This window comes from Corythoichthys intestinalis, chromosome 3, assembly GCF_030265065.1.
Source record: "Corythoichthys intestinalis isolate RoL2023-P3 chromosome 3, ASM3026506v1, whole genome shotgun sequence".
NCBI classification, from domain to species: domain Eukaryota; kingdom Metazoa; phylum Chordata; class Actinopteri; order Syngnathiformes; family Syngnathidae; genus Corythoichthys; species Corythoichthys intestinalis.
In genome coordinates, this window is record NC_080397.1 from 1978902 (window position 1) to 2123080 (window position 144179).

Here is a 144179-nt window from a genome sequence, read left to right on the forward strand (position 1 = left end):
CCTGAGAAGTGTAAATTTTTCCAGACATCAGTCAAGTATCTTGGGCACATTGTTTCTCAAGATGGGGTTGAAACTGACCCAGAAAAAGTTGAAGCACTAAAGACCTGGCCAGTACCAACACAATTGAAGGAGCTCCAATCGTTCTTGGGGTTTGCCGGATATTATAGGCGATTTGTCAAAGATTATGCCAAGATCGTTAAACCGCTTAGTGAACTCACTGCTGGATACCCCCCTGTCAGGAAGAATGGTTTTCTTATGAAGAGCGGTCCAGTACAGCGGTATTTCCACCCAAAAGATCGATTCGGGGACAGATGGACCCCAGCGTGTCAGCAAGCATTTGAGGAAATTATTGAGAAACTCACGACAGCCCCAGTTTTAGGGTTTGCCAATCCATCGCTCCCATACATTTTACACACTGATGCTAGCACTACTGGGTTAGGAGCTGCTTTATATCAGGACCAGGAAGGCCACAGAAGAACAATTGCCTTCGCTAGCCGTGGACTGACAAAGAGTGAAGCCAAGTACCCTGCTCATAAGTTGGAATTCTTGGCTCTGAAATGGGCTGTCACTGCAAAATTCAGCGACTATTTATATGGAGTTGATTTCACCGTGGTGACTGACAGCAATCCTTTGACATATTTGTTGACTACTGCAAAGCTGGATGCTGCGAGTTACAGATGGTTGTCATCTCTTTCAACTTTCTCTTTTAAAATTCAATACCGTGCTGGGGCTCAGAATAAAGACGCTGATGGACTTTCAAGAAGGCCTCATGGTCAACTCTTAAATGATGCCGTGTCCCAAAAGGAAGAGGAAAGGATCAGAAAATTTACACTTACTCATTTGAGTGAGTCAGGATTTCAAGAAATTTGTCCTGAAGCTATCAGCGCAATTTGTCAGAAACATGCAGTTCATCAGGGCCATGGATCTTTCACTGAGTCCAATCCCTCTGTTGCACTGATAGAGTCGTTTGCCATCCATTCCACTGCTCTGCCCAATGAATATGTGGAAGAAGGAACTCATGGACTTCCTGTGCTTCCTCATTTCTCTTTAAAGGAGATAGCCAATGAACAAAGACAAGATATGGAAATCAAAATCCTCATTGAACATCTTCAATTGGGTGTGCAACCATCTCCTTCTTTAAGACGTGAAATCCCTGACATTGGGTTGTGGCTTAGAGAATGGAAAAAGTATGAGCTTATCAATGGAGTTCTATATCGGATCAGACATGACCAAGGGCAACCCATGCGCCAATTGGTTCTACCTTCTACATTAAGAGGAATGGCACTGCGGGGTCTCCATGATGACCTGGGCCACTTGGGCATTGAAAGGACTCTTGATTTGTTAAGGCTTCGTTTCTTTTGGCCGCGTATGTCCCATGATGTGGAAAAGAAGATTAAAACTTGCGAAAGGTGTGTGCGCCGAAAGAGTCAACCTGAGAGGGCAGCCCCTCTGGTTAACATTAAAACCAGTAGACCTTTAGAGTTGGTCTGCATGGACTTTCTCTCAGTTGAGCCTGATCGTAGCAATACGAAAGATATATTAGTACTTACTGACCACTTTACAAAATATGCTGTGGCTATCCCCACCCGGAATCAGAAGGCACAAACCGTAGCAAAATGTCTGTGGCAAGACTTTTTTGTGCATTATGGTTTCCCCGAGAAATTATTGAGCGACCAGGGTCCTGACTTTGAGTCTCGCACCATTAAAGAATTGTGTCAAATTGTGGGCATTCGGAAAGTGAGAACCACCCCGTACCATCCCAGAGGAAACCCTGTGGAGAGATTTAACCGCACCCTTCTGCAAATGTTGGGCACTCTGGAAAACAAAGACAAGGCACATTGGAGAGATTTTGTGAAACCTTTAGTGCATGCTTACAACTGCACCAGAAATGATGCAACTGGGTTCAGTCCATATGAGCTTATGTTCGGCAGACAACCTCGACTACCTATTGACTTGGCCTTCAACCTCCCAGGTGAGGATTTCCATCAGTCTCATTCTCAGTATGTGACAAAGTTGAAAGAACGTCTAGATGAAAGCTATCGAGTGGCAATTGAAAATGCATCAAAAACAGCCGGACGCAACAAGCTTCGTTTTGACCGGAGGGTTGTGGAGTCTGGTCTTGAGGTTGGTGATCGTGTGCTTGTGAAGAATGTTCGCCTTAGAGGCAAGCACAAGTTGGCCGACAAGTGGGAACCTGGCGTTTATGAGATCATTAGACGAACCGATGACCTCCCTGTGTATACAGTCCGTCTCGAAGGAAAGAAGGGGCCTCTGAGAACTCTTCACCGAGATTTGTTATTACCTTGCGGGTTTCTTCCAACAAAATCAATTGAGGAACTGGAACCAGCTGCTTGTAGGCCAAGGACTAGAGCAATGACAAAAAATGATTCTTCGGGAGATGTATCTGGAGATGACTCCGATTTGGATGATTCAGACAGTTATTACCACATGCCTGGAATACCCAGTCATGAGTTCAGTGAGGTCCTGACACTCACCCGGCCAGAACCAGTTTCTATAGAAGAAAAGTCATTTGAAAAGAATTGCAGAACTATTATGAGGCAAAACCCTGCCCGCCCAGTTTTAATGCCTAAGCACACGAATGCATCAAAAGTTGGGCCAACTGAAGAATTTCAACAACAGTCAGTAGATACTTGCCCCACTAAAGCTCCCTCAACGAACAACGAAAGTCCACCTGTGCCAAGCGGAAGTCCAAATGAAATTGGAAGCCGACGGGATCAGATGCCCCCAGTGATAGATGTGCCTTTGTCTCCTAGTGTTATGAATGACAGATTTGGAATGATTCCTGATCAACTGAGCAAACTGGATAGATGTCAAGATTGGGGTGGTTTGGATATAGTTGGAGGAACTGTTTCAGATTTCCCTGGACCGTCACTGACCAGCACTAATAGGCACTTGGAAGAAGAGCAACCTTTGAACGATGTCTTACAACTTCCTAGGCCAGATTTAGGAGTTTCATCTTTTCCAAGACGTTCTCAGAGACCTAGGGTGCAACCTCAGAGACTGCACTATGCACAGTTAGGAAATCCCTCCCTTTGTTCTAGTCAGTCTTTTTACATGGGGCAACCAATGGTTGATAGAGTGGGTGGGTGTTACGGGACGTACACACCTTCAAGGGGGGAGGGTGTAACCCACGTTACTATGATAAGAGAGCACTGAACATGATTCATATGGAAATTTAGTTAGCCAGGAATTATAATAAAAAAAAATATCAACTCAAACGAAAGTTGATATAAAATTAGTGAGGAAAAAATAGGTTATTTAAAAAAATAATAATCGTTTGATTTAATTACTTTTTAAAAGGCAACGACCTACAAGCCAATGGAAGGTTGCGATATTTCTCTCCCTTAACCAATGAGCGAGCAGGTTCTAGGCCATTGGTAGGATGACAGGAGCAAACTGGTCTTCTCTTACTCTCTTTTACTTCCTCATCGCGAGCTAGTGAAGACGCAGCTTCTTTGGTTTGTCTGACAGTTACAAACATACTGCGGGAAAAAAAAAAAAACGGATTCAACTACAGTCTTTGTGCGTCACTGGAATTGTAAGTAAAATCGATTGAATCGCCACTAATTTAGTGGGGTCATATTACTGTTAATTTAATTTTTGCTGCGTCATCGCCACAATCGGCCGTTAGGAGGGCAGCTCGTGACAGCGCGGTTTGGCCAACCGTTAACTGCGTGCCGCCATCACCTTGTTCTGGTGAGTGTTTTATATGACATGTTATGAAACAAATGTATGAGTATTAATGTTAATTTAATGTTTGCTACGTCGTCATCGCAAACTGGCTGTTAGGAAGGCAGTTTGTGACAGCGCGGGTTGGCTAACAACCGTTAGCTACGTGCCCTCATCACCTTGTTCTGGTGAGTGTTTTATATGACATGTTAAGAAGCAAAAAGATGAATTTGAAGCATGATGTTAATACTAGCTTGGCCTGTTTAGGCCGGGTCTTTTATGCGGGAGTCGCCTTTCATTGAGGACATCGTGGGAGATCGCTTGTGAAGAAAAATTTTTTTCCTTTCATTTTTCCGCTCTCGACCTGTCGAGCCACAGGAGTGGTTGTCGAAGGAGGGACCGGTGGCGAGCTAACCCAATTTTCGAACCTGAACTGGACACTTTTTTTGTTTCAGCTGGGAATCTGGTAGGAACTTTCCATAATACTCAACAGTGATTTACATGTGAGCTCACATAGCGTTTTGGGACTGGAATAATACGTTGAAGGGAAAACACTAAGTGCACTTAGTAAAGTTAGGGGGTGTAAAGTAACAGTTTTTTGGATAATTTGAGCATTTGTTTCATGCAGTTAACTTTTCTTTTCAATGTACATATTGTAAATAGTTTAATATTTTTGTTTTTTATTACACACAAAAACCCCACAATTATCTGTGTCTTGAGTTTTATTTGCTTCTGCCGGGTGCACGCTGTCTCCTGTGAGTCGAGTCTAGCTTCTGATGCACTGGTCCAATAAATAAACACGTTATAATCAGACAACGTAAAGCGATACAAGGTAAACTTTGTCAGTTGTTAACCACCGGGTTACATAATCCTCAAGCTTAGTTAAAGTCATTTAAGCCTTTTGACAGTGAGATCTACGCAACTCGGCCGAGAAATGTATTTTGATGTTAACTCCCAAACCGCTGCACAGAAGTCAACCAAACTTCACCCAATAGTGTATTGTATCACAATCTAGTAGTTACATTTGGAAATTTGGTTCTAGGACATTTGGTTTGAGCGCAATCCTCAAACTTTGTTCAAAAAAGTCATTTCAGCCTTTTGACAGTGAGATCTACGCAATTCGGCCGAGAAATGTAATTTTGATGTTAACTCCAAAACCGCTGCACAGAAGTGAACCAAACTTCACCCAATAGTGTATTGTATCACAATCTAGTAGTTACATTTGGAAATTTGGTTCTAGGACATTTGGTTTGAGCGCAATCCTCAAACTTAGTTCAAAAAAGCCATTTAAGCCTTTTGACAGTGAGATCTACGCAACTCGGCCGAGAAATGTTATTTTGATGTTAACTCGCAAACCGCTGCGCAGAAGTGAACCAAACTTCACCCAATAGTGTATTGTATCACAATCTAGTAGTTACATTTGGAAATTTGGTTCTAGGACATTTGGTTTGAGCGCAATCCTCAAACTTAGTTCAAAAAAGCCATTTAAGCCTTTTGACAGTGAGATCGACTCAATTCGGCCGAGAAATGTAATTTTGATGTTAACTCCCAAACCGCTGCGCAGAAGTCAACCAAACTTCACGCTATAGTGTATTGTATCACAATCTAGTAGTTACATTTGGAAATTTGGTTCTAGGACATTTGGTTTGAGCGCAATCCTCAAACTTAGTTAAACAAAGTCATTTAAGCCTTTTGACAGTGAGATCTACGCAACTCGGCCGAGAAATGTAATTTTGATGTTAACTCCCAAACCGCTGCGCAGAAGTCAACCAAACTTCACCCAATGGTGTATTGTATCACAATCTAGTAGTTACATTTCGAAATTTGGTTGTAGGACATTTGGTTTGAGCGCAATCCTCAAACTTAGTTCAAAAAAGCCATTTAAGCCTTTTGACAGTGAGATCTACGCAACTCGGCCGAGAAATGTAATTTTGATGTTAACTCCCAAACCGCTGCGCAGAAGTCAACCAAACTTCACCCAATAGTGTATTGTATCACAATCTAGTAGTTACATTTGGAAATTTAGTTCTAGGACAATTGGTTTGAGCGCAATCCTCAAGCTTAGTTCCAAAAAGTCATTTAAGCCTTTTGACAGTGAGATCTACGCAATTCGGCCCAGAAATGTAATTTTGATGTTAACTCCCAAACCGCTGCGCAGAAGTCAACCAAACTTCACCCAATAGTGTATTGTATCATAATCTAGTAGTTATATTTGGAAATTTGGTTCTAGGACATTTGGTTTGAGCGCAATCCTCAAACTTAGTTTTAAAAAGTCATTTAAGCCTTTTGACAGTGAGATCTGCGCAATTCGGCCGAGAAATGTAATTTTGATGTTAACTCCCAAACCGCTGCGCAGAAGTCAACCAAACTTCACGCTATAGTGTATTGTATCACAATCTAGTAGTTACATTTGGAAATTTGGTTCTAGGACATTTGGTTTGAGCGCAATTCTCAAACTTAGTTAAAAAAAGTCATTTAAGCCTTTTGACAGTGAGATCTACGCAACTCGGCCGAGAAATGTAATTTTGATGTTAACTCCCAAATCGCTGCGCAGAAGTCAACCAAACTTCACGCTATAGTGTATTGTATCACAATCTAGTAGTTACATTTGGAAATTTGGTTCTAGGACATTTGGTTTGAGCGCAATCCTCAAACTTAGTTAAACAAAGTCATTTAAGCCTTTTGACAATGAGATCTACGCAACTCGGCCGAGAAATGTAATTTTGATGTTAACTCCTAAACCGCTGCGCAGAAGTGAACCAAACTTCACCCAATAGTGTATTGTATCACAATCTAGTAGTTACATTTGGAAATTTGGTTTTAGGACATTTGGTTTGAGCGCAATCCTCAAACTTAGTTCAAAAAAGCCATTTAAGCCTTTTGACAGTGAGATCTACGCAACTCGGCCGAGAAATGTAATTTTGATGTTAACTCCCAAACCGCTGCGCAGAAGTGAACCAAACTTCACCCAATAGTGTATTGTAACACAATCTAGTAGTTACATTTGGAAATTTGGTTCTAGGACATTTGGTTTGAGCGCAATCTTCAAACTTAGTTCAAAAAAGCCATTTAAGCCTTTTGACAGTGAGATCTACGCAACTCGGCCGAGAAATGTAATTTTGATGTTAACTCCCAAACCGCTGCGCAGAAGTGAACCAAACTTCACCCAATAGTGTATTGTAACACAATCTAGTAGTTACATTTGGAAATTTGGTTCTAGGACATTTGGTTTGAGCGCAATCTTCAAACTTAGTTCAAAAAAGCCATTTAAGCCTTTTGACAGTGAGATCTACTCAATTCGGCCGAGAAATGTAATTTTGATGTTAACTCCCAAACCGCTGCACAGAAGTGAACCAAACTTCACCCAATAGTGTATTGTATCACAATCTAGTAGTTACATTTGGAAATTTGGTTCTAGGACATTTGGTTTGAGCGTAATCCTCAAGCTTAGTTCAAAAAAGACATTTAAGCATTTTGACAGTGAGATCTATGCAATTTGGCCGAGAAATGTAATTCTGATGTTAACTCCCAAACCGCTGCGCAGAAGTCAACCAAACTTCACCCAATAGTGTATTGTATTACAATCTTGTAGTTACATTTGGAAATTTGGTTCTAGGACATTTGGTTTGAGCGCAATCCTCAAACTTTGTTCAAAAAAGTCATTTCAGCCTTTTGACAGTGAGATCTACGCAATTCGGCCGAGAAATGTAATTTTGATGTTAACTCCCAAACCGCTGCACAGAAGTTAACCAAACTTCACCCAATAGTGTATTGTATCACAATCTAGTAGTTACATTTGGAAATTTGGTTCTAGGACATTTGGTTTGAGCGTAATCCTCAAACCTAGTTCAAAAAAGACATTTAAGCCTTTTCACAGTGAGATCTACTCAATTCGGCCGAGAAATGTAATTTTGATGTTAACTCCCAAACCGCTGCGCAGAAGTCAACCAAACTTCACGCTATAGTGTATTGTATCAAAATCTAGTAGTTACATTTGGAAATTTGGTTCTAGGACATTTGGTTTGAGCGCAATCCTCAAATTTAGTTAAACAAAGTCATTTAACCCTTTAAGGTCTGGGCCTATTTTGTCTGATTTTGCATGCCTTTGAAGTTGCCTTTATATTTCAAAGACAGAATTGTTTACGATGGCCTGGTTTGGTCCCTTTTTTTGTGACACCTTGAACTTCATGTCCAAACTGTTGTTTCCTTCACTGACCAATTATAAATCATAATTTTGGGCCCAAAAAGACCAAAAATTCCAAAATCGTTTTGTCAAAATTTTTAATATTGATGTCCAATTGACAACCAAACATGCGTAACGAACCGTTTTGAAACTTTGTAATATTTATTCAACATGTTAGGATGAACATTCAACCAAAAAAAATTAGAATAAATAGTCTTTTATTTGACAATTCAACATAAACAACAGGTATAGCCATAGGCGTTTTTTGCATTTATACATGCTCTAGTCAAAACAGGTTATATACAGCAGACCAAACAGTGAAGAACAGTGAAAAAATATACCATCTAACACAAAAAGTGTTTAGAGGCCATCTCTTTATGAGTTTAGGTATTGCGGCCCATCACCTGATGAAAACTATGTACACACAATCAAGCTTCTTGAACACACATTTATATACACAAATTGAGAAGACTGATTGTGGGGAAAAAATATATATATAACATTGGGGAAAAAAGTATTTTCAAAAATATTTACAATAAACAAGTTAAATTTTTTTCAGGCATGCCACTCCGAAAAGCAGTTTCGTCCTGGAATTAGACACAGGGCTACATCACAGCCCACACTTCCATGGGGTGTCGGTCCTCTTTCCACCCTTCCGTTTTCATTTCACTTTACTTTCATTGTCACTATAAATGTACATGAAACAAAAGTCAGTATTTATGAAAATAATAAAGTATAAAATAAAAATATATACAGCAATAAATAATAATGGAAATCTATATGTATGACAATAGAAATAATACCGTAGCTGAATATGTGCTACATCCCTAATCTTCATATAGAAAGAAGACCACAAATTATACTTTGATCTGATATGCACATTTTATTATTACATACACAAACACGCACTTATATTGCATCAAAATTAACTTTGTCTTGCAATATCAAAAGAAACTTTTACAGCATTAAAAAAAAAAAAAAAAAAAGTGAGTTGGCTTCCCTCTGCTCGTCGATGGCGTCACCCACGTGTTCAAATCCGTCACTATCTTCACTCGAGGACTCTTCCGAAGAAGACGATGATGACGAATTTGGACCACCCTCTTCCTCAAGTTGATCAAAAAGCACAATTGCTTGCGCTAAATTTAGTTTTCCGTTCATCCTCAAAGTCACACAAAGTCGCTCGCCCGCTTGCTTGATTCAAACGGCCGTCGCTCGCCCCCTCGCTGCGTCAGAACACTCCTGCCTCTCGTTCGGTGGAACCTCGCACAGCAGTTATATTTATAAAAAAAAAAAACGCATTTTGTGCTTCCATTGTGACTTCGAAAGGGTTCGTTTGATTTGTGTTTTTTTCATGGAGCTTCCGTTTTGAAAAAGGACAAGAAATGATGGAAATATAGACATAAACAAATGATCCATGCAGCGTTTTAATGTTTTTTTGAGAGGACAATAAAACTATAAAACTTGAATGACAATATCTCACGTTTTAGTTGGTCGATTGACTTCAAATAACAACGAGAGTAAACCGCAACTTCCGCACTTTAAAACGAGACCAACCAACGGCATGTGGGTGACGTAATTAAAACGCGAGGGTGCTTCAAAGACGACGTGCGCTGAGGACGCGCCGGCGCGTCCTTCGACTCTCAAGGGTTAAGCCTTTTGACAGTGAGATCTACGCAACTCGGCCGAGAAATGTAATTTTGATGTTAACTCCCAAACCGCTGCGCAGAAGTGAACCAAACTTCACCCAATAGTGTATTGTAACACAATCTAGTAGTTACATTTGGAAATTTGGTTCTAGGACATTTGGTTTGAGCGCAATCCTCAAACTTAGTTCAAAAAAGCCATTTAAGCCTTTTGACAGTGAGATCTACGCAACTCGGCCGAGAAATGTAATTTTGATGTTAACTCCCAAACCGCTGCGCAGAAGTGAACCAAACTTCACCCAATAGTGTATTGTATCACAATCTAGTAGTTACATTTGGAAATTTGGTTCTAGGACATTTGGTTTGAGCGCAATCCTCAAACTTAGTTCAAAAAAGCCATTTAAGCCTTTTGACAGTGAGACCTACTCAATTCGGCCGAGAAATGTAATTTTGATGTTAACTCCCAAACTGCTGCGCAGAAGTCAACCAAACTTCACGCTATAGTGTGTTGTATCACAATCTAGTAGTTACATTTGGAAATTTGGTTCTAGGACATTTGGTTTGAGCGCAATCCTCAAACTTAGTTAAACAAAGTCATTTAAGCCTTTTGACAGTGAGATCTACGCAACTCGGCCGAGAAATTTAATTTTGATGTTAACTCCCAAACCGCTGCGCAGAAGTGAACCAAACTTCACGCTATAGTGTATTGTATCACAATCTAGTAGTTACATTTGGAAATTTGGTTCTAGGACATTTGGTTTGAGCGCAATCCTCAACCTTAGTTCAAAAAAGCCATTTAAGCCTTTTGACAGTGAGATCTACGCAACTCGGCCGAGAATTGTAATTTTGATGTTAACTCCCAAACCGCTGCGCAGAAGTGAACCAAACTTCACCCAATAGTGTATTGTATCACAATCTAGTAGTCACATTTGGAAATTTGGTTCTAGGACATTTGGTTTGAGCGCAATCCTCAAACTTAGTTCAAATAAGCCATTTAAGCCTTTTGACAGTGAGATCTACGCAATTCGGCCGAGAAATGTAATTTTGATGTTAACTCCCAAACCGCTGCGCAGAAGTCAACCAAACTTCACGCTATAGTGTAATGTATCACAATCTAGTAGTTACATTTGGACATTTGGATCTAGGACATTTGCTTTGAGCGCAATTATCAAGCTTAGTTCAAAAAAGTCATTTAAGCCTTTTGACAGTGAGATCTACGCAATTCGGCCGAGAAATGTAATTTTGATGTTAACTCCCAAACCACTGCGCAGAAGTGAACCAAACTTCACCCAATAGTGTATTGTATCACAATCTAGTAGTTACATTTGGAAATTTGGTTCGAGCGCAATCCTCAAACTTAGTTAAAAAAAGTCATTTAAGCCTTTTGACAGTGAGATCTACGCAACTCGGCCGAGAAATGTAATTTTGATGTTAACTCCCAAACCGCTGCACAGAAGTTAACCAAACTTCACCCAATAGTGTATTGTATCACAATCTAGTAGTTACATTTGGAAATTTGGTTCTAGGACATTTGGTTTGAGCGCAATCATCAAGCTTAGTTTAAAAAAGCCATTTAAGCCTTTTGACAGTGAGATCTACTCAATTCGGCCGAAAAATGTAATTTTGATGTTAACTCCGAAACCGCTGCGCAGAAGTCAACCAAACTTCACGCTATAGTGTAATGTATCAGAATCTAGTAGTTACATTTGGAAATTTGGTTCTAGGACATTTGGTTTGAGCGCAATCCTCAAACTTTGTTCAAAAAAGTCATTTAAGCCTTTTGACAGTGAGATCTACGCAATTCTGCCGAGAAATGTAATTTTGATGTTAACTCCCAAACCGCTGCACAGAAGTTAACCAAACTTCACCCAATAGTGTATTGTATCACAATCTAGTAGTTACATTTGGAAATTTGGTTCTAGGACATTTGGTTTGAGCGCAATCATCAAGCTTATTTCAAAAAAGTCATTTAAGCCTTTTGACAGTGAGATCTACGCAATTCGGCCGAGAAATGTAATTTTGATGTTAACTCCCAAACCGCTGCGCAGAAGTCCACCAAACTTCACCCAATAGTGTATTGTATCACAATCTAGTAATTACATTTGGAAATTTGGTTCTAGGACATTTGGTTTGAGCGCAATCCTCAAGCTTAGTTCCAAAAAGTCATTTAAGCCTTTTGACAGTGAGATCTACACAATTCGGCCGAGAAATGTAATTTTGATGTTAACTCCCAAACCGCTGCGCAGAAGTCAACCAGACTTCACCCAATAGTGTATTGTATCACAATCTAGTAGTTATATTTGGAAATGTGGTTCTAGGACATTTGGTTTGAGCGCAATCCTCAAATTTAGTTCAAAAAAGTCATTTAAGCCTTTTGACAGTGAGATCTACGCAATTCGGCCGAGAAATGTAATTTTGATGTTAACTCCCAAACCGCTGCGCAGAAGTGAACCAAACTTCACCCAATAGTGTATTGTATCACAATCTAGTAGTTACATTTGGAAATTTGGTTCTAGGACATTTGGTTTTGAGCGCAATCCTCAAACCTAGTTCAAAAAAGCCATTTAAGCCTTTTGACAGTGAGATCTACTCAATTCGGCCGAGAAATGTAATTTTTATGTAAACTCCCAAACCGCTGCGCAGAACTCAACCAAACTTCACGCTATAGTGTATTGTATCACAATCTAGTAGTTACATTTGGAAATTTGGTTCTAGGACATTTGGTTTGAGCGCAATCCTCAAACTTAGTTCAAAAAAGCCATTTAAGCCTTTTGACAGTGAGATCTACTCAATTCGGCCGAGAAATGTAATTTTGATGTTAACTCCCAAACCGCTGCGCAGAAGTCAACCAAACTTCACGCTATAGTGTAATGTATCAGAATCTAGTAGTTACATTTGGAAATTTGGTTCTAGGACATTTGGTTTGAGCGCAATCCTCAAAATTTGTTCAAAAAAGTCATTTAAGCCTTTTGACAGTGAGATCTACGCAATTCTGCCGAGAAATGTAATTTTGATGTTAAGTCCCAAACCGCTGCACAGAAGTTAACCAAACTTCACCCAATAGTGTATTGTGTCACAATCTAGTAGCTACATTTGGAAATTTGGCTCTAGGACATTTGGTTTGAGCGCAATCCTCAAACTGAGTTCCAGAAAGCCATTCACGCCTTTTGACAGTGCGATCTATTCACTTCGGCCGAGAAATGTAATTTTGATGATAACTTCCAAACCGCTGCACAGAAGTTAACCAAACTTCACCCAATAGTGTATTGTATCACAATCTAGTAGTTACATTTTGAAATTTGGTTCTAGGACATTTGGTTTGAGCGCAATCATCAAGCTTAGTTCAAAAAAGTCATTTAAGCCTTTTGACAGTGAGATCTACGCAATTCGGCCGAGAAATGTAATTTTGATGTTAACTCCCAAACCGCTGCGCAGAAGTCAACCAAACTTCACCCAATAGTGTATTGTATCACAATCTAGTAGTTACATTTGGAAATTTGGTTCTAGGACATTTGGTTTGAGCGCAATCCTCAAGCTTAGTTCCAAAAAGTCATTTAAGCCTTTTGACAGTGAGATCTACGCAATTCGGCCGAGAAATGTAATTTTGATGTTAACTCCCAAACCGCTGCGCAGAAGTCAACCAAACTTCACCCAATAGTGTATTGTATAACAATCTAGTAGTTATATTTTGAAATGTGGTTCTAGGACATTTGGTTTGAGCGCAATCCTCAAACTTAGTTCAAAAAAGTCATTTAAGCCTTTTGACAGTGAGATCTACGCAATTCGGCCGAGAAATGTAATTTTGATGTTAACTCCCAAACCGCTGCGCAGAAGTCAACCAAACTTCACGCTATAGTGTATTGTATCACAATCTAGTAGTTACATTTGGAAATTTGGTTCTAGGACATTTGGTTTGAGCGCAATCCTCAAACTTAGTTCAAAAAAGTCATTTAAGCCTTTTGACAGTGAGATCTACGCAACTCGGCCGAGAAATGTAATTTTGATGTTAACTCCCAAACCGCTGCGCAGAAGTCAACCAAACTTCACCCAATAGTGTATTGTATCACAATCTAGTAGTTACATTTGGAAATTTGGTTCTCGGACATTTGGTTTGAGCGCAATCCTCAAACTGAGTTAAAAAAAGCCGTTCTCACCATTTGACACTGAGCTCTACTCACTTCGGCCGAGAAATGTAATTTTGATGTTAACTCCCAAACCACTGCGCAGAAGTGACCCAAACTTCACCCAGAAGTGAACCAAACTTTACCCATTTGGAAATTTGGTTCTAGGACATTTGGTTTGAGCGCAATCTTCAAACTTAGTTCAAAAAAGCCATTTAAGCCTTTTGACAGTGAGATCTACTCAATTCGGCCGAGAAATGTAATTTTGATGTTAACTCCCAAACCGCTGCGCAGAAGTCAACCAAACTTCACGCTATAGTGTATTGTATCACAATCTAGTAGTTACATTTCGAAATTTGGTTGTAGGACATTTGGTTTGAGCGCAATCCTCAAACTTAGTTCAAAAAAGCCATTTAAGCCTTTTGACAGTGAGATCTACGCAACTCGGCCGAGAAATGTAATTTTGATGTTAACTCCCAAACCGCTGCGCAGAAGTCAACCAAACTTCACCCAATAGTGTATTGTATCACAATCTAGTAGTTACATTTGGAAATTTAGTTCTAGGACAATTGGTTTGAGCGCAATCCTCAAGCTTAGTTCCAAAAAGTCATTTAAGCCTTTTGACAGTGAGATCTACGCAATTCGGCCCAGAAATGTAATTTTGGTGTTAACTCCCAAACCGCTGCGCAGAAGTCAACCAAACTTCACCCAATAGTGTATTGTATCATAATCTAGTAGTTATATTTTGAAATTTGGTTCTAGGACATTTGGTTTGAGCGCAATCCTCAAACTTAGTTTTAAAAAGTCATTTAAGCCTTTTGACAGTGAGATCCACGCAATTCGGCCGAGAAATGTAATTTTGATGTTAACTCCCAAACCGCTGCGCAGAAGTCAACCAAACTTCACGCTATAGTGTATTGTATCACAATCTAGTAGTTACATTTGGAAATTTGGTTCTAGGACATTTGGTTTGAGCGCAATTCTCAAACTTAGTTAAAAAAAGTCATTTAAGCCTTTTGACAGTGAGATCTACGCAACTCGGCCGAGAAATGTAATTTTGATGTTAACTCCTAAACCGCTGCGCAGAAGTGAACCAAACTTCACCCAATAGTGTATTGTATCACAATCTAGTAGTTACATTTGGAAATTTGGTTTTAGGACATTTGGTTTGAGCGCAATCCTCAAACTTAGTTCAAAAAAGCCATTTAAGCCTTTTGACAGTGAGATCTACGCAACTCGGCCGAGAAATGTAATTTTGATGTTAACTCCCAAACCGCTGCGCAGAAGTGAACCAAACTTCACCCAATAGTGTATTGTAACACAATCTAGTAGTTACATTTGGAAATTTGGTTCTAGGACATTTGGTTTGAGCGCAATCTTCAAACTTAGTTCAAAAAAGCCATTTAAGCCTTTTGACAGTGAGATCTACTCAATTCGGCCGAGAAATGTAATTTTGATGTTAACTCCCAAACCGCTGCACAGAAGTGAACCAAACTTCACCCAATAGTGTATTGTATCACAATCTAGTAGTTACATTTGGAAATTTGGTTCTAGGACATTTGGTTTGAGCGTAATCCTCAAGCTTAGTTCAAAAAAGACATTTAAGCATTTTGACAGTGAGATCTATGCAATTTGGCCGAGAAATGTAATTCTGATGTTAACTCCCAAACCGCTGCGCAGAAGTCAACCAAACTTCACCCAATAGTGTATTGTATTACAATCTTGTAGTTACATTTGGAAATTTGGTTCTAGGACATTTGGTTTGAGCGCAATCCTCAAACTTTGTTCAAAAAAGTCATTTCAGCCTTTTGACAGTGAGATCTACGCAATTCGGCCGAGAAATGTAATTTTGATGTTAACTCCCAAACCGCTGCACAGAAGTTAACCAAACTTCACCCAATAGTGTATTGTATCACAATCTAGTAGTTACATTTGGAAATTTGGTTCTAGGACATTTGGTTTGAGCGTAATCCTCAAACCTAGTTCAAAAAAGACATTTAAGCCTTTTCACAGTGAGATCTACTCAATTCGGCCGAGAAATGTAATTTTGATGTTAACTCCCAAACCGCTGCGCAGAAGTCAACCAAACTTCACGCTATAGTGTATTGTATCAAAATCTAGTAGTTACATTTGGAAATTTGGTTCTAGGACATTTGGTTTGAGCGCAATCCTCAAATTTAGTTAAACAAAGTCATTTAACCCTTTAAGGTCTGGGCCTATTTTGTCTGATTTTGCATGCCTTTGAAGTTGCCTTTATATTTCAAAGACAGAATTGTTTACGATGGCCTGGTTTGGTCCCTTTTTTTGTGACACCTTGAACTTCATGTCCAAACTGTTGTTTCCTTCACTGACCAATTATAAATCATAATTTTGGGCCCAAAAAGACCAAAAATTCCAAAATCGTTTTGTCAAAATTTTTAATATTGATGTCCAATTGACAACCAAACATGCGTAACGAACCGTTTTGAAACTTTGTAATATTTATTCAACATGTTAGGATGAACATTCAACCAAAAAAAATTAGAATAAATAGTCTTTTATTTGACAATTCAACATAAACAACAGGTATAGCCATAGGCGTTTTTTGCATTTATACATGCTCTAGTCAAAACAGGTTATATACAGCAGACCAAACAGTGAAGAACAGTGAAAAAATATACCATCTAACACAAAAAGTGTTTAGAGGCCATCTCTTTATGAGTTTAGGTATTGCGGCCCATCACCTGATGAAAACTATGTACACACAATCAAGCTTCTTGAACACACATTTATATACACAAATTGAGAAGACTGATTGTGGGGAAAAAATATATATATAACATTGGGGAAAAAAGTATTTTCAAAAATATTTACAATAAACAAGTTAAATTTTTTTCAGGCATGCCACTCCGAAAAGCAGTTTCGTCCTGGAATTAGACACAGGGCTACATCACAGCCCACACTTCCATGGGGTGTCGGTCCTCTTTCCACCCTTCCGTTTTCATTTCACTTTACTTTCATTGTCACTATAAATGTACATGAAACAAAAGTCAGTATTTATGAAAATAATAAAGTATAAAATAAAAATATATACAGCAATAAATAATAATGGAAATCTATATGTATGACAATAGAAATAATACCGTAGCTGAATATGTGCTACATCCCTAATCTTCATATAGAAAGAAGACCACAAATTATACTTTGATCTGATATGCACATTTTATTATTACATACACAAACACGCACTTATATTGCATCAAAATTAACTTTGTCTTGCAATATCAAAAGAAACTTTTACAGCATTAAAAAAAAAAAAAAAAAAAGTGAGTTGGCTTCCCTCTGCTCGTCGATGGCGTCACCCACGTGTTCAAATCCGTCACTATCTTCACTCGAGGACTCTTCCGAAGAAGACGATGATGACGAATTTGGACCACCCTCTTCCTCAAGTTGATCAAAAAGCACAATTGCTTGCGCTAAATTTAGTTTTCCGTTCATCCTCAAAGTCACACAAAGTCGCTCGCCCGCTTGCTTGATTCAAACGGCCGTCGCTCGCCCCCTCGCTGCGTCAGAACACTCCTGCCTCTCGTTCGGTGGAACCTCGCACAGCAGTTATATTTATAAAAAAAAAAAACGCATTTTGTGCTTCCATTGTGACTTCGAAAGGGTTCGTTTGATTTGTGTTTTTTTCATGGAGCTTCCGTTTTGAAAAAGGACAAGAAATGATGGAAATATAGACATAAACAAATGATCCATGCAGCGTTTTAATGTTTTTTTGAGAGGACAATAAAACTATAAAACTTGAATGACAATATCTCACGTTTTAGTTGGTCGATTGACTTCAAATAACAACGAGAGTAAACCGCAACTTCCGCACTTTAAAACGAGACCAACCAACGGCATGTGGGTGACGTAATTAAAACGCGAGGGTGCTTCAAAGACGACGTGCGCTGAGGACGCGCCGGCGCGTCCTTCGACTCTCAAGGGTTAAGCCTTTTGACAGTGAGATCTACGCAACTCGGCCGAGAAATGTAATTTTGATGTTAACTCCCAAACCGCTGCGCAGAAGTGAACCAAACTTCACCCAATAGTGTATTGTAACACAATCTAGTAGTTACATTTGGAAATTTGGTTCTAGGACATTTGGTTTGAGCGCAATCCTCAAACTTAGTTCAAAAAAGCCATTTAAGCCTTTTGACAGTGAGATCTACGCAACTCGGCCGAGAAATGTAATTTTGATGTTAACTCCCAAACCGCTGCGCAGAAGTGAACCAAACTTCACCCAATAGTGTATTGTATCACAATCTAGTAGTTACATTTGGAAATTTGGTTCTAGGACATTTGGTTTGAGCGCAATCCTCAAACTTAGTTCAAAAAAGCCATTTAAGCCTTTTGACAGTGAGACCTACTCAATTCGGCCGAGAAATGTAATTTTGATGTTAACTCCCAAACTGCTGCGCAGAAGTCAACCAAACTTCACGCTATAGTGTGTTGTATCACAATCTAGTAGTTACATTTGGAAATTTGGTTCTAGGACATTTGGTTTGAGCGCAATCCTCAAACTTAGTTAAACAAAGTCATTTAAGCCTTTTGACAGTGAGATCTACGCAACTCGGCCGAGAAATTTAATTTTGATGTTAACTCCCAAACCGCTGCGCAGAAGTGAACCAAACTTCACGCTATAGTGTATTGTATCACAATCTAGTAGTTACATTTGGAAATTTGGTTCTAGGACATTTGGTTTGAGCGCAATCCTCAACCTTAGTTCAAAAAAGCCATTTAAGCCTTTTGACAGTGAGATCTACGCAACTCGGCCGAGAATTGTAATTTTGATGTTAACTCCCAAACCGCTGCGCAGAAGTGAACCAAACTTCACCCAATAGTGTATTGTATCACAATCTAGTAGTCACATTTGGAAATTTGGTTCTAGGACATTTGGTTTGAGCGCAATCCTCAAACTTAGTTCAAATAAGCCATTTAAGCCTTTTGACAGTGAGATCTACGCAATTCGGCCGAGAAATGTAATTTTGATGTTAACTCCCAAACCGCTGCGCAGAAGTCAACCAAACTTCACGCTATAGTGTAATGTATCACAATCTAGTAGTTACATTTGGACATTTGGATCTAGGACATTTGCTTTGAGCGCAATTATCAAGCTTAGTTCAAAAAAGTCATTTAAGCCTTTTGACAGTGAGATCTACGCAATTCGGCCGAGAAATGTAATTTTGATGTTAACTCCCAAACCACTGCGCAGAAGTGAACCAAACTTCACCCAATAGTGTATTGTATCACAATCTAGTAGTTACATTTGGAAATTTGGTTCGAGCGCAATCCTCAAACTTAGTTAAAAAAAGTCATTTAAGCCTTTTGACAGTGAGATCTACGCAACTCGGCCGAGAAATGTAATTTTGATGTTAACTCCCAAACCGCTGCACAGAAGTTAACCAAACTTCACCCAATAGTGTATTGTATCACAATCTAGTAGTTACATTTGGAAATTTGGTTCTAGGACATTTGGTTTGAGCGCAATCATCAAGCTTAGTTTAAAAAAGCCATTTAAGCCTTTTGACAGTGAGATCTACTCAATTCGGCCGAAAAATGTAATTTTGATGTTAACTCCGAAACCGCTGCGCAGAAGTCAACCAAACTTCACGCTATAGTGTAATGTATCAGAATCTAGTAGTTACATTTGGAAATTTGGTTCTAGGACATTTGGTTTGAGCGCAATCCTCAAACTTTGTTCAAAAAAGTCATTTAAGCCTTTTGACAGTGAGATCTACGCAATTCTGCCGAGAAATGTAATTTTGATGTTAACTCCCAAACCGCTGCACAGAAGTTAACCAAACTTCACCCAATAGTGTATTGTATCACAATCTAGTAGTTACATTTGGAAATTTGGTTCTAGGACATTTGGTTTGAGCGCAATCATCAAGCTTATTTCAAAAAAGTCATTTAAGCCTTTTGACAGTGAGATCTACGCAATTCGGCCGAGAAATGTAATTTTGATGTTAACTCCCAAACCGCTGCGCAGAAGTCCACCAAACTTCACCCAATAGTGTATTGTATCACAATCTAGTAATTACATTTGGAAATTTGGTTCTAGGACATTTGGTTTGAGCGCAATCCTCAAGCTTAGTTCCAAAAAGTCATTTAAGCCTTTTGACAGTGAGATCTACACAATTCGGCCGAGAAATGTAATTTTGATGTTAACTCCCAAACCGCTGCGCAGAAGTCAACCAGACTTCACCCAATAGTGTATTGTATCACAATCTAGTAGTTATATTTGGAAATGTGGTTCTAGGACATTTGGTTTGAGCGCAATCCTCAAATTTAGTTCAAAAAAGTCATTTAAGCCTTTTGACAGTGAGATCTACGCAATTCGGCCGAGAAATGTAATTTTGATGTTAACTCCCAAACCGCTGCGCAGAAGTGAACCAAACTTCACCCAATAGTGTATTGTATCACAATCTAGTAGTTACATTTGGAAATTTGGTTCTAGGACATTTGGTTTTGAGCGCAATCCTCAAACCTAGTTCAAAAAAGCCATTTAAGCCTTTTGACAGTGAGATCTACTCAATTCGGCCGAGAAATGTAATTTTTATGTAAACTCCCAAACCGCTGCGCAGAACTCAACCAAACTTCACGCTATAGTGTATTGTATCACAATCTAGTAGTTACATTTGGAAATTTGGTTCTAGGACATTTGGTTTGAGCGCAATCCTCAAACTTAGTTCAAAAAAGCCATTTAAGCCTTTTGACAGTGAGATCTACTCAATTCGGCCGAGAAATGTAATTTTGATGTTAACTCCCAAACCGCTGCGCAGAAGTCAACCAAACTTCACGCTATAGTGTAATGTATCAGAATCTAGTAGTTACATTTGGAAATTTGGTTCTAGGACATTTGGTTTGAGCGCAATCCTCAAAATTTGTTCAAAAAAGTCATTTAAGCCTTTTGACAGTGAGATCTACGCAATTCTGCCGAGAAATGTAATTTTGATGTTAAGTCCCAAACCGCTGCACAGAAGTTAACCAAACTTCACCCAATAGTGTATTGTGTCACAATCTAGTAGCTACATTTGGAAATTTGGCTCTAGGACATTTGGTTTGAGCGCAATCCTCAAACTGAGTTCCAGAAAGCCATTCACGCCTTTTGACAGTGCGATCTATTCACTTCGGCCGAGAAATGTAATTTTGATGATAACTTCCAAACCGCTGCACAGAAGTTAACCAAACTTCACCCAATAGTGTATTGTATCACAATCTAGTAGTTACATTTTGAAATTTGGTTCTAGGACATTTGGTTTGAGCGCAATCATCAAGCTTAGTTCAAAAAAGTCATTTAAGCCTTTTGACAGTGAGATCTACGCAATTCGGCCGAGAAATGTAATTTTGATGTTAACTCCCAAACCGCTGCGCAGAAGTCAACCAAACTTCACCCAATAGTGTATTGTATCACAATCTAGTAGTTACATTTGGAAATTTGGTTCTAGGACATTTGGTTTGAGCGCAATCCTCAAGCTTAGTTCCAAAAAGTCATTTAAGCCTTTTGACAGTGAGATCTACGCAATTCGGCCGAGAAATGTAATTTTGATGTTAACTCCCAAACCGCTGCGCAGAAGTCAACCAAACTTCACCCAATAGTGTATTGTATAACAATCTAGTAGTTATATTTTGAAATGTGGTTCTAGGACATTTGGTTTGAGCGCAATCCTCAAACTTAGTTCAAAAAAGTCATTTAAGCCTTTTGACAGTGAGATCTACGCAATTCGGCCGAGAAATGTAATTTTGATGTTAACTCCCAAACCGCTGCGCAGAAGTCAACCAAACTTCACGCTATAGTGTATTGTATCACAATCTAGTAGTTACATTTGGAAATTTGGTTCTAGGACATTTGGTTTGAGCGCAATCCTCAAACTTAGTTCAAAAAAGTCATTTAAGCCTTTTGACAGTGAGATCTACGCAACTCGGCCGAGAAATGTAATTTTGATGTTAACTCCCAAACCGCTGCGCAGAAGTCAACCAAACTTCACCCAATAGTGTATTGTATCACAATCTAGTAGTTACATTTGGAAATTTGGTTCTCGGACATTTGGTTTGAGCGCAATCCTCAAACTGAGTTAAAAAAAGCCGTTCTCACCATTTGACACTGAGCTCTACTCACTTCGGCCGAGAAATGTAATTTTGATGTTAACTCCCAAACCACTGCGCAGAAGTGACCCAAACTTCACCCAGAAGTGAACCAAACTTTACCCATTTGGAAATTTGGTTCTAGGACATTTGGTTTGAGCGCAATCTTCAAACTTAGTTCAAAAAAGCCATTTAAGCCTTTTGACAGTGAGATCTACTCAATTCGGCCGAGAAATGTAATTTTGATGTTAACTCCCAAACCGCTGCGCAGAAGTCAACCAAACTTCACGCTATAGTGTATTGTATCACAATCTAGTAGTTACATTTCGAAATTTGGTTGTAGGACATTTGGTTTGAGCGCAATCCTCAAACTTAGTTCAAAAAAGCCATTTAAGCCTTTTGACAGTGAGATCTACGCAACTCGGCCGAGAAATGTAATTTTGATGTTAACTCCCAAACCGCTGCGCAGAAGTCAACCAAACTTCACCCAATAGTGTATTGTATCACAATCTAGTAGTTACATTTGGAAATTTAGTTCTAGGACAATTGGTTTGAGCGCAATCCTCAAGCTTAGTTCCAAAAAGTCATTTAAGCCTTTTGACAGTGAGATCTACGCAATTCGGCCCAGAAATGTAATTTTGGTGTTAACTCCCAAACCGCTGCGCAGAAGTCAACCAAACTTCACCCAATAGTGTATTGTATCATAATCTAGTAGTTATATTTTGAAATTTGGTTCTAGGACATTTGGTTTGAGCGCAATCCTCAAACTTAGTTTTAAAAAGTCATTTAAGCCTTTTGACAGTGAGATCCACGCAATTCGGCCGAGAAATGTAATTTTGATGTTAACTCCCAAACCGCTGCGCAGAAGTCAACCAAACTTCACGCTATAGTGTATTGTATCACAATCTAGTAGTTACATTTGGAAATTTGGTTCTAGGACATTTGGTTTGAGCGCAATTCTCAAACTTAGTTAAAAAAAGTCATTTAAGCCTTTTGACAGTGAGATCTACGCAACTCGGCCGAGAAATGTAATTTTGATGTTAACTCCTAAACCGCTGCGCAGAAGTGAACCAAACTTCACCCAATAGTGTATTGTATCACAATCTAGTAGTTACATTTGGAAATTTGGTTTTAGGACATTTGGTTTGAGCGCAATCCTCAAACTTAGTTCAAAAAAGCCATTTAAGCCTTTTGACAGTGAGATCTACGCAACTCGGCCGAGAAATGTAATTTTGATGTTAACTCCCAAACCGCTGCGCAGAAGTGAACCAAACTTCACCCAATAGTGTATTGTAACACAATCTAGTAGTTACATTTGGAAATTTGGTTCTAGGACATTTGGTTTGAGCGCAATCTTCAAACTTAGTTCAAAAAAGCCATTTAAGCCTTTTGACAGTGAGATCTACTCAATTCGGCCGAGAAATGTAATTTTGATGTTAACTCCCAAACCGCTGCACAGAAGTGAACCAAACTTCACCCAATAGTGTATTGTATCACAATCTAGTAGTTACATTTGGAAATTTGGTTCTAGGACATTTGGTTTGAGCGTAATCCTCAAGCTTAGTTCAAAAAAGACATTTAAGCATTTTGACAGTGAGATCTATGCAATTTGGCCGAGAAATGTAATTCTGATGTTAACTCCCAAACCGCTGCGCAGAAGTCAACCAAACTTCACCCAATAGTGTATTGTATTACAATCTTGTAGTTACATTTGGAAATTTGGTTCTAGGACATTTGGTTTGAGCGCAATCCTCAAACTTTGTTCAAAAAAGTCATTTCAGCCTTTTGACAGTGAGATCTACGCAATTCGGCCGAGAAATGTAATTTTGATGTTAACTCCCAAACCGCTGCACAGAAGTTAACCAAACTTCACCCAATAGTGTATTGTATCACAATCTAGTAGTTACATTTGGAAATTTGGTTCTAGGACATTTGGTTTGAGCGTAATCCTCAAACCTAGTTCAAAAAAGACATTTAAGCCTTTTCACAGTGAGATCTACTCAATTCGGCCGAGAAATGTAATTTTGATGTTAACTCCCAAACCGCTGCGCAGAAGTCAACCAAACTTCACGCTATAGTGTATTGTATCAAAATCTAGTAGTTACATTTGGAAATTTGGTTCTAGGACATTTGGTTTGAGCGCAATCCTCAAATTTAGTTAAACAAAGTCATTTAACCCTTTAAGGTCTGGGCCTATTTTGTCTGATTTTGCATGCCTTTGAAGTTGCCTTTATATTTCAAAGACAGAATTGTTTACGATGGCCTGGTTTGGTCCCTTTTTTTGTGACACCTTGAACTTCATGTCCAAACTGTTGTTTCCTTCACTGACCAATTATAAATCATAATTTTGGGCCCAAAAAGACCAAAAATTCCAAAATCGTTTTGTCAAAATTTTTAATATTGATGTCCAATTGACAACCAAACATGCGTAACGAACCGTTTTGAAACTTTGTAATATTTATTCAACATGTTAGGATGAACATTCAACCAAAAAAAATTAGAATAAATAGTCTTTTATTTGACAATTCAACATAAACAACAGGTATAGCCATAGGCGTTTTTTGCATTTATACATGCTCTAGTCAAAACAGGTTATATACAGCAGACCAAACAGTGAAGAACAGTGAAAAAATATACCATCTAACACAAAAAGTGTTTAGAGGCCATCTCTTTATGAGTTTAGGTATTGCGGCCCATCACCTGATGAAAACTATGTACACACAATCAAGCTTCTTGAACACACATTTATATACACAAATTGAGAAGACTGATTGTGGGGAAAAAATATATATATAACATTGGGGAAAAAAGTATTTTCAAAAATATTTACAATAAACAAGTTAAATTTTTTTCAGGCATGCCACTCCGAAAAGCAGTTTCGTCCTGGAATTAGACACAGGGCTACATCACAGCCCACACTTCCATGGGGTGTCGGTCCTCTTTCCACCCTTCCGTTTTCATTTCACTTTACTTTCATTGTCACTATAAATGTACATGAAACAAAAGTCAGTATTTATGAAAATAATAAAGTATAAAATAAAAATATATACAGCAATAAATAATAATGGAAATCTATATGTATGACAATAGAAATAATACCGTAGCTGAATATGTGCTACATCCCTAATCTTCATATAGAAAGAAGACCACAAATTATACTTTGATCTGATATGCACATTTTATTATTACATACACAAACACGCACTTATATTGCATCAAAATTAACTTTGTCTTGCAATATCAAAAGAAACTTTTACAGCATTAAAAAAAAAAAAAAAAAAAGTGAGTTGGCTTCCCTCTGCTCGTCGATGGCGTCACCCACGTGTTCAAATCCGTCACTATCTTCACTCGAGGACTCTTCCGAAGAAGACGATGATGACGAATTTGGACCACCCTCTTCCTCAAGTTGATCAAAAAGCACAATTGCTTGCGCTAAATTTAGTTTTCCGTTCATCCTCAAAGTCACACAAAGTCGCTCGCCCGCTTGCTTGATTCAAACGGCCGTCGCTCGCCCCCTCGCTGCGTCAGAACACTCCTGCCTCTCGTTCGGTGGAACCTCGCACAGCAGTTATATTTATAAAAAAAAAAAACGCATTTTGTGCTTCCATTGTGACTTCGAAAGGGTTCGTTTGATTTGTGTTTTTTTCATGGAGCTTCCGTTTTGAAAAAGGACAAGAAATGATGGAAATATAGACATAAACAAATGATCCATGCAGCGTTTTAATGTTTTTTTGAGAGGACAATAAAACTATAAAACTTGAATGACAATATCTCACGTTTTAGTTGGTCGATTGACTTCAAATAACAACGAGAGTAAACCGCAACTTCCGCACTTTAAAACGAGACCAACCAACGGCATGTGGGTGACGTAATTAAAACGCGAGGGTGCTTCAAAGACGACGTGCGCTGAGGACGCGCCGGCGCGTCCTTCGACTCTCAAGGGTTAAGCCTTTTGACAGTGAGATCTACGCAACTCGGCCGAGAAATGTAATTTTGATGTTAACTCCCAAACCGCTGCGCAGAAGTGAACCAAACTTCACCCAATAGTGTATTGTAACACAATCTAGTAGTTACATTTGGAAATTTGGTTCTAGGACATTTGGTTTGAGCGCAATCCTCAAACTTAGTTCAAAAAAGCCATTTAAGCCTTTTGACAGTGAGATCTACGCAACTCGGCCGAGAAATGTAATTTTGATGTTAACTCCCAAACCGCTGCGCAGAAGTGAACCAAACTTCACCCAATAGTGTATTGTATCACAATCTAGTAGTTACATTTGGAAATTTGGTTCTAGGACATTTGGTTTGAGCGCAATCCTCAAACTTAGTTCAAAAAAGCCATTTAAGCCTTTTGACAGTGAGACCTACTCAATTCGGCCGAGAAATGTAATTTTGATGTTAACTCCCAAACTGCTGCGCAGAAGTCAACCAAACTTCACGCTATAGTGTGTTGTATCACAATCTAGTAGTTACATTTGGAAATTTGGTTCTAGGACATTTGGTTTGAGCGCAATCCTCAAACTTAGTTAAACAAAGTCATTTAAGCCTTTTGACAGTGAGATCTACGCAACTCGGCCGAGAAATTTAATTTTGATGTTAACTCCCAAACCGCTGCGCAGAAGTGAACCAAACTTCACGCTATAGTGTATTGTATCACAATCTAGTAGTTACATTTGGAAATTTGGTTCTAGGACATTTGGTTTGAGCGCAATCCTCAACCTTAGTTCAAAAAAGCCATTTAAGCCTTTTGACAGTGAGATCTACGCAACTCGGCCGAGAATTGTAATTTTGATGTTAACTCCCAAACCGCTGCGCAGAAGTGAACCAAACTTCACCCAATAGTGTATTGTATCACAATCTAGTAGTCACATTTGGAAATTTGGTTCTAGGACATTTGGTTTGAGCGCAATCCTCAAACTTAGTTCAAATAAGCCATTTAAGCCTTTTGACAGTGAGATCTACGCAATTCGGCCGAGAAATGTAATTTTGATGTTAACTCCCAAACCGCTGCGCAGAAGTCAACCAAACTTCACGCTATAGTGTAATGTATCACAATCTAGTAGTTACATTTGGACATTTGGATCTAGGACATTTGCTTTGAGCGCAATTATCAAGCTTAGTTCAAAAAAGTCATTTAAGCCTTTTGACAGTGAGATCTACGCAATTCGGCCGAGAAATGTAATTTTGATGTTAACTCCCAAACCACTGCGCAGAAGTGAACCAAACTTCACCCAATAGTGTATTGTATCACAATCTAGTAGTTACATTTGGAAATTTGGTTCGAGCGCAATCCTCAAACTTAGTTAAAAAAAGTCATTTAAGCCTTTTGACAGTGAGATCTACGCAACTCGGCCGAGAAATGTAATTTTGATGTTAACTCCCAAACCGCTGCACAGAAGTTAACCAAACTTCACCCAATAGTGTATTGTATCACAATCTAGTAGTTACATTTGGAAATTTGGTTCTAGGACATTTGGTTTGAGCGCAATCATCAAGCTTAGTTTAAAAAAGCCATTTAAGCCTTTTGACAGTGAGATCTACTCAATTCGGCCGAAAAATGTAATTTTGATGTTAACTCCGAAACCGCTGCGCAGAAGTCAACCAAACTTCACGCTATAGTGTAATGTATCAGAATCTAGTAGTTACATTTGGAAATTTGGTTCTAGGACATTTGGTTTGAGCGCAATCCTCAAACTTTGTTCAAAAAAGTCATTTAAGCCTTTTGACAGTGAGATCTACGCAATTCTGCCGAGAAATGTAATTTTGATGTTAACTCCCAAACCGCTGCACAGAAGTTAACCAAACTTCACCCAATAGTGTATTGTATCACAATCTAGTAGTTACATTTGGAAATTTGGTTCTAGGACATTTGGTTTGAGCGCAATCATCAAGCTTATTTCAAAAAAGTCATTTAAGCCTTTTGACAGTGAGATCTACGCAATTCGGCCGAGAAATGTAATTTTGATGTTAACTCCCAAACCGCTGCGCAGAAGTCCACCAAACTTCACCCAATAGTGTATTGTATCACAATCTAGTAATTACATTTGGAAATTTGGTTCTAGGACATTTGGTTTGAGCGCAATCCTCAAGCTTAGTTCCAAAAAGTCATTTAAGCCTTTTGACAGTGAGATCTACACAATTCGGCCGAGAAATGTAATTTTGATGTTAACTCCCAAACCGCTGCGCAGAAGTCAACCAGACTTCACCCAATAGTGTATTGTATCACAATCTAGTAGTTATATTTGGAAATGTGGTTCTAGGACATTTGGTTTGAGCGCAATCCTCAAATTTAGTTCAAAAAAGTCATTTAAGCCTTTTGACAGTGAGATCTACGCAATTCGGCCGAGAAATGTAATTTTGATGTTAACTCCCAAACCGCTGCGCAGAAGTGAACCAAACTTCACCCAATAGTGTATTGTATCACAATCTAGTAGTTACATTTGGAAATTTGGTTCTAGGACATTTGGTTTTGAGCGCAATCCTCAAACCTAGTTCAAAAAAGCCATTTAAGCCTTTTGACAGTGAGATCTACTCAATTCGGCCGAGAAATGTAATTTTTATGTAAACTCCCAAACCGCTGCGCAGAACTCAACCAAACTTCACGCTATAGTGTATTGTATCACAATCTAGTAGTTACATTTGGAAATTTGGTTCTAGGACATTTGGTTTGAGCGCAATCCTCAAACTTAGTTCAAAAAAGCCATTTAAGCCTTTTGACAGTGAGATCTACTCAATTCGGCCGAGAAATGTAATTTTGATGTTAACTCCCAAACCGCTGCGCAGAAGTCAACCAAACTTCACGCTATAGTGTAATGTATCAGAATCTAGTAGTTACATTTGGAAATTTGGTTCTAGGACATTTGGTTTGAGCGCAATCCTCAAAATTTGTTCAAAAAAGTCATTTAAGCCTTTTGACAGTGAGATCTACGCAATTCTGCCGAGAAATGTAATTTTGATGTTAAGTCCCAAACCGCTGCACAGAAGTTAACCAAACTTCACCCAATAGTGTATTGTGTCACAATCTAGTAGCTACATTTGGAAATTTGGCTCTAGGACATTTGGTTTGAGCGCAATCCTCAAACTGAGTTCCAGAAAGCCATTCACGCCTTTTGACAGTGCGATCTATTCACTTCGGCCGAGAAATGTAATTTTGATGATAACTTCCAAACCGCTGCACAGAAGTTAACCAAACTTCACCCAATAGTGTATTGTATCACAATCTAGTAGTTACATTTTGAAATTTGGTTCTAGGACATTTGGTTTGAGCGCAATCATCAAGCTTAGTTCAAAAAAGTCATTTAAGCCTTTTGACAGTGAGATCTACGCAATTCGGCCGAGAAATGTAATTTTGATGTTAACTCCCAAACCGCTGCGCAGAAGTCAACCAAACTTCACCCAATAGTGTATTGTATCACAATCTAGTAGTTACATTTGGAAATTTGGTTCTAGGACATTTGGTTTGAGCGCAATCCTCAAGCTTAGTTCCAAAAAGTCATTTAAGCCTTTTGACAGTGAGATCTACGCAATTCGGCCGAGAAATGTAATTTTGATGTTAACTCCCAAACCGCTGCGCAGAAGTCAACCAAACTTCACCCAATAGTGTATTGTATAACAATCTAGTAGTTATATTTTGAAATGTGGTTCTAGGACATTTGGTTTGAGCGCAATCCTCAAACTTAGTTCAAAAAAGTCATTTAAGCCTTTTGACAGTGAGATCTACGCAATTCGGCCGAGAAATGTAATTTTGATGTTAACTCCCAAACCGCTGCGCAGAAGTCAACCAAACTTCACGCTATAGTGTATTGTATCACAATCTAGTAGTTACATTTGGAAATTTGGTTCTAGGACATTTGGTTTGAGCGCAATCCTCAAACTTAGTTCAAAAAAGTCATTTAAGCCTTTTGACAGTGAGATCTACGCAACTCGGCCGAGAAATGTAATTTTGATGTTAACTCCCAAACCGCTGCGCAGAAGTCAACCAAACTTCACCCAATAGTGTATTGTATCACAATCTAGTAGTTACATTTGGAAATTTGGTTCTCGGACATTTGGTTTGAGCGCAATCCTCAAACTGAGTTAAAAAAAGCCGTTCTCACCATTTGACACTGAGCTCTACTCACTTCGGCCGAGAAATGTAATTTTGATGTTAACTCCCAAACCACTGCGCAGAAGTGACCCAAACTTCACCCAGAAGTGAACCAAACTTTACCCATTTGGAAATTTGGTTCTAGGACATTTGGTTTGAGCGCAATCCTCAAACTGAGTTCAAAAAATTGTATTTGTGTGATTGTTTGAATGATAATAATTTAAAAAATAAAAATAAATAAATAAAAAATAGCATCGCACGTCGCAGGCCCTGGTCGCAGGGTGATGAGGCTGCAGCCAGACTCTTGGCAAATCTAGCAATCAGTTTCCATCTTTTTCTCACTTTCATAATTAAACTGTATGCTAGATAAATCTGTAAAAAAAAAAAAAAAAATTATAGAATCTGAAAGTGGAAAAAAAAATAATGTTTGTGAAAAGTTAAAACTTTTTTGTGAATAATTGCTTCTCTCTGATGTGCAATGTTTGGAATATTTATACCCCTGGCATATTAGTGTTTATTTTCTTTTATTTTTTGTTTGTATTGTTGATTGTTCTTCTATACTTTGTTTGTATTGTTGTTTGTTCTGTTTATCGTGTTGTTGTTAATAAAACAACACAAAAAAAAAAAGAAAAAGAAAAGGAAAAAAAGAGTTGCTTTCTGACATGACGTCATCAGTACTCGCCGATTGCTCTGGACCAGTAGTGCGTTGAATACAACTACTTTTCATCTCTCCTTGGCCCCATGACGTAGAGTACTCAATTGAGAGGTGGCAGAAATTATCGGACACGCCAAGAATCCGTTCACTCTCGCTTGTGCTTCGAGTTGTTTGGGTGAGCGTTGAAACTTCAAGGAAGGCCTGCCTAGCTTATTCTACCCAAGTTTAGCCGCTAGCAAAAGAGATGAAACAACTTGCGTGGTATCAACACGTCGCCGAGCAAGTAAACATCAATCCCGAAATGACAGGTGAATTGACTTTTGACTCAATTGCCTTGCAAATACTATACAATGTAATTCGAATGTTTACAAATACAAAATGTATGACTTGTGCTGTGTATGCTCTGTTCGTGGTTTTTTTTTTTTTTCTTGACTTGGTCGTGTTTTACGAAATGTTGATGTATTGTAAAGCACTTGAATTAAATTACTCTCATGTAACAATTCAACATATTTACCAATCGAAAAATGGAGAAACGACCGTTCAGTAACGTCTGATAACAGTTGCTGGACACAAATCTGTCAAAATACATTTACAATGACTAAGAATGGCAACCTGCAACTTACCCAACTTAAAATACTGCATAATAGTCATATAAATCAGTTTAATAAGTACAAAACTGGGATTTCCCATTCCAATAAATGTCTAAACTGTCACGAGAATACTCCAGATACATACTTGCATGCTATTTGGCAGTGTGAACCTGTACAACAGTTCTGGCTGCAAGTAACAAAGAAACTCTCATCCCTTTTTAACTGCAGGATTCCATTGTCACCAAATCTTTGTCTTCTTGAAGATCTTAAAGAGCATACGACAGGAGAAAAAAAGTCTTAAATAGCATTATTATGTGAATTAGAATCATCGGAACAAGCATCGGAATCTGGTGAAAAGGATCGAGATTTTATTTAAAAACAACATACATTCATGTTTTTCTGCTTCATGTTCGTACAGCACCACAGTGTCTCACTCTCCCTCCTGCTAGGCAGCGCGACCAAAGTGTTTTTCTTCGTCAACAGTGCAGCTATCCCGAACAGAGCTATTAAAGTTATTTGGTGAAAATGTTTTGGTTTTAATATCGCAATATAATGTCGCAAACTCCCCAAAAATCGCAATGAGAGTTTTTTCCAATATCATTCAGGCCTACTGTCAGCATTTGACCTCTGTGTTCATGTGTGATTAATTACTGTAATTTACATGTTTATTTCTACTATAATAAAGAATCTAAGTGTTCCAAAATGTTTTTGTGAATTAATAAGCGTCATCAAAAATTTAAATTTAAATTATTTAAAAAAAAAATTTAAAAAATTGTCGACTAATTGTAAAAATAGTCAGCTGACTAATCGGGAGAAAATTAGTCATTTGGTAAAGCCCTACTGTAACATATTTCCTCCACACCCTTCTCACCTTTTTAGCCCCTGACCAATTTTCATGCCTGCTTTAACACTGAACGTGTCGGCTGCGACACGTTAACCCGTATCATCTTTGAAGCTTCGTCACGCTGCATTTACGTCACCCACGTGCCGCTGGTTGCTCTCATTTGAAAGTCCGGAAGTTGATGTCCGTGCCAGTTTTTACTTGAAGTCAATCAACCAAGTAAAATGGGAGATAATGTCATTTGAGTTTTATAGTTTTGTTGTACTCATATTTAAGCATTAAAACGCTGCATTGACCATGTGTTTGTCCATATTTCCATCATTTCTTGTCCTTTTTTAAAACCGAAAGCAGCCCGAAAGACTACATATCCCAGGAGCTGTTGTGAGGTCAAGAAAGATGAACCTAATGTGAACATTTTTAATAAATTGCCGAGCGAGGCGCCACCTCAGGAAAGGGACGCAAGGGAGCGAGCGATGGCTGGTTGGATTGAGCGAGCGACTTTGAAACGTGCGGAATGAATCGAAAACTAAATTCAGCGCAAGCTAATGCATTATTTAATCAACCCAAGGAAGAGGATGAGCCGTATTTGTCGTTGTTTTCCTCGGATGAGTCGGTGTCTCGGCGAGTAGAACTGACAGCAGCGCGCAAGCAGCGGAAGACTGGGCTGTGTGACGTTGTGTGTGACGTAGCTACATGTACTGTTCAAGTAGAAATTTTATTGAGTCTCAAAAAAAAAATTTATTGAGTTGCATGCCTGAAAAAAATTGAACTGAACTACTTGTCAGTATTTTTGAAAACTTGTGGTATATTTGATTTTTTTTCTTCACTATCAATCTTTTCAATTAGTATATCGACGTGTGTTCGAGACGCTTGTTTGCATGTTCATACTTTTGATAAGGTGATGGGTACATAAAAAAAAAAAAGGTTGTTAATCGCTTGTGCTGTAAAAAAAATTATTTTGTGCTGCTATAGTTTTCGAGATATTGAGATATTCATTTTGAGGGATGACGTCACGCAGCCCTCCATTTTATTGACAATGGTCCTGAAATGGTGCCATTTGTTTGTGCTACGTTTGTGCTCATTTGTGCTGTCAAAAGTGTTGCTGCTATCACATTATAAATATTAAGGTATTCATTTTCACTTGCAATCCTTCCGTATCCGACTTCCACGGCTGACGGAGTGTACCAACTCTCTCAAACACAGAGGGGTGTGCCAACAACTTGCGCAAACGTAGTATAAACGAATGGCACCCTTTTGGGTCAATTTTGCAGTAAACGGAGGGCTTGAGATAGTAATTTCGAGTGATGACGTTACTCGCAGATTGTTAATAATTGTGTGTTATTTATTAAAATGTAATATCAAGCAATTTAAATTGCATTGTGTCATACTAAATGACAACAAGATATAACATCTACTTCCTAATTGTATTAACATGTCACTTCCCCCGGACCCTGAGCAACGCCTTCCCGTAGGGGGGGCTGGACCAAACTCAGCTTCATTTAGAAGTCACAGACAGCACATACTGCGAGCCCGAGCCGAATTTTTGATAAAGTACGAAAGCTGTACTGCATACAAACAGGAAGGATTGCCTCAGGAGTGATTTGTTCGCGGATTCAAGGTAACTATTTTTCGTACCATGCATGCATTTTTTTAAAAAATTTTTTTAAACCTGTCCTGTTCAGCTGTTTGACACGGAGAATGGAAGTCTAAGTGCCCGGATAATCTGAAAAGTTTTAATGTTTCACATTGAGAGTCTGACATACTCCCATTGTGATCACTCAGCATACCTCGTTTATTATGACAAAGCAGCGAACAGGAAGGGGTTATGGGGGTATGCATGCATTTTGAAACGTGGAAAAATATCAATGGGAGAAATTAGCCGCCACAGCATTGGCATTATACATCGCAATATTTACGTAAAATAACTGCCAACTGCCCGTTTTTTTGCTTTAAACCAAGAATCGAGACTGTTTTATGTCCATATCTATAAAGAAACCAGTGATTTAAGCATTTATTCACAAGAATTTTCAACGGAAAAAGTTCTTTGTGTACACATGGCGTGGGCTAATTTTCCTAACTGACTAGCCTCATATTTCGCAATATTTACACAAAATAAATGCGACCTGCAGGTTTTTTTTTTTTTTTTTTTGCTTTTAACCAAGAATTGAGACTGTTTTACGTCCATATCTATAAAGAATTCACATGGCGTGGGCTAATTTTCCGAACTGACTAGCCTCATAGTTTGCCAAATTTACGCAAAATACAGTAAATGCTACCTGCACGTTTATTTTTGCTTTTAACCAAGACTCAAGACTAAAGGGATTTAAGCATTTATTCACAAGAATTTTCAACGTAAAACGCTCTTTGTTTTGCTGCGGCGGCCATGTGGGATTTTGTATCTCTAAATTTTATTTTAGACATTTCTGCGTCCATATTAAAAAATAATCAGCTTTTACATGTTTTATTTTATGTAACATTTCAACTTTCAACTTCAACTTTCAGTGAAACATCCTGTCCCACCACGCAGCTGTCCAGGAGCAGGCAACCTTGGGGACCCCGATCAGTCCACAAATTCTGGTCCTAAAGGGCAAAACCTGGTCCTGCACCAACCCCTACACCGACGGCAATAAGCAGATCTTTGTCTGCTTTGACCCCTTGCACCTTTGAAAGAACATCTACAGCAGCTTCCACAACAACGGTTGTATGGTGCTGCCCAGGTGTCTTGGGACTGAAATAAGTGGCCAGCATTACTCACTTCATAAAAAAAAAAGATGAATCAAAACACCTATCTTTCTAAAACAAACATATTTTTTAGGAGCCTAAGAGGATGAGGACGGCCCAATTGTCGACCCAGAAGGTACTGGCGCGCTCTTCGATCGAGAAGCAGAGCGTCAGGCTCCTCATGGCGGTCGTCAACCCCAACACGGTCACTGGGCTGAGGCTCCTCGCCGTGACCACAGGCAAGGAGGAACACAAGAACACACAGGGCCGACATCCTGGAGATGTTCCAGAAGAGCTGGAGACGGGCCGGGCCGGGTGGTCTTCAAGCGGCCACCTCTCTCCGTGGCCCACATGGCGTCTTTCGGAATGTCACTATAGGACTCCCCGATGTGTAGGAAGCACAAGGGCACCTGCTGGAGTTCCTGGCGGTCCCTCTTCAACTGTTTTGCTGCAAACTTTTCCAAGGATGTGACTTCAGAAGCGAGGAAGAACAAGGCCTTGGAGTGGCCGACCGACAAGGCTTTGGAGTGGCCGATCGACAGTACAAGGAGCAGAGTCGAGGAGGGCAGAAAGGAGATGGCGAGGAACAGGGATTTGTACAAGTTTAGGAAGCTGACCAGAAAAGCAAAGGCTGTGTGATTGTTGAAAGACGAGGCTCACATCCTGGTAACATCACATCAATTATTTGCACTGCCTGAATTATAGGACTATTGCATACGCATTTCATATTTATGTTTATTTAGATTTAATACTTTATACTTGCAAGTCACTTTTGAGATTGTAACTTATCTTATTCTGCCCTGTAAAGGGAGATGCTCCACAATTTCATTGTACAACTGTATAATGACAATAAAGGGCTATTCTATTCTATAAGAAGTTGTGATTGTATAAAAAATTATTAATAATCTCTTTATAAATTATTTATAATTGATTCTGCTTGTTTTTCATCAAGTATTAAGTTTCTGATGTGGAAATTGATGGATTTATTAGCTGTTGAAACTTGCAGAAAATAAAAATTAATTTAAGTTGCTATTTTGGGCAAAAACTTATATGACATGTTAAATATTGCTATTGATCCTGAAAATATATAGGTGATTGTCCCTGCATTTTATTATTTCAGTGCATCTAGTGTAAAATCTGAGAATTTTACAGCCATTCTAAGTTTTGTTATAATCATTAATCAGGATTTTATAAGGGAACGACTTTGAATTTTTTGATGCCACAGCTCATGGAGACTCATATATGCCCCTAAGGTGGGTACCTCTTTTGGTTTTAGGTCAGTAGCAGCTTTGGTTTTGAAAATATTTGAAGTTTTTGAAAATAGGCCCCCTACGGATCAGCCCTGCGCCCTGTGTCATGTCAATATATTATGAAGTCTATGTAAATACAAAAACGTCACAGAGTATTTCTGAAACGAGAAATATGTTGTGGACTAAATATGGAAAATGAAGAAATAATAAATTGGCCCATTTGTGTTTATGGTTTTGGTCTTGCAGATGTCAGTCAAGCGCATTGTCCTGCATTGCCCAAACGCCAGGGGTCTGCTCGCATTGAAGAAAATGAGGAGGAAGAGTCGCCATACATGAAGAAGGAGGAGGAAGTATATGTCCACATTAAAGAGGAGCAGGAGGAGTATTTCATTCCAGTTGAGAACACCCACATTGAGGAGCAGCAGAAACGTTATCCCCTCATAAAGGAGGAGGCGGACCCTCCATATGTAAAAGTGGAGGTGATAGACGTCTCCAAGTGGACTGGTGAGTCCTTGAAGGGTGAAGATGCAGGTCCGAGTCAGGCCAGCAGAGGGGCGGAGCCTACGAGTGGCGGCAGTAGCAGTTTAAAAGAAGGATCCCAAGCAGACCTCATGGTTCAATCATCAGAGAGTGATGACGCCACATCACACTCGCTGTTCTGTGAGTATCACAATACTCACCTTGAGGGGAGTGCGGGGCTCCGTCTGCAAAAAAAGACAGAAATGTTATTTGGCAGTGTACGTTCAATCTGGTTTAGTCTTTATTAGGGCTGTCCCGACTATTCGACGTAGTCAATGACGTAAATGCGTCGAGGAGCTCAACATCCTGTCAACGGTTAGAGTTAAAAAAAATATGATTGTAACATTGACAAAGAGTTTAGCATAGTCAGGTTTGCAATTCTTTATTTTTGGAACTTGTGGGAACAACACGGCTCCTGTCTGCCGCAGCCAGCACAACAACTACCAGCAACAACAGGAAGATGTCTCGCTCTGTCGCACCTCCCTCACTCACGTCAGCAATATGGCGCATTTAGGAACGCATGTAAATACACCAACGACATTATAACCCGATTCCTTACAACATACAGTATATATGCCTGGAAAGTTGAGAATAGCGGACACTCGGGATGCAAACGGAGAAAGCGGCACAAAGTCCAAAAAGCAGACCAGAGTGGCCGAAGCATGGATTTATTTTAGCGAAATAAAGGAGGTTGTCACTGTTGTGTGGAGCACAACTAATTTCCTCCCGATTAGTCAGCAGATTATTTTTACGATTAGTCAACTAACCAAATAATTTTTATTTATTTATTTATTTACTTTTACAACTTTAATAATGAAATTTTTGTTCAAGCTTATTAATTCACAAAAAACATTTTGGAACACCTAAATTCTTTATTAACGTATATATAAATAACATAAATACCAATAATAAATCACAAACAATGAGGTCAAATGCTGCTGGCATTAACTAGTGCAAAAAATGTAAACGGAAACACTGTGACTTCACCTTTTTAAAAGGAGTCAAAACAATTCTTACTCTTTTTGTGGTATGTCATTGTCTATATTGTTCTAAATGTTAAAATGAATTGCAATGTCCCGAACAACCATTTTCAGAATACTTTGTGTGAGTTCAGATGCTGTTTCTGGTGTGCATTCCGCATTTTTGGGGGATGGGAAAAACTGTTCAACTTTTGTTTGTGTTAACTTGAAAATTGATAAAGTAGAGGGCACACTGAAATATTATCACAATTATTTTGAATTAAGGCACACATACCCACAGTAACAAAAATTAAATATATAGTATTAATTTTATAGTATACTACTATATGTAATACATTATAATATTAAGTAACTAACATTAGTGCAGTCATGGATTACAGTAAGCAGGCCAGTGCTGTTTCCATATATATTTTTATTATATTATGTATATACAGGATACAGTGCCTTGCAAAAGTATTCGGCCCCCTTGAACCTTGCAACCTTTCGCCACATTTCAGGCTTCAAACATAAAGATATAAAATTTTAATTTTTTGTCAAGAGTCAACAACAAGTGGGACACAATCGTGAAGTGGAACAACATTTATTGGATAATTTAAACTTTTTCAACAAATAAAAAACTGAAAAGTGGGGCGTGCAATATTATTTGGCCCCCTTGCGTTAATACTTTGTAGCGCCACCTTTTGCTCCAACTACAGCTGCAAGTCGCTTGGGGTATGTTTCTATCAGTTTTGCACATCGAGAGACTGACATTCTTGGCCATTCTTCCTTGCAAAACAGCTCGAGCTCAGTGAGGTTGGATGGAGAGTGTTTGTGAACAGCAGTCTTCAGCTCTTTCCACAGATTCTCGATTGGATTCAGGTCTGGACTTTGACTTGGCCATTCTAACACCTGGATACGTTTATTTTTTAACCATTCCATTGTAGATTTGGCTTTATGTTTTGGATCATTGTCCTGTTGGAAGATAAATCTCCGTCCCAGTCTCAGGTCTTGTGCAGATACCAACAGGTTTTCTTTCAGAATGTTCCTGTATTTGGCTGCATCCATCTTCCCGTCAATTTTAACCATCTTCCCTGTCCCTGCTGAAGAAAAGCAGGCCCAAACCATGATGCTGCCACCACCATGTTTGACAGTGGGGATGGTGTGTTCAGAGTGATGAGCTGTGTTGCTTTTACGCCAAACATATCGTTTTGCATTGTGGCCAAAAAGTTCAATTTTGGTTTCATCTGACCAGAGCACCTTCTTCCACATGTTTGGTGTGTCTCCCAGGTGGCTTGTGGCAAACTTTAAACGAGACTTTTTATGGATATCTTTGAGAAATGGCTTTCTTCTTGCCACTCTTCCATAAAGGCCAGATTTGAGCAGTGTTTGAGCAGTGATTGTTGTCCTATGGACAGACTCTCCCACCTCAGCTGTAGATCTCTGCAGTTCATCCAGAGTGATCATGGGCCTCTTGGCTGCATCTCTGATCAGTTTTCTCCTTGTTTGAGAAGAAAGTTTGGAAGGACGGCCGGGTCTTGGTAGATTTGCAGTGGTCTGATGCTCCTTCCATTTCAATATGATGGCTTGCACAGTGCTCCTTGAGATGTTTAAAGCTTGGGAAATCTTTTTGTATCCAAATCCGGCTTTAAACTTCTCCACAACAATATCTCGGACCTGCCTGGTGTGTTCCTTGGTTTTCATAATGCTCTCTGCACTTTAAATAGAACCCTGAGACTATCACAGAGCAGGTGCATTTATACGGAGACTTGATTACACACAGGTGGATTGTATTTATCATCATCGGTCATTCAGGACAACATTGGATCATTCAGAGATCCTCACTGAACTTCTGGAGTGAGTTTGCTGCACTGAAAGTAAAGGGACCAAATAATATTGCACGCCCCACTTTTCAGTTTTTTATTTGTTAAAAAAGTTTAAATTATCCAATAAATGTTGTTCCACTTCACGATTGTGTCCCACTTGTTGTTGATTCTTGACAAAAAAATTAAATTTCATATCTTTATGTTTGAAGCCTGAAATGTGGCGAAAGGTTGCAAGATTCAAGGGGGCCGAATACTTTTGCAAGGCACTGTATATGTATATATTTTCCCTAAGTGGGAGCTTCCATGATCCTAATAAATTTAATAATAATTTAAAAATAATTATATATATAAATTATTTTATTAAATAAAAATGCACGTTGATACGACGCACATAATGGCAACTTCCATTAAAAAATCGTTAGAAAGTTGTATGGATTTACAATCCGCTAGCTTGTTGTTTCTTGTTGTCTTCGAAAATTACACTTGGGTGACGGCGCTTCAAGTGTTCGTTCATAGCTGACGTGCTACCGTAGTATGCGAACTCAGCTTAGCAAAGAATACACAAAGTGGCACCCTCCAAATATTCCTTGAAATAATTCCAGGCTCTGGCTATTTTGGTCCGCTTTTTTGACTTTATGTCGCTTTCACGTGTTACCAATTCTGCCCTTATTGGTAATTGGCGGTGTTTTCAACTCCTCGCCTTAGTGAGGAGTGAACAGGCGATTCACTTGGCTCTTTGGCTTGTTGTCGTCGGTTCTAAGCCTGTCGCAATATGCAATAATTCCATTTATAGCACGATAAATAAAAATGAAGGCGGTAATTTTTCCGCTGCGATTTATCGCCTCACGTGCACGTGCGTGCGCGCATACGGCAGATGTGCTGTTAAAAGTTCGGATTCCTTGTTACGAACTGCACAAAATGCATCTTCATTCCAGGTCCGGCAAAAACTAGCGCCGGAGTCAATCGTTCCTATTGTTCCGCGTATACCGGCCGCGTCAGTGCTCCAGAGTGACTGCGGACCATCTCCGGCACGCCGGTGTTGTTAACGTGTGGGCTCCAGTCAGGAGTGACGTTTCACGCGAGGCGGCTATTTTTCGGCACAACGCCGGATAATTACAACGAAGTCCGCCAAAACATTGTTCCCGACTTGGCTGCTACGAACAACTTCGCTTTGACAACGAACAGCTGAATGAACATTGAGTGGCAAATTAAGAGCGCTGTGCTTCAAACTCGTCATGTTTATGAAAGTCGATTGTCATATGCTGGTGTTGTGTAGTAATGAGTAGACGTGACTTCAGCGGCAATTGCTAACTTTTTTAATGCGTGCACACACTAGATATCATGAAATAGCTAACTAGATGTGCTACGTCCCATGCCATTGGCTACGTAAGCCCAGAGTGATTATGGGACACGTAGTCCATATACTACATCGAGGAATTCTAAACTGTCATGACTGAATGGAAGTTAAGAAGGCCAAATCAATCCATACCAGTGACTATGGATAATGTTGCAAATATTGTTAATTCAGTACACAACTCACCGATCTCGCTCCCTCTCTCTCGCTCGCTCGTCCACTTTCTTCCTCTTTGCTCAATCTGACAACGCCGGTTACATTGAAATAACAGCGGCCCCCTTGGGGTTGTCAGTAATAACCGCTTGTATCGCGAGCGCCCACCATTCTAAACTTTATCCGCATGTAATTTTTTTTTTAACCCGTCATTACCCATCGACGGTATATTTTGCCCGTTGACGCATTTACGTCATCGATGACGTCGACTAGTCGGGACAGCTCTAAATCTGATTACTTTTTTTAGTAACAACCAATCTAACGCATTCATTTTTCCAAGCCAGTAATCTGATTAAAGTTAGTTTCCTCAGTGCCTGTGCATTACTATTTTGTTGTTGCCTCATACTGCATGTAGAATGAAGAATACTGTAGTCATGTACGAAGAACATTTGAATAGAAAATACTGCTCTTGAGTTTGGAGTGACATCACATCTCACGTTTTCTCATCGGAAAAAAATACGGGTCACGTGTATTACCATGCTGTGTGCGCGCCTTCTGCCACATAGCCTGGCTACCTATCAGGATGCTAACAGTAAAGGAGCCGGAGAGATACAACAAACTGCTGCATTTGGAGATACAGCCATTACTTCACATATCCGTCCAGTAAAGATGACAAAAATATCTCTGTGCGTTGCATACTCTGCGCTGGCTCAGAAAGACTGTCGACCGCGATATACTCGACATCCAATTCAACCAGGAAGCACTTGGAATTACAGCACAACGCGTCGTGAAAAAAACTCAAAGCAAAGCCGACAGGTACGAGACAACCAGCACTTCTACAGTTTGTTACCAGCCGTTATAATATGTGTAATTATGTACATTTTATAGTTAGAGTTTGTAATCATTGGCGGAGTTTTAGATTTGTGGGACTGGGGGGAGAAGCATGTTGAAGATTGAAACGAAAGTCAAATGTTTGGACGAGAGATGTCCCGATCCGATATTTGGATCGGATCGGACGCCGATATGGGCAAAGAAATGCGCCGCAGTATCGGATCGGCCGACACGGAAAAATTCCGATCCAGACTTCCGATCCAGTTTTTTTTTAAAATCCAGTCCGGGTTTTACCGCGTACCGACTTACATAATTCACTCCAGTATTTGCTTTGGTTTCCCTAAAATCCAGTCTGTATTTTATGGCACACCTTCAACACACTACATTACCGTCTCCCAATTTACCGAGAGACTTTATCGGTAAAAATGTCAGCTGTGTGGGATCATTTCACCTTAAAGGACGACAAAGACGAAGAGGCAGAGTGCAACATATGCCACAATAAAGTCAAGCGTGGTGCAAAAGCTGTAAGAAGTTTAAATACAACCAACCTAATCAAGCATTTAGCGAAATACCACAACAAACAATATAAGGCGTACGTTGAGAAAACCGAAGACAAAAAGAAAGGTCCTACGCAGAGGTTGCGCTAGACATTTTCGCTGTCTGTCATTTTGACTGACAGGGTCATAAAAATCCGGTCATAGTCTATTTTTACCCGTCACTTAAATTTTTTAAATGATAATGATGACATATTCAATAGTATTTAGTTTTCATTCATTTTTAATTAATATTGTAACGCTTGCTTGGCAGCGAAAAATTAGACACGGAAGTCGTGGTATTTTTCTCCCTTTTTACTCTGCTTACCGCCAACAACTCCGCCCCCAAAGAAAAAGAGGCAACGATATAGACCCCAATCACCAACGTCACACAATGATCTTAATTGTGGTTGTCAGCCCAAAATCTTATAAATATATATTAAATGCATCTTACCAGATATAAAATGACTACTACATAGTCTGTGGTGATCGTTTGGTGCCCAGATTTCTTGTCGAATTACAGCAGTCCATCTCGCGCTCATCTTCAGGTCTCTCAGAATACGGTAGAACTTCAAGTCTCTCCTTCTATCTTCTCTGTTACAGCAACCAACCGCCACACACGCCTTCACCATTTTGATTATTAATGTTAACGAGCAGAAAAACACGCCGTAATAGGAGGCATGTACGTAGCGGTAATGTGTAAACATGACGAGCTGACACACAATATGGCGGCTCCAGTTAGGGGGGCGGAGTTGTGACGTCATGTGTTAGGGGTCTATACACAGGCGGCAATCTTGTCCATCAATTGGATGACGCGCTGGCACACCGGGTGCACCAATAAGAACCTCGCGTTGATGTGTCAATCACGGTGCCGCCGCCAGACCCCGGTGACGCTACAATACTCTGACAGAAGAGCCAACGACGTCATGCATTAAGAGAGACAATAGCTAATTAATATGCTAACTCGCCACCCTGTGGTCTGGGGTGTGAATTGCAACCTGTCAAAATGACGGACGGACTTGAGTTTTTTCCGTCACCGTTTTAAAAAACCGGTCAATGACGGAAAATATCCGGTTAACGTGACCCCTGGTCCTACGTAACTAACACTGGCAGAAACTTTTGCTATGCGTGACTAACTGGCACCCGACAGTCCCAAAGCCCAGGGAATAACAAGAGTCATTGCCGAAGAATTCATTCTGGATGACGAGCCATTATCTCTCGTGAGTAAAGACGCACCATCCAACACTTAGAACCATGGTACAACATGCCCAGCCGTCATTACATCCTTGAGTGATTCGGCCGTGGAAGATTCGAGAACGATTCACAAACATCCGAATTCCGATTATTGAAATATGTCAAGTATAGCAGAACTAATACACAGCGCGGTCTTCGGGACGCAATGAGAAACGGACCGCATTGCGTCCCGAGAGTAAACATCATTCTTGTCATAGACGCGGGTAATGCCAATGCTCAACTCACAGCTTTAGCTCAACTCATGCCGCTGGATAAAAAACACAAGAATACCTGACTGCTGCTGACAGTTGCTACAAACTATGTCAACATCGTTTTACTGTAGACAGACTCGACGGCGTTAGCAACATTGAAGTATGGAAAACTAAACGGCCGCCATCTTAAAGCAGGAGACTTCCCTAGTAGGCTTTTGTGAACCTCCCAAGCGAACCTAATTAACTTTTTATCTAAAATACTCCTAAATCGGCAAAATCTTGACTTGAATCTATCTTCAAAACAGTTTTAAAACTTTTACATGTCGAAAATAGGCAGAAGGGAAATTATGGCATAGGGGGAGCAATTTTAACAACTTTAACATTTGATTAGCAAAATTAAATGAATTGAATATAGTTTAAAGCTGCTGATACAGGATTGGGACTTGAGTATTTTATTTACTGTTTTAAAATGTTAACTTGATACTGAAATAGTCGTTTATTTAAACCTGAGAGGCTTTTTATACAATTATTGTAACAAAAACATTAAAAGTATCTAATAGCTTGGGGGTTGTGGGATTTTCCACTGAGGTTGTTTGTGTGTTTTGCTTTTTTAAGACAGTTTACAATATTATTTGTACGTTTTACTGACTGACTATGCCATTTCTGTTTGTTATTTATAATGTTTTGTGTTTGTCATTGAATAAACAGGTCAGTTTGTTACCAACCATTGTGTGCTATTCAAACTCGCCTAATTCAGCTGGCTAGTTGTTATCAAGAGTACTAAAACCCCTTTCAACATGAGTCTGACAACTAAGGAGGCTAAATAACTTCAATAAACTTTAATACATGCTCAGATAGGCCGGTATCTGTATCGGACCGGAAGTGCAAAACAATATCGGTATCGGATCGGAAGTGCAAAAACCTGGATCGGGACATTCCTAGTTTGGATACACTTCATAATTTTTTTGTTTTATATATTTTCACTGCTATTGTAAATTCTCACTGAAGACATCAAAACTCTGAACGAAAATGTGGAATGGCAAAAAAAAGTGAAATAACTGAAAACAGGTTTTGTATTCTACATTCTTCAAAGTATCCACCTTTGAGGTGTGTGGCGGGGCTCTTGCTCACAAAAATGGCAACCGAAGCAGTATGATGGTTTTTCAGTGTTTTTATTAATGACGTTCCCAACAACTAAACAAGCAATGTTCTGTGACAAAGTGCTAAAGTGATTATTTACAAAAGTTAAACCAAAATTCACCATATTTACAAAAACATTCATTGCATGACAAAATAAAAAGGTCTGTTACCTGAGCTGCACCACTGCGTGACTCCAAATGACTGAGGTAGGCACGGTAGGTCTGTCCTTATATTTCTCCTGGCCCCTCCCCTCCAGCCAATTAACTCAAAAAGTTTGGTTTTCTGCTCAATAACTCCAGGTTGTTCAATATTAGCTTGATAATAAATTAAAGAAAAATACAATAAACAAAATACTGGTACCACTATATCGAAATAACATTTGGAAAGAAAAATAAATTTACGTGGGCCAAAAACTCAACCCGGTGACGTCACACGCTGACGTCCCCCTCGCCACATCATAAAACCAGGAAGTAAATGCGCGCTCGGTTTTGACAGTCCAGCGTGTGAATAGAGAATGAATACTTTTGGGAATGTTTGTTCCGAGTGTGGCATCACGATGTTTTAGCGGCAGCCTAGTGTGCACCCAAGACCCCCGCGATGCCTAACAAGTTAACAGGTATGGTGTGAACGTACGTGCGCGCCTGTGTGTGTACAGTGCTGCTCAAAAGTTTGTGAACCCCCTCAACATTTTGGAATTTTCTATTATTTCAACCTGATTTCCTAATCAATCAATTCAGTAGTTTTTTTTTTGTTTTTTTAACAGTTGTGTTGTCGAGACTAAATTAAAAAGAGTTTTCATCAACTGATGTAGGTGCAAAATTGAACTGTTTGGTCACAACCAAAACCGCCATGTCTGGCGAAAAGTCAACACTGCATACCACCAAAAGAACCTTCTCCCAACAGTGAAGCATGGAGGTGGGAATGTCAAGATCTGGGCATGCTTTTCATCCTCAGGACCTGGACAACTCCACATAGTCCAGGGAATCATGAATTCTGAGGAATATTGTCAAATCCTAGAACATAACCTGACGCCATCTGTTTTGAAGTTAAAGCTTGGCAGAAGGTGGATCATGCAACATGATAATGATCCAAAGCATTCCAGCAATACAACCAAGGAATGGCTGAAAAAGAAGAAGATTCGTGTTCTGGACTGGCCCAGTCAAAGTCCTGACCTAAATCCCATTGAAATGCTGTGGCGGGACCTGAAGCGAGCAGTTCATGCCAGACGCCCATCAAACCTCTCTCAACTGACTGCGTTCTGCAAGGAAGAATGGGCAAAAATCCCCCAAAGTAGATGTGAGAGGCTGATTAGTCACTACAGAAACCGTTTGGTTGAGGTAATCTCTGCAAAAGGAGGCGCAATATCCTATTAACTGAAGGGGTTCACATACTTTTGCACACATGATATCTGAGTTTTTCTTAAATCAGCCACTTTTGTTAAATAAAGAATGACAATATAACTATTTCTTTTGTTTCAGTCCATTATTTGGAATGTCAGTATTGTGGATTTGGGTATAACTTAACATTTAATAAGGTTATTTTAGTTTTTTTACAAAAAATCTGACCATCGCTGTGGGGTTCACAAACTTTCGAGCAGCACTGTATGTGTCAAATGCATTATATTGAAGACGCCGAGTCTGCAGTGTCTCATGCGTTATATTGAGGACGCCGAGTTTCCCGTGTGTTATGTATTATACCGAGGACGCAGTGTTTCCCCTGTGATCTGACGGGGCTACTCTGTCACACCATCCACCTCCTCCCGAAGGTTGACAAAGTCTTGGCAACCTAGGGAGGTAGTCAGCTACCAAGTTGGACTTTCCAGACTGGTGTTTGACAGAGAACTGGAAGGGCTGCAGCGAAAGGTACCAGCACGTCAACCGGCTGTTGTGGTACTTCATGGAGTTGATCCAAGTCAGAGCTCGATGGTCTGTCTCTAGATCAAACTCTCTCCCCAATAAATAATACTTTAGACTCTCCAGAGCCCACTGGATGGCTAGTCCCTTTTCCACTGACGAGTACCTGGTTTCACGTGGTAGCAGTTACCAGCTCAGGTACAGGATGGGTTGCTCAGCTCCGGGGTCACCCTGTGCAAGTACTGCTCCGAGGCCAACATCGGAGGCATCTACCTGGACCAAGAAGCGTCGATCAAAATCAGGACCGCAATACTGGGGATGAACAGAGGAGTGTTCTCAGAGTCTGAAAGGCAGCTTCACACTCCTTCGTCCACGTCACTGGATTATTTTTGTCTTTTTTAGTTAGAGCGGGGAGTGCGGCTGCAATTGTGGCAAACTGCGGAACAAATCTGCGATACCATCCCGCAAGGCCAAGGAATGATCGTACCTCCTTTTATGTGCGAGGACGAGGACACCTCTGAATTGCTTCCACCTTGTCAATTTGGGGTCGTACCTCTCCTCCGCCCAGTTGATACCCCAGGTATCTGGTTTCCTGGCGCGCCCACTCACATTTGGATACATTCGGGGTCAGCCCCACCTCTTCGATCTTCCCCAATACTACTCTCAGGTGTACGAGATATTCTTCCCATGTCCTACTGAAAATAACTACATCATCCAGGTAAGCTGCACTAAATGCTTCACAGCCCTGAAGAACACTGTCCATGAGGCGTTGGTAGGTCGCTGGGGCACCATGCAGGCCGAATGGCATTACTGTAAATTGATACAGGCCGGTAGGTGTTAGGAAGGCTGTATATGGTCGGCTGGAGGCTTCCAGTGACACCTGCCAGTAGCCTTTACACAAGTCCAGAGTTGTAATGAAAGTTGCTGAGCCAATGCGATCTAAAAGGTCATCTATTCTTGGCATAGGGTAGGACTCGAAAGCGGAGATGGAATTGAGTTTTCGGAAATCAATGCAAATGCGCAAGGACCCGTCCTTCTTAAAGACAATGACAACTGGGCTGCACCACTCCGATGTTGATGGCTCAATGACTCCCGGTGCCAGCACCGACTCCCACCTCCTGCTTCAGCTGTTCTGTCAACTGCTGGGGGATCCGGTATGGGCGTTGACGAATGGGGTTGGTGTTCTTCAACCGGATTTTATTCTCTGTTACGGTGGTCCTGCTAGGCTCCGCCCTGAAGATTGATGGCATTTCCTTGAAGATGTTTTGAAGGTCAGCAGCTTGGTCAACCAAGAGGTGAGCCATGTGAGGGTCTGATGTATCGTTGACCACAGGAACTCCAGGATCTTCATCATCCACCTCCAAGGTCCTCACTAAACAGGTGATGTCTGGATTTGCTGGAGAAGCCCCCTTCCATTCCTTCAAAAGGTTCACATTGTAGGTCTGCTTTGATCGTTTCTTGTCAGGTTGATGTACTTTGTAGGTGACAGGTCCCATTCGTCGCAGGATGGTGTAGGGGCCTTGACACTTTGCCAATAACTTGCTGCTGGATGATGGAAACAACAACAATACTTTAAGTCACGATGTCTGGCTTGTTGGTCATACCATAGCTTTTGCATCGTTTGCGCCTCCTTCAGGTTCTCTTCAGCCTCGTTGAGATAGTCGGTCAGGCGATCCCTCATTTGCAGCACGTACTGGACGATTCCCCTCTCATTGGCTTTGGACTCTGTTGCTGTCCATGTTTTGCTTAGCAAGTCCAAGGGTCCCTGCACAAAAGCTCAAAGGGCAAGAATCCAGTAGGAGCCTGAGGTACCTGTCGGTAGGCCAAGAGAAGGAATGGCAGCCATCTGTCCCAATCACTTCCTGTGTCACCCACAAACTTCTGGAGTATCCTCTTCAGCGTTTGGTTGAACCTTTCAACAAGGCAGTCTGTCTCAGGATGATAAGGGGTGGTCCGCAAGGCTGTAATCCCTAGCTGTTTATGAAATAACTGTAGGAGACGAGACGTAAAATTGGTTCCCTGGTCAGTCAGGATTTCATCGGGGATCCCAACTCGGGAGAATAACTGAATGAAGCAATGGAGGACAGCTGGAGCAGTAATTGTACATAACGGAAAGACTTCGGGATATCTAGTGGCACAGTCACAGACTACGAGAATGTACTGATGGCCCCGAGCACTTTTGACCAACGGTCCAACAATGTCCATTGCAATTCGGCGAAATGGTGTGGATATTATCGGGAGCGGATGGAGGAGAGCCCTGTCAGATCTGCGAGGTGGCAATGTTTTCTGGCAGGTTGGACATGTGATGCAATATGTCTGTATGTCGTTGTACATGCCTGGCCAGTAAAACCGAGCACTCACGCGCAAATAGGTTTTGCGCCGCCCAAGATGTCAACCCACGGGAGTGTGTGTGCAACGTGCATGACTATCTGCCGACAAGATGCAGGAACCAACAGACGGTGTCTCCAAACTTTTGACCAATATTGTATATATTATATATATATATATATATATATATATATATATATATATATATATATATATATATATTTACACATCTTGATACTGTTCGAGTTCAACTTTTTAAGTTGTTGTTGGTGGCTTTTGAAAGTTTAGGTTTAAAGAAATTCTAAATATCCATCTTTGCTCCTCTGGTGTAGTTTTAGCAAAGCAAAGCAAAGGATAGTCTCCAAGGTGCTAGTCACATGATCAGTTCGAAAAATGATTTTGACCAAATATGAAAACTGTACGTTGTAAGATTTTTGTTCATTTCAATATTTTTTGTTGTTTTATTGCTTTAAAACTTGTATAGACAACATTTTAACGGGTAGGTCTTTATTTCTAAAGGGAAGTTCAGAATTTTTTATGTAAGGCTTAATCTTGGAGTTAGCGGGGGTTTAATTAGTCGTTGGACTTTATTTAAACAAATTTCGTGCAGTTTGTCAGTTATTTGTTAGTTTTAGGGCTCCGGAATGGCTAAGCTAGGGCGAGTCAATGGTGGTTGAAATCAACTCGATCGACTAATTAAACCCCCGCTAACTCAAAGATGAAGCCTTATGTGAAAAACTCAAATTACACGCGATGACATTTTTCGGTTATTTTTATGTTGAGGCAGCAAAAGGAGAAAAATAGGTAAAAAGTAACTGATAAGTTACTTTTAAAGTAACTTAGTTACTTTGATAATGAAGTAATCAGTAAAGTAACTAGATTGCTTTTTTGTGGTGTAATCAGTAATCAGTAATTAAACTACTTTTTTTAAGTAATCCGTGACAACACTGGCTATCACCCAGGTATAATTTTGGAAGACCACAGGAGACAGCAAGCTGGCCGATCGCAAGTCTATATGATGAAATTCTTTATTGAAGTTGCCTTTATGTGCGTCGTATGACGGAGTATTAGGGGCTAATGTAGCTGAATAAGCAGCTACGTACCCTACGTAGCGTGTTGCCGCCTCCGTTAAAATCAACAATATTGAAAGCATCTTGTGTTTTAGAATCTGTTTTACAAATATGGAAATCCATCAAATTATAATCAATAGAAGAATTTATTCTAATGCTTCGTCGTAGCTCCCAGCTAAGGTACATGTACTGTATGTATTGTACGTAGCGGCTCACAGCTACATTACCCCGACGTAATAATTTTTTTCTCGGAGCAATAGTACAACTTAAATTCGTAGTGCCTTTTTAAAACGGATTTATTTGGCCATAATACTCCGTAGTAGCGTCGTATTAACGTGCATCATTAATTTTTTGTAATGTAATGTTTACAAGCGCTTCCATGTGTAAAACGAGGCGCAGAAACATCACATCCGTATTGCTCGCCTCCATGGTTTACAGTTGGCAGTAATGCCACACAAAATATGGCGATGGCGCACTCCATAACCTCACTTCCTTTAACTATGATATGGAGACCCAGTCGACACTACAGTAGATTGTTAAATTGCAAGTGTGCCGTTACAATAGTCATGGCTATGAACACCTTTCCTGTATCTACGACTCTGCAAACGTGGCTGTGTCTAAGCAGGTTTATTAATACTTCAAAAGGGTGAAACTAAAGAAAACAGACAAAACAACACAATTAAAATACACACAATGTATGAAATTGCATATATACTGCCCTGTCTGTAGCAAACTATATACAGTATAAGCATGTGAATAAACAATTAACAGAGCGCCCGAGACGCCATTTTGCTGACCCTCTAACTCATGGGAAATTAGCATATCACAAAGTTTCATGCTAAGTGAATCTGTCTTTCTTTTATGCACCAAAGTACACACGGTTCACATATCTTTTTTAAACAAATTTTAGCAATACACACCGGCGATGCAACCTCAAATCCAAGGCAAAGTGGTCGCAGAGACGGCGCGAAGTGACTGCTGCTGTCGTCAGATTCTCTACTGAACAACGTGCTGCAGTTTCTTTCAAATAACGTGTGCAGCAGATGCAGTAAATTTAGACGTCCACTAGATGATGCTAATAAGACGTCAAAGCAATAAAACTCAGGTATTCAATCTAGTGCTGCAACGATTGATCGATTAACTCGAGTATTCGATTAGAAAAAAATATTCGAATTAAATTTTATTGCTTCGAGTATTCGTTTAATTAAAGTGACGTTGTAATAGTTTATTTTGAAAGTGTTTGCATTTACTTTTATTGATTAGGGTGGATACACAGCCCTCTGGTCTGCCAATTTCACATGGCTGAATCGAACCGCTCCCTGTTAAGACCAACGTAAGTTTTTATTTGAGCTAATGTTTTTTATGCATTCATAATTTAGTTTATAGGCATATTTAGCCGTTTTTTTTGTGGGAATATGTGTTTGAACCATTTGTTAAGAGTATTGTGAAAAAGAATGTTAGCATTTCATAGCATTTAAGCTAGCGGACATTTGTAAGATATGTTAGCCAACTGTTCTTTAGTTGTACATTAGGGGTATGCCATCTTAGGCACCCCACGATTCGATTTGATTACGATTCAGGGTGCTCCGATTCGATTTTTGGACGATGATCGTAATGATCTCGGTTATCACGATTATCGATGCATCATGCAGCACTGTTTAATAAAGTAGCCAAACAAATTTATGACCATGATTTTTTTTAAATATCCTTATGATTCAACAGGAAAGATGAAACATGCCCATACAACAAAAAGCTGCCCTTAAGCTGCTTTTTAATTTATTTATTTTTACAACAAAGTGCATAAACATTAACCATTTTAAAGGGAGTACTTATTTTTCTCAACAATACAATAAAATTTACACTGTTGGAATGAATTCCACATTTTCTGGACACAAACAAAGTGTCTTTAGAAAAAGACTTCTTTTAACCAATATGCTTTGTTTTCACAGTGTTACAGGTGGAAATCACAACTGCTCTTGACACCGCCACGCACACACTCATTACAGCGCGCACTTCTCTCTCCCGCAACACCAGATTTCTGTACTATTTTGCATGTTTGTTGTGTTACCGCTGTACTTAGTCATGGTTTTACACGTTCTGCATATGAAATACACGTTAGCGAATTGGCTAATTAGCTTAGCGCTCGGCGCTAGCTACAGTGCCTTGCAAAAGTATTCGGCCCCCTTGAATCTTGCAACCTTTCGCCAAATTTCAGGCTTCAAACATAAAGATATGAAATTTAATTTTTTTGTCAAGAATCAACAACAAGTGGGACACAATCGTGAAGTGGAACAACATTTATTGGATAATTTAAACTTTTTTAACAAATAAAAAACTGAAAAGTGGGGCGTGCAATATTATTCGGCCCCTTTACTTTCATTGCAGCAAACTCACTCCAGAAGTTCAGTGAAGATCTCTGAATGATCCAATGTTGTCCTAAATGACCGATGATGATAAATACAATCCACCTGTGTGTAATCAAGTCTCCGTATTAATGCACCTGCTCTGTGATATTCTCAGGGTTCTGTTTAAAGTGCAGAGAGCATAATGAAAACCAAGGAACACACCAGGCAGGTCCGAGATACTGTTGTGGAGAAGTTTAAAGCCGGATTTGGATACAAAAAGATTTCCCAAGCTTTAAACATCTCAAGGAGCACTGTGCAAGCCATCATATGGAAATGGAAGGAGCATCAGACCACTGCAAATCTACCAAGACCCGGCCGTCCTTCCAAACTTTCTTCTCAAACAAGGAGAAAACTGATCAGAGATGCAGCCAAGAGGCCCATGATCACTCTGGATGAACTGCAGAGATCTACAGCTGAGGTGGGAGAGTCTGTACATAGGACAACAATCACTGCTCAAACACTGCTCAAATCTGGCCTTTATGGAAGAGTGGCAAGAAGAAAGCCATTTCTCAAAGATATCCATAAAAAGTCTCGTTTAAAGTTTGCCACAAGCCACCTGGGAGACACACCAAACATGTGGAAGAAGGTGCTCTGGTCAGATGAAACCAAAATTGAACTTTTTGGCCACAGTGCAAAACGATATGTTTGGCGTAAAAGCAACACAGCTCATCACCCTGAACACACCATCCCCGCTGTCAAACATGGTGGTGGCAGCATCATGGTTTGGGCCTGCTTTTCTTCAGCAGGGACAGGGAAGATGGTTAAAATTGACGGGAAGATGGATGCAGCCAAATACAGGAACATTCTGGAAGAAAACCTGTTGGTATCTGCACAAGACCTGAGACTGGGATGGAGATTTATCTTCCAACAGGACAATGATCCAAAACATAAAGCCAAATCTACAATGGAATGGTTAAAAAATAAACATATCCAGGCGTTAGAATGGCCAAGTAAAACTCCAGACCTGAATCCAATCGAGAATCTGTGGAAAGAGCTGAAGACTGCTGTTCACAAACACTCTCCATCCAACCTCACTGAGCTCGAGCTGTTTTGCAAGGAAGAATGGGCAAGAATGTCAGTCTCTCGATGTGCAAAACTGATAGAAACATACCCCAAGCGACTTGCAGCTGTAATTGGAGCAAAAGGTGGCGCTACAAAGTATTAACGCAAGGTGGCCGAATAATATTGCACGCCCCACTTTTCAGTTTTTTATTTGTTAAAAAAGTTTAAATTATCCAATAAATTTTGTTCCACTTCACAATTGTGTCCCACTTGTTGTTGATTCTTGACATAAAAATTAAAATTTTATATATTTATGTTTGAAGCCTGAAATGTGGCGAAAGGTTGCAAGGTTCAAGGGGGCTGAATACTTTTGCAAGGCACTGTATTAACATCTCAAAAACAACAACAATAAAGGCAACAGTACAAGAGGGTTCGTGTACTCACCTCTTATGGACGCACACAGGTCTTAGCGACACACTCAGGACATTTTTCAATTGAAATGCCTTAAAACTACTGCTGGACAGTAGGAAAGACAAGGAGCAACAAACCCTCTCTCTTCCCCTCTCGCTCTAAAAAATAACTTGCGCACATTCTGTGCCTGCCTGTGTCATACACAAATTTATTTTCCAGTCTTTTAAAAAGGAGTAAATCTCTCTGCCAGTAACTGGGAGCATTCATCATAACATTGTGCGTGCATCCGTTAACGGTGTCAGGGCAGCAGACGTGTCTTGAATTACGTTCGGCAACGAGCGGCTGTCATAAAGTTATGAGTGAAAATCATCGTTTTTGAACCTTTATGAATCGTAATCGAATCGTCACATGTTGAATCGTGATGCATGTAATAATCGATTTGTTGGAACTCCTCTATTGTACATAGACCCTCATTTTTTTTGTTATGCCATTTGAGGCTCAGCTCAGGTATTTTAAATTTTTCATGTTCCTGATCCGATTACTCGATTATTCAAACTAAGTAGTTCATCGATTAATCGACTAGTAAAATAATCGATAGCTGCAGCCCTAATTCAATCACATACAGTGGGGAGAACAAGTATTTGATACAGTGCCAATTTTGCTGGTTTTCCCACTTGGCAAGCATGTAGAAGTCTCACAAAAATCAAACTTAATATTTGGTACAGAAACCTTTGTTTGCTATTACAGATACCATACGTTTCCTGTAGTCCTTGACAAGGGTCGCACACACTGCAGCAGCGATTCTGGCCCACTCCTCTATGCAGATCTTTTCCAGAGCCTTCAGGTTTCGGGGCTGCTGCCGGGCAACACTTTCAGCTCCCTCCATAGATTTTCTATCGGGGTCATATCTGGTGACTGGCTAGGCCACTCCACGACCTTAAGATGCTTCTTACGGAGCCACTCTTTAGTTGCCTTGGCTGTGTGCTTTGGGTCGTTGTCATGCTGGAAGACCCAGCCACGACCCATCTTTAGGGCTATCACTGAAGGATGGAGGCAGTCAGCCAAGATCTGGTGATACATAGCCCCATCCATCCTCCCCTCAATACAGTGCAGTCGTCCTGTACCCTTGGCAGAGAAGCAGCCCCAAAAAATGATGTTTCCTCCTCCATGTTTCACGGTTGGAATGGTGTTCTTGGGGTTGTACTCATCCTTCTTTTTCCTCCAAACACGACGAGCCGAGTTTAGACCAAAAAGTTCCATTTTGGTCTCATCCGACCACATGACCTTCTCCCATTGCTCCACTGGATCATCCATATGGTCAGTGGCAAACTTCAGACGTGTCTGGACATGCACTGGCTTCAGCAGCGGGACCTTGCGTGCGCTGTAGGATTTTAATCCATGACGGCGTAATGTGTTTCCGATGGTTATTTTTTTCGAAACTGTGGTTCCAGCTCTCTTCAGGTCATTGACCAGGTCCTGCCGTGTAGTTCTGGGCTGATCCCTCACCTTCCTCATGATCAGTGATGCCCCACGAGGTGAGATCATGCATGGAGCCCCAGAACGAGGCAGATTGACCATCAACTTGAACTTCTTCCATTTTCTAATAATCGCTCCAACAGCTGTTACCTTCTCACCAAGCTGCTTGCTTATTTTCCTGTAGCCCATCCCAGCCTTGTGCAGGTCTGTTATTTTATCCCTGATGTCCTTACACAGCTCTTTGGTCTTGGCCATTGTGGAGAGGTTGGAGTTTGTTTGTTTGAGCATGTGAACAGGTGTCTTTTATACAGGTAACAAGTTCAAACAGGTGCAGTTACTTCCGGTAATGAGTGGAGAACAGGAGGGGTTCTTAAAAAAGAACTAAGAGCCGAAATATTTACTAGTTAGTAATGTATCAAATACTTATTTCATGCAGTTAAATACAAATTTATTCAAAAATTATAAAATGTGATTTTATGGATTTTTGTATTAGATTCCGTCCCTCACAGTTGAAGAGAACTTATGATACAAATTACAGACCTCTACATGGCTTGCAAGTGGGAAAACCAGCAAAATCGTCAGTGTATCAAATACTTGTTCTCCCCACTGTATGTGATTGAATTAGGGCTGCAGCTATCGATTATTTTAGTAGTCGATTAATCGATGAACTAGTTAGTTCAAATAATTGAGTAATCGGATCAGGAACATGAAAAATTTAAAATTCTCCCCACTGTATCCTAACAACATTTTATGCATAACAGAACACTCCTCGCCTGGCGTGATCTAACTAAGCTAACTTAAACATACTTATGCGGGAACTAATACAATAACAACCGAAATGGGCCTAGTAAAGGTTTTAATGCCTTCTGATTTAGCGATTTTAACCTCTACTGCAGGGGTTTTCAACCCAGTCCTCAAGGCACACTGTGGGTCCTGGTTTTTGTTCCAGCCGATCCAGCAGAGACAGTTGAACCAATGAGGCTTCTGCTAAAACAAGCCACACCTGACTGCAATCAACTGATTGCACTTGTAAAACACCAGATTGGGGAAAAAGTGTTGTCATCTTGTTTGGTAAGAATGAAATCCTGCACCCACAGTGTGCCTTAGTGGAATAGGTTGGGAACCCCTGCTCTACTGTACGGACTTTACTATCCTTAGAAGGATACACTTGTGTTTTGAGTCCAAGAGGCCATTGGTTTCTGGGTAATTGACTGTGCTTGAGTACAACTGTACTCCCTGGAATGATGGCTGGTTGGATTGCCACTTGCAACGTGGATGCAGTCTTGGCAAAAAGTCTTTCTTTCACTTGTTCCAGAAAGTGTTAGCCAGATGCTGGACCTGGCGCCATTGATGTTTGTAAAGGTCCAACACTGAAAAGTCGCCTGCTTGTGCTTGAAGTGGAGCTCCTTTTTTTGTGAGCAGAGTGGCTGGAGTCAGAATAAGCCACACAGCAGAATAAGGTCACTTGGGCCAGTTGAGACTGGAACAATGGGTCTAGCATTTATGATTGCTGAAACCTCCGCCATGAAGGTGACAAGAACCTCATGTATGAACTTGGTGATGCAACCACCTACTCGCAAAAGTCTGTGTTTATCCAAGGTTATTCAAAGAACTTGCTTTGGGAAGTTTGCCTTGCTTTTGTAGACACTTTATTTCCTCAACATACACATCTTGTTGCGCTGCTTGAATCACAACGTTTTGGGCTTGGTTGAGTTGGATTGAGTTAGTTTTTCGAGAGAGTCTATCCAAAGTGTCCATGTTTCTTCCATTTCTGAGGGCAATGGAACATCCCAGTCTCTATTCTCAACAGTAAGCTCTCGGAGAATATGTTTCCCCTGAATAGTGACTGGTGCCAGAAAGCCTAATGGGTCGTAAAGGCTATTTATTGTTGATAAAACGCCTCTCCTTGTAAAAGGTTTGGTCTGACCTGATATCTTAAAGGTGAAAGTCTCTTTTGATGTCCCAAAGGATGCCGAGACTCTGCTACATTGGGATTGAGCGTGGTATTGAGTTGGAAAGGCTTCCAGAACTTATTTCCTGTTTGTTGCGATTTTATGTAATCTCAAGTTTGATTTTACTTGAGTGTCACGAGTTCTTTGCTAAAGTGATACTGCGTTTTCAACAGTGGGCAGGGATTTCAGCCCGTCATCCACATAGAAGTCGCGTGTGACGAACTGCATTACATCTGGATCACACTCTGACTCACATTGCAAAACTGACTGATGCAAACCGTGGATGGCAACCGCAGGAGATGGGGGAGTTCCCGAAGACATAAACAATCATTCTGTTTTCTACGATGTCTTTTGAAACGTCATTGTCACGAAACCACAAAAGGCGCAGGTAGTTCCTGTCTTTCTCTTGAACACTAAAACAGCAAAACATTTGTTCATTGCTGTTAATGCGACGTCTTCTTCTCTGAAGCGCATCAGGACTCCAAGCAGTGAGTTGTTAAGGTCTGGTCCAGTTAACAATACGTCGTTTAGTGACACATCCTCATGCTTGGCGCTGGTGTCAAAAACTACTCTGATCTGCTTGGGTTTTCTTGGGTGGTATACGCCAAACAGTGGCAAATACCAACAGTCCTCTTCATCTTTCAAAATAGGAGCGATTTTTGCATGTCCGTTTTGGAATATTTTGTCCATGAAGCCAATGAAGTGCTGTTTCAGCTTTGTCTTTCTTTCGAAATTGCGAACAAGTGACATAAGGCATTTCAGTGCTTGAGACTTTTTGTTTGGTAGTTTTGGACGAAGCAATTTCAAAGGTAGTGGCGCTGTCCAGTTATTGCCTTTGTCCATTGTTAGACCTTCCTCCATAATCTTCAGAAAGGCGATGTCCTGAACTGATGGTGAGATGTAGTTGTTGAATTTGATTTGCTTGAACACATCACATCCCAAGTAGTCAGGTTCACAAGTGGTGCTGTCAATGTGCTGGGTGCTGAGGTTGAAAGGGACTTGAATGTCACCGTATTTTTCTTTTACACTGTACACATTTGGACATGGCTCAAATATTGTTGGGCGGCCCTTCTCTGTTGCATTTGTGAATAGAGTTTCTACGGCCAAATTTTTGTGGACATCTCCTAAACACACATTTCCTACTATGACCCACCCAAGGTCCAATTTTTGTGCGTAGGATGCGTTGCGAGGGCCACTTATCTGCTTGCGGACATAGTGTGCTCTTACTACGTCACGTCCCAGGAGCATTAGTATTTGAGCTTGAGATTCCAAATCAGGAATTGGATGAGCCACGGATTTTAGGTGACCGTGATGTGCATCAGGGACATCACATATGCATCAAGGACTGCATCAGGCGTCGGTATTTCATCCCTATCGTTTGGGATACCTGGGCATTCAATGAGGCTAGGGAGTGGGATGTGGTCTGAACCATCTAAAGCCTCCACTACATATCCAGTGGCTTTCCGACCCATAGTCTCTTTAACACTGGAGGATGTTATAAGCAAGTAGGGAGCACTAGGGCCTGAATCATTTAACAACTCAAACACTCTGGACGGACTAATGATCTGTTACTCCGTTAATCATGAATGGCATAGAGTTGTAGTGCTTTACTAGGAGAGCCTGCAGGATACACCTTTACGTGGCAGATTTTGGAGCATGATCTACCTTCTTCGCTCTCGCCACAAACCAGAGTGCATTTGGAGTAAACCTCGTCTGGATCTGTGGAACCTGAAACTTCTTTAGATGGCTCCCCGCCATGCTCTGCTGCTGGTTCATTGTCTTTTTGCTGTGAGCCTGGGCTGGGATGAAGAGCAGCACAATGTTTATCACGGTTACACTCAGAACATTGTATCTGTACTTTTACAGTCTTTGGCCATGTGCTTGGAGGAAGCACAACATTTGTTCTCTTTTAGAAATGCTTTTTCTCTCTTCAAGAGGCTTCAAGCGAAATGTTCTACATTTGGGTAAAGGATGGCCCTTTTGGTGAACAGGACAAAGTTTGTCATAGTCCACTTTTCTACTAGTGCTTGTTTGAGGGTCTGAGTTAAAGCTTGCGACTACTTCAGTTTTGAGCACCGAAATTTTCTTTTGCCTGTTTGCTCTCCAGGGCACCTTTTCTGCTTTGGGAGGAGCATCTGGACGTGAAGAGAACTGGAAACTGGGGTCATTCCTGGCGTTTGCCACTTGTGTTACAAATTTGATAAACATGCTAAATGGTGGATATGAGACACGATGCTTTGTCTTGTAGTTGGCTCCAACTGAAATCTACTTCTCCTGTAAATTGAATGGGAGCTTTTGGACAATGGGATTTACTCCCCTGGCCGTGTCCAGGAATGCGAGTCCGGGAAGGTCTCCTTCAGCTTTAGCGCACTGCATTTCCAGTAATAGGTCGTTAAACTTTCTCAGCAAAATACATGAAGGCAGATGGGGAACCCAGCCCGTGCCACCTTAAAGAAAAAAGTCTTTATGTAGCCATGTTGCCGCTTAGTTATGGAAGGTATGTTCTTCCTATCCCTGCATTTTGATGTGTCCAGTGCTCCAAAAATACTAAAGCTAAAATCATGAGCATGAAATGACTTGTCGTCTTTGGTATTGTTATTTCGATGTTATGATGATTGTAATTATGACGATGTTTGATATTATTTACTACAACTACTGTACTGCTGTGGCTGCAACTAGGCATGTGCCGGTTACCGGTTTCAAGGTTTACCGTGGTATTAAAAAGTCACGATTTCAAAACCACTAAAATTTTCTGTCATACCGTAGTATGGTATTAGCTATCTTTTATGTCCCAAAAATACAGCAAGAAATGGAGAGGGAGCGCTCACCCCTCCCCCTCCGGTTGTTGCTACGTCCGCCAGTGACGCTAGTCTGTGCTATAGACTAGAGTTGACACAATGGCTGAAGGTGGTGAGCTTTTTCCCGTCAAAAAAACATCGCTTGTATGTGAGTATTTTGGCTACCGAAAAGAAGCAGACGGCCGCGGCTTAGAGGACGAAGGCTTCCTTGCGCCGGGTGGCTGCAAGGGGAGGCACCACCTCAAACTTGATTTCACATTTACGTGACCATCATCTGTCACTTACATACAAAATTTAAGGTAATAAAACACTGTCATTTACGTTTCCCACCAGCTATGACAGTTCTTTTCAGCGTTTTTAGTAGGCCGGAACGATATTGGAAAAAACTTGTTGCGATTTTTTTGGAGGTTTGCGATATACTGCGATATTATATTGCGATATTAAAAAATATATTTTTTTTTAAAAGAAATTTTCACTAGATGACTTGAATGGCTGTTTGGAAAGACTTTGGATGACTCCCCATGACCACAGTGTACAGTATTCCATCGTTTTTCGCGGTTAATGGGGCGATAAGTGAAAAACCATGAAGTAGCGCACCCCCCTCCTCACCCAATTTTTTTTTTTTTTTTTGGTGTGTGCTCAATGTATTAATTCAGATTTAGCATTGGAAAGAGATACATATAAGACATGTTTTTTCTCATTTTTATTCCTCGGAGTATGATTTAAAAATAATATATGTATTAGGGGTGTAATTAGGGGTGTGACAAAATATCGAAATGGTGATATATCGTAATACTTTTATAAAGCAAGTGCAGGGAAATATTTATGGAATCACTCCATTCTGAGGAAAAAAATACGGAATCATGAGAAACAAAGAAATAACAATCAAACACATCTCTAGTATTTAGTAGCACCAACTCTGGCTTTTATAACAGCTTGCAGTCTCTGCGGCATGGACTTGATGAATATTCTTCATCAATTTGGTGCCCACTCTCTTTTATTGCAGTTGCCAGATCATCCATGCAGGTCGAAGGCTTGCTGTGGACCATTTTTTTTTCAAATTCCACCACAGGTTATCAATAGGGTTGGGATCTGGGCTATTTGCAGGCACTGACATTGACTGGATGAGTCTTTCTCCAAGGAATGCTTTAACAGTTTTAGCTCTGTGGCGTGATGCATTGTCATCTTGGAAAATGACAAACATATTTTCAATTGAAGGCATAAGAAAGCTTTCTAAAATTTCAATGTAAACTTGTGCATTTATTGAAGATGCAGCCCCATATCATCAAGGGCTGAGGGAATTTTAATGTCTTCTTCGAGCAATCATCTTTGTAAATCTCACTGGAATCTGCAATGGACAAGGTGATGATGCTGGAACTTTTGTTTGGTGCTGGTCCAGTGAGACCTTAAATGGCCCAAAATGACCTAATTGCCTGGCATTGACTGCCACTGACAGCCATAGTCGTTCAATCCGTTTGAAGTGGGAGGGTGGCAGCGAATGAACATTTGTTCAAATGGATTGGACTTCTACCAGTGATAACCTAATTCCAATTCACACTAGAAGCTTGTTTTTCTGTTAATTAGTTGTTTGTGGAATATCCTAGAATGATTTCCTGACCAATGTATTGATAATCGTTGTATCACCATATCGTCAGACCATCATTATCGTGAGCTTTGTATCGCAAATCGTATCGTATCGTGAGGTACCAAGAGGTTCCCACTAGGCCTGAACGATATTGGAAAAAACTATTGTTGCGATTTTTTTGAGGTTTGCAATATTTTGCGATATTATCTTGCGATATTAAAAACTATATATATATATATATATCTTTTTTAAAGAAATGTTCACTAGATAACTTGAATAGCTGTTTGGAAATACTTTGCATGACACACCGTGACCAGAGTGTATTCATATAATACCGTCTCATTTGTGAATGATGAAGATTGCTGTATGAAGGGATCCAAGAAGCCATGTCTGCACAAAATAGATCATTTATTGAACACAATATTTTACACTGCAACAGCAGCAAATACATTAAATGATAAATAAAAGAGCAGGTGCATTAGTCCCCTAAGTTTTTGACAAAATATAACAATAAATAAAAACTTATGTAAAATAACAACAAAGTTGTAAACATATTTGAACAAAAATATTAAATATGACAAATAAAAGAATTGTTCACAAACTATAACAATAAATAAAAACCTCAGTAAAACAACAAAGTTGTCAACATATTTGAACTTTAAATATTAAATCTGACAAAAGTGCAAGTGCATTAGTATCTAACAATATAAAACTGCAAAACAGCAACAAAGTTGTAAAAATATTGAAACAAAAATATTAAGTACCAAAACTTTATGTGCAGCTGTACTATATATAGTTTTTTGAAAAATACGATTTAAAATAAATTTAAATATAAAAGAAACAGGAACTCAATTGAACTTGTAAATAATTGAACTGAATAACTGCAAATAACTGTGATGAGTAACAGAACCATTTTAACTCCCAAATTTCCTGCCTTCCCGATATCTGTCACATGAATAAAAAGAAGAAAAGACATTCCTGCAGCTGTGTTATTTATTTGTCTGCATATCGTCCACCCTCCTTGCTCAGCAATTCTCCACTGGGTCTCATAGGTTTTTGGCCAAGACTACTAGTTTATCCACCATTGCAGGCTTGAGACAAGAACGTTGGCACGTAACAATGTTCCCACTTACTAAAAAGGCTCTGATGGGAAGCTCGTAGCAGGAATGCATAGATACCTGCGTTTTAAATGGTGCCACATGTTCGACGGATTACTTCTTGTTGAGGCAACCACGGCAAGGCACTGTCGACAGGGATGTTTTTTGTTCCTTATATTCTTGTCGATAGCCAAACTACTTCCAAAACTCCTTTTGGAGACAGTCTTCCCTGGCTTCCTTAAACGTGTTTGCTTGTTGTTTTCAATTTGAGAACGGCCCCTCCTCCCTCCGCTCTGCTGTTCGGCCCCTCCTCCTTCCACTCCGCTGTAGCAAGGGGAGGGGGAGGAGCCGATGACTGCGGAGCTGGAGGGAAAGAGAAGCTGTGCGCTCTCCTTCCCTCTCCTTCCTCAAAACAACCGTTTGTGGATTAAAAGAAATGAAAAAAAAACTATCGAACGTCCTTGTGATGGGACTACGGCGCATGCGCACATCGCGATGGCGATGTTTAAACGATATATTGTTCAGGCCTAGTTCCCACTCCTCGGTGGAACGGTACACAAAAATCTCGGTTCGGTACGTACCTCGGTTTTGAGTTCACGGTTCGGTTCATTTTTGGTACAGTAAGAAAACAAAATGCAAAATATAAATGTGCAAGTTGTTTATTACACACTTTTGTGCTTTCAACAGTAGGAACACTAGCCTATACAAAGCTAGAATTCTGCTCAAAAAGTAGCGGGTATTTAAACTAGAAAACCCAGTAGAGGCCGACTCGGCCCTTCCCCAAGACAAATATTCCTAATATTCCCAAGCAATGGCCGATTTGGCCTCTCTTCCTAAAAAACCCAGAGGTGGCCCAGATGACCCAAGTGCTTTTGAATTAGCAAGTCGTTGTCCGACAGACACCAACCATTCATATGTAAATGCAACCACTAGACATACATTGTGTTAGAATGCGGCCCAAACGGAGGGGAACACACCACGGTTGCACACTTCATGTGATAGTTTTTGTCAGTTCAAGTCAAGCTACATTTATTAATTTACATTAATTTATGGAGTTGTACGCTTTTTAGAAACTTTTAACTTACTTCTCCTATACTCCACACAGAAAAACAGAAAAAAATGGCCCAATGTGTACATTGTTTTTGCAACAAAAAAAAAAAAAGTTTTAGAACTGCAATTTGAGTTTAAAGCAAGATCATGTATATAGTTATGAATGACTGGATCTAATGGAGCATGAATTGTGGCTATTTTGTCTGAAATTAGTACGAGAAAATGTGTGAAAACCTTTGAGAAAAACAAACAGAATTGTGTCAAGAGAAGGTGGAAGGGAGCGGCCCTGAACGGTTTCTTTGAACACACTGAAACAATGACTGAATGTCCTAATAGTCCTAATTATTATGAAGGGAATATGTACTGCACAGTGTTGTCAATCTTACTTCAAAAAGTAATTAGTTACAAGTTACTAACTAAATTACTTTTTGGGAGAAGTAACTCAGTTACCTCATTGTAAGAGTAATTTGTTACTCAGCAAAGTAACTCATGTTACTTTTCATGTTCTACACGTTATTACAAATATACATTATAAAACATTTCACATCAAAGATGTTTATGATAACTGATTGAATTGATTTTTTTCATTCCTCCCCAAAAAACGTAGGTCAGATTTTTTACTTTTTTTTTTTTTTTTAATTCACCTAAATGAGAGTTAGCGGCATACAATCTCATTGGGCTGTCATGATAAATGGTTAAAAAAAAAATCACAGGGACCTTGATTACTTGCCATTGAAAATAAATGGGAAATTTGTTTTTATATGTATTTGTTTAAATTCTGATACAGGACATACCATCTTCATAAGTAGGACTGATAATTCAACTTCAGACACTTATTTCTTACTTGCCTACTGTAGGTTGATAAATTTGTAGGTAGATTTGTGTATGTCTTAGTCAATCAAAAAAAAAAAGGTTCCTTCAATCAAAGTATATATTTTCAATCGAAAACAAAAGCCACTTGAATGAAAGCAAAATGTGTTTGAATGCAAAGGTTGCCTGAATGATAGCTTGTATCTGAACCAAGAGTGGTATTTACTAGTCTTGCATATTTTTTCCCCCCAGCCATTTCATGTGAGGTGCTTTTCTTGTTACCACTGTTGCTTGGTATGCTTAGTTGTAGTGTTTCTGAATATCTATGTATCTCAATCTATATCGACAGCAAATTGTTAACTGATCTTTTCAAAAATGTTTTTTTTAACATGTAGAGGGTATTCAAACAAATACATCCGAATAAATTAGAATTATTAAAATACTGTCAAAATATCCTCAAAAGTTTAGCAGTTTATTGTCAAGTAAAAAGTGTCTGAAAGTAGCCTGACGCCCAACCCCCTTCCACAGCTAATGGCTGAAAATTTTCCCCCAACGTCCCTTCCACAGCTAATGGCTGGCTGCAAGTAAAGAAACGGCAGCCTGACTTGTTTACGTTTGCATTCAAACACATTTTGCTTTCATTCAAGTGACTTTTTTTTCTCGATTGAAAATATATATTTTTACTGAAAGAACTTTTTTTGGCTTGACCAAGAAATAAACAAATCTAGCTACAAATCTATCAACCTACAGTAGGCTCTCAAAGCTGTGATTGATTCTCATAAAATTTTGTCTGTCTTTATTTGGAGGAAATTTTTGCATTCAAACACATTTTGCTTTCATTCAAGTGACTTTTGTTTTCGATTGAAAATATATACTTTGATTGAAGGAACCTTTTTTTTGATTGACTAAGACATACACAAATCTATCTACAAATTTGACAACCTACAGTAGGCTTTCAAAGCTGTGATTGATTCTAATAAAATATAAGAACATATCAAAAGCAAAATAAATATACCAACAAAGGAATTTTTTTGTCTGTCTTTATTTTGAGGCAACTTTTACATTCAAACACATTTTGCTTTCATTCAAGTGACTTTTGTTTTTGATTGAAAATATATACTTTGATTGAAGGAACCTTTTTTTTTTTGGACTGACTAAGGCATACACAAATCTACCTACAAATTTATCAACCTGCAGTAGGCAAGTAAGAAATAAGTGTTAGCTGAGGAGGGGGTTGGGCGAAAAAGGCTCAAGTCAGGCTACTTTAGCTGATGAGGGGGTTGGGCGAAAGAGAAAGCAGCCTCACTCTTTGAGTGACATAATTATTGCTGATTCTCAGGTGCACAAATACTTGAACTGAATCCCAGTAGATAAAAATATATAACAAATAAATTTTAAAAATCATACAATGTGATTTCTGGATTTTTTTAGATTGTCTCTATGAGTGGAAATGCATCTATGATTGAAATTTCAGACCTCCACCTCTTTTCAAAGTGGGTGGACTTGCAAAATCACAAGGAGTGCAAATAATTGCTCCTTATTGTATACCAAGTAGTCCCAGGAAAACAAAAAATTCTTGATAACCTTTCAACAAGTCCAGTATAGAGGATAGAGAGTGTATTAGAGGTACATTTATGTGTGTTTTCTATAGTATTTCAACATTTTGACTTGATAGTTTTGATTTGCTGTGATTACTCTTGTTTGAATCCTGTGCATCAATAAATACCAGGAAGAAAAGACCAAAATTAACTTCGTCAGACTCTTATTTCAGTTTTACATTTGATACTGATTCAATGTTCTATTTTCTGCAGGCATCACAAATATACTGTTATAACAAATATTGCTAGCATATAAAGGCCCCACAAATACACTGTCAGGGATATTTTTTTCTGACAGTAAAATCGTAAAACAATACACATTATTAAAATGTGCAAAACCCCATAAATGTAGCTTGACTTGAACTGACACATAATATGACATGAATAGTACTACTGTTGTGTGTTCCCCTCCATTTGGGCCGCATACCAACACAAGTGGTTGCATTTCCATATGAACGGCTGTTGTCTGTCGGACAACGACTTGCTAATTCAAAAGCACTTGGGACATTTAGGCCACCTCTGGGTTTTTTCGGAGGAGAGGCCAAATTGGCCATTGCTTGGGACCGTTAGGAGTAGCAGAATTCTCCGGGACTTCTAGTGTTAAAGATAATAATCCAACAACAATTTGTAGAGCTGGGAATCTATGGGCACCTAACGATTCGATTACGATTACGATTCAGAGGCTCCGTTTCGATTATAAAACGATTATTGATGCACCCCCCTCCCCTTTTTTTTTTTTTTTTTTAATGTTTTGTCCATTTGTTCCAAAAGTGTTCAAAAATCCTCTCAGGCTAAACCAAACTACTATTTCAGTATCAAGTTAAAATATAACAGTAAACAAATATACAAAAATAACAGTAAATAAACAGTAAGTAAACTCCAGTCCCCATTCTGTATAAGCAGCTTTAAACTACATTCAATTCATTTAATGTTGTGAATCAACTGTTACAGTTGTTAAAATTGCTCCCGTTATTCCATAATTTCCCCTCTGTCTACTTTTTAAAGTTTTAACACTATTTAATCATTTAAAGATAGATTCAAGACAAGATTCTGCCGATTTAGGAATATTTTAGATAAAAAGTTAATTAGGTTCGCTACAACAGAGCCTTCTAGAGAGGTCTACTGCTTTAAGATGGCGGCTGTTTACATACCCCGGAAAGTCTGTCATTTCGCATCTCTGTTCAATAATACATGTTCTAACACCGACGTCGTCTGTCATTTTGCATCTAGCTCTACATACAGTATATATGATATCTACTGTAGCCGTATGTTTGTAGCAACTAGCAACTGGGCGTTGTTTGTAGCGGCTGTCAGCCGCAGTAAGGTATGATTGTTTTTTTTTATCTAGCGGCATGAGTTGAACATGATATTTACTCTCGGTCCATTCCTCATTGCGTCCCAAAGACCGCGCTGACTGTGTTTTACTTCTGCTTTACCTGGTATGATTCAATAATCGGAATTTTGTAAATCGTTCTTGAATCTTCCATGGCCGAATTGCGAATAATCTAAGAATCGGAAATTTTGCACGCCTCTAACAATTTGCCTTTCAGACCCCGCGTATTGGTCAGCTTTATTTCTCAAGAAAGAAGAAAAAAGAAGTCCTGTGCTGAAGAGAAAAGCAATCCCAATGACAAAGATTTTAACATGTACTGTATTTTACAAATGAAATGCCTGAATGAATCTTTTTTTTTCTTATGAACGGTTTTCAAAAGCTTTATTGGTGGATTTTCTCAAGTAAAAGCGCCACACAGAAATTAATAAATTTAATTAAGTTTTTAATTAAGGAATTAAGTAATTAAGTAAGCAGGATCTGTGTGTTATTGTTATTATCTAATTACAGGTGTTTTAGCTCATTTCAATTTATTTTATTTATTTTATTATGTGTTTATATTTTATAAATGTGATGTAGTATTCATTTATATTGTATATTTTATGTTGTATAACTTTAGTTCCTTTGTGAATATTAGTTCCTACTTGTTTTGTTGTGGTAGGAGGGTTTTGTATTGAACACGGGGCCGTGTTGGTTATTATTATAGCAGAGAAGACAGCAGTAAATCAACAAAAACAAGTCAACTGTGCCCCGATCTATCACTCAAGAGATCTGATGGACTCAAAAAGTGGGTTACAATTAGTGTTGCACCGATACCATTTTTTGGCCCCGATACAGATACCTGGCTGTGTAGTATCGGCCGATACCGATACCATACCGATACCACCCCGTTTATATGTATATATATATTTTTTTTTTTTTTTTTCACCCCAAAGAGCTACATAATTGGATGTGAAATCATTGCTATCAAGGCTTTGTCAGGCTGTTGCTTACCTTTGCAAAATAAGAAAAAGACTAGTACAAAGTATAATACTAGCCCAACAGTAAGAAAGTAAAAATAAGTTCATAATAATAAACTCTGAATGAACTGAGTAAACTTTTTCAAACCTCTCAAAGGCCAAACAGTGCAACTTTCATGAAATTATTGTCACATTCTGCTGCTGGTTAGATTGTATTTTGTTGCTGGGCTGTTAGTGGGGGCGTTCCTGACGTCGCACCTGAATCCAATGCAGGCTCATCAACGCAGCATTTAAGCATGGGTGAGCTCAGAGAAGGCTGCTTTGCTTTGCTGATCGCCATTTGACATCTCGCACTATAATCTCGCTACATTTGCTTGTTACGCCCCTGCATTGGTTTTTTTCTGTTAGTGTGCTGCACTCGTTTGTAACCTCTACCCTGTGCAGGTATTCGAGTGTTTTTATTTTGGATTTTTGGCTCGCTGCCCATCGTCTTAGTTAACCTTCGAGTTTGTAGTATTGAGCTTCGTCGACCTGCTGTCACGGACTCTTGTTATTTCTACTATCCCGCGATCGCGTGTTATTTTTTGTTTGCAATCATTAAACCCTTGTACGTATCCCCCGCTTGTTGTCTGCTTCGAGGTCCAACCTTGTTTGCGCATTTGCAGACGCTAACAATTATAAGTAATAATAATTGACCACAGCATCCCGTCTCTCTATTAGCCTCCTTTTTTTCGGGGGGGGGTCCCTTATTTCTATTTCTGAAAGGTGGCACCCCTACTTTGGAAACAGTTCCCAAATTACTGCAGCATTTCTTTAAGTAAAAGACAAAGTAAAGTTGACGTAGTGAACTGACCAGAGATTGTTGCACCGGTCCAGCGCCCGTCCTCTGGATAGCAGTCCTGCTCTTGCAGGCTCAAACTCGTTGTGTTCGTTCAAGTTTCGTCTTCAAATATTTTATCAGGTTCGAGGTATTGAAACTGGCCGATTTAACTCCACATCTCGAAACTTTCAGGCCGCAAATCTTGCATGCAGCCATTGATTTTAATTGACGGGATTTGTATTTTGAAATATTTTCCGACCACCGCCATATTGGCGCCGCCAAGCGGCCTTGTCATTGGTCAGGAGTGGCTATTGGCCCGTTCTCATTGGTCTGGAGCAGGCCAATAGCGATAGCTGCTTGGTGTTCACGTGTCATCACACAACACAGAGACAGAGTGTAGTGAGCGCCAGGAGAAAAAAACAAGGCTGCGGTCAAATGTTATAATAATGGACCGGTAAATGGTATCGGTGCCGTCTTTGTTGGTACTCGCCGATACCGATACCACCATTTCGGGCTGGATCGGCGCCCCCTGCCGATACTAGTATCGGTATCGGTGCATCTTTAGTTACAATTGCAAATTAGTTTGAAAATCGACCGGATCCACCGTATTTTTACACGAGTGACTTCCGGTCTGCGTGATCCGAGCTAGTAGTATTGACGCAGGAGGGCCACATCTCGCGTCAAATAATAAACTATGCCATTCTTTTCTTGTGCGTCGCATTGAGCCGCTTCTGGGACGCGTCTAACACGCGGCTGCACTGCAACTGGTGTGCATTGGCTAATTGACTTTAAGGCCCGCGTTTTATTGCGTTCTCGCGGCAGCCACGTTGTCGCGCCGTTGACGTTTCTGGGTTATACTGTCCTACCGTGTTGGTCTTCATTAAGAGTAGACGAAGTAAATATAATCTACACAAAGAAACTGTAACGCGATCGACTCACAGCCTCGAAAAGTAAGGGTTACATTACGTCAGAAACTCGTTCGGTACGCCTCCGTTCCGAACCGAGCACCCCGAACCGAAACAGTTCAACACAAATACATGTACCGTTACACCCTTAATATGTATACAATAATAAATGGTTTTTAAGCACTTCAAATGTACTAATTATGATCAGTTTGAAACATAACTGTCCCACCGAATCAGTTTTACACAAGAATAAAGTAGTGGAAAAATGCTTGGCTTTATTAAATGCTTCTGTTTACCTACCTTGGCTGTGACTCTTGGACTGACATGTAGAAATTACAAACTCCTCATGATCACTTCTTGCGTTTATTTTATATGTCCCTAACGTTTCCGCACACACACACGTACCCCCCCCCCCCACACACACACACACAGACATTCATTCCAGCGTGAGCTTCCTTGCAGAAACTGTTTTTAGGCATGAAAATCTCTCACCTTTCGGCGAAATTCGCCGTTTTGAAGTCAAAAAGGGCGACCTACGTGAATTGCGTAGATCCGAGGAGAAATTCTTTTTGGGAGGAGGGTGGGGGGTCGGGAGGTTTTATTTAATTATTATTATTATCATCATGTGATTAACTTAGTACGTAAACTGAGCACTTAAGAACACAGTCAGCAAATCCTCCTAGATTCTTCGCTGACGAGAACCAATCATCGGCCCAAGCTGCGTTCCATTATTCCAAATGCGCGCACTCCTTATGCGTGTACATGGAGTGCTCGGAGAGCCTTCGGTTGCATTGCAAAGCAGCGAAAACAAAAAGCAGGCCTTATCCACATCGGGGCAGACCAGAGCGCAGCATACACACTTGCCTGTATTTGCCAGCAAATTGAATTTGGTGAGTAATGGTTTCAATCGTTTTCACGTTTTGCGATATAAAAAAGTTACTGCCATTCGTTGCAGCTTGCGTTGAACACTGCCAGAGCTAGCCAAATCTCCCATGAAAAAAAATAGCTCCCGTTAAATTGGCGTCAAGCTTGTGTATTTAGCGGTAATATAAACGAAGAAACACACTGTTGAGTCAAATTAAGCGGCATTCTCTCGGATGGAGGGGGCACCTCACATCGCTCCCGTCGTCCGCCGGAGACGCGTTATTTTCGGCTTGGATTTGAGCTGACGGCCGGTGTCGGCACAACAGCGGCCCGACGAGTGGTGGGAATGAGTCCTGCTTCTTAAAGCTTTTCAGAAATACAGGGATCCCTCGTTTTTCGCGGTTAATGGGGACCAGAACCCGCCGCAATAAGTGAAAACCGCGAAGTAGCGCCCCCCCCCCCCCCATTTTTTTGTGCGTGTTCAATGCATTTATTCAGATTTTACATTGGAAAAAAGATACATATATATAAGACAGGTTTTTTCACTTTTTTCACCAAAGTATCATTTATAAATGGTTTTCAAGCACTTCAAAATGTAAGAATTATGATAAGTTTTAAACATGTTACTGCCCCACCAAATTATTTTTAAACAAGAATAAAGTAGTTAGAAAATGCTTGGCTTTATTAAAAGCTTCATAGTGAGTCTACTCAAACCCTCTCAGGCTTTGGTAAACGGTGATTGGCACATGTGCAAGTTTTTCTTTTTATATATATTTTTTGTTTGAAGCAACTTATTTGATTGAATAATAAAGACACAAATGTCCTAGCCAAAATGTGGCCCAAACGCAGAACATTACTTAAATGGAAAAATTTGTTTCAATCAAGAAAAATAGTTTTCAAATGCTTTTTTTTGGTCTCAAATTTATTATTGCAATCAAAAACATTTTTTTTTATTGAAGCTACTTTTTGGGATTAAAAGTATATACTGTAGTTTGATTGAAGCAACTTTGTTTTTGATAGAAGTAACTTTGTTTTTTGATTGAATAATAAAAACACAAATCTAACTCCATCGTTATTGAGTGAGAAAGAAATTAAGAAAGCTTTAAAACTAAAAGCCACCGGGGAGTCTGTTTGTTTTTTTAAATATTTATATTTCATTACATAGACATGCGTCGTAGGGAAGGGAGATTGAGGGATAAAAAAAGGAGTTAGATGAGGCTGCTAAAGGCAGTGGATACCTCATCAGCTGGGTGAATAGCAGACCTGGTAAGAACAAGTTTGCAAGGATAGTCGGGTATTAAATCCAATTATAAACACAATTACAATGTTATTTTTCTATAAGATTTTTATGTCATTGCTTTATTAATCATTAGGTGCTAGAGTTGTTAAGTATGGATAATAATGAAATAATAGTTTTAAGAAAACTGTGCTGTTGGTGGCTCAGTGACCATCTGATGTGGTTTGTTCTCAGATGAACAAGTTGAGGAAGGAAGTTTTGATGCAGACGTTGAAGGAAGAAAAGAGGCAGACTGACTGAGTCACAGCCAGAAAGTGTTGATGACAGTTTTGATTTCTATTCACTGTTGCCCCCTCCCAATTAAAGTATGTCACAGTCGCAGCCAATTATTATCTAAAGCTGGTTAAAAATTAAGTTATGTTGTTTTAAGGTGTATTAAATACTTGTTCATGTGCCCCTTTTGATCTACGAGCACCCACCCCTCCACCGGTCTCTGCATGGCCCTGCTGAAACACAGAGTGGGTCGACAGAGCTCAATATTTTGTTGGGGTGTACAATACAGTGTACTGGAACATATTTCCTCCACACCCTTCTCACCTTTTTAACCCCTGACCCATTTTCATGCCTGTGTTTAACAAGTTAAACGATGATTGACACTTTGCTGCACGTGTGAAGTCGGCTTCTTTGGCAAGATCAAAGACATGTTAACTTTAATAAGCTAGTGCGCAGTGACTGAGAGCTGGGAGAGGTGGGGAGGGAGGCCGTGCGAGCGCATGAAGCAGAACAAAGGTTTGGGGATTAAAAATAAAATAAACTATCGCACGTCCTTGCGATGGGACTATCGCGCATGCGCACATCGCAATGGCGATGTTTAAACGATATATCGTTCAGGCTTAGTGTTTAGTGTGTCTACAGATAGTAAAACAAATACTATGACGTCAGTTAACTAGCTTGTTCACGAGGCAGATAATGTGGCCAATTAGCATGCCAAGACAGCTAGCCGGATTCCTCTATTACATTAGCCAACTTTTCTAAAGTCTTCCACGCTAGGGTACTTGCCAACAGTCCCGGGTTGTGCGGGACAACGCACAATATAGGAAGTTCCGATTGGTTCCGTTGTTGTCCCGCACAATCCGGGACTGTTGGCAACCTTAATTCTTTTGCCATTGTAAACATCTGATCAAAATAACATTTTCATAATTCAGCCTGTGGTGTTTTTTCTCTCTGGCGACACACTCGCTCTCCATTAATATTAAACAAATTAATATTAATATAAGTAGTGGTATATTAACCCAGAAAACGTGAACATACTCACATTCCTGCATCATAACTTGGACTGAGCAGGGTTTCCCCTACGATTTCTTGAAGCTGCGATGGTGGGCTGCTTCGGAGTCGGACCGCCTCACCATGTCGTGCCACGGCAAAATTGCGTCCTATCATGACAAATTCTTTTTTTTTTTTTCACATTTTGTTTCCCAAGAAGAACCATAACAAAGATCTATTTGGAATATTTCATAAGCAGGCTAATGTCATAGCTCTCAGCTACGGTACATGTACGTAAAATGCGTAGCTGATTACAGCTACATTACCCTACTAATAATACAACTTTTTTTTCCTTGTAGCAATAGTACTACTTACATCTCGTAGTCGTTCTTTTGACCCTAATATGTACTACATTAACACAACAATACTAGTCCTTCTGTTAATGGACCAATGGCATAGGTTTGCATAGGGACGTTAGAGACATAACACGAGGAACTTTTCAGGATGCTCAAATTGTCCCCACCAACTTTTAGGCAACCTTATTTGCATTATATAATAAGTTCAGTTATAGGGGTCATTTAGATTGGCTTCACATATTTTGTGACCCTACCATTGACCCTACCATTATTAAGTGAATTACTTTCATTATGTTCAGACTTACAGTGACACATTTTTTCCCCCTCAAACACACGTTTGATTGGCTGATGACTAGTTAAATTCACTTGTTTTCAGTGTAAATCTAATCGAAATAAGTGAAATTACCTGCCAGTGCTTCAAGTAAATTTTACTCTGATTTCTTGAAATAAGAAAAACAGCTGAAAATAATCTTAACACTCTTATTTTAAGCAAAAAGAGAGTATATTTAATCTTAAAGAAAGCTTTTTTTTTTTTTCGACAAAAATGTTCTTTATTCAAGAAGTGATATTGGTCAAAACATTATTGAAATCAATTTCCCCCCTTGATTTGGTGAAAAATGACCAACCTTTTAGATTTATGGGCTTAATAAGAACAAATGGTAATATTTACCTAAAGTAATTTGAATAATCTGACCCATTAATCTGTTTACTAGTCTTTAACACTCAAAACAAGATGGAAAAAATCAAATAGATTTAAGAAAAATCATCAGATTAAAACGTTATAAATTTGCAGTGTGAAAGTTAATACAAGTCAATACAGTTTTATTTTTGCATTGCTCATGTAGCCCAGGGGTGGGCAAACTATTCCACAAAGGGCCGCAGTGGGTGCGGGTTTTTGTTCATAACCATCATGAGGACAGCCTTTCACCAATCCGGTTTCTTACAAGTGCAATCAGTAGATTTCAGTCAGGTGCTTCTTGTTTCCACTGATACCTCATTGGCTAAACTGTCTGTGCTGAATAAGTTTGAACATAGACCAGGACCCACTGTGGCCCTCGAGGACCGGTTTGCCCACCCCTGATGTAGCCTATCAATTAATTAGGTTCATATTGGTGAGAAATGTAGCCCTGACCTTGTTGTTGTCCGTGAACTACATTTCCACACAAACGCACATCGAGCGACCATTTAGCTTAGCAAGGAGAGGTATGAGAGACATTTTTCGAGTGTTCCAGAACTCGCGAAACTTGGGGAAAAAGTGCAAAAGCGTTGGTGGGGACAATTTGAGCATCCTGAAAAGTTCCTAGTGTTATGTCCCTAACGTCCCTATGCAAACCTATGCCATTGGTCCATTAACAGAAGGACTAGTATTGTTGTGTTAATGTAGTACATATTAGGGCTAAATAAAAGGAAAAAGAAGGACGAGATGTACAGTGGGGCAAATAAGTATTTAGTCAACCACTAATTGTGCAAGTTCTCCCACTTGAAAATATTAGAGAGGCCTGTAATTGTCAATAAACATGGGTAAACCTCAACCATGAGAGACAGAATGTGTATTAAAAAAAAACAGAAAATCACATTGTTTGATTTCTTAAAGAATTTATTTGCAAATCATGTTGGAAAAAAAGTATTTGGTCAATACCAAAAGTTCATCTCAATACTTTGTTATGTACCATTTGTTGGCAATGGAGGAGGCCAAACATTTTCTGAAACTCTTCACAAGCTTTTCACACACTGTTGCTGGTATTTTGGCCTATTCCTCCATGCAGATCTCCTCTAGAGCAGTGATGTTTTGGGGCTGTCGTTGGGCAACACGGACTTTCAACTCCTGCCACAGATTTTCTATGGGGTTGAGATTTGGAGACTGTCTAGGCCACTCCAGGACCTTGAAATGCTTCTTACGAAGACACTCCTTTGTTGCCCTGGCTGTGTGTTTGGTATCATTGAAAGACCCAGTCACGTCTTATCTTCATGGCCCTTGCTGATGGAAGGAGATTTTCACTCAAAATCTCTCGATACATGGCCCCATTCATTTTTTCCTTTACACAGATCAGTCGTCCTGGTCCCTTTACAGGAAAAACAGCCCCAAAGCATGATGTTTCCACTCCCATGCTTCACAGTGGGTAGGGTGTTCTTCGGATGCAATTCAGTATTCTTTCTTCTCCAAACACGAGAACCTATGTTTCGACCAAAAAGTTCTATTTTGGTCTCATCAGACCATAACACATTCTCCCAATCCTGTTCTGGATCATCCAAATGCTCTCTAGCGAACCGCAGACGGGCCTGGACGTGTACTTTCTTCAGCAGGGGACACGTCTGGCAGTGCAGGATTTGAGTCCCTGGCGGCACATTGTGTTACTGATAGTAGCCTTTGTTACTGTGGTCCCAGCTCTCTGTAGGTCATTCACTAGGACCCCCATGTGGTTTTGGGATTTTTGCCTACCGTTCTTGTTATCATTTTGACGCCACGGGGTGAGATCTTGCATGGAGCCCCAGATCAAGGAAGATTATCAGTGGTCTTGTATGTCTTCCATTTTCTAATAATTGCTCCAACAGTTGATTTCTTTACACCAAGCGTTTTACCTATTGCAGATTCAGTCTTCCCAGCCTGGTGCGGGTCTACAATTTTGTCTCTGGTGTCCTTCGACAGCTCTTTGGTCTTGGCCATAGTGGAGTTTGTAGTGTGACTAACTGAGGTTGTGGACAGGTGTCTTTTATACCGATAATGAGTTAAAACAGGTGCCATTAATACAGGTAACAAATGGAGCCTAGTTAGACCTCGTTAGAAGTTAGACCTCTTTGACAGCCAGAAATCTTGCTTGTTTGTAGGTGACCAAATACTTATTTTCCCCTTTAATTTAGAAATAAATTCTAAAAATCAAACAATGTCATTTTCTGTTTTTTTTCCCCCCCCACATTCTGTCTCTCATGGTTAAGGTTTACCCATGTTGACAATTACAGGCATCGCTAATCTTTTCAAGGAGGAGAACTTGCACAATTGGTGGTTGACTAAATACTTATTTGCCCCACTGTAAGTCGTACTATTGCTACAAAAGAAAAAAGTAGTATTATTACGTAGGGAAATGTAACTGTAATCAGCTACATTTTACTTACATGTACCGTAGCTGAGAGCTACGATGCTAGCCTGGCTAATGAAATATTTCAAATAGATCTTTGTTATGGTTCTTCTTGGGAGACAAAATGTGAAAAAAACCATTTGTCATGATATGACGCAATTTTGACGTGGCACGACATGGTAAGGCAGTCCGACTCCGATGCAGCCCACCACCGCAGCTTCAAAAAATCCTAGGGGAAACCCTGAAAGAGTATGTTAAGAAACCCAAAGACAAAAATAAAGGTCCTACGCAACTGGCAGAAACTTTTGCCATCATTACATCCTTGAGTGAGCCTTGAGCAATTCGACCATGGAAGATTCGAGAACGATTCACAAACATCCAAATACCGATTATTGAAATATGTCAAGTAAAGCGGAACTATAATACAGCGCGCTCTTCAGGACGCAATGAGGAACGGACCGCATTGTGTCCCGAGAGTGAACATCATGCTTGTCATAGACCCGGGTAATGCCAATGCTCAACTCACGGCTTTGGCTCAACTCTTGCTGCTAGATAAAAAACACAAGAATACCTGACTGCTGCAGAAAGCCGCTACAAACTACATCAACATCATTTTACTGTAGATAATAGATATCATATGTATATAGAACTAGATGCAAAATGACAGACTCGACGGCGTTAGCAACACATGTATTGAAAACTAGATACGAAAAAACAGACTTGCCGGCGTTAGTAACCAGCCGCCATCTTAAAGCAGGAGACTTCCCTAGAAGGCTGTTGTAGCGACTCTTCCAAGCGAACCTAATTAACTTTTTATCTGAAATACTCCTAAATCTCTAAATCGGCTGACTCTATCTTCTAAACAGTTTTAAAACTTTCACATGTCGAAAGTAGACAGAAAGGAAATTATGGAATAACGGGAGCAATTTTAACAACTTTAACAGTTGATTCGCAACATTAAATTAATTGAATGTAGTTTAAAGCTGCTGATACAGAATAGGGACTTGAGTATTTTATTTACTGTTTTAAAGACTGTTAAGTTGATACTGAAATAGTCGTTTATTTAAACCTGAGAGGCTTTTTGTACAATTTTTGTAACTAATGCACAAAACAATAAAAGCAGCTAATAGCTTGGGAGCGCGGGGGGGGGGGGATTTTCCACTGAGGTTGTTTGTGTGTTTTGATTTTTTAAGACAGTTTACAATATTATTTGCACGTTTTACTGACTGACTATGCCATTTCTGTTGGTTATTTATAATGTTTTATGTTTATAAATTAATAAACAGGTCAGTTTGTTACCAACCATTGTGTGTTATTCAAACTCGCCTAATTCAGCTGGCTAGTTGTTACCAAGAGTACTAAAACCCCTTTCAACATGAGTCTGACAACTAAGGAGGCTAAATAACTTTAATAAACTTTAATACATGCTCAGATAGGCCGGTATCAGTATTGGATCGGAAGTGCAAAACAATATTGGTATTGGTTCGGAAGTGCAAAAACCTGGATTGGGACATCCCTATTCAAAAACTCAGGTGAATATACATTGAAAGATTATATATATAATAGTGGTTATTGAAGGAATTTAGTCCTCCCAGCCCAAACCCCACGGGGAGGCCGGCAACAGAACGGAAATGTGCTCCGCCGCTTGACGCCCCCGAAGAGCCAGGCCAGGAGGAAGCCAAACTCCGCGCGTTCCTGTGTTAACCCTTTGCACACTGACTCCATGTTTCAAAAGCTTGAAGAACACTCGCCAAAAACAGGTTGACAATTTATTCGTCGACAATGGTAAAAAACAAGGCAAAAACAGACGACGGAGGGACAATTCTGGATCCAAAACAAGGCTACATGTTTCCGAGCAGAAGAGATCTGTCTTATCTCAGTGTCCAGTCTTTTTGAAGTCTTTGCTGACGCGGGTCTTGTCGAAGGCGTTTCTGGGCGTTGCTTTTGGGCCGCCCTCGCTGTGGCCAGTTTTGGGCAGCTTAGGTTCGTGCGCGGATTGGGACGCCCGCTATCAACTTTGGTGCCCAGGCTGGTTGTACTTGTTTTAGGACAAAGCGCTTTGTCCTTGGAGTTTGCTGGGAGAGCAGATTACCCGAGTTGGTGCGTCACTCTTGTGATAAGACGGCATTGTGTATCTCTTCTATTTCTTCTCATTAAACTATGGTGTGCTATTTATTTTATATTAGTAGTGTAGTCCTACCGTAAATATGAACATGATACTATTTCCTGATTAATTATATTACGTGTGTTAGACTAATGCAAACAGTTAGACGGTGCCTACGAAAACCTGTACCATATGTATGTGTTACACTATATATGTGTTAGACTAATGCAAACAATTATATGGTGTGTGCGATGACGATATCGTTTCTCCTTCAATCCCCCTCACGAGCCCCGACAGGGGATCGTAAAAACATGGATGTGGCCTTAGAACTTAGCTTTATCAAGTGGTGGAAGAAATGTAGCAATTGATGAACAGTTTAAACAGGGATGTGCGAAATTTGTCCCCCTCAGGACTCCTGTTAAGTACTCTTTAAAACAATATGATATCGCCTCAAAGGGTTAATCCTTGGTTGTCTTTGGTCCCGTGGCTATAGGCATCAGCTCACAGTGCCCTCTTTGTACAGGTGCATTGAGACCGATTTTTCATGATCAATTAGACGGGCTACCCATCAAGTTAGTCCTGTCGCTAGGAAAAATGAGATATACATTGTTAAATTTGGCCCCATAAAAAATAAAATTAATCTTTAGTTAGGAAAATGAGAGACACACTAAGCTAAATTTGGTCCATTGAATAACAACCTTTAAATCAGGAAAAGTGAGAACCGTACTGAGTTAAATTTTGGTCCAGTAAATTAAAATTTAAGTGCCCCTCTTTTCAACTTCAGTAACGTTAGGGTCAACCACCACCTGTAGTAAGAGGGAACCGTGCGCAGCCCTGAAGAAAAAGGAATGCAACAGTGTGTCAAACATCTCAGAACAGCTTTTAAATGAAGACAAAGAACAGCACTGACAAACTACTACATCTACAAACATAACACAGCAAAAAACATTCCCCCATTGACTAGAGAATGGTGAAAAAGCGGTACTGTACAAAAACGGAATGTTGCAATACAGAAAAACTTGGACACAATGAACTCGAAACTCGAAATAAACGTCTTCAGTAACGTTAGGGTCAACCACCACCTGTAGTAAGAGGGAACCGTGCGCAGCCCTGAAGAAAAAGGAATGCAACAGTGTGTCAAACATCTCAGAACAGCTTTTAAATGAAGACAAAGAACAGCACTGACAAACTACTACATCTACAAACATAACACAGCAAAAAACATTCCCCCATTGACTAGAGAATGGTGAAAAAGCGGTACTGTACAAAAACGGAATGTTGCAATACAGAAAAACTTGGACACAATAAACTCGAAATAAACGTCTTCACCCCTTACCAGTTGTTGAAAATGATGGACACAGACACCTGTAGGCAAACTTTATTCCACCCCAATTAAAGAAAAACTTTATTCCGCCCCATTCACCAAAAAATGAATAAATATCCTAATCAAAAGCATATATATAAAAATAATAAAAGTTATATTCTCCACCCCAAATGACAAATATGGCTAAAGGCTAAAGAATAAAAACTGGGACTTAAAAATGGCACAAATCTACCGAGTACTATGATTTAGAACCTAACGAAAAAATAGTAGTCGTTGAACAAAAATCCCAAGAACAAAAATGAATCTATGGTGATTGTGGAAATATAAAACAACCCAGTGAACTTATATGCCATGTGTCGAGGAATTACAAAACCCAAATGTGACTGCAAAAGATCGAAAAAATGTGACGGAAAAAATAAACCCTGCTACATAAACAATGTGTATTCCCACCACTTACCAACAACGTCAGGGGCACCTTTCCACACCACATTTCTAACAGCAACATCCGCATGTGAAATCAATAAAAGGGAAAAAGGAAAGAAAATCCAAACCTTTTAGTGAAAAATAATATTAAACAAGAACAAATAAACAAGAGCACTATAGCGACAGGGACCATGACACTAAACCTATTTATTTCCATAATCAATTGTCGCTTCCTAGGACATGGGTCGAATGGGAATTTGTTTATTTCCTCCCAGTCCGGATCCGTCATGGTTGCCCCCCCCCGAGTGGATCCTAGTGTAGCTGTAATCTGTTCAACTCAAAAGAATACAGAGCCTCCAACATATTTTAAAACACTCCCTAATTAAAGCATAGAACGACTTTGCCTTTGTGTAGAACACAAACAATGAGTTTAAGGTGTCTAAAATATAATGCAGTACCTACAGCGAAGTTAATCATTAGAAAGTGAAAATAAAATAATAAAAGTAAAGAATCTTAATCAAATACATCTGGGACTATGTGGTGTACTTAAAATATGTCATGTACTCACATGTTTTAGTTTTTTTCCTAATGCTTGTCGAGACGTCTGAGGCACGGTAATCTCTCTAACATTTAAATACTTTCTCAAATTCAAAAAGACCGGAAAACATTCACCTCGACGAAACACAGCATCGTCAGCTGGGGTGAGTATAAAACCGTGGGGACAGTCGTGACGGCTGTCCCTTGGCGATGAACCATTATTTTGTGAGCACCTGTTCTCACACAACCACCAGCTCACGGCTCGTGCGGTACCGCAGTCACAGCCCTGAGGGAATAGGTGGGGTCTGGAATCAAACCTTTGATCCTCCAACCATTGGCGATCCCTTCTCCCACCCGCGCAACCGGTGGTCCGTGTGCCGGTGCGATGGCTCCGCTTGTCACACCCAGCTCCAGCTCAGCTAGCGTTCAGGGTGAATGTCTTCCCATCCTGTCAACATACACATCTGGTGTTTCAGGGGATCGATAAATAGAAATAAGGATAAACTCAAGAATAGCCGATTTGTCATACTTACTTATCATAACTGGGCCTCTTTGTAACCTTACCACCTGAAACGTCCCAACAGCACCCGTCTCAAAACTCCAACATGTGATGTGGCAGATTATTATCCTTAACCCTTGAAATCTTTTGGGAAACAACGTGGTCAGGGAAAACTTTAGATCGTTGTAATGGCCTCTGCGTGCTCCTAAAATGTGTCGTGCTATTAAAGCAATGTGTGAAACTCCATATGTCTAAATGACATTATGAATAGTATTATGTTTATAATAATTTACTGTTTGTTGGGCCTAAGAACTGTATGTTTAGAGTTGAACAGACTGTACAAGTCAATAAAAATTTACAGTTGTCCGCATCCTTATTAACTTTCAGTAATAATGTTGGTGTTATCTTGACCCACTTAACCCCCTCTAGCCATGCCCACAATTGCAATTGTAAGCATGGCTATATCACTCATAGCTACTACTCAAAGTGCATTATGAATACCCAGTACATGTTATCATTCCCAATTTACATCAACTTGTGTGATCCCCCAATTATCTAGACCAAATCAAAAACTATCCCCTATGGTGGTCTAAATGCCATTATTTGAGATTCTAACTCTTCTTTTATTTATTTTTTTATTTATATATATATTTTTTTACCAATAAGCTTAATAAATAATATTGATCGTCAACAACCCTAGTCACAAGGAATCATTTTGTCGAAAGATGGGAGTTAAACATTCATTACTACGGTGTGTGGTTGTCTACTACACGTTTAAACTGTTCAATGGTTACCAATGCAACAATCAACACAAAAACATTTATATGTCTTATTATTTCCAGTTTACAAACCCCTCATGTCCAATTCAGATCCAAAACAAAGCCACTTAGCAATAATTAAAATATTTATGTCTTGGAAAGTGATGCCTTTTCCTTTGTTCCTTATGTCGTTCAAAATATGTATCTTTCTCCCCTTTTGTGAAACAATTAGGTCCCCCGAAAATAATTGCAAAATAACAAACCAGTGAATAGGATCAATAGAATAAATGCAAGCCAACCAGTTTGGCTTTTTATAAAAAAATGGAAAAGGAATAGAAATAAATAAATAGAATTTTTAGAAAAATTCTAAAAAAAAAATGAAAAATACAGTTAGCACAGACATGGAACCAAACAACACTTTTTCCACTCCTCCTTTTTTTTTTTGAAAGATTATTCAAGTCCTTAAAAATAAAAAATCTGTTCCATAAAGGTGTCCAAAGGAATGGAAAAATATCACATGAGAGTAATTCATCAAAAGATCAAAAACAAAAATCAAAAATGAAAACATAAAAATTGTCTTATACTGGGGAAATTGTATTTATAGGCAGTAGACTTGGAAAGGTATTCTGAAATTAAATGAACTCATCTCTAGATTCTGTCTCATTATCGTTGTATTGTTCGAGTATTATTCTTAACTTTTAACATAAGCAACTTCCCCAGCATAATAAATTGCATTTGGCACGATGCCCGTGTTTGTTTACGTAGTCAAATTTAATTCCTCCCCTCTTATGTAATTTGTTAATTCGATTTCTACTGTGGTCCTTCTCTTCAAAAAAAAAAAAAAAAAAAATTGTTGCTAATTTCCCCTATAATTTCAAAGCAACAAAATTTACCTACATTGGTCTTGTCTTTTCGTCCCCGATCATGAAATTGGTGAAAATGTCTTTTCCCCTTTTTTATGTTATTTTATTCATTTCTTGATATATTTTTTGCAAGGATAGCCCCATTCTATCCGCAGGTGACCCAAAAGATTATGTTTTAGTGAAATCTGGCATTTTCAAGTCTTTTTTTAAAAACGTAAATCCACTTTTCCATTGTCCCGTATATCAAAATTAACACATGTAGGAGATTCTCCCTCCGCATTCTTCCGGGAGTCAATAGTGGCTAGGGAAGGACTGTCTTATCGATTGTTTTACCAAAACAACCAGAGACTTGAGCTTGAGATGACCCACTTTAAAACTTTGCTCTTTCCTAAACTTTAACCCTTTAGGCAAGGCATCTCAACTTAAATTAGCTTCTATAGACTCCAAATTAAACGGAACTACAAAATAACTCCAAAATCAGTTTTACGAAAGTGCAAAAGGAAAAGAAAATATACTAAATGAAATTATTTCCTTCAAGGGTCAACAATGAAAAGCAAATATCCAAGTTAAAATAAAAACTAATAAGACTTACAATTTATCTCATTCTGGGAACGTTATCTCCGATGTAAATTTGGAATCGTGATAAGTGTTATGAAAGAACCATTTGCTTTTTTTTTTTTTTTTTTTTTTTTTCCCAAAGATGTTCTAGTTACTTTAAGGGGTGTTATGAATGTCAATTAGCTCAAATATTTACAATTCTTATATTGCATTGTTACAGGTTTTATAGTCGCACCCTATTTGATAATTTGTCAATTAACTTTGGTCATTGCCTGTCTCGACAAAGTTGGCCACTTATTTCCTACTCTATTTTCATAACAGCAACAATTAGTTCAATTTTAATTGTCTTCTTATATCAAAACTAAAATCAATAAAGTTATCCTGTTGTTCTTTGGATCCCAGCTGAATTCACGACAGCCAATTATATCAACATGTGATCCAAAAGTGACACTTTCCCCATATTCATCCTGCTCGAATCCCCTAAAAATTAAATTTCAAACTATTCGTTATACTAGAAGCTAGCCATGATATCAATTCCCCGTTACTAACTTTAAGGTGTTCTTTGCTTGTTCTGTTTGCATGTTTGTTATTCTAATAATTGTAAGTTCGTGGTTGAACGCATCACTTTAATATTCTTTTGTTTCTCTACATTCTTTTGTGAGTAAAAAACATCTTGTTAGAAAAAGCTTTTTTTTAATCTATAACTTTACCAAACATCCAGGGACTTCAGCCCTCCTTGTTCTGCTTGGCCTGAACAACAGCAAGAGGGGCCTCCCGCCCATCGGCCCGCGCACCTCATTTTGAACACTGTGTTCCTTTTCTAATCAGATCTACTGATTTTTTGGAATTTTTTACATGTTGTCCCTCTTTGGCTCTCAATTTTATCTTAAATTGTTAAACAAGGACTGGAAAATTCCCAGCTTCAATTCTAGCCTCCCCTTAAAATCAATTTTGGCAAAAAAACCCAGCGGATGCCGTCGAGGACCCCATGTTGCAAATAGGGGCCGCCGCCGGCCCACACTCTTTATCTTGAACACAGTGTTCTTTTCTAATCAGATTGCCCAACTCCAGGCGCCATGCCAACGGCTGTCTCCCAGAACGTTAGCAGGGGCGGTTCCTATTTTTTTTCGGCTTCATTTCGAACAACACTAAGCAAAACAAAACGTCCACTTACTTTAACAAGAGACTACACGACACCATAGCAACTTAACATTGAAACAACAACAGCGGCAGTCCACCCCGGCTTCCCCATGTTAATTGTCATTTTTTTGTCATGGTCAATCTTAGTGCATTTGTACAACCATCCATCCCGGGTCCCTAACCTATATTTCCGCTGGGCGAATCTACTCATGGCCATGTTTTTGCTACCACAGAAAATTCTCTCGAGGCTCTCTCTGCTGCTGGGCGTCACTCCAAGCGCGGCCTTAACCTATCGTGTTTTGTCGTAGGAACCTGGGGCCCTCGTGAGCCACAAAAGGTGGCTCAAGACGCCATAGTGTGCCTCCCGACGGGTCTTGCACCCACCTTTTAAGGAGGGACCACTCCCTAGGGCGCCGCCACCCAGCTCACAATCCTCCGCCTCGTCAGACGCGAGGTGGGGAACCGCCACGTTCCAGTCCCAGCGAATTTGACCCGGCCTGACGCTGCCTCGCCAGTCAATTCACTTCCTTTGGACAAGTATATGTCCATCCATATAAATATATATGCGCAATTAATCACATATGCATACACATACTGCGGGCCACAGCCCCCGTGTCAGATCGGAAACCAACAGTCACAATGAGCTTGCAACTGCTGATCCCTCGCGATCCTACTAACACTCGGAGGGGGTTCTCACGCACTAATCTACAATCTAATCTACAATTCCATATCCCATGCCCATATCTATCCCATACACATATATTTATATGTATATGCATACATGCGCATGTATATATTACGTGTGACCCACTAGATCAAATCGTAAAAACAACAACAATCCGGTGATTGTGTCGCCCAGACGCCAACCAGCATTAGGAAGGGAAGGTTGGGGTTTGGGGAGGGAGGGGGCGACTCACAACCCCTTCTCAATTGCCGTCTCTCGCAATTTAATCGGCTTCCAGAGGACACCACGCTTCCTAACCTAACTTGTCCTTTTATTTTACTTTTTTTTTTTTTTGTTTTGGTTTTTTTTTGTTTTTTTTAAAGGTTTTTTTTGTGTGTTTTTTTGATTTTCTTTTTTCTATCCATCTTTCGCCCAGCCTAAACTACGCAATGGATGTTGTACTTCATGCACAAATCTATAAAATACCCCTCTAGTGTTAAGACTACTGTTACCAAACTAATTCCCCATATGCCAGAATGCAACATTCACCGCTAGACAAAACACAAAATGGTCGAAGGTCGCTTCAAGTCAACTTTCACCCGCCTTAAATTATGACAAAACGTCTTTTTACCTTTTCGGCTTTTAGCGGTGCACCTAAAAGGGCTCCAGTTGACTCTTCCGCAGCCGTTCGTCCATCCCCTCCGTCGTCTGGGCCTAACACGTCGTCAAACCATCACATCGGGTCGCCAACTGAAGGAATTTAGTCCTCCCAGCTAGGGCTGCAGCTATCGAATATTTTAGTAATCGAGTAATCGACTGAAAATTCTATCGATTAATCGAGTAATCGGTAAAACAAATATATTTTTAGGTGAAGAGCAATTATAAATATACATGAGAAAACGACATTTCATCTAATCTTGAACCATTTTCAGTCAATCAATGTCTTTATTTTCGGTGTATATTGTAGCTAGAATTAAAAAAAAGACTAATTCACTGCTTTCACTCAAAAAACTTTTAGATCTTATCTAAAAAAAAAAATTATATATATATATATATATATTACCTAAAAATGCCGTTATTCTTGATAACACACATCACTTAAAAGTTAGGATTTTTTCCCTCGTGTTTCAATTGAATTTCTCTTTGTGTCAAGCCATTTTTAAGTTCTAGTTAAGTTTTAAGTTAGTCTAAACTGTAAGTCCTGATAGGATTTGGAGTTTTTGCAGTGTTCAAAATAAATGTATGATACAGGCTGTACTGGAGCACATTAGGGACCAGTGCTACTTGGTGTTTTATCCAGCAATGACTACTGAGCTAAAATTGATAATTAGCATGATTAAGTTTTTATTTTACACCCCCATCACTCCACAATGCTATGTTATGTTAAAGCCTGTATGTAAGACAAGTTAGCCACGCAACGACAGTGGTCATAATTAATTGAAACCTAGTCCTCCGCAGGGCTAACTTTACGTGAGCTAGTAGCGACAGTAACGTTAATCTTATTTATTAGCGCTTAGCGCTCTTTATTAGCGCTTAGCGCTGTACTGCTTTAAGATGGCGGCTGTTTAATAACGCTGCCCAGACGCGGCCGAGTCTGTCATTGCGCATCTAGTTCAACTTACATGTGATCTTTATGAGACGCATCAGACGCTAGCTGTTACCAACGTAGCATCGTGGGGGCTAGTATTTGGCAACGTCGGCGTCGTTTGTGGCGGCTGTCAGCTGCAGTAAGTTTTTTTTTTTTTCCCTTCTTCCTCTCCGCACGTGACAGCGCGTTGTCCCGCATTAAAAGTAGTCCGAGCAAAACGTGATGCTTAGAGCTGTCAAAATAAACGATTACTCGAGGTGAATAAAATTACTCGGATCAGTTTTTAAACTCGAGTTGCTCGAGTTGCTCGAGTACTCGTTTCAGCTCTACTCCCAGCCCAAACCCCACGGGGGAGGCCGGCAACAGAACGGAAATGTGCTCCGCCGCTCGACGCCCCCGAAGAGCCAGGCCAGGAGGAAGCCAAACTCCGCGCGTTCCTGTGTTAACCCTTTGCACACTGACTCCATGTTTCAGAAGCTTGAAGAACACTCGCCAAAAACAGGTTGACAATTTATTCGTCGACAATGGTCAAAAGCAAGGCAAAAACAGACGACGGAGGGACAATTCTGGATCCAAAACAAGGCTACATGTTTCCGAGCAGAAGAAATCTGTCTTATCTCAGTGTCCAGTCTTTTTGAAGTCTTTGCTGACGCGGGTCTTGTCGAAGGCGTTTCTGGGCGTTGCTTTTGGGCCGCCCCCGCTGTGGCCGGTTTTGGGCGGCTTAGGTTCGTGCGCGGATTGGGATGCCCGCTATCAACTTTGCTGCCCAGGCTGGTTGTACTTGTTTTAGGACAAAGCGCTTTGTCCTTGGAGTTTGCTGGGAGAGCAGATTACCCGAGTTGGTGCGTCACTCTTGTGATAAGACGGCATTGTGTATCTCTTCTATTTCTTCTCATTAAACTATGGTGTGCTATTTATTTTATATTAGTAGTGTAGTCCTACCGTAAATATGAAAATGATACTATTTCCTGATTAATTATATTACGTGTGTTAGACTAATGCAAACAATTATATGGTGTGTGCGATGACGATATCGTTTCTCCTTCATTATTTAACGGCATCGGCCTTAAGGAGCAGGAAGTTATCGATAACTTTTTTAAAAAATGGATATCGTGCACCCCTACTCCAAAATAATATTACTCAAGTAAAAGTAGTCATCTAAAAAATGTACTCAAGTACAAGTAAAAAAGTATCCAGTGAAGGAAATACTCAAGTTATGAGCAACATTTTGAGTAACTGCTTATTTTTGTTTGGATTTTTTTTTTTCCAAACCATGGTATTTTTTTTCTCCCAGCCCACTGTATCTATATGAACTGTTGTTATAATTATACTGTACAATACAGCAATACATAACCGCATTAAGCCAAAGAAATACATTTTTAAAAAATCATTCAATTCCGGCAAGAGAGGGAAAAAAAACAGTAATGAAGCATTATTCGCTCAAAGAGCATGAGAGTCCTGCCCTCTAGTGGAGAAAATAATTCCTAGTTTTAATAGTTAATACTGTAGTTCGTTCATAGTTACTATTATAAAATTGAAAGGATCATATCCCCGGTCTTCCATGGTCAATCGTTGCCAAATAAAAACTGGGAGAGAGTTTTAAATCTGCACTTTCGATTCATGTTGAGGGCAGCGCTCTGTCAAATACTTAATTTGTTACGGTGCTTTAAATACGCCACATGATTGGACAACAATGGCTAGCGTGATCATAGAACGGCAAGCTTGCGTCTTATTGGTGTAATGGAATCGTGATGATTGTTGCGACATCTCGTTGGTGACATTAGTAGCGCTACTTTTGGCAATAGCATCGCTAGCAAAAAAAAAATCTAATATGTAGAATGAAGAGGAAAATTGTAACGACTCGTGTGTAGCCCAAAGTACTGGCGTAAGAGTATCGTTTTTCTTCAAAAATCTACTCAAGTAAAAGTACAAAGGATGGTTTAGTAAAACTACGCTTAGAAGTACATTTTTCTCAAAAAGTAAATGTAACGGAATACATGTAACGCGTTACTACACACCTCTGTCAATATCTGCAATTAAAAAGAATGACATAATTTGTGTATATATGCACATGTGTGACGAACTCATCATATAACTGTAATCTAACCAGATGAAAAATACCTTGTAGTATTTTCTTGTAACAACAAAATCAGTGTCAGCGCTCTTGTATTCGGCAACTGTATTATTATTTGTAATTTCTTCTCATTTTGGTCACTCAAGTGGCCGGCGTATCAATCCACACCTCATGTCAACATAGGCTGCACATATTGTTAGAATTTTGTCCACGAACGATAAGCGAAGTGATAAGAACAAATGCACAGCACAGAAAGTCCCGAAGCCTCATCTTCATCATGCTGAATCAATTGTTGGAGACTCCGTGGGTTCCTCTGGTTTGATTTTGCAGTTTTAACTTTGTCGACACACCGTTTACTTGAGCAGCACTTCATTTTGGTCTGTCTTAACCGGAAGTCCGTAGCAGAAAACGTCAAAGATGGCCCCGCCCATGTTTTGCTCAGGAAACTTGTCATTATCATTTAACACAAAAAGGGTTTGGAGGATATCTCTTTGTGAGGTTAGGTATAGCACCAATCACCTTATCAAAGCATTATACATACAATCATGTTTCTGGAACACACACATCTATATAGAAATTGAAAAAAATGAATAGTGAAAGAAAAAAAATATAACATTGGAAAAAAAAAAGTCTTTAAAAATATTGACAATAAAATCGTTTAGTTGAATTTTTTCAAGCATGCCGCTCAGTTTCCCCTTGAACAGGACACAGGGCTACATCACACAGGACGTCATACAGCCCATCCTTCCGCCGTTTGCGCACTACTGTCACTTCTCACTCGCCGACTCATCCCAAGAAAACGACAAATCTGGCCCATCCTCTTCCTCGAGTTGATGAAATAATTCATGAGCTTGCACTAAATTTAGATTCATTGCGCACGTTTCAAAGACGTTCGCTTAATCCAACCGGCTGTCGCTCGCTACCTCGCCTCCCTCTCCCTTGGTGGCACGTCGCTCGGCTCACTTTATTAAAAATGTTCACATTTCGTCTGTCCTTCGTGACCTCACAATGGCTCCTGGGATACGGTTTTTCGTCGTGCTTTTGGCTTAGAAAAAGGACAAGAAATGATGGAAATTTGAACCTAAACACATGGTCCATACAGGGTTTTAAAGTTTATTTATGAGGGTAATAAAACTATAAAACTCAAATGTCATTATCTCCCGTTTTACTTGGTCGATTGACTTCAGCCAAAAACGGGCGTGGAGCTCAACTTTGAAATGAGACCAACCAGCGGCATGTGGGTGACAAAACTACAGCGTGACGAGGCTTCAAAGATGATATGCGTAAACGTGTCGCCGCCGATACGTCTAGTGTTAAAGGTTAATCAGGTAGAAATGCTTTCCATGATTTTTTTAAAATGTTCATCCAAATGTTATTGATTTTTGGAGTTTATTATTGGTCTTCTTGTGTCTCGCAGGTTTAAAAAAATATCTTGGTCCTGAACGACTTGAGTCAGAGCCTCCTGGCTTTAAAGAGGAAGTTAAGCACCCACAAATGAAACAAGAAGAGCCAGAGCACCCTCAACTGCAAAAGAGAGAAGAGCAACTTCCAATCAAAAAGGAGGAGGAAGAGCTGCAATATGTTAAAGAGGAGGACGATATCACCAGGTGGACTGATGAGCCCTTGAAGATTGAAGAGGCTCTGAGTGAGACCAGGAAAAGGGCGGGGCCTCCAAGCGGCAGCAGCAGCTCAACAGGATTGCAAGCAAACGGCTTTATCGCTCCGCTTTCAGATAGCGACGACGCTACGTCACACTTGCCTGACAGTGATGATGAAGGTCATGAGAAAACTCACAGTGACGGCGAACTCTGCAAATGCTCTCAGTGTGGGAAAACCTTCGCTAATAAGTATACTTGCCGTACCCATATGAGGAGCCACACTGGTGAGAAACCCTTTGTCTGCTCAGTTTGTGGCCAAAGATTCAGACACAAGGGCACCTTAAAAATACACATCAGAACCCACACTGGAGAAAAACCTTTTTCCTGCTCATTTTGTGGCCAAGGATTCAGTCGCAAGAGGAATTTAACAACACACATAATAAACCACACTGGCGAAAAACCTTTTTCCTGCTCAGTTTGTGGTCAGGGATTCAGTCAAAAGCAAACGTTACAAAGACACACAAGAACCCACACTGGTGAAAAACCTTTTACCTGCTCAGTTTGTGGCCAAAGATTCGGTCAAAAGCACACCTTACAAAGACACAAAAGAACCCACACCGGAGAAAAACCCTTTGCTTGCTCAGTTTGTGGCCAAAGGTTTGGTCACAAGAGCACCTTACAAAGACACAAAAGAGCCCACAACAGAGAAAATCCTTTTGCCTGCTCAGTTTGTGGCCAAAGATATAGTCGCAAAAGCACCTTGCAAAGACACACAAGAACCCATAGTGGAGAAAAACCTTTTTCCTGCTCAGTTTGTGGTCAAAGGTTCACTGAGAAGGCAAACTTATCACAACACACAAGAACTCACACTGGAGAAAAACCTTTTTCCTGTTCAATTTGTGGTCAAAGATTCAGTCGCAAGAGCACCTTAAACACACACACAAGAACCCACACTGATGAGAAAGCTTTTTCCTGATCAGTTCCTGGTCAAGGGTTCACTCTGAGGGGCCGTTTACATGATGCGACAAATGTCACGCTTGCATTTATATGGTCTACCGTCTCTGTTCCGTCTCCATCCGGATGATCACACAAAACAATGATGAAATGAAACGTGAAAACAATGTAGAATTCATGTCATCCCTAGGGTACAGTGCCGTTTTACAAGGTGACAGCTAATGATGCTCTTCCTTGACAGCAACAACCTGCTCAGCCTGGAAGACAACATACCCACCCACTCCAAGCAGTGGCATCCATGGGTTTGTTACTTTAACTCTAAAAGTTGCAAAAATGCAAACATTAAAACTATTTAAATTAAAAATGTTATAAAATCAGTCAATTAAAGCAGACCTTCCACCATGTTTGCTGTTTTCAATGTTTAGCACCAGCGCTGCGCATGCCCAAAGTGACGTCTGCGAGTGCTCACATCATTGGCGCGAGAGCTTTCCATTTATATCGTTGCGGAGCAAGCCCCGCAATCAAATCTTTCCGCTTTGGAGGCCGAAAATGAAAAGTTTATGTCTTTGTCTTCTGTTTCGCCTTCACATGGTGACGGCGAGGCCATTCAACAACACAATCTTTGCGTCTTGGTGTCGCAACATCACCTTGTAAACAGCCCCTAAGGCATCACTTGACAAATACCCACACTGAAGGAAAAACCTTTTTCCTGCTCAATTTGTGGTCAAAAGATTTTTTCTAAGGGAAACCCTAGAGTGCCTATGACAGCAAAAAGCATGTTTATTTCATATTTCACATTGTATTTTATGCTCCTGAAAGAAATGGACCGCTTGGATTTGTGTGGAAGCGATCGATTTTTATAATATTTAATTTTTTGAATTCCGTGCCATGAAAATGAATGACTTCCTGGATTCAGGGAGAATTTGACGTCACCAGGGTCAGTATCTCACAATACAGCATTGCTTTATCGCATGCAGATGGACTGTGGATTCAGCTGATTTTGCCGATTAATTCATTTATTTTTCGCATCATGCCAGCCCAATGTGCTACAGGCTTTTGTTGCTGCGCCAGGGAGAGGCGTGTGAGCCTTTTTGGCTTTCAAAAAGTTCCCATCCACCGTGGAGATTAGCCAAAACAAGTCCGACAACTGTGGGACCATTGGACTTACGAGGAAGTGAGTAACTACGTGTTTTGTATTATTTCAAATACTGGAATCATGGCACACGTTTTAATAAGGAGTTGGCTTGCATTTTGTGGCTAATTGTCCATCGAGAAGGCCACTCGGTAGACGACCGCCAGCCCCGTCTACCCTCTTTCTTTGCCCACCAATAGACCGCTGTTCTCGGGTTGGGCTCGGGCAGCCACGCGGTCCTCCGACTTCGGCCGGCTTGTCCGGCGGTCTTTCTCCAGCTCCTTCCCCGGCAACGAGCATTCCTGCTCGCAGCAGGGGAACGACGAGCTGTTACTTGCTCGCCGCTGATCGGTGAAGGCTGTCACCCTCGCCGCCGTGTGTGACATAAGTTGGGGTATTTTTGTGCCATTTTTTGTTTTCGAAAGACGAAAAAGACTGGAGCAGCCACTCGGCGGTCATTTTCCACCTGCTTCCCCCTCAACGAGCAGCAGGGGAACAACGTGCTGTAACTTGCTCGCCCCCCGGAGGTTTGCCAATGGGTGAAGACAGTCAACCCCGCAGCATGTGAAATGACCCGGGGGTAGTTTTGTGTGTTTTTTCTTTGTAACTTGCTCGCCCCCGGAGGTTTGCCGATTGGTGAAGACAGTCAACCCCGCAGCCATGTGACATGACCCAGGGTAGTTTTGTGTGCTTTTTCATTTTTGAAAGGGGACAATAACACTTGGAAACGCCTCTCGGTTCGGGTTAGCATGTCGGCTAGATGTCACGCCTTCTGCTTTGTTTACCCTCTTTCCTCCAAAGCCGGGGTAGGGAATTGACAAAAGCTGGACTAACTCCGGGGGCATAAAATAACGATAGGGAGGTGCTAGAAGTCGACAGTTTTGACCATTATGCAGTAATTTTGCTGTGTCGTACTGAATAAATGCATCTTTAATATTTTATATTCCATTTAGCACAAGACTTATTTGTCATGACCATACCATTTATTTGGCGATTGAGAAAAAATACTTAAAGAATTTCCTGTAAAAATATTGGAGTAGAGATTGAAATGACATTTTTTGCTCTGTCGTATTTTCCTCGTTCTGAATCTTCCCTCTCAATGGGCTGAATTCTAAATCAGATGAAATCGTGACCTGCCGACGTCATTCTCCAGCTGGGGACGTTAGAGCGCTATAATGACAGGCGGGGCTAAACGGCAGATTAAAAGACTAATTTCTCGTCATCTTCGCTTTGCCAAATTGTTGTATCTGGTCGAATTGTCTCAAAATATGATTCTAATTCACATAATAATGTTATTTAATATTTTTTAATGCTGTCACAGGCACTCTAACACAGGAGAACCCACACTGGTGAAAAACCTTTTTTTGCTCAGTTTGCAGTCAAGTTTTCACTGGAAAGCAGGGTTCTCCAACATATTCCACATAGGGCTGTAGTGGGTGCAGGATTTCTTTCCAACAAAAATTTGCACCAATCTAGTGTCTTACAAGTGTAATTGCAGTCAGGCTCTAATGATAGGAACAAAAACGAAGACCCACAGCGGCCCATAAGGACTGGATTGGAGACCCCTGCTCTAAAACAACACTTAAAAGTGCATACAAGAACCCACACTGGAGTAAAACCTTTATTTCAGCGCAGTTTGTCAACGATTCACTCAGAAGGATCAGGTTAAGAGACGTGTGTTGGTGTGAGAAGCGATGTTTTGCCTGTCGTCCATGCTGGCTTCATTTGTTTGTGCATGCAGGACGATTGTATTCTGTGGACCTTCTTCAAATCCTGTTTGCCTTTTTGGTGTGCTTTAGGGATGTCCCGATCCAGGTTTTTGCACTTCCGATCCGATACCGATATTGTTTTGCACTTCCGATCCGATACCGATACTGGCCGATACCGATACCGATCTATCTGAGCACGTGTTAAAGTTTAAAGTTATTTAGCCTCCTTACTTAGTTGTCAGACTCATGTTGAAAAAGGTTTTAGTAGTCTTGATAACAACTAGCCAGCTGAATTAGGTGAGTTTGAATAACACACAATGGTTGGTAACAAGAAACTGACCTGTTTATTCAGTGACAAACACAAAACATTATAAATATCAAACAGAAATGGCATAGTCACTCAGTAAAACGTGCAAATAATATTGTAAACTGTCTTAAAAAAGCAAAACACACAACAACCTCAGTGGAAAATCCCACAAATCCCCCAAGCTATTAGATGCTTTTAATGTTTCATACATTAGTTACAAAAATTGTATAAAAAGCCTCTCAGGTTTAAATAAACGACTATTTCAGTATCAAGTTAACATTTTAAAACAGTAAATAAAATACTGAAGTCCCCATTCTGTATCAGCAGCTTTAAACTACATTCAGTTCATTTAATTTTGCGAATCAACTGTTAAAAGTTGTTAAAATTGCTCCCGTTATTCAATAATTTCCCTTCTGTCTACTTTCGGCATGTGAAAGTTTTAAAACTGTTTTGAAGACTTCCAAGTTGTTTCAATCTGACGTCACTGGACAAAATGGTGCTCATGAAAACGTATTGAATGATAACACAATAATGAAGTAAATTAAGTTTATATGAGACGCCATGTATTTTTTTCTCATACAGTGAATTATCTTTGTTGTGCTATGTTTTTATATTGACGATCAGCAAAGGATGTAACTAAAAAAAAGGCTGTCTATAGTGTGGGCTATATAACGCAGCCATCGTTTTTCCTCTACTATTTGATCACTTACAGGAAGGCAGGTTCGCTGAAGGTCAAAATGTCTTTGGATGGCCAAAATAAAAAACACCTCGTCGCGATCAGCCATCTTTGTTGTTTACATTTGCTTGGAACGTTTTGAGGTCGGAACTGGTACTATCCGAGTGGGATAAATCCGACTTCCCACTTCTCTGGAATGCAGCATAAGTGTTGGATGGTGCGTCTTTACTCACGAGAGATAATGGCTCGTCATCCAGAATGAATTCTTCGGCAATGACTCTTGTTATTCCCTGGGCTTTGGGACTGTCGAGTGCCAGTTTGTCATGCATAGCAAAAGTTTGTGCCAGTGTTAGTTGCGTAGGACCTTTCTTTTTGTCTTCGGTTTTCTTAACATACTCCTTATATTGTTTGTGGTGGTATTTCACTAAATGCTTGATTAGGTTGGTTGTATTAAAACTTCTTACAGCTTTACCACTACGCTTCACTTTATTGTGGCATATGTTCCACTCTGCCTCTTCGTCTTTGTCGTCCTTTAAGGTGAAATGATCCCACACAGCTGACATTTTTACCGATAAAGTCTCTCGGTAAATTGGGAGACGGTAATGTAAATGTAGTGTGTTGAAGGTGTGCCATAAAATGCGGACCGAATTTTAGGGAAACCGAAGCAAGAACTGGAATGAATTAGGTAAATCGGTGCGCTAGAAAACCCGGAACGGATTTTGAAAAACTGATCGGAAGTCTGGATCGGAATTTTACCGATACCGATGCGCATTTTTTTCCACAGCGGCGTCCAATCCGATCCAAATATCAGATCGGGACATCTCTAATGTGCTTTATCGGAACCTTGTGTGAAGTGTATCCACTCTATTGTCAAAAGAACTAGCTCACCTGATTTAGAATGAATTAATTGCGATGAAATTAAGTCGCATGATCGTTAGCAATCAACGATCAACCCAACTTGGCAATTGACGATCAGGCAAAAAATTTTTTTTTACAATTTTGTTTACTTGATTTTTTTTCCTTGTTACTGCTGGTTTTAAAAATCTGCAATAAAAGTATCAAAACATAGACTGCAGTTTAAACATTTTATTCACTGATGATGTAATTCATATAAAGTCAAAATACGCTGCCTCTTGGAATCTACACATCCCACAGATCTCACAAATACTCAACAATAAGTAATGTAATAAATGGATTAATAATGTCAATATTTTCATAATTGCATGAATATTACAAAAATGTGTATAAAAAATAACTGGCTCACAATTTAGGGTCTTTTTGGCAGTTATTTATAATTTTTAAAAAAAGCAAAAAGATAATGTCCCTTCAGGGTGAAAGACACCATTGAGAAAATGTTAATTTTCCATGACTATTTTAAACGTGCATCTTCAGTAACCCGTGGTTGACATTGACATGATATTGACCCACTAAGTTCAGTGGACGCGCCGGCGCATCCTGTGCCATCTTACAAGCTTCATAACTTGGCGATTATGTCACCCACGCGCTTCATGGACCCCTCATTCGAAAGTGTGGAAGTTTAACATCACCCTCATTTTTACTTGAAGTCAGTAGACCAAGTAAAACGAGAGATGATGCTCTTTGAAAGCCCCTCCTCGGTGCTTTCTCCTAGTAAATGTAATGAACAACCACAATGGGAGTACAGTGGTACCTCGACATACGATCACTTCGATACACCATCTTTTCGACATCCGACGTAAAATTTGACTCGACATTTGTTTCTACATCCGACGACATGTTTGAAATCCGACGATCTATGACAACACCACAGTGTCTTTGTTTTCCCGCAAGACTGATGCAAGGCAGATTTTCATGTGAGAGGAATCAACATGGATTCCAACAATGCTAGTGTAGGTAGTGAAAAAAAGGAAAAAAGGTGATGCTTACCATTACCAGTTACAAGAATGGAATAGGTACCGTTCTCGCACACACCATATAATTGTTTGCATTAGTCTAACACATTCATCTAACTATAGTTTAGGCAGACTTCACTCCATGCCCTTGAACACAGTAAAGTGAATCACCTTATCGGGGCTCATGAGGGGGAAATGGAAAAATGGTACCATTTCTCGTAGGCACCGACTAACTGTTTGCATTACTCAAACACACGTAATATAATTAATCAGGGAATAGTATAATTTCTCATATTTACTGTAGGACTGAACTACTCTAAACACACCTAATATAAAATAAATAGCACACCATAGTTTAATGAAAAGAAGCAGAATAGATACACAACGACATCTTTTCACAGAAGCCCAACGTGTGCTTCACGAGCAAGATTGACGCACCAACGATCGCAATCATTTCTCCTGGCCACAACAAGGACAAAGAGCAGCGCGCTTTGTCCTAAAACAAGTAGTGCCAGCCCGGATAACAAAGTTGATAGCGGGCGCTTGGGACGTCAAGACCAGCTTTGGTCGCTGTGGCAACCACGTCCCATCCACGAACCTAACCGCCCAAAACTGGCCACAGAGGGATGGTCCCGAAACAACACTCAGCCACACCTTCGGCCCGGCCTGCTCCACCACGGATTTAAAAAACACTGGGCACTAGGAGTGGGAACCTCAGGGCACCTCACGATACGATACGATTCGCGATACAAGGCTCACGATAACGATTATATCACGATACAGCGATTATCGATATATTGGTCAGAAATTGGATACAACTGTTGAAACGAAAAAAGAAAAAAAAAGATATTTAAAAATAGAAAAAATACTGTTTAAGTCATTTATTAAACAGTGACACCTTTTCTGTGCAACATTGCTGTAAAATATAAATCTACTGCAAAGTGTGCCCCTGCACATATAGAGGAAACCAACCACGACCACTGATATCGCTTGGAGAGATCATGATGAATGGCACCCTTAATTTCTTTAAAGTTTTAAATCTTTAAAAAAATAAATAAATAAAAAGTGCCGTAGGCGTCAGCAGTTGAGCTTGGAGTGGGGCAATGATAAAATTGGTGGGTCTTTTCTTCGTATATGACCTTTGTTGCTTGGTTTGAGCACTTCCGCTATCTGCTTCAGCATTTAAGATGTCAGACTTGCTCAGTCACAGTCTTCCTCACCTTAAAAACAACAAAATAAAACAAAAAATATTAGCTACTTCATAGCGTTTGAGTTGAAATCCTGATTTTTTTTTTTTTTTTTGTGTTGGAAGTATTGAATTAAAAAAAATATGAATTGAATGTATAGATATTAAAAATTCAATAATTACCTATTTTTAATATGTAGGCTACATCAATAATTACCTATTTTTATTTAATATGTAGGCTACATTAATTATCATGCACATCACTTTATATATCTTGGAACCTATTCAAACCATTTTTATAGCTTATTGTATCAAAATGACAGTAATAACTGTTTGTGTAGTAAACTAGATTGAAATTGGTTCTCAAATAAATCGGTTAATTCATGTGGGCTTGTTCGATATTCATTTTCATCCAGTTTAGGGTCCTGGTTAATTTTATATCATTCAACACCAAATGTCATCAAAATAACACATGTAAATTAAAAAGTCAATTACATTGCAAAACTTTCTTACCTCAAGTGATGAAAGCGAAGCTCACAAACTCCAGTGTCCACTACGTCACCAGCTCCCAGTGAAACTTATTTTTCTTAGACAATTCTTGCATACAGCAAAGTCCTTGTTCACCTTACTTCCTTTCTTGTTGGTGTAAAATCTAAAGTGTGTCCCCATGTGTGATTTGTAGCAATATTTTTCTCATTTTTTCCTCCACCGTTCTCACGGAGCTTTTTTATTTTTTCAACCCACTTGGAGCTCCCTCTCTTCTTCTCTAGACAACTTGTGCACACTTTACCCTCACCGCCACTCCCGAGCGCCCCTAGTGGACCGCCAAGGAATTGCTCAACAAACATTGAGCAGTTTACAGCATCCATACTCCATTGTATGGCCAATATGTTAAATAAAAGTATCGATTCTTGGCGGGAGCATATCGATAACCCATCGGGTTGCAAAATATCGCGATATATCGCTGTATCGAGATATTGTCACACTCTTACTGGGCACTGAGATCACACAGATTTTGCTGCTCGAAAACATTTTCTATGTAGCCTTGTTTTGGATCAAGAATTGTTCCTCCGTCGTCTGTTTTTTGCCTTGTTTTTGACCATTGTCGACGAATAAATTGTCAACCTGTTTTCAGTGAGCCTTCTTCAAACTTTTGGAACATGGAGTCAAATGGAGTTTGGAACAAAGGGGTAACACAAGAGGTGAACGCGCGGAATATCTGCCCTCCCAGTTGGCGCACGTAAGTGTTAAGCAGCGGAGCACCACTTCTTTCGGCTGTTGCCGTTTTCTGTGCGACTTGGCCCGGGGGGTGAATTCCAACAATATGAAGATCGATATGATAGAAAAATATGAGCGTGGGGTGCACATCCGTGAAATGGCTCGCTCAACAATAACGCTCTATGACGGTCCTCCTCCGTTCGCCAGTTTTTGTAAGTTAAGGTGGCAATTATTATTGTGGTAACATCGCCAAAGAAATCGTCAGCTTTCTCATCTTTTATTCCATCAACTTGTGCCTACTGTCCCCCACAGCAAGTAAACTAAGTGAAAGTGAAAAAGGCTCACTCAGCCACACGATGCCTTCAAGTACACCACGCAAATACTTTCGCCACATTAGAACCCGGTTTGTTACATTATTAAAGGTATCATTATTATTATTGCTTTTATTATTATTCCGATATCATTCATAATGTGTTTGTTTTGCTCTTTGTAATTGATATTTGCAATAGTAACGATATTTATTGAACATTTAGTGTAAGTTTTCGGGCTATGGAATTAAATGGAATTATAATGTATTCGTATGGGAAAATCCTGCTCGACATACGACCATTTCGACTTACAAACAAGGTCCTGGAACGAATTAACTTTGTATGTAGAGGTACCACTGTATATCCGTCATGATCCGCTGCTGGTTAGATTTTGTTTCCTTGGGAGCATTCTCGACATCGCACCAGCAGCGAGTTCCAGCTAATCAACACTAATATATAAATGATGGCGAACCAAGACAACGATGCCGAGAGATTAGGTTGCTGGTCGCCATTCACACATACTGTTTTTGAGTCGCTTTGTATTTGTCATCTAGTTCGTCAGACGTCTTAGTTTTGTGATCCTCTGCCTTGTGCAGGTATTGAGTGTATTTTTGTCTTTTTGGCTCTCTGACCACCGCTCAGTTTTCGCGTTATTGATCCCCGTTGACCTATTTGTCACGGACCTCTTTTGATAATCCCTTTTTTCCGCGGTGGCGTGTTTTGTTTTTTATGTGATTAATAAATCCCCGAACGCTTCCCCTCTGTTGACTGGTTTTGGGTCCAGTCTTGTTCTCTGTATTCGCAGACCGTAACAATATCAAACTCCCATGTAATACATTCAAACTGTTCAGACCATAAGGACACTCAGATTCCTATTCTATGCGTCAAAGCAGCTGAACAGGACAAGTTAAATAATAAAATAAACACACTGAGGATGTTGTGTTACAGTGTGCCACTTACCACAACAGCAACCCAAGTGAACCACTTCTCTCGCACCCAAGCAAACCGTGAGGGAAAGTTCCAGGACTTTGAAAAGAAATGGCAATTCAAGCACATCGCATCCAGTCCTGGGCACGTCCAGTCAAATGGTCAGGCGGAAGGACTGTACACTGTGAAAAAGTCGCTGTTTGAACATCACAACACACCACTGGATGGACTTGCTTTTGTCACAAAAGGTGTGTGAGGCTTCTTTTTATATCAACCTAGCTCCACTGGCAGAAAAGGGACACTAAACCGTTTCAATTTCAAACACCTTTATTTAGGAAAGACTTAAAAACATTTTTTTAAGCAGCATTCTAAAAGACATAAAATGAATATCCAGTTAAAATCAGGTTAAGGTCTCGGCCTGGAGGCACGCCTGTCCACGTCCGTCCAGGCATCCTGGCGTCCGTATGGGCTCCCTCTGGGCCGCTTGTGCCTATCTGTGGTGGCTCCCTCCCGCTTGTCTCTGTTCCGTTGATTGCGTGCATCCATGGTTTGAGGCCGTGGCGGCTCCCTCCAGGCTGCCTCGCCAATCTGGCGTCCTCTCATACACCGCATTTGTTCCTATATAAGTCGCATTGGACTATAAGCCGCAGGTGTCCACAATGTGTTTATTATCGGGTGACCAAACGTCCTCCTTTGCCCGGACATGTCCACTTTTTACATCCTGTCCGGCGGGGTTTTATAATTTCTTGAAAATGTCCGGCTTCTCGACTGATGCTTTGCACAGAATACTACAGCACTATGCTGCCAGTGACGTGATCACAGAGAGCCTGCCCATTTGTTAAGACTAGTGTTCAATACCTATAAAATCAAATGCTCATGTACCAAAAGTGTAATTAAGTCGAAAATACATTTATTCTACTTTGGATACAAATTTGCGCACACGTGAGCAGTCACAGACTGACTTTATCATCGCGTCAACTGTCAATTTTAATTCACAAACAAACCTTCGTGAGTCGTGCCGACAGGAGCTTACAGGCTATCGGTATTTTCACTTGCTAAACTTACCTTTCGGCAACTGTTGCCTTCTGTCGGAGCTTTGTACTGGTGTGATTTGTAAAATCCCGTTTGGTGTCGCATCGTTACCCAGCTGATTTATTTTATTTTGTTTGCGTGTAATTTAGAACATTGAATGAGAATAATAACAGTGGGAATAACAATTTTTCATCGACAATTGTAGTGATAGTCTGGAGGCTACGGTTTGATTTACATGATTTCACTGGAAAGAGAAATGAGCTTTTTGTTAAGGCTGGATTTTCGACAGAATAGGTATTATTTAGAACATTATTTCAGATTATTTATTTGTTCAGTAAGAATTGAAAATACAGCTATTATGTTGGTCAAGGATTCGCCAATACAGAAGAGGCCTTTTTTTTTTAAATCACTATTTAATTCCAGTGTTTTTTTGTTGTCGTTTTTTGCGTTAACATTTTAGGAATAACAAAGCCTGTTCGGTAACCGCTGCGAAATTGAATTTTCTATATTTGTTTTATTTTTTGATAAAACTGAAATTTTCTATACAGATGGAGGAGGTATACTTTAAATATATTAAAGTAATAAGGCATCTTTAAGTGAACTTCAAGTAAAATTCAAGTGTCTTGAGGCCGGGCCGAGTATCCTGCTTTTTGGAAATCAAAATATGGTCGCCATAATTTATTATATTATATTTACAGACTAAACATCTTTAAACATCCACATGTAAGCAGAGGTGTAGCAAGGGTCCCCGGGCGGCCCAGGCAACAACATGGGGCCTTTCAAGCGTGTGCAAGTAAGGGGATAAGTTGGATTTGGAGCAATAGCATATTTAATAAAAGTCTAATAACGCCTCGCTCTCATATACTTTTTAGGACACTCAAAGAGCCCCCCCAATTGCATTATTCATTCACTCCACACTCGGTTTGCCTAATGGGACGCGACGCCTCTGCATGTAAGCCAAACCAGACTATACAGGATTCAAAGCAAGGAAAATAGTATCGATTTATAATCTGAAAATTATGGTCAATACGTTTTTTGTGTACATTGTTGACTACTTAAAAGGAACTAACACACCTGATTTGAATGTTTGTCTGGGCAAAAATGGGGAAATGGGTTAATTGCATGAGCAATTTTAGCTGTTTTTTTTTTTTCTGCTGAGTATTACGGTGATGCAATTTCCCTTCTCAGTCACGACAATTGCAAAACGTGTGAATGTGACGCAGCCAGGGATTACAAGAAGCGGCGTGCTGTTTATTTTTACCACGTAGTGGGCTAATTTTAGCATCATTAGCGGATCATAATAAACATAAATGATGCTCCCCCCTCTTTCCACCCACATGGAACTCTTTGCCGTTTCCGGTCTGTCGCAATGACCGAGGTTAAAGAAAGTTGAGGTTAACCCTCACAATGTGCTCGCCCTTCATTTGAAAAAAGAAGTCATAAAAGAGCATGAGTCAAGCTTGTCTAGTTTTAGTATTTGACTATGTAACTGGAAGGTGACTACTGAAGGCATTAGTCAAAAGTATTTTTTAATTCCACTGAAATTAAGAGTGAATTGAATTTCCACTTTGACCTTAAGGCCTGTTTGTCAGTCATTTCCTCAACCTTCGGTTTCCGCAACAAAGTTGACATTTGCCACATTGTGAGACCCTAAAATGCCTTCATAAATTAAGTTTCATATGGAGTTGGCAAGAGCGGCATAGGTCCTCGAAGTTGAATCTAAAGCAGTGATGTCAAACTGCAGTGGGTCCCGGTCTTTGTTCCAACGGATCCAGCACAGACTGTTCAACCTATGTGGTTTCTGCTAAAACAAGAAGCACCCCCAATGCCAGTGTTGTGCATGAACGCATTCATATTGTGGGCCAACATTAACTTAACGCATCATATTTTTGTTCTATGAGCATTACTGTGAGCGTGCTCATTCTAACGGTTGTGAGCGGCACCTCATCACCTTCATCACTTCATTCATTGTCAAGGAGTGGTGTTGTGCTGCAGAGAACATACGTGACTACTGCAGTATATGTGATGTTAACTTTTTTATTTTTTTATGCACCGTAACTCTTGCGCACATCTCACTCGATATAATCAGGGGTGCACATAAGTGGTCCGCATGCGCACATGCATACTGGACGTAGACAAACGCGCTGGCCCTCAACGGTTTCCATACGCTTTTGCGTACCGATGGCTGACCACTGTATTTGCGGCGGACACGAGAAAATAACTTCTCAAAATGTCAAAGAGGCAGGCCACACTGAGTAATTACTTCCGTGTTCCCCCACCCCCGTCAAAAGACAGACAGACGACAGAGACGTCACCGGACCTCCCGAAAAAAAGGACATTTGCTGAAAAGTGGCTACAGGAGGTACCATGGCTAGAAGCAAATGATGCTCGCACGGAAATGCGGTACAAAATGTGCCGTGAGAATCCCAATGTCGCCGATAAGAGCAGCGCATATTATGTAGGGTGAAAGAATTTCAGCCATCCAAACTTTGAAAAGCACGAAAAAAACCAGCATGTGGCAATTAAGCAAACTATCGATGTCAAACAGGACCCCACTCGCCCTATGGACAAGTAAAGGTAATGAACAGCGACATGCACTGACAAACGTGTTTTTACTCCCATTTTACAAAGCTAAACATGCACGTTCAATGAGGTCTTATGAGGAGGACATCCCACTTTTAAAAACGCTTGGAGTTAATGTGGGAGCCGCATAATGCCCTTTATTTTGAACTGGTGCTTTTTATTTCTTTACATTTCACTTCAAAGTAATGGCAATTTTGTTGTGCCAGTTGATGTTAATCAAGCATTAATTGTTAATATAATTAATTAAAGTTAACTGGCTCTAAGTAAAGCTTGTCATAAATTTATAGCATCAGGCGGGTTGGCTCTCAAGCTCAATGAGGACCAAGTCACATCTCCAGGTCCTCCTCTGAGAACCTGGGCAAAAAAATTATGTCCACCCCTGGATATAATATAACCTATCATGTAATAAAGCAGTGATTTCCCCCAAGCAGTGTTTGTCACTAAGCGTTACTGTAATCTGATTGTTTTAGTAACGAACAATCTAACAAGTTCATTTTTCCAAACCAGTAATTTGATTAAAGTTAGTTTCCTTAACGAGGGCTATGCGCAGTGGTGGCAACCTCTCCACCCGTGCGTGGTAAAAATGATTCAGGACAGCATGTCTTGACGTTCAGCCAAAACCAGCGTATTTATTTCAGCATTCACAACTTATAACACATACTCGCATGGGTGCGCTCCACACAGCTCTCAGTGATGGGCAGGATTACGTCACAACAAAAAGCATTGAGCACACATTTGCTACCGTAATATATTGAATAAGGGCGTACACGTAAAACAATGCTTCCTTAGTGACTATTTTGCAATTGCCTCATAATGTATTTAGAATGAAGAATACTGTAGTCATGTACAAAGAGCATTTTGAATAGAAAATGTTGCTTTTGAGTTTGGAAGTGACATCATATGTTTTCTCAGCGGGGTACAAAAAGAAATGAGTCACACCATGCCGTGTGAGCGCTGAGAGTCTGCGGCCATAACGACATAGCCTAGCTACCTCATCAGGTTGCAAATAATGAAAGAGGCTGGAGAGGAGAGGTACCACGGACGGCTGCATTTGGAACACTGGAAATACAGCCATGGTTTAATATTTTCGTCCAGTAAAGATGACAAAATATCTCCCTGCGTTGCAAACTTTGCACTGGCTAAAAAACACTGTCGACCTCTAAAAACCCCTAATCCAGGTCAAGGAACCACTTGGAATTACAGCACAGCACAACTCGAACCAATGCCTACAGGTAACGAGACAGCAGGCACTTCTACAGTTTGTAACCAGCCTTTACGTACATTTTATAGTCAGTTTGTAACCATAGGCAGAGTTTGACTTTTGTGGAAGGGGGGGCAAAAAATGTTGATGACCCTGAAACAAAAGTCCCAAGTCTGGACACGCCTCATCATTTATGAGTTTTCTATATTTTCACTACTATTTTCATTGTAAATTCTTACTAAAGGTATCAAAACTATGAATGAACATGTGGAATGATGTACTTGGCAAAAAAAAAAAGTGAAATAACTGAAAACAGGCTTTATATTCTACTTTCTTCAAAGTTTGTTCAATCTGTTTCTGGACCAACAGCAGGGGTTAATTTGTGCCGGAACACGCCGGAACAGGATCCACCACCTCTTGATTTTGGCGTCCCTGTGTTCCGGGACTTACTTGGGCAGATCCGTTACCTCTCGTGTGTAGAAAATAATAATAATATAAAAACTTTTTTTTTTTTAATGTATTGTATTTTAACGTTGACAAAGAGTCTAACGCTTAGCTACAGCCCCTTTCACATGCTCTGAAACACTGGGAATGTCGCGGGATTAACCCGTGTAGCAGTTGTGTGTGAAAACAATATCCGTGTCGACTGACACAGAGATTACGCGGGTATTAGGCGGTTCGTGTCCTAGTGTCATGTCCGTGACTTATCCAGGAAGCGGTGTGCGTGAAAGCAGGTGTTAAATTCCAGGGAGCACGATGGCTGATAAAGCTAAATATCATAGCGGGTTATCGTCACTTCCTCCCTCTTCGCAGTAAAACGCAAAGCGGTAAACATTGCAATTATAAACATAGCAAGCGAGAAATAGCTAAATTAAATTGAAAACATAACCAAATTAAAATGTCCAAATATTACGTTCGGGTCAGGCCAGGCCGGGCTTCTCACTCGCTAACTTTTTAAAATAAATATATATTCATATATGTATAAACATGTATACGATTTTTGGATGTTAAACTAAGAAATACTTGTTATAAGTAAATAACTTGAATAAAAAAGCAAAGGCGCAGTATATGGTCATTGCAAACAGTATAAGTGCAGAACCAGAGCGTGCCATGCCCCCTTTTTAATCTTCCCCTCTGTGTGTCCGCAAAGCCGCATCTGCTTATTTAGATTTAACAGACTTTTCCAGCCTTATTTCGTTGTGTAAATGCATTTAAAATGATCATAAAAATATGTAGACTATTTAAACATTGAGGAAACTTGCGATTTTTTTCTGCCAACTGAGAATTCGTTACCTTTTACGCAGACATTGTCACAAATGTGATCCTTTTTAATCTTCCCCTTTGTGTGTCCGCAAAACCGCAGCTCTTTGTATTTAACAAACTTTTCCAGCGTTATTTCATTCTTTAAATGCATTTATAATGATCATAAAAATATGCAGACTTTTTAAACATTGAGAAAACTTTTTTTTTACCAACTGAGAATTCGTTACAAAAGGCACAGGCATCGTCACAAATGTATTAACACAAAACGCAACCAGTCTGTTTTCCCAAGAAGCAAGCAGTGTTGTCCAGGTCTGACTGGCGCATCCCACCCTTTTCATCCTTATCCTGAGTCCTCACAAATAAAACATAAAATTTCAAGAGGTTTGGGGGTTTGAGCTTGAGCTTACAAATAAAATATATAATGTTGTTGTTTTTTTCGGGCTTGACCCTTCAAATCAAGTTAATTGACCGGGCTCGGGCCGGGCTTTAATGCCCGCTCGGGTCGGGCTGGATTTTTTAGGCCCCATTTTACCACTTGCCACCACTTACAGTCTTGGAGAGCTTAAATTGGCTGGAGTTACGACAAAAATTACGTACATGACCGATTTATAAAATCGCGCCAGCAGCTCTCCCCGCACAGAGAGCGGTAGTGGGCAACGCGGGACAAGTCTGTGAAAGCGTCCAAGCCGCTTCGTTCTCGGGACATCTTTTCATCCCGCGTCACTTTACATGGGAATTTCCCTGGATATGTGTGTGAAAAGGGCTGTAGTGATATATTTGGTGATGAGTCCCGAGCCATGGATTAATCATCAATAGCAATGTTATATCGCTGACTGTTTACTGTCCCACCTTTGTTTATATGGGCAATTGCCCGTGCTGTGCAGAATATATCCTAAATAATTGTAAATTGTTGTCATAACATTTATACCCTGGATATTATCTGAAATAGAGGCTTGTAAGTCCCACAGCATGGCAAGTGGGCATTTGCGTGTTGTTTTCGACACCAGTTTTTGCCTGTGTTCCAGGACCTGAGCGTGTCTAGTCATCCCTGCGCTGTCATATGTACTTTGCGTTCCGGCAACATATGATTTACAAATTAAGCGCTGACCAACAGGTCCGGACCTGTTGGTCCAGAAACAGGTCGAACACCTGCTTTTGCGGAGTCCTGCCTCACTTCTATGACCAGTGTGACTGACTGACTCTGTTCTGCTGCTTCCTGATCTTCCTCTATCACTGATGCTGGCTGTGGATCATCAAGGGGGGACTACTGTGAAGGTTGAGGAGTAGCGGCTTACCTGCCTTTGCATTTGGGACAAAATGCATAATTGATGCTACTACAATCTAACGATATACTGGCTGGCAAGCGGGGTTGCCAACAAATTCATACGGGGCGCTGTGGCCACCCCTGCTGGTGCAACTTTAGACTTAAAGAGATGCTTGTGGACAAAGCTCCATTTTTATTGTTTTTCCCTGACTGAAAAGTTTTTTTCTGTTATATTCAATTTCTTTATTCACAGACAAGGTTGAATGGTCTTAAGACAAATGTTTATTTTTTGCATTCCTGGATAGTTGAGAGATTATAAATGAGTTTGTATTTATTGTGTATGTTAAGATAATTTAAGTCATGTTCAATTCAATGCAATTTGTATAGCCCTCAATCACAACAGAGGTCTCAAAGGGCTTTACAGAGGCAATATGATACACAATTAGAAATGAAGCAACAAAGATGAATAGATACAGTTCAAGTCCTGGGTATCCCCTATCCTTAAGACCCTCCATGCCGGCAAGGAAAAACTCCAAAAACTCCAGAGTCAATTGGGAGAAAAATGAGAAACCTTGGGGAGTACCACAGTCAGGAGAAATCCACTCCCAGGACGGATAGACAGGAACCCCAGAACGGCTAATGGGAATTAGCAAGCGAAATTGTAGTCCGTAAAAATACAGTGGAGTAAAGGAGCAAGAAGAGGTCCCTCTCGTCAGATGAGACGGGGGTAGCAGCGAGGACGTCAATCCAGCCAGGGGTCCGGACAGTCAGGAGGCTGCAGCTGAAAAATAGCCCCTCCCCAGAGGGGAGGGGGGAAAGGGGACACCGGGTGACTAGTGATGAAGAGACTAGACAACTAGATATTAACATTGGAAAATAGAAATAAAGTAAGACAAGTGGTAGGTAGAGTAAGAAAAGGAGATAGAACTCAGCGGCTGTACTGCCCCCAGCATTATAGCTTCTAGTGCAGCTTAAACTAAACTGTGAGTCTACTCCGACTTCAACTAGCCTAACCATAAGCTTTGTCGAATAGGAACGTTTTTAATCTAATCTTAAATGTGCAGACTGTCTCGGCTTCTTTAATAGTAGCTGGAAGCTGATTCCATAAAACAGGGGCTTGGTGGCTAAAGGCTCTAGCTCCGACAGTACTTTTATAAACCCTGGGAACTACCAGTAGACCTGCATTCTGAGATCGGAGTGTTCTGTTGGGGCGGTATGGAACGAGAGCATCGGTGAGATAAGATGGCCCCAACCCATTAATGGTCTTAAATGTCAGAAGGAGTATTTTAAATTTAATTCTAAACTCGACTGGAAGCCAGTGAAGTGCCTGGAGCACAGGGGTGATGTGCTCTCTTCTATTGGTTCCTGTTAAAAGTCTTGCTGCTGCGTTTTGGACTAGCTGAAGACCTTTTAGAGAGTTTTTAGGACAAGCTGCAAGTAGGGAGTTACAGTAATCCAATCTCGATGTAACGAACGCGTGAATTAATTTTTCTGCATCGCTTTTAGATAAAATATTTCTAATTTTGGCAATGTTGCACAGGTGAAAGAAAGTCGTTCTACAGGTTTGTTTAATGTGTGCTTTAAACGATAAGTCAGGGTCAAATAAAACTCCTAGGTTTTTAACTGTGGCGCTGGAGGCTACACTTACATTGTCCAGAGTGACTATCTGGGCAGATAAAGAGTCTCTAGCACTTTTCGGGCCTATTATAAGGACTTCTGTCTTTTGTTCAAATATTGCAATTTAAATTTGCTCAAAAATCCAGACATTTATTCTGGAAGTTTTCAAAATGTTCGTTTAGTAGTTTTTGAAAACAAAGATTTGAATCGAACGTTGTATTACTTGAACCAATACACATGAAAGTTTGTATAAGTCAATACAGATTTATTTTGCATTGATCATTCAGCCTAGAGGTGCTCATTGTTTTTTGCTCTAAGATCTACATTTCAGGGAGACAACCTCCTACGAGCTACCTTAAAAGCAAGGGACGTGGGGTGCTGCATAACCTTATATGTTGCTCAAACAACTTAATCATAATTAACCATACCATACCATCATCTTCCGCTTGCTCCGAGGTCAGGTCGCGGGGGCAGCAGTTTTAGCAGGGAAGCCCAGACTTCCCTCTCCCCAGCCACCTCAACCAGCTCCTCCGGCGGGATCCCAAGGCGTTCCCAGGCCAGCTGAGAGACATAGTCTCTCCAGCGTGTCTGTTACGCCCTGGTCCAGGGGTTTCAGGACGCAACATGGGGTGTGCTCCTCCCGTCAAACCCTCACCCAGAAAAGCCAGTAAAAACGAAAAATTTAAAGCAGTCTCTTTATATGGCTCAGAGGGAGACAGTCGCCAAAATAAACAAAACAATCTATGAAACCCTGTTTTTCCTAACAAAAATTTAAAAAGTCAAATTAAAGGGTATTAAAACACTAAGGGGCTGTGAGATATCAATAGAGCCGTTATGTGGCAAGACAACAAATATTAATAAAGTTAACAAAAAAATCACATTCATGAGCAATTATCGAAAATTACAAACATTTCCGAAAGTATTCTGGAAACAGCCGAATAGGGCGGAGACGTCATAACAAGGAAACAATAGGTCGAGGCAGGTGCCATCGTTGTTTATCAACAAGAGAGTTGCGTTCGTGTTTCATTAAAAAATCGCTAAAATGGTTCAAACCTGTCACGCTATGTGGTGTACAAATAGCCACCTGTCACAATGTAGTACCCATGAGTTCACGAACGCGAGAAAAAGAGCTGGAATGTGCAGACAATGTGTAAAGTTCAGCAGTGCTAAGAGGGCTAATTTTGCAGACCCAGCCTCCGGCACGGTTTTGTGTGGTGCACATTTTACTCCTGAAAGCTATACGAACTATGGACAAATTAAATCAGGTTTTGCTAAGAAATTGCTGCTGAAAGCAGACGCGGTGCCCACCTACACGCGCAGCCACCTAAATGTCCTGAGATATCAAGAAAGAGGACGATGACTGGCTCTGATGAGACCACCCCACCACCCCAGGCAAAGCAAAAGAGGAAAATGGCCAGAGTGAGTACTCTTTTATAATAAAAAACATATCACACATTGGATATAGGACTGGACACATGTATAAATTATCGCTCGTAAAATATATAGAACAAATCCTCTAATCACATTCATATTTGTGCCGGTTGGCAGAGCGAAAACCGATGATAGCACAAGAAATAATAATTATTCTATACATTATTTTGCGGTCACGGTGTATCAGCTTCACAAAAAGAAATGCAAAACAAACCATTCGGTGTTTCCCACACAATCTGTTGCCAGTGTTGCCAATGCGTTTCATTGCTCACCTCAATGATCCTTTCTTTAGGCTACATTGGCTTTCGTTTGGGCTCAAATTGATAACCCAAAACACCAAAGAAAGGTTCATAACTCTCCTCATCACCATTAGAAGAATGTTCGTTACGTCGGATTCGTCGCTGCAACTAGCAACAAAATTGTCCGCCATCATCGCCGCCATTCAGTACTAAGCACTGAGCCGGTTGTTTCCTAGTCGTGACGTCACGCACACAATATGCTAGATTTCCGGTATCTCGGGGGCGGGTCCTTTTAGCTTGACAATCGATCCTAATTTCTATCATTTTCTTGGTGTTGCGATGTGTGTAATTACATGAAGTGGCATGATATGAGTCCAAAAGGCATGCGTTTATGGATAAATGATGGAATATTAGCATTTCCCCCCAAAAAAAAAACAATCACACAAATTATGGTCGGCGTTTTGGGCAGCTCTTAGCTGATCTTTGTCTACTGACTGGGTTTGATTTTCATCATGAAGTTGGTACTTAACAGGAACAAATTTTGTATGATTTGGCAGTGTCGGATTTTCACTAACCTCGGGAGAAGGGAAGACTTTCCCACCGGCCAAATCCTTCCCGAGGATCAAATCAACTCCATTAACTCCATGTGGTCTAAGGGCAATTTTTACTCTGCTTTTCACAAAACAAGATCTCAAATTCACAAAATGTAACGGTGCACACACCTCACTCATTTTTACCCCCAAAGCTGTGATATCTGAGCCAGAATAAGACTCAGCTGAAAAAGGGAGGACATCCCCACGAATAAGCGATTGTTTTGCCCCAGTATCCCGCAGAATAGTGATAGCGACTAGTTTTGTGTTTCCTATTACTGAACCTTTTGAGACAAATGGTTGAAAATCTGAATCAACCTGCCGTTTTGGTGTGGCTAACTTCATGTGAGGCGGAGCAAATTGTCTAGTCTGAACGGATGCAATTGAGGATGGTGGTTTGGTTTTGGCTTCCTTTCTTTTCAAGATGGGGCAGGAGCCAATCAGGTGTCCTCGCTCATGGCAGTAAAAACATTCACGAGTTTCTGCGGCTGAAGAGAAAGTGACAGGATTACGGCGAGTTGTTTTAGGGGATCTAGGTTTGTCAATGGGAGCAGAATCACGACGAGTTATTGACGAAGACACGTTTGTGTGTCAATGCGAATTCATCTGCCAATACTGCGGCTTCAGTAAGGCAGGTGGTTTTCTGCTCATTTAAATAAACGACAATTGTCTCAGGAAGACAATTCTTAAATTCCTCCATCAATACGAGTTCACGTGAATTATCGAAATTCTGAATCTTGCTGGCTTGGCACCATCTGTCAAACAAAGCTGTTTTCTACCTCGCAAACTACATAAGTTTGGGTGGCAGTTTTTCCACATTTCCTAATTTTTTGCCTATATGCCTCTGGCACTAACTCATACGCGCGAAGGACGGTGGCTTTCACAATATTGTAATTTAGGCAGTCTTCTAATGACAGGGAAGTGGACACTTCTTGAGCTTTACCAATTAACCTACATTGAAGCAATAAGGGCCACACATTTTTGGGCCAATTCAATGTAGCTGCACCGCCTTCAAAAACATTAAAGTACAAGTCCACTTCGGACTCTCTGAAAGGCGGAACTAATGCGATGTGCCGGCTAACATCAAACCCTTCATGGGGCATACCGGTGAGCGGTGACTGTGGGGTGGTGGGGCTGGCTGTAGCAGCCGCACCCTGCTCTAGCTCCAGAGCTTTCACTCGTAGATGCATGACTTCCACCTCCAACTCCTTGTGTTTCACCTCGACCTCTAATGCGTTGCGTTATTTTCAGCTCCTCGGCCGTCATGCCATGCACCCTCGAGGATCCTGCCTAGGGTGTAGAGCTGGTCCACTGTTCCACGGCCGGGACGAAAACCACACTGCTCCTCCTGAACCCGAGATTCGACTTCCCGACGGAACCTCCTCTCAAGTACCCCTGAATAGACTTTACCGATCCTTGGACTTGATCCTAGGAGCTATGTTGTCTGGGCCTTTCAGCCCCTGGCAGGGTCACCCATGACAAACAGGTCCTAGGTGAGGGGCCAGACTAAGCATGGCTCAAAATGACTCCTTATGATGAGTAAAATAAATTGAGTCAGGTTTCCCTTGCCCAGACGCGGGTTACCGGGGCCCCCCTCTGGAGCCAGGCCTAGAGGTGGGGCTCGAAGGCAAGCTTCTGGTGGCCGGGCCTGTCCCCATGGGGCCTGGTCGGGCACTCGCCACCCGTGGAAGGGGCCAAAGGGGTCGGGTGCATAGAGAGTTGGGTGGCAGCCAAAGGCGGGGGCCTTGGCGGTCCGACCCCCAGCTGCAGAAGCTGACTCTGGGGACATGGAATCATAATTAACAATGTACATTTAAAAAAAAAAAAAAAAAAAAAAAAAAAAAAAAAGGCTGCTGCGTGCGTGCTACCCACACTAGCATTGCGATTGACTGGTTGATCGCCGTCCACGTACACCCAATCTGTTGGGTCATATATATGTCCTGTCCTGAGCAAAAAGTGTACTTGCAGGTTATGCTGTTATATCGTCCCCACCAATGTTGAGACCAAACCTACGCTCTTGGTTTCTACACTGTCAATTTCAGATAATTTCCCCTTTTTGAACACATTTACGGACATTTTGAATTGGTAAATGAGAAGTTATAATGCTTGGTTGCAGGCCTATTTCATTGTGTGTTTGTGTTATTTTTAATTTTTTCTTTTAAGTCCCTGAGGAAGACATCACGAGCGAGAGCGACATGGACACGACCAGCAATTCCTGCTCACGGATTTCTTCCCATGGCAACTTTTTCTCAAGGTTTTTTTGTTTTGTTTTAGTTGATGCAGACCTCTTCAAAAATCTAGTTCACATACTCAAAGCGCAAGGTTCGTCGTGTTTATATTAGGTCGGTATTTTGTCATGAAAAAACACTAGCAGATCTGTAACTCTTGTTTAGTTTGTACAAACTTACATTACCTTGGACACTTCATGGGGTACATTTTGTCCTAGGTCAAATGTTTGATGTGAATAAAATGAACGGAAACTTGAAAAACAGCTGGATTCGTCATTTTTGGATTGATACGAGAAGGGGAAAAAAAAAAAAAACCTAAATAATTCCCAAGAAATCCTAGGAAAAAGAAGTATTAGAAAATGATTTTTTTTTTCATGAAACAACTACCAAAACATTTAAAAAGAAAATAAATACAGTGATACAAGACAAATATTAAAAAATATATATACAATTTTTCAAGGCAGAACATATATGAAAGGTGTAATACTAAAATATAAGAAATTAATAATACACTACAAATAATATGCATAATAGATCTAAAATATTGGGGAAAACAATTACAGTGCCTTGCAAAAGTATTCGGCCCCCTTGAATCTTGCAACCTTTCGCCACATTTCAGGCTTCAAACATAAAGATATGAAATTTAATTTTTTTGACAAGAATCAACAACAAGTGGGACACAATCGTGAAGTGGAACAACATTTATTGGATAATTTAAACTTTTTTAACAAATAAAAAACTGAAAAGTGGGGCGTGCAATATTATTCGGCCCCTTTACTTTCAGTGCAGCAAACTCACTCCAGAAGTTCAGTGAGGATCTCTGAATGATCCAATGTTGTCCTAAATGACCGATGATGATAAATAGAATCCACCTGTGTGTAATCAAGTCTCCGTATAAATGCACCTGCTCTGTGATAGTCTCAGGGTTCTGTTTAAAGTGCAGAGAGCATTATGAAAACCAAGGAACACACCAGGCAGGTCTGAGATACTGTTGTGGAGAAGTTTAAAGCCGGATTTGGATACAAAAATATTTCCCAAGCTTTAAACATCTCAAGGAGCACTGCGCAAGCCATCATATTGAAATGGAAGGAGCATCAGACCACTGCAAATCTACCAAGACCCGGCCGTCCTTCCAAACTTTCTTCTCAAACAAGGAGAAAACTGATCAGAGATGCAGCCGAGAGGCCCATGATCACTCTGGATGAACTGCAGAGATCTACAGCTGAGGTGGGAGAGTCTGTCCATAGGACAACAATCAGTCGTACACTGCACAAATCTGGCCTTTATGGAAGAGTGGAAAGAAGAAAGCCATTTCTCAAAGATATCCATAAAAAGTCTCGTTTAAAGTTTGCCACAAGCCACCTGGGAGACACACCAAACATGTGGAAGAAGGTGCTCTGGTCAGATGAAACCAAAATTGAACTTTTTGGCCACAATGCAAAGCGATATGTTTGGCGTAAAAGCAACACAGCTCATCACCCTGAACACACCATCCCCACTGTCAAACATGGTGGTGGCAGCATCATGGTTTGGGCCTGCTTTTCTTCAGCAGGGACAGGGAAGATGGTTGAAATTGACGGGAAGATGGATGCAGCCAAATACAGGAACATTCTGGAAGAAAACCTGTTGGTATCTGCACAAGACCTGAGACTGGGACGGAGATTTATCTTCCAACAGGACAATGATCCAAAACATAAAGCCAAATCTACAATGGAATGGTTCAAAAATAAACGTATCCAGGTGTTAGAATGGCCAAGTCAAAGTCCAGACCTGAATCAAATCGAGAATCTGTGGAAAGAGCTGAAGACTGCTGTTCACAAACACTCTCCATCCAACCTCACTGAGCTCGAGCTGTTTTGCAAGGAAGAATGGGCAAGAATGTCAGTCTCTCGATGTGCAAAACTGGTAGAAACATACCCCAAGCGACTTGCAGCTGTAATTGGAGCAAAAGGTGGCGCTACAAAGTATTAACGCAATGGGGCCGAATAATATTGCACGCCCCACTTTTCAGTTTTTTATTTGTTAAAAAAGTTTAAATTATCCAATAAATTTTGTTCCACTTCACGATTGTGTCCCACTTGTTGTTGATTCTTGACAAAAAATTAAAATTTTATTTCTTTATGTTTGAAGCCTGAAATGTGGCGAAAGGGTGCGAGGTTCAAGGGGGCCGAATACTTTTGCAAGGCACTGTCCAAAAAGAAATATAAGATCAAATTTAAAATATTGTGAAAAACATTTGGAAACAAGCAGTACTAGGCCTGCAAGCAGGACTGAACGGGCCCTCGCAATCTAGCGCAACTCGGACGTCACGCAACTCGGACAGTGTGCAGGTCAGGGTGGTGGCAGATCCTCCTCTCTAATCATCTCATTAGAACCTAACATGCTCAAAAGTCGCCTCTTTACACACCTAAGAGTACTACAAAAAAGGAGCCACTACTGAGCTGTGCAGTCAAGCCCTTATTCAAAACCAAAATGAATCTTCTAACTGGGCCAATTCGACCAAGAGTGCCAAATTTTGTGGCGCTGTAGGGTTGATGCAAATGACCCCTACAGTACCCTTTAGATTATGACTCAACAAGCACGAGATGTTTGGCGCAGATATGTTGTAGATCTTCCAAGTTATGACTGTTCAAAACTTGTGGTGAGACGAAATGGCTTCAGTCATGTTCACTTCTCCTGTTGGACCCTTCTGCTTCAACCAAACCTCAGTATTTTTCATCAGGCACCTGAACACATGTCTTATGGCTCCCCCGATGAAGGTTTCAGATGAATAGATTTGTTTTCCTTGGAGGAGGAGCCTGTTTCGTAAAAAAAGGCATTTCCTGTTCCCACTAGGGGGCGTTAGGCCTAATGGGTAATAGTTCAATGCACTCGTGTTAAGGGTGGGATCCCGCACATACATGCCAGATATGAAAAAGATTGAAAGTTGTGTCAAGGAGCTATTAGTCATTTACTGAATTTGTCATTTTGCCGAAAAAATGGCCGACTTTGGCACCACGCCCAGGTCAAACCCATGAATGAAAACGCACCATTTTGAAAATTACCAATTTTGAAGATGATCCAACCAACTCCTTCTGTGACAAGGTCTCAAATGTGCACCCTGTTAATTGATAAAAATTTCACATTCGATCCAAAATACCCGATTTCCTGTGGGGTTTGGAATATGGGTTCAAGAGACTTTTTGGAGCAGTTTTGCACAAGGTATTGACTCCCCAAATTTCATTGCTCTACGTTAAAAAAACCTAATAGGAAACGCCTTTTTGAAAAATTCAAGGGGGCGCCACTGAGCCATTTTGTTACATTTTTTTGTGACGTCGCAAGATTATCGAAATCCACGCAAAGCCGCATGTATGTGCAAAATTTGGTGAGTTTTTGTTCCTGTTCAGGCCTCCAAATGTAAACTGTACAACAAATGGCTAAAAATTTCATATTTGATCCAAAATACCCGATTTTCTGCTGGATTTGGAAAATGGGTGCAAGAGACATTTTGGAGCAGTTTTGCATAAGGTATGGACTCCCCAAATTTCATTGCTCTACGTTGAAAAAACCCAATAGGAAAGGCCTTTTTTAAAACTCCTTTCTGTCGCCACTAGTTGGCACTGTAGAGTTGATGCAAATGACCCCTACAAGACCCTTCAGGGTATGACTCTCAACAAGCACAGAAAGTTTGGCGCAGATATGTTGTATATCTGCTGAGTTATGACTGCTCAAAGTTTTTTGCGAGGCAAATTGTTGACGGTCATTTTCACTTTCCTGTTTGGACCCCTCCGCTTCAACGAAACCTCAATATTTTTCATCAGACACCTGAACACAGGTCTTAAAGTGCCTGTGACACGAAAAAGCATGTTTATTTCATAATACACGCGGTATATTATGCCCCTGAATGATATAGACCGCTTGGATGTGTGTGGAAGCGATCGCTAGATTTATTTAGTTTTTTGAATCCCGCGCCATGAAAATGAGTGACTTCCGGCTTCGGTCTTGCATTGAGGAGGAGGGCGCTGTGACGTGTACGGTAGAAGACGTTCTCTTCACTATACAGTGTACTGTTGTGTATGAGGACGAAGGATTCAGCTGATTTTGCGGATTAATACTTTTATTTTTTGCATCACGCCAGCCAAACGGCTGCAGAAAAATCATTCTGTATGCGGGAGAGGCGTATGCGCCTTTTTGGAGTTTCAAAAGGTTCCCATTCACCGTGGATATTTACTGTGGGACCATTGGACTTACAAGGAAGTGAGTAAACATCTTGTTTTGCATTATGTCAAATACGAATACAGTGATTACAAAGTAAACACTATAAAATTCCTTTAAATAAAGGACTACTTACGTTTGATCATTGATAGGCATGTTAAAAGCTATCCTCATGCTCATTAGCAGTTAGCTGTTAGCACGTTAGCTACACAACAACTCCAGCCACCCTCCTCCAGGGAACGAACTGTAAATTGCTCTCCGCCGGGCGGTTTGCCGATCCACAAAGAAACTCGACAACCGGGTCGTCATGTCAAATAATCCAGGCTAGTTATGTGTGATTTTCCACTTCGAAGACTTTGAAACATCCCTCGGTTCGGGTTAGCATGTCGGCTAGCTGTCACTCCTTCTGGTCTGTTTACATTCTCCGAAGCCGGGGAAGGGAAATTACATATGTCCGATTTAGGTGTCATAAAATATCATTCGGGAGGTGTGACAGTAAAGGTGAAGTCGACTGTTTTGACCATTATGGAGTAATTTTGCCATTTCGTCTTGAATAAATGGATTTTTATTATTTTATATTCCATTTAGCACAAGATTGTTATTTGTCATGACCATGCCATTTATTTAGCAATTGGGGAAAGTACTTGGGTAAAAAGAATATCCTGTAAAAATATTGAAGTAAAGAGACAGAAACAATGACATTTTGCCGCTCTCTTCGTCGCGTTTTCCTCATTGTGAATCGTTCCCCCTCGACGGGCTGACTGGTCCTTCTCAAGCCATTTATATAGCTATTGGGGAAAAATACTTGGATAAAAAGAATATCCTGTAAAAATATTGGGAGTAGAGAGACTGAAACAATGACATTTTGCGGCTCTCTTCGTCGCGTTTTCCTCGTTCTGAACAATTCCCCCTCAATGGGCTGAATAGTAAAACCGATGAGCCTAGTCTACCGCTGACGTCATCCACCTGTTGGGGACGCTAAAGCCCTATAATGGTAGGCGTGGCTAACCGGCAGATTAAAAGACTAATTTCTCGTCATCTGCGCTTTGCTAAATTGTTGTATATAGTCGAATCGTCTCAAAACATGATTCTAATTCACATAATAATGCCATTTAAGACTCTTTTTCTGGTGTCATATGCTCTTTAAGGCTCCCCTGATGCAGGTTTGAGGTCAACAGATTTTTTTCCCTTGGAGGAGGAACCTGTCTCGTAAAAAAAGGCATTTCCTGTTCTCACTAGGGGACGCTAGGCCTAATGGGTAATATTTCAATGCACTCGTGTTAAGGGTGGGATACTGCGCATACATGGCAGATATGAAAAAGATTGAAAGTTGTGTCAAGGAATTATTAGTCATTTACTGAATTCAGTGTTTTGCCGAAAAAATGGCCGACTTTGGCACCACGCCCAGGTCAGACCCGTGAATGAAAACGCACCATTGTAGAAACTTAAGATCTCATATGTCTCCTGAACAGTCTCACCAATTTTGAAGATGATCCAACTAACTCCCTCGGCGAAAAGGTATCAAATGTGCACCCTGTAAATCGATAAAAATTTCATATTCGATCCAAAATAACCGACTTCCTGTTGGGTTTGGAATATGGGTGCCAACGTTTTTTTTCAGCGATTTTGGACAAGGTATAGACTCCCCAAATTTCATTGCTCTACGCTGACAGACCCTAATGTTATAGGCCAATTTTAAAATTTCAAGGGGGCGCCACTGAGCCATTTTGTTACATTTTTTTGCAACGTTGCAAAATTATCAAAATTTACAATTTTCCGCACGTATGTGCAAATTTTGGTGACTTTTCGTGCATGTTCAGGCCTCCAAATTGGCCGTTTTCATTTGCCCTGAAAAAAAAAAAAAAAAAATCCTTTGCAAAACAATAGGGCCTTCGCACGCTTAGTGCTCGGGCCCTAATAATAGTCATTGGCAACCAATATACAAAACTGTCAAAATGATAAACGCCAGTACATGAATCCTCAGAAAATTCACGTGTAATTTACAAAATGAATACAAACAAATCACTTTGTCCATCTGTGTTGTGGTGTGTTGCTTTCTCTATATTTTAGCCCCCCGTAAGTGGGTGTCTTGTTTTGTGTTTTTTTTAGAACAAGGATATACCACACAGGACGTGCTGGCACTTGGTTTCTTTAATAGCACATTCAGCTTCACATAACACAAACGTAAGGCTGTCTCTGCAGGCCGTGTCTCCAACTCACTCCCGCGTCACGTGAGCAAAGAAAACATTGGCTGGCGCCGCGTGCCCTTCAAGGTGCCTAGGACAATGCTGTATCAGAATATTACATCCCCCTTCTTTTGAAAAAAAAAAAAAAAATAGAACCTGTCATTCCCATATACAGTATATTGCAGTATTTGTGCTGAGAACAATTGGAACATAACACAATGATATATATATATACACATATATATATATATATACTGTATATATTCAAAATGTGTACTGGTCATAACAAATCACATTTGTACATAAATTCCAATTATTTTTTTCAGCATATCAATAACTGTAGAGCCAGGGAATCAGAATGTCAAAATATGCCTTTAACACACTTTTTTTTTTTTTTTTAAAGGTCAAGGATCTTTCTGGGTTTGACCTCACGCCCAGATCTTGTCTGATACGGTACCATTTATATTTGTAGAGCTGTATCACTTGTGGATTCTGAAGTGGGCCTTGTGGCAACATTTCCTTCAGGTGGTGTGTTGAATGTCTCCTTAGTGTCCATAAGGTGACGCCTGTTTCACCTATATTCTTGTCCTTCTTGTGTGCGGATGTGATACGATCTTTCAGCAACATCTGGTCGGATGACGACTGCTGGTCTCCAGAAGCCTTTCTCCTGGAAGCAAATGTGTTGTCCTTCCTGCAGAGCTGTCATCAATTTTGCTGATCTCTCGTAGTACTTTTTCTGTTGTTGTTTCTGCGTTCTTTTCAGGTGAACCTCTTGGTGCTTGACAATTCTTGGCTTCAGCTCCTGGTGAGTGTTTGTCAGAATTGAGCATGTGCGACAACTCATGAGTAGCTGAACTGGTGATCTGAAATGGTCAACTGGTGTGTTCCGATATTCAAGTAGACTCAGATAAGGGTCTCTCTTGTCAGCTTTGGCTTTTTCCATGATGGACTTTGAAATTCAAACATACTTCTCCGCTAAGCCAATACTTTGAGGATAGTGTGGGCTAGAGGTAACGTGTGTGAACCCCCATGTGGTGGAAAAGTCCTCAAATTCCTTGCACTTGTACTGTGGACCATTGTCAGATATGACAGTTTTAGGGATACCATGTCGTGCAAAGGAAGCTTTTAGTTTGTGTATCACAGCGGAAGAAGTGGTGCCGCGTAATCTGTCAAGTTCGAAGTCTCTGCTGTAATAGTCAACTGTGACTAAGTAGTCCTCATTGTTCCACATGAACAAATCAACTGCGACTGTTTGCCATGGTCTTTCGGGAATATGTTTGCGTTCATTAAAGATGTGGCATTTTCCAATCATTTCTTCAATTTGCTTGTTCATCCCCAGCCAGAAAATGATGTCACGTGCTCGCTGCTTGCATTTTTCCATGCCCATGTGACCTGCATGAACACGGTACAACATCTCTGTTTGCAATGATTCTGGTATGATGATTTTCTCTCCTTTGAATAAAATGTCATTCATTTGTGAAAGCTCATTGCGATAATTCCAGAATTCAACAATGCTTTTAGGACATTATGGCCTTTCCTCAGGCCATCCAGAATGAATCATTGTTTTCAAACAGCTGAGCTGAGCATCTTTGTCTGTTTTTGCTTTTATGTTTTCAAGTTTGGTTACACTGACTGGTAAGTTGCTATACACAGTGTGTACCTGTATGTCCATACCTTCACTGAGGTTTGTGTGATCATCAGGGAGTGATTTCCTCGACAGGGTGTCGGCAACAGGAATCTCCTTGCCTGGTCTGTGTGTGATGATGAAGTCATACCTCTCTGTAGCTGTAGCATCATTCGTTGTAATCGTGGAGGCGCTGCTGCAAGTGGTTTTCTCAGGATGGATTCAAGCGGCTTGTGGTCACTCTCCACTGTTATACGACGTCCATAGATGTACTGGTGGAAGCGCTTGCATCCAAATAGAATGGCATACAACTCTTTTTCAATTTGAGCGTAGTTGACTTCACTCTCAGTTAATGACTTTGATGCGTAGCTTATCGGCTGTCCATCTTGTAACAGTACTGCACCCAGTCCATATTTTGAAGCGTCTACTTGAAGTTTAAGGCTACGTTCATACTACAGGTCTTAATGCACGAATCCGATTTTTTGTCCTGTTTTTTTGGCGTGCCCGTTCAGACTGCCTTTGTCCATTGAGACCGCTCAAGTATTACGCATGCGCACTAATTCGCAGTCCGACAAGCGCTGAGCAAGACGACCCGCATGCGCAAAAGCATCAAAACAAATGACACACGTCATCCGTCATTCCAGGGATATCATATTTTGCTTTTCAAAAGGAGGACACAAATAACAGACATAAATAATCCCCGTTTAGGCTTATATTCAAAGTTTATATGGATCGAAAGCATGCACGCACTGTCCGTGCATGTCATACACACATACGGGCAGTTTGCCCTGACTCTCAGCCGTCTAGGCAATGTTGAAATATTGCTCACTTGGAGCAGAGAGAAAACTGAGCATTCTCAGGCTTATCCTCAACCCATTTTCATTTTTTATGACTGTTGTCAAGCCCAGCCCTTCCCCAAAAGCCGTGTTCACCGCAAGCTAGGCGCTAATAACGCACAGCTGCACCGGTACGGTAGCTTCTCTCTCGCTATTTGATGACGTAATTGCTGCATGAAATCCGATTTGGGAGAGTGGACAGTACAGACCGCCGCGACAGTCTGGAAAAATGTGGCCCAGATCGGATTTGAACCACATACGAAAGTGACCCAGATCGGATTTGAAATGGTCCAGTTCTATGCGACTTGTCACGTTCAGACCGTCAAGTTAATGCCTGAGTCGAGTCGGAAAAACACGAAAAAATCGGATTCGTGCATTAAGACCTGTAGTATGAACGTAGCCTAAGTTCTTTTTTCGGGTCAAAATAACTTAGCACTGGGCCTGGTTCCTGAGTGAGCAGTTTTTTTTTATTTTGTTGAATGCTCCCTTATGCTGTGCATCCCATCTGAATTCGCTTGATTCTTTTAGCAGATGACGCATTGGTGCATTTATTTCAGACAAACTTGGAGCAAATTTGGACAAGTAGTAATTGATCATGCCAAGCAGTGTTTGTAGCTCACCTTTGTCTCTTGGTGGCTCCATGTCCCTCACAGCTGCAATTTTAGCTGGATCAGGCATAATTCCATCTTTGGTGATTTTATGTCCAAAATAACTGACCTCAGTAGCACAAACTGTACTCTTTTCTGGATTTAGTTTCACACCGCGTTCTCTCAAGTGCTGTAGCATGGCACGAAGTTTGGCGACGTGCTCATCCTTTGTTTTTCCATAGATGAGAATGTCATCAACTACGGCTGTGACACCTTGCAAGCCTTCATAAGTTTCATCAACTTTTCGCTGGAACTCATCTTGAGCAGAGATAAGTCCAAAAGGCAAGCGAAGGAATCTGTATTGTCCAAATACAGTGTTGAAAGTTATTTTTGAGGATTCTTCAGAGAGCTTGATGGCCCAAAAGCCTGATTTGGTGTCCATAACACTAAAGAAGGAAGCTCCTGCCACCTTGGATGTTGTGTCCTCAAGAGTTGGTAAGGGATAATGTGGCCGTTTGATGACCTTGTTCAAATCCCGTGGGTCTAAACAGACTCTTAACTTTCCTGTGCGTGGTTTTTCTGCTGCAACCATGGAAGTAACCCGTTCTGTTGGTTCTGTGACTCTGACAATAACGCCTTGTTTTTCCATGTTATCCAGTTCATCCTTGAGGCGGTCACAGAGAGCCAAGGGGACTCGCCTAGGTGGATGTACAACAGGTGTTGCATCAGGTTCAATTTGGATTGTGCATTCTCCAGGAAACAGTCCTATCCCTGTGAAAACATCTGCAAACTCGTCCATCACCGACTTTGCAGGGGAGTCATGCACAGACAAAATTAACTGGATGACTCCAAAATCCAGACATGCTTTTAATCCTAACACTGGGGGAGCCAGTGTGTCAACAATGTGCAGTTTGACCATCATTTTTGTTCCTTTGTACTGGCATTTCATGTTGCATGTTCCTCTGACAAGCAATTTCTCACCTCTGTATCCAAAAAGAGGGTGTGTTGTTGGCTGTAGTGAGGACTGTATTCCCAAACTTTTGTAGACGTTGGTGGGAATGACATTAGCTGACGCCCCAATGTCGAGCTTGAAGGTGACTAAAGTTTTGCTAGGTCCAAGGAACACATTTGCAAATGCCTGTTCAGTCTCTTTTGCATAAGTGTTGTTATGTGTTACAACATTAATAAACAATTCTTCATTACTGCGTGTTTCGACGTCTTCTATTGCATGCATTGCTTTGTTTTGCTTTGAGCGACATGCCTTTGCAAAATGATTCCATTTGTTACAAGTTTTGCACTGTTTGCCTTTCGCTACAACTTTCTTTTGCCGCGTGAGGCTTGTTTCCACAGTATCCACAGGCTTTTTGGTGGTCTTTATCCCATCCAGGCTTGCTTTTCACCACTTGCCGATGCCTTGTCATGGCGTGTCTTCCATACTGCCTTTTTTTGGAAAATAGCGGCTGATGGCTTGAACGAATTGATTTTGTGGGCCACAATTGCTGCCATGTATCGTTTTGAGCTGTGCTTGCGCCATATCATGGGACCTTACAATGTCTATGGCTTCATCCAATGTCAATTCTGAGCCATCATTCAGTAGCTTTTCTCTCACTTTGGGTGAATAAATCCCAAATACAACTCGATCTCTCACCATTTCTTCACTGTTTGTATAATTGCAGTCCTTCACAAGCAGTCTCAAATCCGTCAAAAATTCTTCAAAAGGTTCGTTTGCACCTTGGATTTTTTCGTGGAACTCGTATCTTGCAAAAATTACGTTTGCTTTGGGGACAACGTAGGCCTCAAACCGCTCATAGTACGTTCTCAGTACCTTTCGCTCGTCTTCTGTTAGAGTCCATGTGTTGTAAATGTCGCGGCCTCTTTCGCCCACCCAAAGAAGAAGATAACTGCATTTCTCGTCTTCAGCTTTCCTCTTCAACGGACCAGAAAACATGAGATCAACGTGGAGCTTGAACTTCCGCCATGCTTTGGGTAGGTTACTCGCGTCCCAATCTATGCGAGGTGACGGCACTACAGCTGCAACCATCATGTTGCTAATTAATTCCATTTCACTCTGACACCATGTCTTGTTCTGTGTTTTTTTTTCATTTTTATAACAAGGATATACCACACAGGACGTGCTGGCACTTGGTTTCTTTATTCAGCTTCACATAACACAAACGTATGGCTCTCTCTGCAGGCCGTGTCTCCAACTCACTCCCGCGTCACGTGAGCAAAAAAAAACATTGGCTGGCGCCGCATGCCCTTCAAGGTGCCTAGGACAATTCTGTATCAGAATATTACAGTGGGGGACAAAAAGAAAACATTAACCTACCAAACTTGACTGATCAAAAAAAGTTGCCACTTCTTCTAAAAATTATCTTCAAACATAAAAGATGGATAAAAGAACAAATCTTAGAATTAATTTTGAAATGTTTTTTGCATTACAACTCTTGAAGTTGTCCACGGAAATGGAAAATATTTCTGTATCAGTGCGTTGCATCATGGCTTATGCCTGTGAAAATGATTTGGGAACACCGGCTTATACCAGGATGTGTAAGCGAAACTTTGACCATTAGCTTGGACGCGTGACACGTGTTCTAAGGAGGAACTTTTCCAAATGTGTCACTTGTGGGAGGCTTCATTTGAAAATATGAAAGAAAGATGATGACACTGTACGTATGAGGACGGCTTCTTTAAAATGCAGGCTGGCTTGAGAAAGACAAGAAAATAAAGGAGCAACACGAAGGAGACACTTGGACGAGCCATTGCTTACACGTTCAGGACACTGCACCCTGGTAAGAACATGAAATACCGTATCTATTTAATTTAAATTTTAAAAAATTATACAATTTTATTTCAACTTTAAATACTATTAATAATATGATAGTATTTCTACAACTAACGTGCTCTAAAACCTTTTATTCCTGTGCAGGCAATATTTTATACCTTTTTTTTTTTTTTTTTTTTTTAAATAAATTTATAAACAGCCATTTACTGGCCTCAATAAATTGAACTTTTCAATATGTATGTAATTCATTTTCTACTTCACTTTTCCCAAATACTTAAAAGTATAGCCTTAAAAAAGAAGCAAGTTTGCTCTGGATAATATCTTTTTTGTTTTAGTTGAGAGCATTGAATTTTAAACTGAGAAAAACTACACTTATTACTAGTTGAATATTAGTATATTTTCTCACTGTGAAAAAAAAAACAATTATCTTTTATATAGCACTTGTAATGGGTCTCCTCATATGTTTGTCTATGCACATAGAAATACACTGTAGTGACATAAAATGGCATGAATTGTCAAAATGTAAAGCCACTAAAAGAGTTGACAGCAGCTCTTGATTGAATTCTTTTGCAACATGTAAAGTAACTGAAGTGCATCTACAACTTTGTGACCGTTGACTACATGTAAAAACTTTACAATTATCTTCTCATTCAATTCATATTGTTTTGCTTGTTTAATGCTCCTAAGAAAATGAAGTTGGCTCACACCGTGCTCCTGGTGACGCTGCTAGTGCTTCGAAGTCATCCGGCGCTCCTTGTCCCAATCAACTGCCTAGACAACTTTTCCCGACTCAAGTTGGTCACAGTAGCACTCTACAGTGAAACGGAGAAGTTGTTACAGCACTACGTAAGTGGGTTAAGTAACAGTAACATCTCAACAAACAATTTCCGCATTTAGAGTAGAGGTTTTCTAAATTCCGAGTGACACCGCAAACCATGTCACATCAATCCATTTGACTTTTGAGTCAGCCAAAACAAAGTAGATGAACTTAATTTCAACTTTGTCAAGGATTTTGATACTTATGCAGACAGTTTGGCAGGTCTTAATACACAAATCCGATTTTTTCGTGTTTTTCCGACTCGAGTATGGCATTAACAGGTCGCATAAAAGTCAAGTCCGGTCTAGGTCACTTTCGTATGTGGTTAAAATCTGATATGGGCCACATTCTGTCAGAATGTGGCTGCGGTCTGAACTGTCAGGTCTCCCAAATTACGTTAGCAATTACGTCAGCAAAGGGCGGGAGAGGCACGGAGGACGGCAGAGATGGAGCTGTGCATTAGCGTTAGCGCCTAGCTCGCACTCGGCTATTGGGGAAGAGGCAGTCTTGACAACAGTCGTGAAAAAAAATTAAATGGGGGGAAAAGGATAAGACTGTGAATGCTCGGTTTTCTGTGCGCCAAATAAGCAATATTTCTATACCGCTTACATGGCCGAGAGTCGTGTGGGGCAAAGTGACCATATGTGTTTGCGTCATGCACACAGTGCTTGCATGCGTTCTATCAATCCGTATAAACTTTGAAAATAAGCCTAAACGGGGATTTTTTTTTTGTGTCCTTTGTTTGGAAATCAAAATATGGTCACCCTAGAATAATGTAATGCAGAGCCAGCATGTACAGTCCTTTGTTTCGATGCTTGCATGCGGGTCAGTTTGCCCAGTGAGTGTCGGACTACGAGATAGTGCTCTTGGGTTATACTTGAACTGCCTCAATGGACAAAGGCAGTCTGAACGGGCACGCCAAAAAACATATGACAAAAATCAGAACTGTGCATTAAGACCTGCGGTATGAACCTCGTGTAAGACTCATACTTTAGGTTACATTTTTGGACAAAAACCTCCACTTAAATAACTCTTTCAGTGCCACTGACGATGCTAGACGGCCAATCATACAATTATCCCTTTGTTATGAATTTGAGTTTATTATGAGTTGACGTCCAATCCATTTGAAGTGGGAGGGTGTCAACGGATTAACGAACGTTCAAATCAAACAGATCGGATGTCGATCCCTGTCAATGGCAACCAATAAGTTCGGATTCAGTAACAATAATGTCTGACTCTGAGTTAACCAGTATAAGATTTGAATTAAAATTAGATTGGAAATTTTTCAAACGTAATTCTAAATTTGAAGATGGGCCTGTTCTAATTCAAGTCAGTGTTGGAGTCACTGTTGTTAATATTACTTTTTTAAAAAAAAAATGTAATTAGTTACAGTTCAGTTACAAATGACTTCTCCTAAAAAGTAATTCAGTAACTCCGTTCCCTAATTGTAAGAGAATTAGTTACTCAGCAAAGTAACTGACGTTACTTTTCATGTTTTACTTGTTATTACATTATACATTTTATAACGTCTTTCACATAAAAGATGTGTATATTAACTGATTGAATTGAACAGACCCCCCCCCCCCAAATAAAATAAAAACATTGGTCACACCTTTTACTTAAATCTTTTTATTTTATTTTAATTTCACTTATATAAGAGTGTAACAGTATATAAATTAAAAAAAGCCTTTTTATTTTTCCTGTTGTACGTAACCCGCACCGAACCGTGATATGCACTGAACAGTAACTTGTGTGTATCGTCACACCCCTGATATACTTAGATATATTTTTCAATATGCAGGTGAGGCTCTGAGTCTCCTGCCTTTGCTCTAGTTGTTTTGATTTTAAAATAAAACATCAACCAAGGTTCATGGATCCGTCATTCAAGAAAAGTTTAGTACAAGTGACTATTTTTGGTAATCAAAAAATATATATCTAGATTGTAGTGTCTACAAGGTGCGCATTACCATCACCAACTTGGTGATGATAATGCGCACTCAGCAGGAAAACAGCACGTTTCCATTCTTTTCAATCAATTAAACCCACCTGGACGCCATGAACTGTATGTAAAAAGAAGTTACCCGAGAGTTTAAGATGACGCTCGCCACACTAAATTTGAACACTAACGAGAACACGAATGCTATGCTTAATGCTCCAAGCCACCTAGCCAAACATCATCACGTTCAGGGCAGGCAGGCAGATTTGTGACAAAAACAGACAACTTGCGCTTCATTCAAATAGATTATAGTAAGATGGGAAAAGTAATTCATTAGATCACTCACTACTGAAAAAAATAATGCTGTTAGAAATGCCGGTTTTAACAGCACTATAGTAGGAGTTGTCATTCATGAAAACCAATGTGATTGCGACTAGTCAAAACATAGGCGTTATCCATTACAGCAGTCTTCCTACCTATAGCATTTTAAATATTAACTTTTAAAACTTCTTTTACAATGCAGTGTACACAAATCAATCCTTTCAAAGGACATTTAAAAACTCAAAACAGCAATTACAGGAACTACTGTATCTATTAGGCCTGAACGATATTGGAAAAAACTATTGTTACGATTTTTTTGAGGTGTGCAATATATTGCGATATTATATTGCGATAGTAAAAAAAAAAAATATATATATATATATATATATATAATTTTTTTTTTTTTTTTTAAAGAAATTTTCACTAGATGACTTGAATAGCTGTTTGGAAATACTTTGCATGACACACCGTGACCACAGTGTAGTCATATAATACCGTTTCATTTGTGAATGATTAAGATTGCTGTATTATTATGAAGGGATCCAGGAAGCAATGTCTGCACAAAATAGATAATTTATTGAACACAATATTTGACACTTCAACAGCAGCAAATACATTAAATGACAAATAAAAGAGCAGGTGCATTCGTCCCCTAAGTTTTTGACAAAATATAACAATAAATAAAAACTTCTGTAAAATAACAACAAAGTTGTAAACATAGTTGAACAAAAATATTACATCTGTCAAATAAAAGTGCAAGTGCATTAGTCCCCTGAGTTGTTTACACAAAATATAACAATATAAAACTGCAAAACTGCAACAAAGTTTTAAAAATATTTAAAAAATATTAAGTATCAAAACTTTATGTGCAGCTGTACTATAGTTATTTGAAAAATACGATTTACAATTAATTTAAATATAAAAGAAACAGAAACTCAATTGAACTTGTAAATAATTGAACTGAATAACAGCAAATAACTGATGAACAGAACCATTTTAACTCCCAAATTTCCTGCCTTCCTGTTAGCTGTCACATGAATAAAAAGAAGAAAAGACATTCCTGCAGCTGTGTTATGTATTTGTCTGCATATCGTCCACCTTCCTTGCTCAGCAATTCTCAACTGGGTCTCATAGGTTTTTGGCCAAGACTACTAGTTTATCCACCATTGCAGGCTTGAGACAACAACGTTGGCACGTAACAATGTTCCCACCTGTACTAAAAAGCCTCTGATGGGAAGCTCGTAGCAGGAATGCATAGATACCTGCGTTTTAAATGGTCCCACATGTTCGACGGATTACTTCTTGTTGAGGCAACCATGGCGAGGCACTGTCAACAGGGCTGTTTTTTGTTCCTTATATTCTTGTCGATAGCCAAAATACTTCCAAAACTCCTTTTGGAGACAGTCTTCCCTATTCAACGTGTTGCTTGCTTTCACTTTGAAAACGGCCCCTCCTCCCTCCGCTCTGCTGTTCGGCCCCTCCTCCCTCCACTCCGCTGTAGCAGGGGAGGGGGAGGAGCCGATGACTGCGAGTTGGAGGGAATGAGATGAGAGGCTGTGCGCTCTCCTTCGCGCTCCTTCCTCAAAACAAACGTTTGTGGATTAAAAAAAATGAAATGAAAAAACTATCGCACGTCCTTGCGATGGGACTATTGCGCATGCGCACATCGCGATGGCGATGTTTAAACGATATATCGTTCAGGCCTAGTATCTATAATTCAATATTTATTTTTTTGAAGGAATGCATCCTCATGACTTTAATATCCCTCCCCCCAGAACGCATACCATGGGTCGACTTGCTCGCCACCCAGTGTTCCTGAACACATGGTGGATGGCTCCAACTTTTCCGAGCAGCTTCAGGACATATACACTCATAGTGTGTTGTTCAACCAGGCAATCGCCAAGGTGATTGAGTACCAGAAAGAAGAGTGGGGCAACCCGAAGAATGTTTCTGAGCATCTGGGCCGGGTCACGGCCAGTCTTATAGGCCAAAGTAATTTATTACGAATCTTGAGCAATCAAGCCTACCCGTCGGCGGTTCTGACAACGCCCGAGCCTCCTCAGATTGTTCACAATCACAGTTTCGCCAAGAAGAAATTTGGCTGCGAGGAAATCGTGAACTTGAAAGACTGGATCCCCGATGTCCTCAGGGTTTTCACGGCGACTGAGAGGCCTTGTGATAATACCATGGCGGCCGAGTGAACCTGAGTGCTGTTGTGGAGGACCTGTTGCGTTAAAGAGCTGGATCCTAACTGATTTGTCTCACTTCTGATTACTGTGCTTTGCTTTTCTGAAGAATTGCCAAGACAAGAGCTATCCAGGATCGAATATAGCCAATCCTGGGACAGCAAGGGTTACGTTGTGTTGGAAGACTGTCCGAAAGGTGTACACCTTAGTTCAGAAAACAGGTCTAGGAGGTAATCAAATATTTGTCACTGCTGTTTCCTTTCAGCTGAGGGCTCAGACCTCCAAACCCAATGTAAATCCAGACTGTAGCTATTTTGGATCTGGTACATTTACAGTCATTATTTTATCGGATAGCAGTGTCGACAGAACATTTGGTGGTATGGTGAGAAGAGTTCTGCTCAGGCTGAAGAGGAAGCAACCAGAGTGTGCAGACTGCCAACCTGACACTGGAATCCATTATTTTCAGTGTTGATCTTTCATCAGAACTCATTTTCACCTCAAGAACTTTACCTTGGTCAACAGACCAAAACCCTGAATAGTTATAATGAAACGCAGACCTCTTCCAAGGCTCCAAATCCAGATCTAAAAGCTGGCTACACCAGTCCTGTCACTTTTTGCAGTTTCCTCCGATGAGGTCACTGTTGTTCTTATGTCACAGTTCTTTATCATGATTATTTAATTTGAAGTTTCTATCCTTGTCAAAGCTGTATTTTTATAAAGTTTATAAATTTAGTTTATAATTTATATATATTTATATTTAGGTTTATAAATATAAAAAATATGTATATTTATGTATGTATATATATATATATATATTAGGGCTGTCAAAATTATCGGGTTAACGCTCGGTAATGAATTTTTTAAATTAATCACGTTAAAATATTTGACGCAATTAACGCACATGTCCCGCTCAGACAGTATTCTGCCTTTTGGTAAATTTTACAGCAAGGCTTTTTGTGCTGTCTAACAGCGAACTCTTGTGGTCGCTTTGCGACATGGTTTATTGTTGTCTTGCCAGTTCAATATGGCTGCACGACGTCTCGGGCTGACGCCTACGTTGTAATGTTGTGCTTATAAGATCCTTGGACAAGATTTGTCCGTAAGTATGGTTGTTGTAAATAATGTACATATTATGTTAGTAAGCGAAATGTTATATTTTTTGTATGAGACGCTTTTTGTTTATGTTTAGTGAACCTGTATAGCGTGCTAAGCTAACGTTGTTGCTAATGCAATGCTTGTGTACTTTTTTTTTGTAGTTTTACGACGGTCTAAAGAGGACAATGGTTTGAGGCCATTTTATTAATAAATCAGATGAAAAAGGAAGAAGTCTGATTATTAAGGCGTTGTTCACTAGCTGTCAAGCTTTGGAAAAAGTAGACGCTTCGGAGTGAGGACAGCATAGACAGATTTAAATGACAGTAGAGTGAAATGCCCACTACAGTCCTTATGTACCGTATGTTGAATGTATATATCCATCTTGTGTCTTATCTTTCCATTCCAACAATGTATTTTACAGAATATATATATAATTTACAGAAAAATATGGCATATTTTATAGATGGTTCGAATTGCGATTATTTGCAATTAATTACGATTAATTAATTTTTAAGCTGTAATTAACTCAATTAAAAATTTTAATCGTTTGACAGCCCTAATATATATATATATATATATATATATATATTAGTGGTGTCAACAATATGCGGCGATGCATCCCGATGCGGGGCATGGACAACAAGCCGAATGGATTCAGCGCATTTTAAAATATATAAGTACGTTCAAAATCTCTGTATTGTGCATTTGCTTGTGCATGCACATGAACACAGTGGCGCCGCCCGCTTTTTCTTCTCCTTCTCCTGCTGTGGCGCTTGCGATTCGTTACGAAAGACATTTTTATGTATGCACACAAAGGCAACACAAATGTGATCCTTTTGAATCTTCTCCTCTGTGTGTCTGCAAAATCGCATGTTTTTTTTAATATATATATATATATATATATATATATATATTAAACTTTCCCAGCGTTATTTCGTTGTGTAAATGCTTTTTAAATTATCATAAAAATATGTAGACTATTTAAACATTAAGAAAACTTGCGTTTTTTTTCTGCCAACTGAGAATTCGTTATGAGAGACACTTTTTTTATGCACACAAAGGCAACACAAATGTGATCCTTTTGAATCTTCTCCTCTGTGTGTCTGCAAAATGTTTTTTTTTTTTATATTAAACTGTCCCAGCGTTACTTCGTTGTGTAAATGCTTTTATAATGATCCTAAAAATATGTAGACTATTTAAACATTAAGAAAACTTTTTTCTGCCAACTCGAAGAAATGAAAATAAATTGCTGCTGCTGCTGCTGCGTTTTTTTTCCCCGTGTCACTCCAACAAAAAAAAACAAAAAAAATTGGGGGTTTTCGGGCTGCGCCGGGTCGGGCTTCAATACCAGCGGGCCGTGTCGGGTCGGGCTGGATTTTTTAGGCCCGATCTAACCTCTACTATCTGTCTGCTCTCTCGATTGCAAAAAACTGATATTTCCTCATGTTGAAACAGATTGCTATGGCTGCTAAAATGCTGCTGCACTTACACATTTTAATTCATTATTTTTTATTTTTATGTGGTAGTAACTGATTGCATTTCTAAGTTGATTGCACATATAGGCCTACATTTTACTTTTGTTCTACATTGCAATTTAGTTGATGTTTTGTTTGTAACTGAACTGATCCCTGGATTGATATTGCGATAAAGATGCTGCTGCACTACAATATTTTCTTTGTCGTTTTCTTTATAATATTTACTTGAATATTTTTATTGATGGGTCGTTGTGACTAAAATACAGTGACTGTTATTACTGATTTTGCACAGGAGTTCAGATGCACTGTGTGAAAGGCTGCTACTGTGTGTAAAAAAAAAAAGAGAAAGCCCTGGTCTCATTCAAAGCACTAATTAAATGCTGTGATCTGTTTTTTTTTTTAATATATATATCTGAAAGTATTTTCATTTGAATTCAACCAGGAGTGACACAAGAGCCAATAAAAAGTTGTTTTATGTCTGACCGCTTGTGTTGCCTCATGATTCCCGAAAAATATGCTTTGCTTTAGAATTTTAATGCATCCCAGGCTTTAATGCATCGCGATGCATTGCTGAATCGAACCGAATCAAATCGTGACCCTCTGAATCGAATCGAATCATGACCCTCCGAATCGTAATCGAATCGAATCGTGTGGGCAGTGCCGATGCACACCTCTAATATATAACATATATATATATACAGTATATATATATATATATATCAGGGGTCGCGTTAACCGAATATTTTCCGTCGTTGACCGGTTTTATAAAACGGTGACGGAAAAAACTGAAGTCCGTCCGTCATTTTGACAGGTTGCAATTCACACCCCAGACCACAGGGTGGCGAGTGAGCATATTAATTAGCTATTGTCTCTCTTAATGCATGACGTCGTTAGCTATTCTGTCAGAATATTGTAGCGTCACCGGGGTCTGGCGGTGGCACCGTGATTGACACATCAACGCGAGGTTCTTATTGGTGCACCCGGTGTGCCAGCGCGTCATCCAATTGGTGGACTAGATTGCCGCCTGTGTATAGACCCAAATTACATGACGTCACAACTCCGCCCCCCCTGACTGCAGCCGCCATATTGTGTGTCAGCTTGTCGTGTTTACACATTACCGCTACGAACATGCCTCCTATTACGGCGTGTTTTTCTGCTCGTTAACATTAATAATCAAAATGGTGAAGGCGTGTGTGGCGGTTGGTTGCAGTAACAGAGAAGATAGACGGAGAGACTTGAAGTTCTACCGTATTCTGAGAGACCCGAAGAGGAGAGCGAGATGGACTGCTGTAATTCGACAAGAAATCTAGGCTCCAAACGATCACCACAGACTATGTAGTAGTCATTTTATATCTGAGAAGATGCATTTAATATATATATAGAAGATTTTGGGCTGACAACCACATTTAAGATCATTGTGTGACGTTGGTGATTGGGGTCTATATAGTTGCCTCTTTTTCTTTGGGGGCGGAGTTGTTGTTTTGTTGGTGTTGTTGGCGGTAAGCAGAGTAAAAAGAGGGAGAAAAATACCACGACTTCCGTGTCTAATTTTTCGCCGCCAAGCAAGCGTTACAATATTAATTAAAAATGAATGAAAACTAAATACTATTGAATATGTCATCATTATCATTTTAAAAATTTAAGTGACGGGTAAAAATAGATTATGACCGGATGTATATATGTGGGGCGAAAAAACAAACATATATAAATAGTGTTCGGACATCTGACAGCTTTATTATGATTATTTGCTGCAATATGACAAAAATTGTAAAAAAAAAAAATCAATCATTCAATGGCGACACATAGTTATTGTTCAAATATGAAAGACAACAACAAAATCAGGATATGTCACAAATTGATTAGAAACAAAAGACACAGTATATAAACAGATTGAGAGCAATACATTGACTTTGTGGCATTAATTTATATTTTTATATTCAAGCCTACTTACAAACAAAAATCAATTAATCAATCAAGTAACAGTATTTGAAACAACGGTGCAAAAACACGATGTTGCGGTAACAATTACAAATACGAATACTCCTTTGCAATATTGTATTTTCTAAACCCTTAGTTACATAGTTAAATTTCAAATTGAAAACATTTCAAGCTACGAGTACCACTGTAAAAAGTGTGATCAGGGTTTGATAATATTTACGAAATAAATAAGAGTAGACTAGACTATACATAATAAAAATGACTGTGTGCAGTTTAGAATCACACTGAGCTGAATTCACCAATTTTTGATTCATTCATTCATTCATTCATTTTCCATGCCGCTTATTCCTCACGAGGGTCGCGGAGGTGCTGGAGCCTTTATTAATTGCATTTTAATTCGTTTTTTTTTCCATATAAAATCATCTGAAAATCAGTGAGTAGAATTTATTTATTTTTATAAGGAAAGTCAAAACTGCAGAAAATTGATAAATTTTACTCATTGGAAGGTCTCATTTTCCCGCCCAAGGCATTTTTCTTCACACGACAACACGTCTCCCACCCATTTCACAGACTGTTTGCTTAAGGTAAGACCCGTTTAATCTTTGTTATTTAACGACTTCTGTGTCTGTAGCTTTGTGTTCCTGCAAATTACTAAACATGCCAACTTTACTGCACTTTCAGACAAAATTAAGTTCTCGTGTTAGTGACTGAAGTCAGTCTGCATCGTCTTTGATTGGACTAAAAGCATTGCAGTGTTTGAAAAAGTAGTCTCAATATCACAATTTAATGTTGTGACTTACCCGAGTATAGCGTAATACTGTTATATAATGGATGTAAAGTAAGTCAAATAAAGCAAACTGTAGTAAACAAAATAGAATATAAATTAAACAATTGCCAGATTGGCGGCCCCCTCGTGGTCAGGGGCCCTAAGCAGCTGCATAGTCTGCATATAGGCTGGGCCGGCCCTGGTTTGTACATGCTTTTCCACTGCTGTGACATTAATCAATAATATTTATGTCTTGTAATAATGTGGCAGCAAAAAAGTTTATTATGGACATTCTTAAAGGGATAGTTCTTTTTTTTTTTTTTTTTTTTTTTTTTTATGGATTGGTACATGGCATAGCGTCTATACCCGTACAAATGTCATTGGGAACACAATGGTGCAGGTAAGACACTAACTATGGATAAATACCTTTAAAAATTCCACTTTAAAAAATGAACCTTTAAGATGTCAGACAAAAAAGAAACCAATTCTAAGGTAATATGCACATCAACAAACGACAAAAAAATAAATATTAAAAGGTGCCCAGTCTGTTACATATAATTGTATATTATAGGGCTGAACGATTTATTAAAAAAAAAAAAAAATCTAATTGTTATGTTTTCAGTGGTATTGCAATTGCGATATCCGCAATGTCAGAGGGAATTATAATTTGCATCATTGTTCTCATTTTCATTAAAAACCATTACCGTAATTTTCGGACTATAAGGCGCACCTGACTTTAAACCGCCACCAACCAAATTTGACACAAAAATGGCATTTTTTAATTGATAAGCACTGGATTGTAAGCCACAGCGGTCCTCACTTTATTAAGGGATATTTACGCCAAAAGATATGAACCGGTTGTTGAACCAATTGCTGTGGAAGACTTCAAGCGTCAGAAATTAACTTACTGTGCCACAAGTTTAGTTACCACTATCAGTATGGTACCGTACGGATTGGTATGTTAATAGTTACGATTGGATTCAACAATACAGTGCCAGGAAAAAATGATGTAATGGATTGATATCATTTACATATAATAATAATACTATAATTCTGTTCAAACCTTGACGGTGTAATTGAATTGTTTTGATTTGTAGTGAACTGATGAGATCATTTACAATTTTCCTGGTGTGAAAATATGATTTTATGCATATTTTTTAAGTGTTATCTAAGATTTTTTTAAAAACACTGACATAAATAGAGTCTATTAGGAACAACAGCTATGACAAACATCAGATTTTCTTGTCCAAACAGTTGGAAGCAATTTGGGAAATAGTGGCTTCTTTGGCTATACAGTCTGATATGTACAATGTTCTTGCTATTACAGGATGCTGATGAAGACCAAGTGTTACAGAATTTTGCAGTTCAAACACTTAAGATCTATAACATCAAATCGAATGCATCAAAGGATCCAGGCATTGGTATCGGTGGAGGGCGTGAAAGTTCTCACTGGTCTGGGTAACCTTCCAAGGACTTGCTCCCTCCTCGTTGGGATGGCTTATGTTTTAAATCTTGCCTATCAAATGGAACTGTAGAGTGTATCACAAAAGTGAGTACACCCCTTGCATTTCTGCAGATATTTAATTATATCTTTTCATGGGATAACACGGACAAAATGACACTTTGGCAAAATGAAAAGTACTTTGTGTGCAGCTTATATAATAGAATTAATTTATTTTCCCCTCAAAAATAACTCAAAATATAGCCATTAATATCTAAACCCCTGGCAACAAAAGTGATTACACCCCTTAGAAATGATGTACATCCCTAAATGTCCAAATTGAGTACTGCTTGTCATTTTCCCTCCAAAATGTCATGTGACTCGTTACAGTAGAGCTGTCAGCATTGCTGCAGAGATTGAAGAGGTGAGGGGTCAGCCTGCCAGTGCTCAGACCATACGTCGCACTCTACATCAAATTGGTGTGCAGGGCTGTCACCCCAGAAGTAAGCCTCTTTTGAAGACGGTACACAAGAAAGCCCGCAAACAGTTTGCTGAAGACATGTCAACAAAGCACATGGATTACTGGAACCATGTCCTATGGTCTGGTGAGACGGGCGGAGTGCGGCGTATGGTCTGAGCACTAACAGGCTGACCCCCCACTTCTTCAGTCTCACCAGCAATGCGAACAGCACTTCTGTAAGGCAAGGCAAGGCAAATTTATTTATATAGCACAATTCAACACAAGGCAATTCAAAGTGCTTTACATCACATGAAGATCATAAAAATCACATTTAAATCAACACAAGGTAAAAACCAAGACAAAAGATCGCATTTAGTCACAGAATAAAAATAAATAAATAAAAAATAAAAATAAAACAAAAACTACTACTAATAATAATTGAAATCAGCAATGGAGATAAGCACAAGAGAAATAGAAAGCAGGTAGATTGAAATATATAGACAGTTATGGATATGCAGTGCTAAACAAAAGCGTTTTTAGCCCTGATTTAAAAGAGCTAACAGTTTGAGCATACTTCAGATGTTCTGGTAACTTATAGGATGTGAACCACTGAAGAATAGTGTCAGTAAGCCCTACCCACTGTTCCAATCTGCTGAGTAGTATGTTGTGATCAACCGTGTCAAATGCGGCGCTGAGATCCAATAGTAGCAGAACAGATGATTTGCCTGCATCGGTATTCCGACGAATATCATTTAGGACTTTGATAAGCACTGTCTCTGTGCTGTGTTGTGGCCGAAATCCAGACTGAAATGAGTTAAAAAGATTGTTTTGCATCATCAAAATCTGGATCTGTTCGAACACAACCCTTTCGATAATTTTCCCCAGGAATGTCAGATTTGATATTGGCCTGTAATTACTAATGGTTGAGGCATCCAGATTAGGTTTTTTTAGGAGAGGTTTTATTACTGCAGTTTTTAAAGTCTGAGGAAACTCTCCTGTTTGGAGAGAAGTATTTATAATCTGAAGTATGTCTGGTGCTATGCAATGAAAAACAGTTTTGAAAAAGTTTGAAGGAAGGATGTCAAGGCAGCATGTTGTGGGCTTTAATTTTGACACAATTTCTGTTAAAGTGGCATAGTCCAAGAGGCTAAACTGTCTAAGATTGACGTGGGGGACATTTGGGAGGCATTTAGTGTAACATTTGTTAATCTGGAGTTGCACACAGTCCGTCTAATCTTTAGTACTTTGTGTGTAAAGAATGCTGCGAAATTAGTATAGGACACCTCAGATGCCAATTCCTGAGGTATTGATGCTTGTGGGTTTGTCAGTTTGTCAACAACAGAAAATAGTGTGCGAGTATTGTTGGTGTTTCTACTAATGATCTCTGAAAAATATGACTGTCTAGCATTTTTCAGTTCCTGGTTGTATTTGCGAAGACTCTCTTTGTAGATATCATCAAAAACTAGGAGTTTGTTTTTTCGCCATCTGCGTTCTGCTCGTCTACAAACTTGCTTTTGTTTTATAGCTACCGGTAGTATGGCATTTCTCCAGGGTGACCTCTTCTTTCTTGAGAAAGTTTTTGTCTTAATCGGGGCAATAGTGTCAATTACAGTCATCACACTGGAACTGAAACTATTTACAAGTTTTTCCACTGGAGCTATTGTAGGGGTTAATGGTGAGGCATAGGCCTGTGTGACTAACGCACAAGTGTTATCACTTATGTAACGCTTCCTAATCACCTCTGTTTCCCTTTTCAGAGGATAGACAGGGGTGGTCATTTTAAACATAATGCAGTAGTGATCAGACAGAGCAACATCATTCACTGTGACCTCAGTAACGAGTCACATGACATTTTGGAGGGCAAATGACAAGCAGTACTCAATTTGGACATTCAGGGGTGTACATATTTTCTAAGGGTTGCACTCACTTTTGTTGCCAGGGGTTTAGATATTAATGGCTATATTTTTAGTTTTTTTGAGGGGAAAATAAATTAACTCTATTAAATAAGCTGCACACAGACTACTTTTCATTGTGTTAAAATGTCATTTTGTCAGTGTTGTCACAGATATACTTAAATATCTGCAGAAATGCGAGGGGTGTATTCACTTTTGTGATACACTGTACACTTTTGAAGTGTTCCAGAAACTTTTCCTTGGCCTGGATAGTACAAAGCTATGCCCAAAAGTCAACAGCCTGAGAATAAACTACTGGCTTAACAAAAGTGACCCTTGCAAATGAAAAGGGAATTGTTAATAATTGCCAGTTGTTAAAAGAGTGTGTTAATTTGTTGAATTTTCCTTCGTTGTTAAACTTCAATGTTGTTCAATGCTTCATTAATTGTTAAAAGTGTATGTTAATATGTTGAATTGTCCTTCGTTGTTACACTTCAATGTTATTTATTGCTTCCTTATTAATTGTTAAAAGTGAAGCGTTAATATATTGAATTTTCAGCATTGTTAGACTTCAATGTTGTGAAATGCTCCCATGACATTATTGTCATATGTGGCAATTATGCCCTGTTACTTGGCTTGAAACATGCACAAATAAATGTTTACTGCTGTTTTATGCATTGAAATCTGTTGATGTTTCTTAATGCCACCGTTTACTTAATTTTGGTCAGGTTATTGGGTGAATTAGACCCATAAAAATTATGGCAACGAAGTGACACTCAATATTATTGAGTAGATCATTATAATAATATGAGTTGATATAACTTATTTTATTTACTTAATCGAAATCATTTTTATGCATATATTTAGCAAATGTGAATCAATTTCACCAATGTCATTAACAACGACATCTCAATTTCTACTTGATTATCGATAAATATGAATGTTTCCCCCAGATATTTAGTAAATGTCAATTATTTTATTTTTTTTAATCATTTGATTCTTAGTTAACACAAATCAGCTCTCCTTGTGAAATTGAGCAAGATTTACTAAATATTTTTTGGTGATATAACTCATCATTTGTTGTCTATTACTACATCCAACTCATTTCAGCTATTGCTTTTATTAACATGTACTTAATTTTTTGGGTTTAAATTAAGTTGATGTATTCAATACTTTTTAATCAAAATTGTAACGCTTAAAATCTATTCAATTATATTGAGTGTCACTTTGTTGCCACAATTTTTTTGAGTAACCATGGGTCAAATTTTTTAGAGTGCAATGAACAGGTCCTCTAATCACTTTTTAATGGTGATTATTCAAAATAGCCATCAAATGTGGACACCATTACCCGCCAACATTTGATCAAAAAGATAATTATTCTGATGAGAGCTTATTTGGGCTCGTTCCCCCACGGAGTCCGTTAGCTAATCTTTTCTAACTTCCCAAGTTGTGGTACTGAGCAAGGTATAGGGAACTATAACGTCAAGCTTGCATGGTGATTAATCAGAGTGCAAAGAGGGTGACAAGCCTAGATATGTTTCCCTAATTGGGACATTTTGGTTTGAATGATTAATTGTCCTACGCCGTCACTCTGCCCTGCCCCTTGAAGGGTCCATGCTCGACTCCAATCATTGCTGAATGTGTCGACAGATGGGAGGAGCCCAGCATTAAAAACTATGGGCCTTCGCCAACATTTCAGTGCCCTGTCCAAATTGCTTCATTTACTTTTCCTCATTAATCTCAATTTTCTGTTGGAGAAACCTTAACGATACCTTAAATTCTAACAATAATTTTAGTTTTTGTTTATTACGAGTAGAGCTATAAAAGAGAGTCCCATAAAGTCATATCTTAACCATTAACCATAGGTGGAGATGTTAGTTTTAGCGATTTGGAGTGGCTAAGCTAGTGCGAATCAATAGTGCCCGCTTAGCATACCAATAAAAAACAACATATGCATGCATGATAATCCCCAGTGACTGATGCAATCAAGAGTGTTGGCTATGTTTACAGGATAAAGTTATTAAAACTTACCATTGCATGTCAATAATTGTAGTATGAACAGCAAAATTTTTAAACTAGCAAATCTGCAGGGAACAGGCTGTCTAGGCAAACAGGGCTGAGTGATATCACATCGGCTTTATCACCGCTGATTTTTTTTTTTTTTTTGTTATGGGAACGTGAGGGACTGCCCAGCAGACGGAGCTTGAGCGGTCGAAACACTCCTCTCTATAGACCCCACTCACCAACGTCACACAATCGTGATCGCTGTGTTGTGCCGCCATATTGTCCGTCATTGTGTGTCCGTATTCTCAATGGTCTCAATTTATCGTGCAATTTATCGTGCAATTCATGGAAGCCCCGGTGCTTTCAGACGCTGTAAACTCATTGGATGCGTTGCATAAAAGGCGTTATTTGGAAAAGCTTCGGTCGATCCATTCGCCAGATCCATATTTGATGCCTAAATCGATGTTTTTCGACCCGCTGTCTTCACCGTCTCTGCCTGACATCTGCTACCCTGATATCTACAACTATCTTGTCCACAGAAACTCAGCCTATTCTCACGAAACTTTGAAAAACTTTAAGAGCAGCACACAAAGAAACATTACCCCGTGTGACCCTTTACTTCCAATTTTCTAAAATGGCAACAATCAATAAAAATAAAAGTTGACAGCGATGGCCGACGCTTCAAGGATAGGTGGATATTGGACTATTTCTTCAACAAAATACGCAACAACTGTGTCTGCCTCGTTTGCAAAGAGACAGTCGCTGTTTTCAAAGAGTTCGATGTGATGCGATATTACCAAACAAGACACGCTGACATGTACGACATTACAGGGAAGATATGCAGCGAGAAATTAAAGCAACTTGAAGCTAGTTTAATTTCACAGCAG

The 144179-nt window shown here is 39.9% G+C and overlaps 1 protein-coding gene and 1 long non-coding RNA gene across 7 annotated transcripts; both read left to right on the top strand.

The window, feature by feature from the left end:
• Positions 1 to 3453: 3453 nt before the first annotated feature.
• LOC130913916 (uncharacterized) lies at positions 3454 to 4019 on the top strand. The gene is made up of 4 exons (XR_009062829.1): positions 3454 to 3559; positions 3653 to 3717; positions 3811 to 3878; positions 3958 to 4019. It is a non-coding gene; the product is annotated as an uncharacterized LOC130913916 (long non-coding RNA).
• A 26480-nt stretch (positions 4020 to 30499) lies between these two features.
• LOC130913260 (zinc finger protein 391-like) lies at positions 30500 to 115308 on the top strand. 6 transcript variants are annotated; one of them, XR_009062741.1, is made up of 5 exons: positions 30500 to 30789; positions 36130 to 36543; positions 90833 to 100088; positions 101323 to 101549; positions 113773 to 114352. XR_009062741.1 is itself a non-coding variant. In XM_057831723.1 (3 exons), exons 1-3 carry the CDS (start codon positions 30726 to 30728, stop codon positions 114861 to 114863), a joined length of 657 nt encoding a protein of 218 aa, XP_057687706.1. In that variant the 5' UTR covers positions 30500 to 30725; the 3' UTR covers positions 114864 to 115308. The 6 variants fall into 6 exon arrangements, 3 of the variants coding, with proteins under 3 accessions (XP_057687706.1, XP_057687707.1, XP_057687705.1); XR_009062740.1 differs by having other exon boundaries at positions 90833 to 101549; positions 113773 to 114354; XR_009062742.1 differs by lacking the exon at positions 101323 to 101549.
• Positions 115309 to 144179: the final 28871 nt, after the last annotated feature.

Coding starts and splice junctions, on each gene's coding strand:
- LOC130913260 (XM_057831722.1), top strand. CDS start 30,726: ATGAAACAACTTGCGTGGTATCAACACGTCGCCGAGCAAGTAAACATC. Junction 30,790..36,129: donor CATCAATCCCGAAATGACAG/GTGAATTGACTT, acceptor TTGGTCTTGCAG/ATGTCAGTCAAGCGCATTGT. Junction 36,544..90,832: donor CACATCACACTCGCTGTTCT/GTGAGTATCACA, acceptor TGTGTCTCGCAG/GTTTAAAAAAATATCTTGGT.